Source organism: Peromyscus maniculatus, chromosome 5 (assembly GCF_049852395.1).
Source record: "Peromyscus maniculatus bairdii isolate BWxNUB_F1_BW_parent chromosome 5, HU_Pman_BW_mat_3.1, whole genome shotgun sequence".
Classification (NCBI taxonomy): Eukaryota; Metazoa; Chordata; class Mammalia; order Rodentia; family Cricetidae; genus Peromyscus; species Peromyscus maniculatus.
Genome location: NC_134856.1, coordinates 104,872,766 through 105,010,860, shown reverse-complemented (window position 1 = coordinate 105,010,860; position 138,095 = coordinate 104,872,766). Strand labels below are relative to the sequence as shown.

Below are 138,095 nucleotides of genomic sequence, written 5' to 3'. Positions count from 1 at the left end.
TAATGATTAATTCCTATACCCATTTTTGCCCTCAATCTCCTGATATAAAAAACTGTTGATGAGTGGTATGCACCCTAAAGATTTAAAGTAGAGCTGACTGATTCTTTTTCATGTATAAAAGTTTAAGTTCGTGATTCCTTTAAGATTCTTAAAAGATTACCTTTCAAGATAAGTAATAAGTGTAGGCAAGGTATTCTTTTACTGGTAGGCTGCTTTTTTCTGTTACAAAGAAACTTGCCTACACTGTTAATCTACAACAAGTTGCTTTGTTTTTCACCTGTAATATGTAAAAATGTTTAATCATGTAAGGGATATGGAAAACATGCTTTTTTTTAAACCTGTATTCATTGTAAGGATTCGGTCCTTAATTATGTCACTAGCTTGCAATGGCATCCCAGCCTTAAAAGCAGGCATGCCCTCTCTGTGCTCTCTTTCCGCACTCTCTCCTTCCGTATTCTCTTCTTCCATATTCTCTCCCCTCCATGTGGTCTCTCTCTCTCTCTCTCTCTCTCTCTCTCTCTCTCTCTCTCTCTCTTCCTCTCCCAATAAAGCTCTAAAAAGATAACCATGGCTCGTGATTCTTCTGCCACCACAACGTCCGACGGCATGGCTGCCATGGGTGGTGGCCAGCCATGAGCACCGAGCGCCACCGCTTAACCAACATTCATTGTCATCTTTCACTTGAAAATAGAATCTAACCACGTTGTAATTTTTATATTGTCTGAAAGATTTTGCTGGGGTATATAAGCTGTAAGGGAAAAAAATAAAGAGAGAGAAGGAAAACATCAAGAGAGGCAGAAGGAAATTTCTGGATAGAGATAGGAAAAGAGAATATAGAACACAGAATGAAGAATACATGAAGGAAACCATCAAGACTCTGTGGATTCCCTTTGAGCCTGCGCTGCTGGTGCCTAGTCCCCCAGGCAGCAAAAAGGAATGAGAGCCGGGAAGAGCAGAAAGGGAGACAAGTGATTACAGGAAAAGGTAGCCCTGGGGCTGGAGATGAACGGTGCCAGAAGCTCTGATGGGTTGTTCTAATTGTCACCTTGATATAATCTGGAATGATCAGGGAAGAGGGTGTCAATGAAATTTCTAGATCAGGTTGGCATGTAAATGACTAAGGAATTTTCTTCTTTGGGTTGAGGTGGAAAACCCACCTTGAATAGCCCCCCCCCCCACTGGACTAAATGGAGAGACCCAGCTGAGCACTGATGTTATAGGGAAACCCACCTTGAATAGGGGGCCCCCTAGATTAAATGGAGAGACCCAGCTGAGCACTGATGTTCCTGGGGAAACCGAGGTTCTCTTTGTGTGTCTTAGCCTCATGAATAAAATAATTTTTTAAGTGGACTGAGAAGAATACTCAAGGACAGTTTTATTAGCTCTTTAGAGGAAAAAACAACAGGGCAGACGGGCTGAAAGTTCCAGCAGCCACCTGGAGAAGGCCAGAGACATGGAAGAAACATGTCAGGGAAGAGGGTCCGTGGTGCTGAGCCAGGGACATGCGGCTGGAAACAGAAGCAGAGACAGCTTACTGAAACAGGAAATGGAAGTAGACTGGTGAGCAGAAGAAAGACCTGGCATTGCACCTGGCAGGGTGAGTCCCTCAAGGATCTGCAGAGACCCCATCTGTTTCTACCGTTTGTACTTCTCTGGCCCCTGACCCTGTCTGTGTACATGCTCTGTCTGCAAGATGAAGCCCAGGTGAGGAAGGCTTCCGGTCCATCTAAGCAAACCGGCTTCTTTCATGTGGTAATCTTGGTATTATGCTCACCCTCTCTATTGCTACACTGGCATGTTTTAAGCCTGTGGTTCTCAACTTATGGGGCGCGATCTCTTTGTGGATTCAACGATCCTTTCCAGGGGTCGCATATCAGATATTCTGCATGTCAGATATGTTCATCACAATTCATAACCGTAGCAAAATTACAGTTATGAAGTAGCAACAAAAATAATGTGATGGTTGGGGGCCACCACAACATGAGGAATTGTATTAAAGGGTCACAGCGTTAGGAAGACTGGGAACCACTGCTTAAGCGGTTGCTCTCTGCCCTTCCCAGTAGACATAACTATTTCTCTCAGGCTTCTGCCACTGCGCCTTCCTCACCGTGGATGGGCTACACCCCGGACTGCAACTGTAGGCCCAACTAACCCCTCCTCCCTTAAGTTGCTTTTGTCCGGATATTTTAGGAAGAGAAACTAAGACACCAGCCTTTGTGAGGCCCTGATACAACAGCCAGGGCTGCCAAAGAAAGAGAATTCATCCTCTGGACAATGGTTACGGACAGGAGGAGGGTACTTTACACTCAAGTTATTCTCACATTAGCAAGTCAAGGATTGCTTTGTCCTTTGTCCTTACTGTGAAGCAGTGTTCATAGAGCAAGGGTAAGAACATGAAACCACTAGGACAGACTGGAACTTCACCACCCTTCACCCCTGGAAGCCACTTCTGTGGCCACCAGCCCGCCCTATCTCACAGCTCACACCAAGAGGCACAGAGAACTGAGACTCCACAGTGGGACCTCAGGGAGCTGTCCTGGTGGTGGGAGGGAGACAGAGGGAAAGCTGGAAGTGGTGAACGGAGCTGCAATCCCTGAACCTCAGGGGCTGAGGCAGGACTGTGAGCTCTAGACCAGTCTCCTTCCATTAGCAGGAAGAAGACAGAAGGAAGAGGGGGAGAAGGAAGAGGATGTTTGTAATAATTTGTATTTACTTTTGTGGAGACAGGGACTTACTCTGAAGCCCAGGACAGTCTCCAACTCATGGTGAGCCTCCTGCCTCAGCTTCTAAATGCTGAGATTACAGGCATGTTCTACCATGCTCGGATTATTGTTGTTATCGTTGTGTTATTCTGGGGATCAAACCCAAGGACTCCTGTATGCTGGGCAAGCATTCTACTAAGCTGCAGCAGAATCATTTATGTGCTGGCTGGTTTTATGTCAAATTAACACAAGCTACAGTCATCTGAAAGGAGGGAACCCCAACTGAGAAAATGCCTCTACAATTTGGCTGCAGGGCTTTTTTGGGGTTTGAGACAGGGTTTCTCTGTGTACCCTGGACTGTCCTGGAACTTGATCTGTACACCAGGCTGGCCACAAACTCAGAGATCCTCCTGCTTCTGTCTCCCAAGTACTGGACTTAAAGGCATGTGCCACCACCGCCTGGCTCAGGGCATTTTCTTAATTAGTAATCGATGGGGGAAGGCTCAGACCATTCTAGATGGTGTCATTCCTGAGTTCTTTAAGAAAGCAGGTTGAGCAAGGCATGAGGAGCAAGCCAGTGAGCAGCACTCCTCCATGGCCTCTGCATCAGCTCCTGCCTCCAGGTTCCTGCCCTGTTTGAGGTCCTGTCCTGACTTCCTGCAATGATGGACTATGATGTGGAGGTGTAAACCAAATAAACTTTTCTGTCCCAAGTTACTTTAGTCATTTTTTTCATCATAGCCATAGAAATCCTAACTAAGACAATATATTTATTCTTTAATTGAGAAGTAAACATTTAATTAATTTATAGGATACAACATGCTGTAATCACACTAGAAAATGGCTAAATTAAGCTAATTGGCACACAAATAAACTCACATATCTATTTACTTCTGCGTTGGTTGAAATGTCCACAATAAAAAGTTTAAACACAGGCTGAAAAAAATAACATGAAAACCTTCCCAAGGTCGGTAATCTCAGCACTTGGGAGGCAGAGATGGGAAGATCTCTTTGAGGAGTTTAAGGCCAGCCTGAACTACATAACAAGACTGCATCTCAAACACAAAGCATTGTGCTGGAGAGATAGCTCAGTGGTTAGTTAAGGGGACCCAGATTTGGTTCCCAGCACACATATGATGGCTCACAACCATTTGTAACTCCATTTCCAGGGAATCTGATGTCCCTTTCTGACCCCCATAGACACCACACATGTAAACAAAATACTTATACACACAAAATAAAATAAATAAATCTTAATACAAAACACTTCATTATACACTCAAATTATAAAAATGTAATGTGAAAAAAAACATCAAAAATTCATGGTGGGGGTGGCTAGGGAGATGGCTCAGTGGTTGAGTATGCTGGCAGCTCTTCCTGAGGACCCAGGTTCAATTCCCAGCACCCACACGGAAGCTCAAAACTGTCTGTAACTCCAGTTCCAAGGGATCTGGCATCCTCAAACAGATATACATGCAGACAAAACACCAATGCACATAAAATAAAAAACAAAATTGGGAAGAAAAATAAATACATTATTTCCTACCATTTTACTAAGCATTACTCTTGCTAGGTACTGATCAGTGGAAAGGATCTGGTCTCAGACTAGTGATTTCTGGGGGACAGTGGACGTCAGGATGCTCAGGCACACCTTTGTGCCCTGTTTTTGTTTGTTTCAAAGAGGCTAATGTGAAGAATTCAAGTTTGACTTCACGATACCTAGTTTTTCTGGATCCTTGGTTTCAGATGATCCAGAGCCTGCAGACTCTTAAGCTTTAACCCTTATCAGACAAGCCTTGAAGCAAAATGCTTATTTCTTTCACATTTGTATATTTGAAGGGATAGTCTGGAGGTCCCTACCGAAATCTGAGAAAGAAGGGAGAAGCTGTTGGACACCCGAAAGGTAAGGCTGGCCAGCAATTTAAAGAAAAAAGAAAAGGGTGAATTGAAATGGGTGCAGCAGCTAGCTCACAGTCAGTTAATTGGACTGTTGAAGCAGGAAGGCACCAAAGTTAAGAAAGGGCAAGACAGCTAAAGATTTTAAATAAAAAAAAAAAAGGAAATCTTCCCAATATAGAAAAGGAAAGGAAGTTTCCCGTTAGAAAAGGGAGAAAACATTTTAATCAAGAAAAAAGGATTTTCCCGGTAAAAAAGGGAAAAAATTTTGAAACTAGGTTGGATCTCTTCGTCATCATACGGGCATAACCCGGGAACAAGCCATCCAGATAGTTAAATCATGTCCTATTTGTGGGGAATTTTTACCTGTTCCTCATTTGGGAGTTAATCCCTGAGGACTTTTACCTAATCATGTGTGGCAGATGGACATCACACACGTGCCTTCCTTTGGAAAATTATAATATGTCCATATGTCTATTGATACATATTCCTCTCTAATTTTTGCTTCTGCCCATTCAGGGGAAAAGGTTAAGGATGTAAAGAATCATTGTCTTCATGCTTTTGCTTACATGGGAGTGCCAAAATGCATAAAGACTGATAATGGTCCCGCCTACAGCACTACGGGATTTTCAAAATTCTGCCAAGACTTTTCCATTGTTAATAAGACTGGTATTCCTTATAATCCTCAAGGACAGGCTATAGTAGAACGCTGCCATCGTACCTTAAAAACATATATTGCTAAAGTAAAAAGGGGGGAGCTAGGGGCTCATCTCTCCTCTCCACATTCTATTCTTTCCCTTGTTTTATATATTTTAAATTTTTTATTGGTGGATTCTGCTGGAGTATCCACTGCAGATAAGCACTGGAGGGCTCCTGTTGCAAATCATTCTCTGGTGTGATGGAAGGATCTTTCTACTGGCACTTGGAGGGGACCTGATCCGGAGTTGGTGTGGGCCCGGGGATCTGTTTGTGTCTTTCCACAGGACAAATAGTTCCTCTTTGGGTTCCTGAATGCTGTGTGCGCCCTGTGGCTGCTGCTGAATCCCAACATGGCAGAGACCTATTGGGCCTTCATAAAAACTCTCCCCTTCTGATGCCAATGGGGATTGAGAGCCCAATATAGCCAGCCTTGGCAAACATTATTGTAAGCCTAGGAACTGTAGCCATGTGGTTGGATTCTTCAGAAGGTAATGTATGGTAACTTTTTCAAAATGTTGAGAATGTGTCACACCTTGGAGATTAAGGATAACTTTGAAGGTCAATGACCTTCATTTGTTAACAGTAGCATGCCAGCTAAGCCTTTTCATATTTTGCAACCCTCTTCAAGCTGGTGTAGTACCTACTTTTCAGCAATGGCTCTGTGCAACATTTACTGGCCTCCTGAAATTCATCTAGCCTTTTTGAAGACACCTTAAAATTTGGGAGCCTGAATGTAGCCATTATTGAGACCATTAGTTCTGCTCCTTGTTTGCTGTTTTTGTTTTCTTTATGGTTCTCAATTGTTCTTTTGCAGACCTGCCAGCCTAAGTAGTGCTGGGATCAAGAAAAATGGGCCTTGGTGGTTCGTGTTCCTGGAGCTGCGTCCATGCCAGTGGACCGTGGCAGTTAGACACAGATGATGCTCACACGCTCCAGAAGAGACTGACATCGCTGTTGTCATTGTTGCTGCTATTGTTTCTGGGATTGCTGTTTCATAATTGGTTACTACAGCTAGCACAATGGAGACCCTGGCAGCAAAAGTAGCTACCACAGTTAGTTAATCTTTCATCTTATTGGGCATGATAAATTTAATTCTACAATTATACATTTAAATTGGCTTTGAAAGTTGTAAAAAATTATTAAAACTCAAGTTCCATTTGCTTATGGGATACCACCCTACAAGGACTCCAATTTGCAGTAAGGCTCGTTTAAGAAGGGAATGGCTCTATTGCCTTTAGCCTCCTGGCTATGGGTGGGTTAGGACTTGTTGGTCTTTTCTGTGTCACACAGATTGCAAGCCCAGGGCCACTTTGAGATCTTTGGCAGCAGTTACTCTACAGCTCACGTGGTTGAGTCTGTATGATAATGAGTATTCACAAACGGGTAATGCTTGGGGGGGGGGCGGTCATCAACCTAAGACAGAGCACTTGTGTGGCCTGGGCAGGTGTCTCCATGACAGGTAAGGTGACCTGCTGACGTCCCACGCAACCTAAGTCAGAAGCTCACTTTTTAGTAAAAAGGGGGGACCTGTGGGCCCTGGCCCCCCACCGTGAGTGGCTGTCGCCTTGCTTGCCGACATTGACCAGATGCCCTCCCTATTCAGATTCCCTGCCGGTTTCCTTCTCACCTAACCATCACCGGAGAGATCACCTGAGGTTCTTTGTTCCTATATCCTGCATTTGGTGTAAACAGCTTAGATGCAAAAATGCAAAACATTCCGTAGCGAACTTCGGGGATCCTCCATTGTGCTGTAAGCCTGTATTTAAGGTTTCCTCCCTCTTTCAATAAACGGCATTCTGCATCTGGCATTCGGCATTTCAGCCATGGTGAATGACTCGCTGTCTGCAGCCCCTTGCTCAGACATGGTGAACGGGTATCGGTAACATGGGCGTTACCGCAACAATAGTCATTGTCTGGAAGACAGGGTATAGGTGCCCAACTATGGCTGGAGAGGGAGAAGGAAGAAAGGGGGAAAGGCTATCATTGCTATTTACATTTAACTTCTGTCTTGGTTTTTTGGTTTCCTGCCACTTTGATAAAATGCCCTGACAAGAGCAACTTCAGGGAGGCTCTTCTTTTAGCTCCCAGGCCAACACAGAGAACTCGCAGCAGCAGGAGCTTCAGGGAGCAGATCCTATCACATCTACAGTCAGGAACAGAGAGCAACGAATGCATTTACGCCAGTGTTCACATCTCTTTCTCCACTCTTACCTAGTCTCAGAGCCTCTGCCTAGGGAATGGTGCCACCCACAGTGGGCAGGTCTTCCCACTTCAATTAACATAATCATGATAGCACCCCACAGACATGCCCAGAAGCCCAGCTCAGCTGATTCTCTGTTTTGTCACAACTTTAAGACTTCTTTGCATTGCGTATTTTACAATACGTCTGCTGAGGTCTTTTATTTCTAATGAAGAATCAAAAGCCATGACTCACTAAATAGACTTAAGACGATAGTAAGCATGTTAGAAACAGTTTCAGGTGAAGTCAGAGGATAACTTGCTTGAGTTAGTTGGTTCTCTCCCTCTACCACGTGGGTCACAAGAGTTCTGACTTAGGTCATCAGGCTTGGTGCCAGCCAATATGTGTGGAAGTTTTTGCCAATATGTAGACAAGCACTCTGCTCTAGTAAGGTGTCTCTCTGTTGCCAGGGACTCTCTCTGGACACCCTTTAGCTCCCCTGGGCTTTATGATTTCTTCAAAATAATTCAGATGTGATATGAGAAGTATAATGTAGAAGAAAAGTGGAGCTTATTACAAGGTGAAGTAGGGTCACTGAGGTGAGGAGAGTGGGCAGATCATTATGGAGGATATTACTCCCAAGAAGTAAAGGAAGGCCTTTACACCGATCTATATTTTCAAGCAGCTTTTATACTCTTCCTTCCTTTCTGTCTGTCTGTCTGTCTGTCTGCCTGCCTGCCTGCCTGCCCGTCTTTCCTTTTTTGTTTTTGTTTTTTTGTTTTGTTTTGCTTTTTTTGTTTGTTTGTTTTTTTTTTGAGAGAGAGTTTCTCTTTGTAGCTCTGACTGTCCTGGAACTCACAGAGATCCACCTGCCTCTGCCTCCCAAGTGCTGGGATCAAAAGTGTGTGCCACCACTGCTCCATTCACATCCCTTTTTTAAAAAACAGTAATCAAAGTCCTGTTTTAATTCTGCTTTTACAAGCTGTTGTTTATGAGAGAGGGAGGCTCAGTGACCTTCAAACATGCTGCTAATATACTAGCCACCTTACTATCATTTAGGAAATGGGCATCAAGTTAATCTGGCTGCTTCTGGCTGAAATGGGGCACAGAGGGTTCAAAGTTGAACTCTTGCTACTTTTAGGTCTCAGAGGACAACCAATAGCATCCTCATAGATGGTGCTAGACCACTGCAGAACCAGGTGAGGGTAGTCTACTGCAAGAGAGAAGAAACAGAATTAAGACAGCAGATCAATATATGGATCCGAAGGGAATGGGATCATTACTAAAAGTAAAGATCCATTTCCAAAGCTCTTCCCTCAAGGAATAGTAGTGCCCAACATGGTTGGAATCAGATTCTGTAGATCCGACTAAGCAGAGGAGCAGAACTATCAGGAGTATGCAACAGCATTTCACTGGGTCAAATGATGCCTTCTAGTTCACAGATGACCACACTAACGGAAAACACTTCTGGTCCAAAGACGTTATAACACAGGTAAATGAGCAAGTGATTTAGAGTTTTATCTTGAGTATAAGCAGGCCAAACAAAAGGCTGGCCAGAGCCAAAGACAGCAGTGCACGGCCTTTTAAGAAACAAGGAGCAAACTGGAAAAAGTTGTACAAATCTGCTCATTTAAATAAGTATTTAAGGTCACTTATGTGCTGACCTGCTTTCCTCGGGACATTACCTCTCCAAGGTTCAACCATTTTTACTACACCATTCACTATATAAATCAGAGGTCTAGAACATGAACAGGTATGTAGCAGGAATCTTAAAAGTTCTTATTAATAAAATCAAACCTGAGCCAGGTATTGGGGTAAACTGGAAGATCAGAGAACCAGAACAAGCCACAGCTACCTCACCTCACCGGATCCTCAGCTGGTCTTGTTTCCCCAGACTGGAGGCCTCTGAGTCCTCATCCAGAATGGGTCTCAGCTGAACTGCTGCTAGAAGCCTGAAAGCTTAACCAGCCAAACGCTTAACCAGCCAAATGCTTCTAGTTTCTGGTCCTCAGGCCTTATATATCTTTCTGCTTTCTGCCTCACTTCATGGGATTAAAGGCTCGCTTTCTGGGATTAAAGGCGTGAGTCACCATGTCTGGCTGTATCCTTGAGCACATGGATTTCTTTCTCTGGAATGCTAGGATTAAAGGCGTGTGCTACCACTCTCTATTCTCATGTTTAATATTGTGCCTGTTCTGTCTCTGGCCCCAGATAAGTTTATTAGGATGCACAATATTTTGGGGAACACAATACCACCTCACAGGTAGACTAGGAATGTTTTCCTATGTATGTGTAGAAGATACACTCACATTGCCTTCTAAGAACGGAGTTGCAGTTCAAAAGTTTGCTGGTCGCTCTGCATCTTGCTTCCTAAAGGATGGGCATGTGCATCCCCTCCCCCCCCCCCCATGGTTCTGGGGATCAAGCTTTGGGCCTGATGCACATAGGCAAGCACTCTGTCACTAAGCAGCACTCGTCTCCCTGAGGTAGTTCCTTTGACTCATCAGCTGTTCAAGAATTCCCAGCCTTTGGTGGTCTGATTCTGCTCCATCTCTGTCTTGATCTCTCCTGCAGCAAAGGACCAGGAACTGGGCCAGCTGTTGTTGGGGAAGTGGCATTACTAAAAACCTTTTCACTCTTGCATTTAACATCTGAATGGAGAGATTAGCACTGGGCCCAGTGAAGAAAGAAGAATTAGATCATGCATGTCTTTTGAGAGAGATACTCAGATAACTAGAAAGATACAACTGACACCTAAATAACAATATAGGACAGAATACAGGAGCAGCAAAAGTGATGGGTGTCAGGTGAGTCTGGGGACACCTTATTAGAGGAACATCTGGAGTTTATGAACACAAAGGCTAATCAAAGCTGGGGTAGTTGCCTTTAATCCCAGCACTTGAGTGGCAAGAGCAAATAGATCTCTAGGAGTTTGAAGCTATGGGGTGCCCCAAAACACCTTGACCACACAGCTGCCATGACAGGCTTAGAGGCCCAGACACAGCTTCTGGTAGGCAACACCTGGACCCAGGAAAAGCCATAAGATGACCCCACCCAGAGAGGCCTGCATCTAAGAGGAAATACCTGACATTCCAAACATTCCCTATATCCTTAGACAAATGTCAGCCAATCGGGGTCCTGAACCCTGGAAATCCCCTCACCCCAACCTCTGCTTTGATAAAAAAAAAACTCTACCCTGCCTGGGCTCTGGGCTCTCTGCTCTCAATGCTGCCTCAGACAGAGAGACCAAGGCCCGGAGCTTGAAAATAAAGACTCTTTGCTTTTACATACGGGATTCGGTCTCCATGGTGGTCTTTTGGGGTCCCCGTGATCTGGGCATAACAAAGCCAGCCTGGTCTTCATAGCCAGGTAGGGCTACATTAGTGATTCCTTGTCTCAAAACAAAACAAAGCACACACACACATAAAAACAACAACACCCCTCCTCCTTCTTCCGCCTCCCACCCCGCCCTCCCTACAAAACAAAGCTAGTTAAGAAACAGAAATAGAGGAAAATGAGAGGGCACAAAGGCAGCCGTGGCACCGTGCTAGTGTGAATGGCAGAGTTTTAAAATGATCAGAGTGGAACTGGAGGCCTCCCAAGCAAACACTTGGACAGTTGGGCAGAATGTTGAGGGCTGTGACTTGGGACAATTGTCTCAGAAAACATCCATGCAGCTGTAACCACCCTGGCAGGAAAGGAGATAGTCTAAAGAGAGACACGTATGCCCTCTTCTTCAGCTGACTATAAAATAATCAACCCCCAAAGAGTTAAAGTTTCCCTTCCCTGGGAAAGGCTGAAGATCTAGTGCCCTCGGGGTAGAAACCTGCCTCCCAGGAAGACACCTCACGAAGTCCTAAGGACTTATTGGCTTTTTGGTTCAGGGGAGAAGGAGGCTGAGACAATGGTAGTTGGTGATAGGTAGAACCACATCTTGACCAGGGCTGGTTGTTACGTATACCTCTTGCCTTCTTTTTAAACCTCGATTTCATGTTCCTACCATGAGTATGGACTTGGGGGGCAGCCACTGGACCTCTTTTTTCTCCTTCTTAAGGTGGCCATGCTGGGTAGCCATCCTCTGCTTTTCATCATTATTTGTCTTTGATTGCTTTTCCAGGGACAGGTGGCCAAGCCTTGCCTTTTGGGACTGCCAGAGTCCAGATTTTATCATAAAACATCCAGTAACACAACGACTGTAGGGCCCTGCCCACCCCCATTTTGAGTAGCTGTTGCCTTGCTTGCCTACCTTGACCAGATGTCCTCCTCATGCTGATTCCCTGCCGGTTTCCTTCTTCCTGAACTCTCACCGGAGGTTCTTTGTTTGTGTATCCTGCATTTGGTGTAAACAGCTTAGATGCAAGAATTGTAGAACATCAGTAGCAAACTTCTGTCCTCCAGGGATCCTCCATTGTGCTGTAAGCCTGTATTTAAGGTTTCCTCCCTCTTTCAATAAACGGCATTCGGCATTCTGCTGGGGTGAATGACCAGCTGTTTCTTGTCTCTATTTTTCAATCCACAGCCCCTCGCTCGACCATGGTGATCTGGTGGTGGTAGCACGGGCGTTACCGCAACAAGTGACTGCACTGGTGTGTGCTCAGGCCTACTGTAGACAAGACTGTAAGCAGCTGGTGAAGAACAGCTAGTCAGTGTCATTCCCCTGTCCCACTAGGATGTCGTTTCCACAAGGAAAAATACTTTCACCTGTTGTGGAATATTAAGGCGTGTTACTCTTGTTTATGTTGCATTTGTTTAATTCTGTGAAGCTGTGTTACTGTGCCTGTCTAAAACACCTGATGGTCTAATAAAGACCTGAACCACCAATAACAAGGCAGGAGAAAGGATAGGTGGGGCTGCCAGACAGAGAGAATATATAGAAGGAGAAAACTGGAACAGAGAGATCTAGGAGCCAGAGAAGGAGGAGAACTCCAGGGACCAGCTACTCAGCTACACAACCAGCTAGTCACAGAGTAAGATTTACAGAATTTAGAGAACGGGAAAAGCCCAGAGGCTTTTGGGATAGTTTAAGTTAAGGAAAGTTGGCAAGAAATAAGCCAAGCTAAGGCCGGGCATTCATAAGTAATAATAAGCCTCCATGTATGATTTATTTGGAAGCTGGGTGGCGGGCCCGAGCCCAAACAAACAACAACATTCATCCCTTTTCAGTGTCCTCACGAGGCACCTCTTACCCAGCTGTTCTCAGGTGAGTGGCAAGTCTCTGTCACCCACCCGTGCCTGCGTCCGGCAACTTCCTCCACTACCCCTCTTTGCAAGCCTAGCAACTCACACAAGATTATTCTGGCTTGGGGAAGAGGACTGCTGGGTCAGGTTCCCTACCTCCTCTTCATACACGCTTGAACACACTCTGGACAGCAGCCACAACTCCAGGATCTCTCAAATGGGAGGAAGAGGGGAAGAGAGGAAAGGATGGGGGAGGAAGGACTAGGAGGAAAAAGAAGAAAGGGGTAAAAGGAGGGGGGGAAAGGAAGACCAGGGCAGACAGGTTGAGTTCTGTGTATTCTACCTAGTAACCGGTGACGGCAGGCACAGGAAGACTATTGGCTGATGACTCCTGGCGCCGCCCAATCCCCGGCTCTAAATCGCTCAATGGAAATTAGGAGACTTGCACGCGGAGTGGGTCGGCGGAGGTCTGTGGCTGCGAGTGCCCGCACTTCGTGACTAATGGAGAGCGGAAAGTTCTTTCCTCTGGTCTACAGCAGTTTGTTGTCGGTGGCGACTGTGCCCACCGGCGAGCTGGAGAGAAGAGGGAAGGAAGGATAATCGGTATCAGAGGGTCAGAGAAGAAAAGAAAACGCGGAGGTTAATTCTAGAAGGTGGGGAAGTAGGTGGGGAGCGCTCCAAGGAGCGTAGGGGTGGGGTGGCGGGGTACAGGCTGCTGGGAGGGAGGAGCCGATCCTTGAGGCAGTAAAGAACACCTGGGGGGAAGGGCGTCTCACCTACCTAGCCTTACCTGGGGGTTCACAAGGTGGAGGAAGGAGGAAAGGAAGAGGAGGGGGAGAGAGGGAGGAAGGAAGAGGAGGAACTGGATGGAGAAGTAGGAGAAAGAGCCGGAGGAGCAGGAAGAGGAGGAAAGGGGGGGGGGGGGGATGAGGTGAGAAGGCCAAAGTAGAGAGGAAGAGGAGGAGGGAGGGGAGGAATATCAAATGACCACTGAAGAAACTGGACTCTGGAAAGACAACCGAGCCTAAGACAACAGAAAACTGCCTGCCTGGTGTTTATGCTGTTCGTTTAATAGAATGTTTAGTGAACCCCGTCAAGGTATAACCCGATCCCTAGGGTCCATCTAAGGCAGAAGTTGGAATGCTTATGAGACCACCACAGGGACAAAACCTGCAAGCTACATGAGAACTTGTGGGTGATTTCTCCTCTGTACTTCTAGGTTTCCTGTCCACACTTGACCTAGGAGCCTGTCCTGAAGACCTATGGCACCTGCTGCTTCCCTGCTGGCCTCCCTTCTCCCCGTCCTGGTCCTCAGCCTGTTTGTGCTGGTCTCAGGTAAGGCTGTAGGGGTCTGGCTCCTGTCAGCTTTCCAGAAAGCAATGCCCACAGCTCTGCTGAGGGACAGTCGGGGAGAAGGACCACTGCTGTGTCGGCTCATCCTTCTATTCTGAATGTGCACACAGGATGGATCCCAGTTTTGTCCTACAGAAATGCAGCAAGCACCTAAAAGGAGACCTGTAAATACGCCTGTAAAATTTCAAGTGGAAACATTCAAAAGAGTTAAAAACAGATGAAGTAGATTTTAATGATATATATTGTTTAACTCCACATCATCAAATACTAATACTTAAATGCTTACCTTGCCAGGTGTGGTGGTGTACACCTATAAACTTGGGCAACTGAGACAAGACTGCCATGAGTTCAAGGCCAGCCAGGGGTACATAACAAGACGCTGTCTCATAAAACAAAACAAGGGGGCTGGGAATGTGGCTCAGTTGGTAGAGTGCTTTGAACCCTGGGTCTGTGCCACACTCAGGCACCGGGCTGAAGAACAAGTCATTCTGAGCACTGGGTCTACTGTGTGTGTGTGCTCAGGGTGACCTCAGTGTTCTGTTCATGTGGGTGCTGGTTTGTTGGTTTTATTTTGCTTTTGTTCACGGTGGACTTGCACTTGCTACATAGCTGAAGCCGACTTGAAAGAGCTGATCCTCCAGCCTCATCTCCTGAGTGCTGGGATCATGGGTGTGCATTATGCACAACTCAGTATTTTGCTCCTGAAATATTTGCAGCATCTTTGGGTTGTTCCACGAGACGCTGCCCACCAGCCACAGTTACCAGCCCATCTAGGAGGCCCCTGTAGCCTTGGAAAGAACTTGTCTAAACCAGGTCGTCCAGCCTTTTCAGTTCTCCGGGCCACACTAGATGAAGGATTTCCAGGGCCGCACATTAGAGATGTGGAGGTATCTGTTCTAGTTTCATTTCTGTTGCTGTGACAAATACCCTGACAAAAAGGGACACAGGAAGGAAAAGAGGTTGGCTGGGGGCACATGCAGGCCACAGTCCATGGCTGAGGGCAGTCAAGAAAGGAGGCGTTTGCTGTTCCACACAGCACCACCTCCAACCAAGGCACTCACTTCACAGCCCAAGAAGGAGAAGGTGGGCCGTGGAAGACGCTGCTAGCTGGCTGGCACCAGGCTCTGATTATAGCTCAGGATCACCTGCCTAGGGAATGGCGTGGGCGGGCCCCCTCCTACAGCAATTAGCCATCGAGACAATCCCCCATAAAGATGCCTATCCGACCTAAGCGATTTCTCAATTGAGATTCTCTTCCGAGATAATTCTAGGTTGTGTCGAGTTGACAGTTAAAGCTAACCAGGACAGTGTCCAACGCCCAGCTCGAGTGCTGTGAGTGCACACGTGTGTTTATATTGTATGACACTGGGACACAAAACCTGTCACTACAAAGTTCACACTTGAGAACCACAGAATCAAAACAACAACAAAAACAAACCTCGTGTTTGAAGTACGTTTGCCATTTTGTGTCGGGCTGAATTTATAGCTGTCCAGGGCCACGGCTAGAACCCTCCTGACACCCTAGAACACCACTTGTCTACAACGGCTATTTAGTGGCTGGAGTTCCTGTCTGATTGTCTTCCTTTGTGGAATAGCCCAGTTTACCGTCGTGGGACCGGCTGAGCCCATCCTGGCCATGGTAGGAGAAAACGCCACACTGCACTGCCGCCTGTCACCAGAGAGGAATGCTGAGGACATGGAGGTGCGCTGGTTTCGGTGGCGGTTCTCCCCAGCAGTGCTGGTGTACAGAGGCCATCAGGAGAGAGCAGAGGAGCAGATGGCCGCCTACCGAGGAAGAACCACCTTCGTGAGCGCAGACATCAGCAAGGGAAGAGTGGCGCTCGTGATCCACAATGTCACGGCCTATGACCATGGCGTCTACAGCTGCTACTTCCAGGAAGGCAGGTCCTATGATCAGGCCCTCGTGAGGCTCATGGTGGCAAGTGAGTCACTCCGCTTTCCTCTGTTGACTTTTCCCGCTGTGACTGCTGGGGGAAATTGCCCTCCTGGATTCAGACTCATCCCAGACTAGCGCATTTCTCGCCTGCAATCCCCTTTATACAGGGAGAGCTGCTTCCTGAGTCCACCTGAGTGAGCTCTGCTAAGCTGTGGCCATTTTTCTAGTGACAGAAGGAACGGTTAGGAAATGTACAAGGGTACCTGAGATAAACAAGCATTACCCCTGAGATAAACAAGCATTACCCGCCTCCCCCCACCACAAATCACAATAGATATTTCACTGGTTAATATTAATAGTACAGCCCAGGCTGGGCTTAAACTCACTTTGTTGCTAACAATGACCTTGAACTTCTGATCTTCCTACCTCTCTACAAAGAGCGGGGATTGTAACCTGTATCATCATCATCTTCATCCCAGCTAATCTTGCCTTTGCCCCCATTTCTCCCAATTATAATTGTAGAGAAGGCAGTTGACGTGTAAACAGGTGACGGCACATGTTAAACACAGCAGCTAAGTTATGTACCGAGACTGGTGGCCCCGTAAAGGCAGGAGTCAGCACTACGTGGAGCAATTTTGCAAAGCTTCAGGATGGAAACGGCAATGAGACTGGGCATGCCCGGCAGAAGCCATGATTTTTTTAGTGTCACAGAATATTACTTCATACCCTGATCTTGTTCACAACAGAACTGCAGGGTTAGCTGGTGATGCTTGTGAGGTTCAGGAACCCCTGTTCTTTTCCTGTAAGCATGCTGCACTGCCTAGCCCTGCTCTGAATTAGGTCATTGTAGAATGTTTAATTTGATGGTGCGTGCGTGCACGTGTGTGTTTTATGCATGTGGGGGGCTGTGCACATGCATGTGTGCTTGTGGTAAATGGACATGTGTATATGTGGTGTGTGTGTGAGTGTGTGTGTGTGTTCTCACCTCTGTTATGCTTGTAGGAGCCAAAGGTGTCTTTCTCAGTCACGTTCCGACTTATTTTCTGAGACAGAGTCTCTCACTGAACTTTGAGCTCTGTTCTGCTGGACTGGCTGACCAAGCAGCCCCCAGCCTCTGCCTCCTCCTCCTCCTCCTCCTCCTCCTCCTCCTCCCCGGCCTTGGTCCTGGGGTTATAGCCATGTGGCCACCCAAGCTTCTGTGTGGGTGCTGAGGGTCCAGATTCAGGTCTTCACACCGGTGTGACAAGTGCTTTACCCAGTGAGCCGTCTCCCCAGCCCCCCTTGATTTTCTTTATTTCTATTTTGTTTGTTGGATTGATTGGCTGGGTGACCTCATCCTGAAGTCTGTTGTCTCTGAACCCTGTAAAATGTTTTGTAGAATTGTTTTTTCCAGATTGCCCAATTTCGTATGTGTGTGTTGTTGTTGTTGTTGTTGGGTTTGTTTGTTGCTTTGAGACAGGGACTCTCAGATATAACCCTGGCTGGCCAAGTTATTCCATATCAAGTTTTCTGAGTGAGGCTGGAAGTCTATGGCTACTTTGTCTCCTTGGCAAAATCGAATTGAAGAGCCACGCGTGATGGCACAGACCTGTGCTCCCACTCCAGCACTTGGGACTTGGAGACAAGAGGATCAGGCATTACATGTCATCCTCCGCTACATAGCTAATTCAAGGCTAGCTTGAGCTACATGAGATTTTTGTCTCAAAAACAAACAAAACAAATCAAGTTGAATACCCCAGTATGGTAGTGTATGCCTGTAATCGCAGCACCCAAAGGCTGAGGCAGGAGGATTTCTGTGAGTTTGAGGCTAGCCTGAACTACATAGTGAGGTCCTGTGTCAAACAAACAACAAAATCAAGCAGGGCACAAAGCACTGGACTTTAGTGGGTGCTTGGATTTCCTTTCTTTGGTGTATTATTGGGTAAGTTTAACAAAGGAACTAGTCAAGAAAAGTTTGGGGCCATGCCTAAAGGGACAGCAGTGTCCCACAGCCACATGTCTAAAGCTTTCTCATGCCTGATGTTCTCTTCAGCTGAAGGCTTTCAGGATAGTCTTCTGATGACATAACCACACAGCTGTGTTCCATTGCCTTCCCTCGCCTTGGCCAGGAGAGAGATGTGAAACCCTGAGCCAGAAAGGACAGTGTCTTCAAGTAAGAAAGTTTTATGAGATTGTGGCATCCTGACAAATTCTTGTATTATTCTAAAATGTCCACAAGGACAAAGCAACTGAGAAATTTTCCCTCAGAGCACAAAGTGAAGTTCTAGGCGAGCCTCTTGAGTTTGGACAGAACATACCTACACAGAAGTCAGCCATTGGGGGTCTCTGGCAGAGTCAGTGAAACAAGCCTTTACGGAGACAGTATAGACTGGTAGGCGGTGATGAGCCCTGGGGCTGGAGCACAGTTGTGAGTGTGATGGCATCCTGCGTTCTTCGAGAGCTTCCGGCATATTGGACATCTTGGTCCCTTCTCCCATATCAACGCCTTTCTTCCCACCCATCTCTTTTCTTCTTCTTGCCTCATCTGCCCTCCATTTTTGGCTGCAGGAACTTGCACATTCGTTACCCTTAGGTTCAGCCAGTCTGTACTTCCTCTTTTGGCTTCCATCATTAAGAGCAGATCACTTAAGATATACCCACTGAAATACTGTTGCTTGGTTCATGATGCTGAGGGTCAAACCCAAGGCCTTCAGTGCCAGACAAGCGCTCTACTCCTGAGCTGCACCCCTAGCCCAGCTACTCTTTCTGTTTGTTTCTTTGAGACAGGGTCTCACTATGTCGCCTTGGCTGTCCTGGAACTCAGTATGTAGACCAGGCTAGCCTCAATTCATAGAGATCTTCCTGTTTCTGCCTCCCTAGTGCTGGGACTAAACCAGCCACTCTGTTAGCTGAGCTCTGGTGGTGTTCCCTCCTAGGCCTGGGCTCTGAGCCCCTCATTAAAATGAAGACCCTTGAGGATGGGAGCATCTTGCTGGAGTGCACATCTGAAGGGTGGTACCCGGAGCCCCGAGCTGTGTGGAGAGACCCCTATTATGAAGTTGTGCCTGCCCTGGAGGAAGAGTATACAGCTGACAGAGGAGGCCTCTTCACAGTCACCATGACTGTGATCGTCAGGGACTGCTCTGTGAGGAACATGACCTGCTCTGTTAACAACACTCTGCTCAACCAAGAGGTGGAGAGCGTGATTTTCATTCCAGGTTAGTCTTCTGTTCTCTACAGATAGGTCCGGGAAAGATAGGACATATAGCTAGCTCTGCAAATAGGTTGATGTCTGGAGTAGTGCTGGGAAGCTAGAGGACGGTCTGAGGAAGGATCTTTGTCTCTGCAGAGCTGGAGGCTGGAGCTGAACTGAGGCCACATCCTTTGTCACAAGAAGAAAATCGATTAGTCCCAAACATGTGAATGAGCAGTGATCAAGCAGTGATAGAAGAGTGAGGAACAGTGGTCATGCTGGTTCATACCTGCAGCCCCCACACGTGGGAGGACAGGACAGGAGAACAGGCTGGGTCTCACGACTTACACTTGACTACACTTGAACTTGTGGTGATCCTCCTCCCTCAGGCTCCCTAGTGCTGGGATTACAGTATGAGCCACCACACCCAGCACCTTGGAGGGTTTTAAATGTGTAATTGTAGATGTAACCAACCGTCTTATTAAATAAGAAACACAGAACCAATGTAAAAGAGAAAGCCGAGAGGTCAGAGCTCAGAGCTAAAATCTTACCCTTCCTCCTGCGGTGCTCCTAGCTCTCTGGAAAAGATAAACTGGATCTCTGTCCCTCAGTTGAGAAGAGACTGTATGCAGCAAGGGCAGAGCAAGGAGGAAGGCATTGCCAGAGCCTGGGCCAGAATGCTGGGGGCCTGTGCAAGGAGATCGCTGTAGAGAGTTAGCACTCTGCTTACCTCGCTTCCTCCATGGCGTGCGTCCCTGGGAGACCTTGTGATTTTATCCCCCGAGAAGTCAGAGGCCAGGCAGCAAAAAGCCATCGTCTTTCTCCCACCCTCGTTCCTGAGGGAGAAACCCCAGGTCTGGGACCTGAGGGAGCGCTCCAGGTAGACTTTCTCCAAGGAGCGCCCTTAGCCCTGGTGTCCTCTCTCTCACCACACAGCACTTTTCTGGCTCACTTTCCAGAATCCTTTGTGCCCAGCCTTCCTCTCTGGATGGTGGCCATGGCTGTCACTCTGCCTGTACTAACGCTGATCCTCTTCACGTCTGGAAGTATCTGCCTTGTCAAGAAACACCACAGGAAAAAATCGATTCTGTCAGCGGAAAAGGACGTTGAATATGAAGAAAAAGAAACTGCACGTAAGGAACTAGGGAAAAGAGGAAGAACTCAGAGGGTAAAAGAGTAGAACAGTAGCATTCACCATTCTGCAGCTCAGGGCCAGCCTTAGCTACACAATGAGTTCAAAACCAGCCTAGGCTGCATAGGACGGTGTCTCAAATGAAAAAAGGGGGGAGAAAGAAGAGAAAGGACATCACCCTTCTGACAGGTTTGCACTAGACAGAGGCAGCAGAAGGGCTCAGAACTCTCCTAGCCTAATAATTAAGCCTTTGGATCTTTCATTCCAATCTGCAAACATTGCGTCATTCACTTGGTTCCAAGCAGGACTGAATTACTAAACAAAAGCAAACCAAAGCAAGTCCTAATATTGTCCGCTCACTTGGTGCATATCACTTCTGGTTTCCGGCAGGTCTCAGGTGTGGGTGTTTTATTGGATACGTCTTTCATTGTTGTGATAAAGTTATCTGACGGACAGACAGGATGGTTCAGCCAGTAAAGGGACGTGCTGCCGAGCATGACATCCTAGAGTTAAATACCCAGAACCCACATGGTAGAGGATGGGAACCAGCTCCTACAAGCTGTCCTCCGACCTCCGCACCTGCAACATGGCACACATACACACCCATACATACACACTCAGTCAATGAAAATTTTTAAATTAAATTTATGTGATTGAATATTTTGCCTCTATGTATTATGTGAACCAAATGAATGCCTGGCACCCCAGAGGTCAGAGAAGGGCATTGGATGGCCTGGTACTGGAGTTACGGATGTTTGGAAACCACTAGGTAGGAGCTGGGGGTGGAATCTGTGTCTTCTGCAAAAGCAACAAGGGTTCTTAACCACTGAGCCATCTCTTCAGAGCCTAAACGTTTGTTGTTCTGGTTTGGTTTGGTTTGGTTTGGTTTCCGAGACAGGGTCTCACTGTGTAGCTCTGGCTGTCCTGGAACTCACTTTGTAGACCAGGCTGGCCTCGAACTCACACAGATCCACCTGCCTCTGCCTCCCAAGTACTGGGATTAAAGGCGTGCATCACTACACCCGGCTTCTTATACTTTTTTTTTTTTTTAGTTACATTTATTTGGAGGAGGGTGGCACGCATGTAGAAATCAGAGGACAGTTTGTGAGAATTGGTTCTTCCCTTCATGGGTCTTGGGGATTAGACTCAGGCTTGGCAGTCAGTTCCCTTACCCTCTGAGACACTATGATGGAATGCATTAACCTAACCTAGAAAATATCTCACAGACAAGCCTAGGTTTCTTTCCATGGTGATTCTAAGTCCTGTCAAGGTCACAATGGAGGTTAACCCTGTCAGGTGGGAAAGAAGGGTTGGGTGCTGTAGCAAGAGCCTGCATCATTGAAGACAAACCCAAATTCTCTCAGCTGCCTACTGAGGACATTACTTTGTTTCTTTCTCAGGGCAACTTCAAGAAGAGCTGCGTAAGTTTAAGCTTCTTTGAACTGCTCTCTGAAGTTTGTGTTCTGTTGGCTTAGCCAGGACCTCCTGACATTCACCTCTCTGTCACTTGCAGGATGGAGAAGAACCCTCTTACATGCCGGTGAGTGCCTCTGGTGTTCCCTTATATCCTGAGGCTTCTTCCCACTAAGAGGGAACATGAACAAAGGACCCAGGGGCCCTCAGTTGGGGAAGTGGGGGTTCAGAGTGCTTCATAGCCCGCTAATGCTGGCCCCCAGCTTGGTCAGGAATCACTACAGCTTTCAATCAGTTTATTCCTCACAGTTCTCTCCCTTTTCAGAAGAAGGTAATCCGTGAGGAGCAGAGCTCTCTTGTAAGGAATAGCTCTCCCAAAAGTAACTCTTGCTCTTGGATCCTGAATTAATTCAAAAGAAGACAATTCTGTCTTGGGTATTTATTACCTAGGAGATGGTTAGAGTGAACAGTTGGATTCTCTTGTGGCAGAAAGGCAATATGCTTCCTGGTGCTGATCAGGGATGTAATTACTAGGTGTCTAGAAATGCTTCCTGCCCCCAAGACATTGACACTCAGTGAGCCAGGTGAGTGATTGAACCCAGAGCCTCGCTGCCTTTTCTTCATGAGCATTATTTATTTTTTCATGTGTCATCATCAAGCACCAAAAAATATAGGCTTCCCCAGATGCCTTGGCACAAGGACTTTTACGGGTCTCTTAGAACCCCTGTCTTCCCTCTAGAAGACAATGCTCCTGTCCCTAGGAGACAAATGAGCTTCATTATGAGCTCCCTTGAATAAAAATAAATAAATAAATAAAACCTTCTTTGAAAAGGCCACCACACAGAGGGATCCCACATCCGCTCCCAGGACCTCTGGGGCACCACAGTTGTGCGTAGCCAGGAGTCTGAGATCTCGGCACTAAGCCTGAGACTTTTTCTACAGCTGATGTGGTTCTGGACCCAGACACAGCTCACCCTGAGCTCTTCCTGTCAGATGACCAGAGAAGTGTAAGACGAGGCGCTTCGAGGCAGAGCGTGCCTGACAACCCTGAGAGATTTGACTGCCGGCCGTGTGTCCTGGGCCGGGAGAGCTTCTCCTCAGGGAAGCATTACTGGGAGGTGGAGGTGGAAAACGTAATGGTGTGGGCCATTGGTGTTTGTAGAGACAGTGTTGAAAGGAAAGGGGAGGCCCTCTTGGTTCCTCAGAATGGCTTCTGGACCCTGGAGATGTTTGGAAGCCAGTATAGAGCCCTGTCCTCCCCAGAGAAGATCATACCTCTGAAAGAGCGTCTTCACCGAATAGCCATCTTCCTGGACTGTGAAGCCGGAGATGTTTCTTTCTACAACATGAGAGACAGGTCACACATCTACACATGTCCCCCTGTGGCCTTTGCTGGGCCCCTGAGACCCTTCTTTAGGCTCGGGTCTGATGACAGTCCCCTCTTCATCTGCCCAGCATTCACGGGGGCACAGGGAGTCACAATACCTGAGGGCGGACTGATCCTGCACAGGACGAGACCAGTTTCTCAGAGCCACATAAAGAAGCCATAGCTCTCACCAACCACCGTGCAGCGCCATCCGGTGGAGAGCAGGACCTGTCCTTCAGGTCACCTCAAGCATCGTCCAGCTGTCCCCTTTACACGTGCTTCAGGCTCATGCTCCAGCTCACTCCTGCAGGAGTTCAGTTGCTTCTATGGTCCACTGCTGTCACACAGCTCTCTGCTGAGAAGAAAGTGTGAGAAGGGGAGATGTTGCTAGAGTTTTCCTGGTCCTGCCTGGCCCATGGTCAGGACAAACCTCTCACCCGCCAGTCCCGCAGCCGCTCAGACCCAACCAAGTAAACACACAGAGACTTATATTACTTATAAACTGTGTGGCCGTGGCAGGCTTCTTGCTATCTGTTCTTATAGCTTAAATTAACCCATTTCTATAAATCTATACCCTGCCACGTGGCTCGTGGCTTACCGGTATCTTACATCATGCTTCTCCTCATGGCAGCTGGCAGGGTGCCCCCCCACCCCCGCTTTTTTTTTTTTTTTTTTAATTTGCAGCTTCAACATGATGCTCTGGCTACAGTGGACAAGACAGGGGCAATAGGGAGCATCAGAATGTGAGGAAGAACTGCAGAGGAAGGGGACAGATAAATACAAATTGAAGCCATAGATGGAGGAAATGGATCAGAGAGCTTGGGGTGGGCCCCATAGGATGGACAGCTGGGGGAGGTAGGAGCTAATGGTCCATTGATATCCAAAGCCGAAGATTTTTATACATAAAATAAAGATGTCTAGAGTGTGTGTCAGCAGGCCTGCACATGGGAGGAAAGAATGAACAGGGATGATCTGGATGCAGGTTGGCTCGGATGTCCTTACAGTAAACACTGTTCTGAGTCCTGTGTCCTGTGTCCATGCTCAATAAGAGTGGCTTGGGACTTGAGGTTCCTGTGGCTCAGGCTTACTCGAGAGAGTAGCAGTTCAAGTTTCTTGGGCTCAGCCTCCTTCTTCTCCTCCTTGTTCCAGATAGGGTCTCACTGTGTAGACCAGGCTGGCTTGGAACTCCCAGAAACCAGCCTGCCTCCACCTCTGGAGGTCTGAGATTAAAGACACGCACAACCATGCTCAGTTTATGAACTTATATATACAAATGATTAAGCTTCTGTTCTCTCAGGTTCATACCTACTGAGATTTTTTTCTTTTGGTTTTTCTCTTGAGATATGGTCTTACTGTGTAGCACTGCTGTTGAACTCTTGACTCTCTCATCCCATCTTTTTATGTTCTTGTTATCTTGTTTCAAGACAGGATCTCATTATGTAGTTCTGGCTGTCCTGGAACTCACTATGTACTATAGGCTGGCCTTGAACTCAAAGAGATCTGCCTCTGCCTCCTGAGTGCTGGAATTAAAGGTGTGCTCCACTACCCTGGGCTTCACCCCATATCTCCAGTGTGGGGATTATAGGGGTATGCTAGCATGCCTAACTAATGTCTTTTGCTACTTATGGCATTTGAAGTTGAAAAGAGAAAAACAGCTATATGTATTAATTTATATTAAATTAATAAAAAATTACCATATTTTCATATGAATAGTATGCCTTATTTTAAAAGCTGTGTTTGTGGTGGCTATTTCTTCTTCTTTTCTTTTTTGGTTTTTTTGACACAAGGTTTCTCTGTGTATCCCTGGCTGTCCTAAAACTGGTTCTGGCCTCAAACTCAGAGATCCATCTGCCTCTTCCTCCTGAGCACTGGGATTAAAGGAGAGTACCACCACTGCCCAGCGTCTGTGATGGCTATTAGTTTATCAGTTTGACAACATCGGGAATGAACTACAGTCCAGAAATGGAGGACACACTGGTGAGAGACTCTGCTTGGTTTGGAATGGGTGAATCCACTTCTAGTCCAGACCTTTGTAATAGGAATACACACATCTTTGATTTGGATCTTGAGGTGAAAAAGACATACACCTTTCATCTGGATCTTGAGGCAGGAAGACACTTACAATCTGGGCCATGGAGAAGTGCTGCTCTCTGCCTAGCTCTTCATGGCTTGCTCAGCTTGGTTTCTATTATATCCCTGGACAGCCATCCCACAATGGGCTGGGCCCCTCCATGACAGTCATTAACCAAGAAAATGCCCCACCGTCGTTTAAGAAACCGCAACTTAATTTAAATTAAAAGACCAAGCGGACTGAGTCTCAGTCAACAGCAGCGGAGCTCTAGCCAATCGAAGGCAGGTCCCAGCCGATGGCGCCCTGATGCAGAGCTCCAGCTGAGCTATCTCCGGAGAGGAGAGGCGTGGTTCGGAGGGCTCCTGATCAGGAGAAGGCTCTGCTGAAGTTGAGTTGTGTAACATTCTTAACCACGGGAGACTGTTGACGGCCCGATGTCATGCCGGAGCTGAATTATAAATGGGTGTCAGGAGGCGAGTGAAGAAAGGACAGCTGGTGTGTGTGTGTGTGTGTGTGTGTGTGTGTGTGTGTGTGTGTGTGTGTGTGTGTGTGTGTCGGGGTGGGGAGGGGGCGAGGGCGGCTGGCTGCCTATCTGTGGGTCAGGGCGGTCAGTCAGGACCAGAAGACTCGCGTGGGAGGCGGCGGGGAACGCGCTGTGCGAACCTGCGGAGCCCTGAGGTCCGGGAAGACAGCCCGGTGCAGACACCTGTCAGCTCTAAGTTCTTCGGATCCGGTCATCACTGAAAGGAGCAAAAAGAACTGAAATGCCTCCACGTCAACTAGACGGTATCTGAAAAGGTTTGAAAGCTGTCTTAAGCAAGTCAACATCTGTTGTAAAATCATCTTATTAAATTTTTTATTACATCATGATTTATTTTGTTTGCCTGTGTGTGTGTGTGTGTGTGTGTGTGTGTGTGTGTAGGTGGTGGTGGTGGTGGTGGTGGTGGAGGTGGAGGTGGATCTGTAGTGCAGGGGTTCTCCAAGAATGGACATCTGTATGTAAAGGCCCACAGGTACTAAACTTGACACCTTTCCTGCTGTATCCGGAGGCTATGTGAGTGTTCCACCAAATCAATGAACTAACATGGAACCTTGAGAAAAGGTCCAGGAAAGTGAGTGCAGTTGGATTGAACCCATTCATGGTGAACCCAACCAGCCATTAATGTGTGGCTGTTGCAGTAAGAAGCTAAATCAAAGCGCTAGCCTTTACTGACATTTGACTGAGTCCAGATGTGACGACTCTACCTCACTCTCCCTGCACAATACATGTAGCGTTTTCTGAATGTTAAGTGATGACATCATCCTACCCACTGGAATGTGTGCTTTTGTATTACTTACCGATGATATTGACTTCAATTTCTATTCTAGTAAATGTTTATAGATACAACCCACATAAATAACAATTCTTTGGGGGTCTTCAGTTCCTTTCAAGATTACAAAGTTTTATGAGATAAAAACATATGCTCAAGCCAGGTGTGTTGGTACATGCCTTTAATCCCAGCACTATCGAGGCAGAGGCAGATAGATCTCTAAGTTCAATGCTAGCCTGGTCTAAAGAGCAGGTTCCAGGACATCCAGGGCTAGGTGGAGAAACCCTAAGAAACAAACAAAAAAGTTTTAAAAAATGAATAAAAAGAAAGAAAATTTATGCTTGAATACAACCACCATGTATAACCAGGTTTTTGCTGGAAGAGAAAGGTGAGGCATGCTTGTTTTTACTGCCATGCTGGGGCTGAACCCATGGTCTTGGATTTCTAGGCTACCCTACCCCAGAGGATGCATTCTTATCCACAAAGTGAAGATTACATTTTATTTTATTTTTAAAAACCTTTATTAACAGGTACTTGGAATTGATTGACTGTTTTGAAAAATCAAGTTGTAAATTTTATTACAAATTAAAAATGAAGTACTTAAAATCTCTCAACTTCACCAGACTTGAAACAATTTTAAAGCCTTTAAATGTATTTGAGAAAAAGTTGGCTTTTTTCAAAACAAGCAAACAAATATGTTTGTCATTACTAAAAAGGAGACATCTTTAGGTAAGAATAACAAAAACACTCGTGTGGAATAAACAAGGCAGATAGTTCTAATGTATCTGATAAACCAACAAAACATAAGCACTTAAGGTCTTCAGCTCCAGTCTCCATTCATTTCTTGTTGCTGGAATTTTATATTCATTTCTTCTTGTTGGATGACTCTAGTCATATCATAATACCTCTTCCAGCTGCTACCCTTGATTCTCACCTCAGATCCCAGCCAAGAGGCTCACTGTTAGTTTAGCAACCCAGATGATATCCACAGGGCAAGTGAGATATCCAATGAAAGTGAGAAAAACACATGTGAGAAATTTCCTGTGTGTCAGGGATGGTCGAGGAAGACAAAACATAACAATGTTTTGTCACCTCTTGACATTTCTTAGCCCAATGCTGAAGCTCACACTAGATGCTGTGGGAAACAGAGCATATCACAGGGTGGCTTGAGAGCCAGGGGATCCACAAATGGAGGTCACAGATAAAACTGGAACTACAAGCTGGGAGGAGCCACAGCTGTGTTTACTATATAAACATTTACTATAATAGAAATTGAAGTCAGTATCATCGGTAAGTAATACAAAAGCACACATTCCAGTGGGTAGGAAGCTGTCATCACTTAACATTCAGAAAACTCTTGAGCCTACATGTATCGTGCAGGGAGAGTGAGGAAGAGTCGGAAAGTCAAGTGAAGGCACCTTAGCAGCTGTGGGGCTTCGGGACCTTTTGGCCCACTCGTACACAGTCTACTCTACTCAGCATTCCCCCTGAGCTGGGACTGAGATGAAGAAGCTCCAGTAGGACAAGCCCATGGGCAGCTAGCTTGGCTCAGCTGCCCCTGGAATAAATAAGGCTCTGGGCAGGCCTGGGACGGTGGCTGGAGCTTTAGCATCCCAGTGTGCAGGTGAGTGGCAATCCTGACCATCTTGCAGTTCATGTTAGGCGGCTAGAAAGGACTGAAGGTGTCCTAACTCTTGCTTAAAGTAGTGTTTGGGATTCAAGGCAATTTAATTAATTGTTGGAATAGTAAGCTGAAAAAATTTTTTAAGTACACTTATCAAGTAATTCAAGACCCCAACCATTTCTGTAAAAGGTCCAAGTATGAAAGTTGGGGAGCAAGCCACAGGAATACCTGGAGGATGAATGTTCCAAGTAGGGATGATGAGGGAAGCATGAGTGGGTGTGAAAACAAAGAGGCTGGCATGCCCGGAAACTGGAAGTAACTGAGAGGAGAGGGAACCTAGTGAGTTATTTGGTCACTGTCAGATCCAAAGGAAACTCCAATTTCCCAAACCCCAAAGGGCAGTCCAAATACCCAGAAATGAGCTCAGCCTGGATACAGGAGGGTTTCTGTTGGCTAGGTAAAAGCCAGCCTTCCTCAGGAACTGGTGAAACTGGTTCCCATGTGCCAAAAGGAGTCATTTCCCTTACCTTCTGCGTGCTGGCTGCCAAGCTACATTTCAAAGCCCCCACAGCAGTCTCCTGCCCCCCCCCCCCCCCCCCGGCTGCTCACCCTTCTTATATATAACCTTGCTTCTCTCACCATATTCTCTCTCTCCTCTGTCTCCTGCTGGTCTCCCCTCCTCTCACAGATAGCCCTGGCCATGTTCTGTCTACTTCCTTCTTTCAGGACTCTTCCAGATGCCTCTGGCAGTTCTCCCTCTTGTAGCTATAATAAAAATCCTTCCTTTTTCACACGGTGGAGCGGTCATGTTGGCAGTTTCTTTCCTGACGTATGTGCTGCTGTAGAGACCAGCTTCCAACAAACAGCTCAGGAGCTGAAGAGGAGGCATGGAGTTGGCGAATCATCTCTCAGTTGACTTTTTCATCTGAGGGAGTAAGATTTAATTCTCTGGGGCCAGTGATCAGGGCAAAACTTTAATTCTCTGGGGCTGACAAAGAGAGAGAGAGAGAGAGAGAGAGAGAGAGAGAGAGAGAGAGAGAGAGAGAGAGAGAGAGAGAGATCTTCAACATGTCAGGGGCTATCTTCTTTATTTCTTTCCTTACCTCTTTTCTGGTTCTGTATTACTTTATTTTTTTCCCTTACAGCTTATATACCCCAGCAAAATCTTTCAAGCAGTAAAAAATTACAATGTGGTTACATTCTATTTTTCAACTGAATGATTACAATGAATACAAGCAAAAAACACCATGTCCCTTACATGACTAAACATTTTACCCATTATAGGTGATAAACTGTTTTTTTCCCAAGGACCCACATACATTCATACCCAAGCAACTTGTTATAGATTAACAAAGTGTAAGCAAGCAAGATATTTTTTTCAGCCAGTTCTCTTACTGGCAGGCTGCATTTATGGATACAAAGAAAGGATCAATCATTTTATTATTTGCCTCAAAAGGTAATCTTATAAAAAATCTTAAAAGAATGACAAATCTAAACTTTTATATATGAAAAACAATTAGTCATTTCCACTTTAAATCCTCAGGGTACATACCCACTCATCAACAGCTTTTTTTTTTTTTTATTTATTTACAGCTTATCAGGAAGCTGAGGGCAGAAATGGGTACAAGGAATTAATCATCACTTTTGATCACCAACCTGTCCTAGCAAGAAAGATAAATCAGCCAGCAATAGCCAGGCTTCCACTGTTGTTTTTGTTTTGTTTTGTTTTTTCCCTGACTTCATGTGTGCCTTTATAAACTTTAAATTGTTCCCCAAGATTTTATATAACCATTAACAAAGCCATTAACGAAAACATCTTAACCCAACTTTACTGGCAATCTACGTGTCTAAATTCTTTCTAAGGGTGGTGGCTGAATCATTAATCTGCTCCAGCAGCATTGCTTGGAAAAAGCCAATCACTATTATTCTAAGTAACAACAGTAAAACTGCCCGGTGAGGGGCTAGAAGCGGAGAGTTTTCATACAATTCATAGATGATGAGGAACGTGGTGACCATGAAGGCAACAGTCAGAGCTATGCTCAGTAACAACATGAGGTCCTCTGGACACCAGTCCTCAGGGCTTTGCCTCTCCAAACACAAAGTATGTGTTTGTGCTGGACCATACTCCTGAGTTCCAAAGCTGCTTGCTGTTCCTCTTGAGTGGCCCCAGAAACTACTTTGTGTTAGGCATTCATCTCAGTACCCACTAGCCATTTGTCTCTGGCTCAGTATCCCTGGGAAATAATTTTCCAGCAACCCTGACTCCTTGACCCTCCCTCAGAAATGTGCAGCTATGGTCATCTGCTTGTTATGTTGTGACTAACTGCTAATTTTGGCTTTTGTAACCTACTTATGCAGACATTCCAGGACTATTTTGAGGTTGCCTTGACTGCCTAATCTTGGCAGAGCAGAATAGGCTTCTATAGCTTGCTTTTGCAGACATTCAAGGACTCCTTATGGTTTTCACCTGTAAAAACGATCTGCCTTGGCACAGCATGTCTCTAGTTTGGCTCAGAGAATGCAGCCCTGAGCAACTTCAATAGATTTGGCTAATTATAATGTGACTTAAGTCTGTGGTTTCAAACTCTGTAACAGCCTTGAAATTCATCATGCAATCCTTGGCTTCACCAGTGACATGAAAGCTAAGGAGTGGCTGTTGTTGACTTGGGTGTGTAGAAATTAATTCAGAGAGCTGGGCGTGGTGGTAGGAGTCTAAGGGATTGCAAATTCCGTTCCAATTCCTAGATTACAACGCAAGTTCAAATAAAGAAATGTAAATATCTATTTTCCAATAGTCTTAGGCTATCCCTGTGAAAGCGTCATTTGACCCCGTCAAAGGATTGCGACCCACAGGATGAGAAACTCTTCTCGTGAGCAGGGCTTGCATTTCCTCTTCTCCGCCTCTGTCCAGCCTGCTACCTTTCTTCAGTCTCGGCTCGGCACCCTCTCCCCGCTTCTACACACAGCCTGCAACAGGCCTGGACACCGAGAGGCGTTCGCACATGTCATTTGGTCACTGACTTCTCATGTTCTTTAAAAGAGAGACAGAGAGAGACACACACACAGAGACAGAGACACAGAGACAGAGAGACAGAGACAGACAGAGAGAGGAAAAACATCTTTTATTCAATCAACTAACGACTTTAACCAAAGAAGATTCCGTTAGTCTTTTGCAGAGGAATGTTCTTAGACGTGTTGGCGGTTTCCTTTCTTCCAAAATGAGCTGTAAGTTTGGCCTGAGGGAGACACCTACTGGCGTCTTCCGGTAAGGAACCGCACCCGAGCTGCAGCCAATCAGAGGCAGCCTTTCGAAGCGGTTCAGCCAATGGCGCGGCAGATTCGGAGCTCCCGCGGCCCTGGCTCCGGAAGCAGGAAGCACGTGCGGCCGCGGGCGGCCGGCTGTCTCCGCGCCAAAGGAAGTGTGTCTGCCGCATTGCTAACCATGGAAGAAGGTTGAGCCTGATGTCCCCGTGTCGGAGCTGAGCGTTATAAATGGGTGGCAGGAGGTGAGTGAGGAAATGACAGCTGAGCTGCGGGGGTGAGGGACCTGCCTGGACACGGGACGCTCCGCTGAGGAGCGGAGGGGAACGCACTGTGCGGACCTGAGGAGCTCCGGAAAGCACAGCCGGGCGCAGAGATCTGTCATTCTAAGGATATGGTCAGAACCGAAAGGAGCAAAAAGAGCTGACATTTCTCCTAATCATCTGCTGTAAAGTACCCTAACAGGTTCTAAAAAAGCTGTCTTAAGTCAACATCTGTTGTAAAATATTTTTAAGATCATTTATTATATTCTAAATTATTGGGTGGGGGTGGGGTGGATGTCAGAGGATCTGTAGTGCAGTCGTTGCCCAAGAATGGACATCTGTATGTAAAGGCCTCAGGTACTAAACTTGACACCTTTCCTGAAGACCCTTGCTGTATTTTTATTTTTTAAAGTGTAAATTGCTTTGACAAGTTGCTCCTAAACAATTAACCCCTTGCCCCCCTTTTTTGTTTGTGTGTTTAATTGTTTTGTTTTTCAAGACAAGGTTTCTCTGTGCAGCCCTGGCTGTCCTAGAATTCACTTTATGGACCTGGTGGACCTTAAACACAGAGGTCCGCCTGCCTCTACCTCTGCTTCCCAGTGCTGAGATTAAAGGCTGTGTGTTTGACTTTTGAGTAATACATTAGCTTGCTCAATTATGGCTTGTCTTTGGGTATTTAGGAAATGCCATGAGAGATGTAAACTTTGTTTTGTTTGTTTTGAAACAGGATCTCTCGGGAGCCCTGGCTGGCTTGTAGCTTTCTGTGTAGACCAGGGAGTCCTCGGACTCAGAGACCCTCCTGCCTCTGCCTCTGCCTGTCCAGTGCAGGGATCTGCTAAGGCTTGACCTACTACCCTTGGAAGAGACATGAACTCTTTTTTTTTTTTTTTTTTTTTTGGTTTTTTCGAGACAGGGTTTCTCTGTGTAGCTTTGCGCCTTTCCTGGAGCTCACTTGGTAGCCCAGGCTGGCCTCGAACTCACAAAGATCCGCCTGGCTCTGCCTCCCGAGTGCTGGGATTAAAGGCGTGGGCCACCACGCCCGGCTGAGACATGAACTCTTTAAAGTTGACAAAAAGAGATGGAAAGTTTTAGAAACATAAGAAGGACCATTGTCTGTTTTAAGATCCTCATAATAGAGAAAGCAGTAAATAAGTGTCAGCACACACTTCGAACAGACTCATGCATATGAGCAGTATCAAGAATAAAACCTGAAAAGTTAACAAAAGAAACAGATTTCATTAACTTTTTACATACATTCACTAATATATGAGAATATCTGTGAAGTGGAGTTGTGAATTGCCATCATGTGGTGCTGGGAATTGAACCCTGCTCAACTGGGCTCCTTTGGAAGGAATGCCAGTGCTCTTAACCACTGAACCATCTCTCCAGCTCCTGTTATCAAAGTTTAAATGGCCAGAGGAGATTTAGTTTTCTATGAGACTGTGTCTATGGTGGTTTTGTTCGTGTAAAGATTTAGTAGTTAGTACTGATAACTCTTACCGAGAATAGATTCATAACCTAAGAGAAGTCCCCGATTTGAGTAGAGGTTCAATGTCAGTGTGTTAAACTTCGGACTTTGAAACCTACTATCATATATATGTCGTCTGAGTCTTATCATTCAGATACCTTCAATCATTTACTCAGAACCTCACAACTTGCGTGAACTTCCTCCCTTTCCTTTCCATCTGCACAGACCCTTCGTTACTAAAACTCTTTGCATCTTTATATCCATTAAACATTTTATTTTATTATTTGCTGTTTTTCCTTAATACCAGGAGACATAGGTGCTTGATTATTGAGAGCAGTCATTAAGAAGGCAAATCTTTTCTTTTTTTTTTTTTGGTTTTTTTTTCGAGACAGGGTTTCTCTGTGTAGCTTTGCGCCTTTCCTGGAGCTCACTTGGTAGCCCAGGCTGGCCTCGAACTCACAAAGATCCGCCTGCCTCTGCCTCCCGAGTGCTGGGATTAAAGGCGTGCGCCACCACGCCCGGCCGAAGGCAAATCTTTTCATTACTATCCCTTTAAAGGTGCAGGAAGGAGGCATTTTTTAGGTCAGAAATAATAGCTTGGCAGCTTTGAGTTTGTTTTCCCATTGAAAGCTGTTTGTGTTTACTTATCCCGGTAGGAAGCCTGTTAGCTCTAGGAAAAGGCAAGGCCCGATTTTCACATAGAAACACTCAAAGGCCTAGTCAGAATTATATCCTCATAAGTCAATTAAAGAAATTAGGTGGTAGCAATCTCTTTACCATCTGCCTTTTTATAGCTTCTTGTAGAAGATTCACAAAGTCCATAAACGTCTTCTTGTAGGTTTTTGTCTGTCAGTTGAAGAAGACCCCAAGTTGTCTTAAGGTAAAAGATATTTATTCATTTATTTACGTGCTTATTTTAAGCCCTTTGTCAGAGCCTGTGAACCTGTTGAGAGGCTCCACTGATCTGTTTATTAACCAGTTGAGGACTGGAGAGTAATTGAGCCTCACTTTTGAAGTTTTCTTATTTAACAGACTCAGTGAATGGAACTTTTCTTTAAAGTTCTCAACTGTGAATCATCAGGGAGCATTGTATCTACCAGTGTATGCAAATGTACTGCAAAGACAGAATGTTTTTTAAGGTGGGAGCAGATGTTTTAACTGTGAATGGACTGGTCAGGCATCCTTAGGGGAGGAGCTGATGGAGGCCTGCATGCTGCTATAGCAGGAGCTGGCAGAGCCTCCGAATTGTGTGATAAACATAGGACATGGGAGAGGGAGGCCCCATAACAGTTGTGCATACATGGTGTGCCCAAAGATGAACATTTACAAGCTTGAGTTGATGATGACTTACTTTTAACTTCTTTAAGTAAAGTTCTTTTTTTTTTGTTTTTGTTTTTCGAGACAGGGTTTCTCTGTGTAGCTTTGCGCCTTTCCTGGAACTCACTTGGTAGCCCAGCTGGCCTTGAACTCACAGAGATCTGCCTGGCTCTGCCTCCCGAGTGCTGGGATTAAAGGCGTGCACCACCACCGCCCGGCTTAAGTAAAGTTCTTAACCGTTGTGCATGCGTATGAGCATTAAAATCCATTCTCTTCTTGAGGGATGGAGTTTTTTAAGTCTGACAAGTTTTTCTCACCTAATTTAGTGTTGTTCTGTTTGAAGAGAAATAGGATAGTTGATTTGTCCATAATTGTTGTGTAACATGTACTAATCCAACCTTGAATTTGTTGATCCAGCCCATCACAGGGGGCCTGCTGGTGGGAGACAAAAGCCTACATGGCCTGAGTTTTAAGCTGCCAGGCTTTTGTCTCAGAACTGGAGGGTGAGGAAGAAGCTAACCATCTTAGAAGTTTGACACCTTTATTACCTAGCTTGCCTCTGCCAGATTAATGCTGGGATTAAGGGTGTACACCACGATGCTTGGCTATTTTTCTTTTTATGTAAATGAATGTCTGCCTTCATGTGTGTCTGTGTACCCCATGCATGCAGCACCCACAGAGGCCAGAAGGAGATGTTGGAGACCCTGAGATTGGAGTTACAGATAGTGGTGAGCCACCATGTAATTGCTAGCAATTAAACCTGGGTCCTCTGCAAGAGTCATCAGTGTTCTCAGCTGCTGAGCCATCTCTCCAGTCCCCCAAGGCTGAATCTGGATAAAAGGAAATGACAAACTATTGCATTTGAAAGACACCCCCCCCCCTTTTTTTGTGCATCTCACAGATCACAGCTTTTTCTCCCCTTGTGTCTGTCTTAGTAATTAGTGCCCCATCTCTTCTTACATGAATCCTTGACTACACTTAGGGAACTGAACAGGCAGGTGTTGATAAGAATTGACCTGAACTGAAAATCCTTCTGGAGAAGGAGGCACGAAGATTCCAGATGCAAATCACCAGAGCTCTTTAGTTTGTAAGGCACAGCTAGAGGACTGTGGGGACTTAAGTACCTCCTGACCATTCCATTCACCCCCTAGGCTGAAGCTCCTGGCAGATTCCTATGGGTACCTTGCTGCTCAGAAAGATGTGGGTGGCAGTTCTCCAAAACCCCCGCCTTGGGTGTCTCTTCGCCCTCATGGTCCTGCAGCTGCCCAAGCTGAATACAGGTAAATCTCTCTTCTCTCCTCACACCCCATCCTGGCTGCTGGGTGGAGCTGTTTCTACCAGTGCAGAGGGCTGCAGCGCTCCTTCCTACCCATCCAGACTGGGATCCAGTGGGTCCATGGGAAGGGAATAAGAGGAGTTTGGAAGGGATTGCTTTGGGTTTCCTGTCAATCAGGTCTATCCTATCTCCATACCCTTCCTGATCCTGCTTGGTTCTTTGCAGGTCACTTTGAGGTCCTCGGGCCCTCGCAGCCCATCCTTGCCTTAGTAGGTGAAGACTCAGAGCTGCCTTGTCACCTCTCACCCAGTGTGAGTGCGGAGCAGATGGAGCTGCGCTGGTTCCGGAATACATTCTCGCCTGCGGTGTTGGTCTACCATGAAGGCCGAGAGCTGAAGGAAGAGCAGATGCCTGAGTACCGAGGGCGGGCGATGCTAGTGCAGGACAACATCACTTTGGGGCAGGTTGCTCTGAAGATACAGCAGGTCAGGACCTCTGATGAAGGGGTGTATGGGTGCTCCTTTAGAGATAAACAAGCTCATGGAGAAGCCTTCGTCTCTCTGAAAGTAGCTGGTGAGTAGACAGGTTTTGACTTCAGTGACGCAATGATGTGGATGGATATGGCTTTAAAGTGTGAGCATAACAATTATGAGCCTCACAAGTGAGAAAAAAAAAATCTGATGCTGTAGTTTCTGCCCTTTAACTCCTGATTCTCTTGACTCCACCTCCAAGGTTCTGGGCTAACAGACATGTGCCACCACATCTGGCTTCAAACATGCTTCTGTTTAAAAAAAAAAAAACATCCTGGTGAAATCTAGTTCTCAGCCCATAACAGTGAACCCTCTGCACCATCAGCTTATGTGGTCCACCGGCTTTTATGTATGTAGAGAAGAAGCACGATCTTGGCTATTCCATCTAAAAGTGTAGCCTGGGCATGGTGGCACATACCTTTAATCTCAGCACTCGGGAGGCAGAGGCAGGCAGATCTCTGTGAATTTGAGGCCAGGCTGGTCTACAGAGATTTCCGGACAGCTAGGGCTATTATACAGAGAAACCCTGTCTCAAGAAAACAAAAATAAATAAATTAAATAAATAAGCAAATAAACAAATGTCCAGAGACATTTATTATTAAATTATTAGAGACATTATTAAAACTACAGTGGCTCATGTATAAGTTCAACATCCAATTTAAAAAATACTAAAACCTCTTGGCATTTTGACATGAAATATTCATTCTCACATAGATTCATAGATTTGGGCAACTGTGGTTCTTTGGGGTCAGACTATAAAATGTTTCTATGCCCTGTAGAGCTATAAGGGAAGAATCCAGCAGAAGAGGAAAACGGGAGGCGTCTCAGTAGTCATTTGAATGTGAGGTACAGGCTGAGATTGCAGTCCTTAAAGAGGTCCCTGACAGCATTGCAGCTGTCATAGAAACACTGCGGTCCTCCACCTGACTGTCTCCATGGAAACAGTCTTCTGTCCAGTCCTGCCTGTCCACGGGGAGCCGGCTGTGTCTGCTCCTCTCCTAGACCTCTCTTCCAAGAAGAGGGCTCCACTGTCACTGCTGGGGCTTCCAGACGCAGCTGGATCTTGGCCACCTGTGGGAGCCCATTCTGGGGTTCCTCGTGGCTTTACCCAGCAGGTCCGAATAGAGGATGATCAGGACCACGGGCCTGAGTGCAGGTGTCTGAGATGGTCTGCACTTGGCTGTGCTGGGGGAGGAGGTCTTTTGCTCCACCCCTTGGCGTCTCTATAAAAACCCTGGGCCAGAGACAGTCCGGGCCCGTTGGAATAGGTTCCAGGCCCTCTCGAGGCTATCCTTTATTTTCTATCTGTTTATCTCCACAAGATTCTCCGCTATAAATCCTTCTATCTAATATTTCCTGCTGATCGCACTCAAGAAAACTCTGGGAAGCTGTGGGGAGGGGGGGGGTAAACGCCCCACAGCCACCTCTAGGCCACCAGTCTTGAAATTTTTTCATCTTAAAAGAGCACTCTTTCCTTTTCTTCCTCCCTCCCTCCCTCCCTCCCTCCCTCCCTCCCTCCCTCCCTTCCTTTTTTCCTTCCTTCCCTCCTTCCCTCCCTCCCTCCCTCCCTCCCTCCTTCCTTCCTTCGTTTTATAGCCCTAGGCTGACTCAGAACTCACCATCTCCCTTATGAAGGTTTCCAGTGTTGGGATTACAGGCCTATAATTTCAGATGCCATCTTTCTGAAGAGGTCTGTCATGTGTCATTTCATTGATCCCTAGTCATCTTTGGAGTGAAGTTCTATGATATAAGCCCCCAAAGAATAACCACCACCAATTAAGGCCAGTTTCTCTCTTAACAGCTATGGGTTCTGACCCTCACATTAGTATGAAAATTAAAGAGAATGGAGAGATGGAGCTGGAGTGCACCTCCTCGGGATGGTACCCAGAGCCTCAGGTGCGGTGGAGAACTGCCAACAGAAAGAAGTTACAATCCATTTCAGAGTCCAGGAATCGTGATGAGGACGGCCTGTTCACTGTGGCAGCTTCAGTGATCATCACAGACAGCTCCATAAAGAGTGTGTCCTGCTGCATCCAGAATCTCCTCCTTGGCCAGGAGAAGGAAGTAGAGATCTCTACACCAGGTCAGTGGAACTAGTGCTGGGTTCTCATGTTGACAGACACCCAGGGCAATATAATAATCGTACCACTTGGTAGTCAGAGACAGGCAGATCCCTGTGAGTTCAAGGCCAGTCTGGTCTCCATTGCAAGTTGTAGGCCAGTGATGGTTTACATAGGGAAATTCTCTCCCTCTCAAGAAAAAAGGTTTGTGTGTGTGTGTGTGTGTATTTGCACATGTGTGTATGCATGCATGCTACATTGTGTGTGAGGTCAGAGGACAACTTATGGGAGCTGGTTTCCTTTTTCTACTGTGTTGTTCCCAGGGATTGAACTCAGTTTATCAGGCTCAGCATCAAGCGCTTTTACCCACTGAACCATCGCACCAGCCCAAGATTCAGGCTTTCTGTGCTTAGGAAATAACCATTGACAGAGAGATCCCTTGGATTCTGAATCTGTAGATTCAACCAGTGGGGTAGAGAGCATTCAGCAGAAAATACGCACCTATACTGAACATGCACAGCCTTGATTCTTGCTGGTCCTGAAACAGTGTAGCACAACAGCTGTTTCCATAGCATTTCTCTTATATTGGGATTTTAAATTAATCCAGAGATGATTTGAAACATAAAGGAGGATAGGCATGGGTTACTGGGAGATATGCATCTTCAGACTTTGATATTCAAGGGGATCCTGGAGCCCTCCCTCACTGACACCAGGGACACCTGCATCTTTACTAGTAAACTTGGTTGGTGGCTGTCGTCCATTTTTGATGCAGAGACTTTCTTGAAGTAGCCGGAAATTTTACATTTACTAATTTTGCATTTAGCTATCAACTCTCACTGTCTTAGAACTTTGTCCAAGTTCTCAGGGCTTCCAGAGCCCAGTCGTTGCATGTATTCCTGGATTCTGCCTCTGGTCTGTGAAACAGCATCTCCTATCTGATCATCTGTGTGCTTGGACCTCTCCGTCTTTGCTTCCAAGTTATCTCTTATTCTTTAGTTTCTCCTTCTACCCTTGGAATCTTCATTCACCTTCTTTCATAGAGTAGAAATCACTTCATGTTCTTTCTTTCTTTCTTTCTTTCTTTCTTTCTTTCTTTCTTTCTTTCTTTCTTTCTTTCTTTCTTTCTTTCTTTTCTTTTCTCACTGCTCGATCCGAACATAATGCCTTGTGCATGTTAGGCAAGTGCTTCTCCACTAATGTACACCCCAGAACCTTGCTATCTGTTTGTTTTTCTTGATACAGGGTCTGACAGAACCTAGGAAAATTATTTACAAGATTTTTTGTTGTTGTTGTTGTTATGGGGTTTGGAAAGGTGTTGCTTGTTTTTGTTATTGTTTGTTTGGTTAGTTTGGTTTGGTTTTGGCTTTGGTTTTTCGAGACAGGGTTTCCCTGTGAGCCCTGTCTGTCCTGGAACTCACTCCGTAGACCAGGCTAGCTTCAAACTCAGAGATCTGCCTGACTCTGCCTCTCCAGTGCTGGGATTAAAGGCGTGCACCACAGCCCAGCAAGATATTTTGGTTTATGGTAGTAGGACATATCCTAGAAGAGCTATACAAGGCCAGGTGTGTGGAAGTGCACACCCTAGGCATTAATGTGTATTCACCAAGGACCTTTTTTGTTCCTGTGGAGGATGCAAGAAGAGATTTTAAGAGGTTTATGGAAATGGCAGCAGAGACCAAATAGATACTTATTACATTGCATGCATCAGCTCCATCTTTTTTTTTTCTTTTCTTTCTAATAATTTATTTATTTTTACTTTATGTGCATTGGTGTTTTGCCTGCATGTATATCTATGTGAGAGTGTCAGATCTTGGAGTTATAGACAATTGTGAGCTGTCATGTGGATGCTGGGAATTGAACCCCGGTCCACTGGAAGAACAGCCAGTGCTCTCAACTGCTGAGCCCTCTCTCCGCCTCCCCTCCCTCTTCTGGAGACCATTATTGGGGTTTACCTTTGCATTCTTGAGGGATCTCCTGGTAATCTGCACATACAGTCTGAACATTTTATCTTCTGTCACATTCTATTTTTCAGTGATTTTTTTTTTCATTGTTAAATCTATTTTTGCCTTTTGTTTTTGAAATGGGCTGTCATTCGGTCTCAAAAGCAGGCTGATTTTCCTGATACTGAGGCCACCAGTTCAGTCATGCTCTGTGATATTCAGAGGTGCTATTTCTCCTCTATACTTAGCAGTTTTATGAGAATTTTGACATCACCCTTAACCAAAAACAAAACAAAGCAAAAATGTCTTTTTCCTTTGAGACAAGATCTCCTGAATCTCATGCTACTTTGGAATTTATGGCAGCCCTGCTTCAACCTTCCAAATGATGGATTATAGGCATATGCCAGCACTCCTAGTTACTTTTAAATTTTGTATTTAATTTTACAGGGTTTCACGTTGTAGCCCAGGATAGCCTCAAACTCACAGCTCGGCCACAGCTGCTGAGTAGTGGGGGTCTTAAGTGTGTATCCCATGCCCATTCAAAATTCCTTTTTAAAAGATGAGATAGTTCTTACCTTAAAGAGCTCTTATATGTTGCTTTTTCTGTTTTTCTACTTCCTCCCACCTGGAATCAAAGTATCTCTGAAAATGTGGGGGTGTAATTATAGCCAGTGTCACTAACAAAAGAAACTTGGCTGGAGTAAGACATGGTGTACACAATGAGGATAGTCCACCATCATCACCCCAGGCCCTGAGGGTCCTAAGCTAGTGACTTCTCCAGGGATGTCAGCAAACACTCCTCTTCTCAGTTGTTACAGGACTGTCCTCCTTAGTCTGGATTGCCATGGCAGCAGCATTCCTGGTGTTTGTGGTATATTTGGCTTTGACAAGAAAGAGGAAGAAACATGTCACAGCTGGTCCTCTAGGTAAGTCATAGAAAATGAGGTTACTTATGGATGGTGGTACCAAACAAGGGATCCATTTTGAGGGGTGGGCAGATTTTCTGACCCATAGAGAGGTTGCGGTTCCCTTGAGCCTATTATTTCAGAATTTCCATAGTAGGAAGCAAATATAGACACATGAAATACCAAATGTTCAGAGCTCAGAAGAGGAGTGGCATTAGATCTGAATGGAGTCTGGCTTTTTAAACCTTGAAACCCAGGAGGTCACACCTCCAGTTCACACTCCTGAGTGATTAAATTCCAGGAGGGAAACCAGATGTACTGGTGGTTGGCTTGCATAAGGAGAGTGTGATAGAGAATGCATTAAACACGGGAATCCTGTGTGCAGGTTCTAGACTGTAGAGCTATCTAAATAAGTCCTGGATTGTTCAGACTCTTGGCTGAGGTTCTGTCTGAAATGGTCTTGTGTGGCACTCTTCCTGGGGAGATAGGAGCAGACATCTATTCACCCCAGACAGAGATCCAAGGAGGGAGCAAAGTACAGATACATTTAAAGTCCAACTCGGTGAACCAGTGACTTTTGTTAGGGTTTGTGCTGAACAGTTTTATGTCAGCTTGACACAAGCTAAAGTCATCTGAGAGGAGGGAGCCTCGATTGAGAGAGTGCCTTTGTAAGATCAGGCTGTAGGCAAGCTTGTAAGAGACTTTTTAAATTAGTGATTGCTGTAGGAAGACTCAGCCCATGTGGGTGCTGCCCTCCCTAGGCTGGTGGTTCTGGGTTCTATGTGAAAGCAGGCTGAGAAGACCATGAGTAGCAAGCCTGTAAGCAGCACTCTGTCATGGCCTTTGCATCAGCTCCTGCCTCCAGGTTCTAGCCCTGTTTGAATTCCTGTCCTGACTTCCTTTGGTGATGAACTGTAATATAGAAGCATAAGCCAGATAGACCCATTCCTCTCAAGTTGTTTTTATCACAGCTTTTCATCACATCAATAGTAACTAAGACAGGGTTACTTTTAGCAACAAAGTGAAGGGTTACTTATAGTAGCAGAAATGACTCAAAGACAGCTATATCACCAAGGCCAACATGGGTGACAGCTCATGAAAACTGGAAACCTAGATAGAGCACACTACAAAGCCTGTAGACATCTCAGCAGGATGGAGAGTATTCTGTCCAGGTAACACAACTGGTCTAAGCCTCTTGCAGGCAGCTCTCCTGATTACTGCCTCTTCCAGCCAGTCAGCTGGCCTCTGCTTCTAAGGCAGTTCAGCTTGTCTGAGAATGTCTTTCAGCAATCCGTGCGTGTGTGCGTGTGTGCGTGTGTGCGTGCGTGCGTGCGTGTGTGTGTGTGTGGGGGGGGATTTCTTTCTGTAATCTGTGAATATATGCTGTTCCCATTGGTTAATAAATAAGCTACTTTGGCCTATGGCAAGGCAGCTTAGAGGCAGGTGGGAAATCCAAGGAGAGAAACAGGAAAGAGAAAGGTGGAGTCTGGGGGGGATGCCAGCCTGCCACCCAAAGAGCAACATGCCTGCAGACCGGTAAAGCCACAGAACACGTGGCAAAACATAGATTAATAGAAATGGGTTAATTTAAGATATAAGAGCTAACTAGCAAGAGGTCTGCCATAGGCCATACAGTTTGTAAATAATATTAAGCCTCTGAGTGATTATTTTATAAGTGGCTGTGAGACTGCGGGGCTGGGCAGGACTGGAGAAACTTCCAGGTACATATATGCTTAGGACAGGAGGGGCCTAGTGTATCTGGTCAGTTTCAGGAATTGAGTTATTTCCCAGATTTAACAAGTTTCCCTGCAGGATGAACTGACTGCTGACTAACAAGGATTTTCTTAGGAACAAAGACTTTTCTTGTCTTTTTATGGCTGGTGTTAATCAGATACACTTGTAGCTGTCTTGTCTGATTCTGGCTTTCATTTTCCTATGTCCTAAGTTTTCTGTCTTTAGGAGGCCTTTGTGGTATATTTGCTCAATTTATAGAAAAACTCCTAAACATTTCATTTGTTTCCATTTTCTTTTGTTGTACTGTTCACAAAATTTTTTCTCCCTAACATGGTGGTGACTTCTGTTTTTGTTTTTGTTTTTTAGAATGGAGATTGGCCCGGTTACATGCAGGTCAGTCTACTTGCTGCTTCTCTGGGTTCAGAGCTCTAACCTCCAGTATTGTTACTTTTCTTTCTTCCTTCCTTTCTTTCTTTCTTTCTTTTTTTGTTTTGTTTTGTTTTGTTTTTTGGGGGTTTTTTGTTTTTGTTTTATTTTCAAGACAGAGTTTCTCTGTGTAGCTTTGCCCGTCCTGGACGGCACACTGTAGACCGGGCTGGCCTCTGCTTCCCGAGTGCTGGGATTAGAGATGGGCCTGGGAGCCCCTAGCTATGTTGTTTCTTTTCCATTCCTGTGATAAAAACATCTTGACAAGGCAGCTATCTGAAGGAAGGGTACGGTCCAGGCTCACACTTCCAGAGGGGTAAGAATCCATCACCATCACGGCAGGGGCGTGGCAGTCAGCCAGGCCGGCACTGGGGCAGCAGCTGAGAGTATACCTCCTGAACCCCAGCAGGAAGCGGAAAGCACACTGGGAAGGGGACTGGCCTTGGGAAGCCTAAAGCCCGTGCCTGGTGACACACCTCCTCCAACCAGGCCACACCTCCTAGCCCACCCCAAACAGTTCTACCAGCTGGGGACCAAGTGTTCAAAACCAAGTGTGAACCTGTGAGGGCCACTGTCATTTAAACCAGCACACCTCCCAAGAACCCAAAGACCAAGAATAAAGAGAAGGGAAGCTATTGATAAGCTTTTAGTAGTGAGCACGAAGAGATTTTTAATTGTGGGGGAAAGCCTGATCTTTCTTTCCTTGGGACTCCTAAAGGGCCTTGAAGAATGGCCCAGACCAGCTCCCTGTGACAGGGTGATGGAAGGCACAGCGAACCCTGGATGCTGTCATCTTTGACATTACCTGTGGCTGCTGATGAGAGGATAGAGGCTGTGAGCAGACATCTCTTCCCTGAGGGTACCTGTCAGCTTCTAGAACACTCCTGCATATCTTTAGAGAAGGAGGGGTAGGCCACGCTCCGTCTGGCATTCACTGATGCACTTTCTCTTTGCTTTTAGTTGGTGTGACCCTGGATGAGAACACGGCCCACCCCCACCTTGTCGTGAGCAACGATTCAAAATCCATTTACCTAGCAGACTCCCGTCAGACATTGCCTGATACACCAGAGAGATTTGACACCTGGCCCTGTGTGTTAGGCCGTGAGACCTTTAACACAGGGAGACATTACTGGGAGGTGGAGGTGGCAGGTAGGACTGACTGGCTGGTGGGGGTGTGTAGGGAGGACGTCCTGAAGAAAGGATTCATCCTCATGTCTCCCAGGAACGGTTTCTGGGTCATGGAGTTGTCTCAAGAGGAGTACTGGGCTCTGAAACCCCCTCGGGTCCTTCTCTCTCTGCCAGAAGCTCCTGGTCAGATTGGGATTTTCCTGGACTATAATTTAGGAATCGTCTCCTTCTACAATACCAGTAGTGAATCCCATATATATACTTTCCAAGAAGGTCCTTTTTCTGGCCCTGTCCGTCCTTTATTCTGTTTGTGGTCTTGTGGTGGGAATCCCCTGACCATCCGTCCAGTGGCTGCTCAGTCTGAAGCGCCCTGAGTAGTGGTTGACAACACAGGCCATCATCCCCTTAAGCAGCCTTATCCTCTCCTGTCTCCTTCTCCTGAGGCTAAGGCTGTCACTTGTCATCTAGTCCCTCAGTGACTTCTTTTGGACGGAAACTGGGGGAAACTGGATTGCCAGATTGTGGGTGACTTCGTAATGAGCTTTAGGCCAGCAGTACATCAGGAGTTTGGGAACACAGTCTGAGGACACCGTGATAAGTGAGTTAGTAAGAGTGTGACAGGAAACAGCTTCTTGTCCTGGAGAAGAGAGAGGTCACAGAATGACCGCAGGGAAAGCCATAGGCAGGGCCTAGAGAGTGCGGTGAAAGTCGACCAAGGGTTCATTGACACGGCACCTGGGAGGTCTGCGGATGAATGCTCTTGTCTTGAGTTCCACATCCAACAAGGTAGCAGACTCCAGCTCTCCTCTAGGTTCTGTTGGACAGGCTAACAGAAGGAGATTGCAAAATTCAGGAGGGCTTTTCCCCTGCCACCGCCGAATGCGCGGAGGCAGAGGCTTGGGTGCGTTCAAGATTCGGCCTCACCCGTAATCCACTGCCATGGCCGAGGAAGGCATTGCTGCTGGAGGGGTAATGGACATGCTGAAGACCGCCCTCATCCACGATGGCCTAGCACGTGGCATCCGAGAAGCTGCCAAAGCCTTCCACAAGCGCCAAGCCGGTCTCTGCGTGCTCGCATCCCATTGTGATGAGCCTATGTACGTCAAGTTGGAGGAGGCACTTCGTGCTGAGCACCAGATCAACCTAATTAAGGTTGATGGACAAGAAACGAGGGGAATGGGTAGGCCTCTGTAAAACCGATAGAGAGGGGAAGCCATGGAGGGTGGTTGGTTGAGCTGTGTAGTGAGTGGTTAAGGTCTACAGCAAAGACTCTCAGGCCAAGGATGTCATTGAAGAGTACATCAAATGCAAGAAATGAAGAAATAAAAATTTTGGCTCAAATAAATAAATAAATAAATAAGAAGAAAAGAAAAAGAAAAACTCAGGAGGGGAAAGGTCTCCAGCATGGCAGTTGTGCAGGCGAGTTTATGCCAACTTGACACAAGCCAGAGTCCCTGGAATGGAGAGGGCGTCAACTGAGAAAATACTTCTGTAAGACTGGTCAGCCCATAAGACATTTTTTAAATTAATGATTGATGTGGAAGGGCTGGGTCCATTGTGGGTGGGGCCACCCCTGGGCTGGTGGTTCTGGGTTCTGTAAGATCGGCTGAGCAGGATGCAGGGAACAAGCCAGTGTCAGCTCCCGCCTCCGGGTCCCTGCCCCGTGGGAGTTCCTGTCCTGGCTTTCTTCAGTTGCTGAACTACAGTGTGGAAGTGTAAGCCAAATAAATCATCCCTCCCCAACTTGCTTTTTGTTCATGGGGTTCCATCCCAGCAGTAGTAACCCTGACTACGATGGCGGCAGTTGAGACGTTCTGGTCAGGACGCCAGCGTTTTTGTGTTAGTGCCTTCCCCGTGGCCCTAACCAGCCCCTGTGTGTTCAACGTCAGGTCGGTGGCTCCCAAAAGTGCTTCTGTCTTGTCCCCTCACTCTCACTTTGGAGATACTATTTGGTGAGCCTCCGCTTCCTGTTTCTCAGGCACCATCAGCTGCCTCTCCCCACCGTTATCTACAGACAGTTCCATGCTAACTACTGTCCTCCATGCCCAGTCACTCTTCGCCAGTACAGCATCTCTTCTGTTTACAGACCGTCTGTGTCGTGAGAACTAGCTCGTGCTTTTGGCTAATCCTGGAATGAACTTTACTCACACTCCATTTCTCCCCACGTCCATGTTTAATGCCATGAAGGGAGAGAGATTTAAGTGCATAATACTGTCGGCGAATTTCTAAATGGTCTTATTAAATAAAGAACACTGAGCCAAACGTAGGGGTGAAGGCCTTAGAGAGATCAGGGAAATAGGGAGAGCCACCAGCCAACCTTACCTCACCAACTCTGCAGCTTCCAAAGAGAGTAACTTCCTGTCTATCCAGGCTTATATGTCTTGCTCTTCTGCTATCTGATTTGCTCTCTGTCTAACTACATCACTCCCTCTTCCTGGCCAGCTGTGTCACTTCCTGTCTGTACAAGCCTCCAGAACTCTATGGTTGGTACTGTGATTAAAAGTGTGTGTCCCTACCTGTTAGAATGGCTACGATCAAAAACACTAATGACAACCAATGTTGGAGAGGATGTGGAGCAAAGGGAACTCCACTGTTGGTGGGAATGTAAACTTGTACAACCACTGTGGAAATCAGTATGGCGGTTTCTCAGAAAATTAGGAATCGAACTACCTCAAGACCCAGCCATCCCACTCTTGGGCATATACCCAAGGAATGCTGATTCATACCATAAAGATACATGCTCAGCTATGTTCATAGCAGCACTATTTGTAATAGCCAGAACCTGGAAACAACCTAGATGCCCATCAACGGAAGAATGGATGAAAAAAATGTGGTACATATACACAATGGAGTACTACTCAGCAGAGAAAAACAATGAAAGCATGAAATTTGCAGGCAAATGGATGGAACTAGAAAAAATCATCCTGAGTGAGGTAACCCAAACCCAGAAAGACAGTTATGGTATGTACTCACTCATTGGTGGATTCTAGATATAAAATAAAGAACAATCAGACCACAAGCCATAGAACCATAGAGGCTATAGCATGGAGGTCCCTAGGACGACTGTGGCATATAATAAATTTCAGTTTTACTCAATTATTGAAAAAAAAAATAGCCAAATGAATGGAAACACATGAACTATGAACCAAAGGCTGAAGGGCCCCCAGCTGGATCAGGCCCTCTGAATAGGTGAGACAGTTGATTGGCTTGATCAGTTTGGGAGGCAACTAGGCAGTGGGACCAAGTCCTGTGCTCATTGCATGAGTTGGCTGTTTGAAACCTGGAGCTTATGCAGGGACACTTGGCTCAGTCTGGGAGGAAGGGACTGGACCTCCCTGGACTGAGTCTACCGGGTTGATCGCAGTCCTCGGGGTAGGACTTGTCCTGGAGGAGGTGGGAATGGAGGGTAGGCTGGGGGTAAGAGGAGGGGGGTGGGAGGGGGGAAAATAGGGGAACCCATGGCTGATATGTAGAACTGAATGGTATTGTAAAATAAAATATATATATGTATATGTGTATATATATATATATATATATATATATATATATATATATATAAACATTAAAAAAAAAAAGTGTGTGTCCCCATGCTTGGCTCTGTTTCCTGTGTGGCCTTGAACACACAGAGACCCTGCTGCCTGCTCAGTGATAGAATTAAGGGCCACTGCTGCTTCACTTCTTTGTTTACTTAAAATGCCTTGCTATTTCCTCTGATCTCCAGGCAAACTATATTTATTAAAGCACAAATAAAATAACACCACATTTCAGCACAAATAAAATATCACCACATAATACACCAAAAGCTGGGCCCAACCTCAGAGAAACACAGGGGTTGTCTTTTCAAGTAACTCATTTTAGAGATAAACAGCCCATGGATAATGAAAACTCTCAGGCCAAAGCACACAGTAAGTGTTATGGTTTGAATGCGAGCCATCCCTGACAGGCTCCATGGCTGAAGGCTCGTCCCCAGCTGGAGCTGCTCCTTTGGGAGGTTGTACAACCTAACTAGAGGGTGTAGTTTACTGGGGATGAGTCTTGAGGATTAAACAGACCCTGCTTTCTGATCCACCAAGCTCTGGGCCCGCAGGCCTCACACTCCCACTGCCACCAGAGACAAGTCACAGACCAGCTGCTGTCTCCCCAGTCACAGTCGCCTGTCCCCTCTACCACCATGAGCCAAAGCAAACTCTCCCTCCCCGAAGTTGCTTCTTGGAGGTATTTTATCACAGTGGTTTAAAAAGCCTAACGCAGCAGGTGACAGGGCTGGAAGGAGGGCGTCCCAGCCATCCTTCTGTGCACTGGTCGAGAGTAGGGTGAGGTGAACTTGGGGCCAGACGGTAAGAAGGATGTTTAAGGGAAACCCACAAGGCTATCCTCACTGGCGGGCTGAATTTGAAGGAACTGAAGTCGCGCCATCTTGTCCTGACTCATTTGTGTCTCTTAGACATTTCTCAGCTCCCAGTGCCCCAACAGCCACATCAGCATTGGCAGCTCATTTGGGATTTCGATGACCCTGACCATGGCCCAGATGTCTTGACCAAAATAATTAATGTTCTTACAGACTAAACAGAAACTAAAATAACTGAAAAGGGTATAAATCAAATTGTCTGTTGTCTGGAATAACGACTGTGTTCTGCCAAAACAAACGCTACATGGTTACATAGTTACTCTGGACTCACCTAACATTGATGTGATTGTGGTTTTTTGTTGTTGTTGTTTGTTTGTTTGTTTGTTTTTTAACTTTAAAAACACTACCCCTGAGCTTCAGCACCAAGAGTCTTTCTTTGGTGTTAGCCTTCCAAAAATAAAGAACTCAGTTTAACCTCATATGTGCATGGTGGCCTATGACTTTCTCACCTATCCTGTAACAGAGTCTCGTGAGTTAGACAGTACTTGGGGACCATCTTGTTGTACAACTAGATAACATCTGAGATTTCTAAGAGAAAGTTCTCTTCCTTCATCATGTCATAGTATTTCCTGAAGCAAAGCGCTTTTCCCTCTCTGCCTACACCCTTCCGTGGAAAACTAGAACTCCACTACCGTTTTTCTGCTAAGGTGGATGACCAGTTGTGCCCAGATCAACCCTTACATCTCAGGCTGCGGAGTTTGGGTGGCTTAAGGCCATACTGTAGAACTGATCTCAGCCAAAGAAAGCCTCCCTGCCCAAGGTATTTCTACCTCTGCATGGGGTTTGTGGGGGTCTCTGGGACCACAACAGCCAGCAATGTAGTGAAGGGAGGCAAGAAGGTAGTTTGGTTCAACTCGACCCAGTAACCAGTGTTGGTTCAAACTTCGGGAGTCTGACCCTGAGTAGTTGACCTTAGACATGTTTATGCGCGGCAGGATTTGCTGAAAATTTCCTCACAGTAATTAACCCCCTGTGCACAATAATACTTAAAACATCAAACTCTTTGTAAAGTACACGTGACACTTCCATATAGATTGTCCTATTCAGGATAAGGGTCTGGGGGGCATCTTTTGTGGTCTCTTTGGTCACCAGGCTACTAGCCACAGCTGCTCCATGCTTTCTGGATGGAACACAGGTTATGCATCCCTCCCTTTGAAGGGACAACCCTGTGTGTTTAACATTACTGGATCCCCTGTTGCTTAGCTGTGCCCATACAAGGACTGGTCAGTGTGTATGTATAGAAGTCTGTGGCTTGTGCCCAAGATCTGAATTCTAGAAGGCCATCCTACTTCCAGAGCTCACTGTGGGCATGGCAAAGGCCTCTGCTGACTATTACATTCCAGCACTTCTGTCTGCCTCAACTTCCCCAACAGTGATTCACAGGCATTCCCCAGTAACTGTATTACACTCTTCCTCTGGAACATCAGAGACATGGATTCTTAAAAGCATGTATCAGTCCAAGACAATTTCAGAGGATCCATGAAGTCAGAACTCTTCAATGCTACTAAAAGCAACGTTCATATTTTTGCACATTACATGTAGACTCAGAGTTTCCTAGGTGTTAAGTGATGCATAATGACAGTGTCCTATCCACTGGAAAGTGTGCTTTTGTGTTACTATGCTTAAAATGTTCTTGACTTCAGTTCCTATTATATTAAATGCTGATAGATACAACCCACATACAAATTCTTCAGGGTCCTCAGTTATTTTCAAGAGTACAAATAGTTTATGAGATGAAAGCATTTAAAAATGTATGCTTGAAGCAAACACCATGTATAAGCAGGTCTATGCCAGAAGGGAAAGGTAAGGCAAGTTTGTTCATTGCCATGCTGGGGATTAAACCCAGGGCCTTGGTCATGCTAGGCAAGTACCCTTCTCCTGAAGTACTAGCCTCAAAGCTAAGGTTTTGTTTTATTTCATTTATTTTTTTATTATTATTTTAGACCTTTATTAGCAGGTGCTTTCAGTTTATTAACTTTTTAAAAAAATAACATCGTTAACTTTTATTACAAATTTTAAAAAAGAAGTTTAAAAAAATCTCAACTTGACTAGGTATTAAACAATTTTGAAACTTTTAAAGGTGGCTGGGTGGTGGTGTCACATGCCTTTAACCCCAGCACTTGGGAGGCAGAGGCAGGTGGATCTCAGAGTTAGAGACTAGCCTGGTCTACAGAGCAAGTTCCAGGACAACCAAGCCTGCACGGAGAGACCCTGTCTTGAAAAAAGATAAATGAAAAACAAAAAAACAAACAAAAAAAAAAACAGAAAACAAAGGAAGTTTTTAAAAGTATATTTGAGAAAAAAACAGGCTTAAAAGAAATATTACCCCAAAGATACATCTTTAGGTAAAAAATAACAAAACCCTATGGTGCATAAACCGTGCTGATAGTTATCTGGTCAATGGAAAAATGGTCTTCAGCTCCAATCTTCCTTCTTTTCTTATTGCTGGAATTTTGTTTCTGGGATTCTAGGAGGCCATGTACTGTTGTGTACATACTCTGAGGAGACCTGGAGGTGGCACTAAACTCTCATGGGAGCTAATCACAAGGTCCTGTGCAACCTGATCCTTGCAAGGTCTGTTGGTCTGGTCTTCTTGACTTCCAGAACTCAGCAACCCCACAGCCCCAGTGGGCTTCCCATCATAGTCATGCCAAAAGAAAAGACTTCTTTCAGCTGCGCAGCACACACACACACACACACACACACACACACACACACACACACACACACACACACCTCAGATCCCAACCAGCATCTCTCAGTAAATTGTTGTTTAGCAACTCAGGTGGTAGCCAGGGCAGGTTGCAGCCTCCAGGATCTTAGCCAAGGAAAGCCGGGGTGGGGAGAAGGCATACCACTCCTCCCAATACCATGGTAAGCCTCTCACCAGAGTCTAGTTGAAGTTTATTCTTGCCAGCTGGGAATTCCAGCACAGTTAACACTGGCAGCTAAGGATGTCTACACAGAGACCATATTTCCTTTGTATAGAGGTGTTTCAAGTTAGAATGACAAAATAGCCTGTATCATGCTCAGACCTCAGCATATTGGCTATCCAACTGTAAATCTACACTTTTCTAAGAATCTCACAAGAAACACATCTACATTAATGGGCATGTCTTTGGCTCCTTGTTCAAACCTTGTGGCCCATGGTTTTACCTTGTCAGGTGGAAATCCTATCCAAGACACCAAAGGGGCCACCTGTAACTTCATTTATCAAAAAGGAGGAGAAAAGGAAAAGAAATTTCCTTAGCAACCCTTTGAGACGTAACTTGAGAGCCACCAAAATCATATGTGGCTACTATAACACCCGTAAGTGTAACTCTCCCCTGAGATCCCCACATTCACACTTGAGTGTGTCTTTTCCTTTCCCCGAGTGCCTCTCTTTCTATTATTTCCCGTGCTTAAGTCTATACTTAAGGGTCAGCAGGTAAAGGCACTCACCACCAAGACTGACCACTTAGCGTTCAGTCCCTGGGACCCACATGAAGGAGAACACTGATCCTGAAAGTTACCCTCTAACCTCTGCATACGTGTGCTCCTACACTCACCTGCCCCCCAATCAATCATTCAATCAATCAAAATAAACAAATGTAATAAAAAAAATAATCTATGTTAAAATCTCTTCCTAAAACCTCCATTCTGCTTCACGCTGGCTCATCCTGAAGGTTCTTTTCTGTTATGAAGCCAAGAATCCCATCTTCACTTGAGTATCTGAAAAAGGAAAACTTCCTCGGGCTGCTGTAGATGACACTGTGGCTGTCTCCAATCCAGGCCCCACGGCCACCCACAAACCCTAGCTGGGCAGCTGGTGAGCCAATAGGCTTCATGTAGCCACAGGCGGTCAGAACCCCACTGCCAGTCTCCCAGCATTCACAGCTCCCACCCCAAACTTGGCTCCCCACTTTGAGTTCTCAGATACAGCAAACTCCTGACATCTGAAGCCAAAAGGAACTTCCCGCAGCTTTCTAAGAACAAAAGCTGAGACACAGAGTATGTTCCCGATGCACTGATAATCAGGAGTTCATAGGAGGGAACAGTTGTCTCATTGTGAGTTTTATGTACACATTCCCAGAAACGCATCTTTAACACGATCAATTGGTTTCCACATACTTAACTCATCTGATAATTGATTTTCAGCCTTGCTCACTTTCCAGCGAAACTAAGGAAGAGGCTTGGAAAAGTCTGAGTCGTCCTTGTCCCCATTGTTCTAAAAACAACAAGCCTTTTGTGAGCCCCACGGCTGCCACAGAACTGGCACACACCATGGTATTCGGGGAGTCAGAGCTTCAACCCCCAAGATCTCTGAGGCTCAGGATGCACGATAATTCAAAACATTTTGGAGATAAGGACAGAAAGGAAGGAGGAGGTAATCATTGTTTTTGAAGTTTTAGGTCACAAACTCTCTCTTGGAAGTTTACCACATTAGCTGACCCATTTCTCCCTCCCTAGGTTGCTTGAAGGCATCGCAACTCCTAACTCTGGCTAACAGTGATGGAGGGAGGATTCCAGGCAGGGTGTTTGGAGAGGCAGTGGTGAAGAGAAGCAGAGACCCCAGAGCTGGTAGAGACGGTGGTGAGCGGCCTTGGGATAAGTCCTGGGAACCCTGACAGTTTACAACACAGTGTTCCCTATCTTTAAAGGCAGTTGTCCCCTGAATCTCACATCCCTTGAGTCTCAAGGTACCACCCCTTGTCTCCCAGTTTGCTTCTGGCATTTCTCTGACAAGCATCCCTCTCCAAGTCCTCACAGGGGGGTGGGGGCGAGATTTCCACTCAGTTCTGAGACAGGGGGTTTCTAATCCCACCCAGTCACTTAAGAGTCCTCAGAAGCAGGGCATGCTGGCCCATGCCTTTACTTTTAGCACCTAAAAGCCAGAGGCAGATGGATCCCTGTGAGCTCAAGGGCAGCCAGGTCTATATATTGAACTTCAGGGCAGGCAGGGTAGCATAGTGAGACCCTGTCTCAAAACAGTCCTCAGCAAAGCTGAGCGCACAGCAGCAGCCCAATGAACTTGCCCTTTGCTGGTTCTTCCTTCTCTCTTTTCTTTGCTTCCTTTCTGTGTTTCCTGAGGTCACCTCCCAGTACTTCACAGGCATCCAAATCTTTGCTTCAGGGTCTGCTTTTGGTGAAGACAAATGAGACAAGACTTAATTAGGGGTACACAGAGTGGCGGCGGGAAGAGGAAAGGGGATGAAGGCAGCCCATTTTTTAAATGTCTGGATCTGGCGTAGCCCAGACTGGCCTTGAGTCCCTATACACCCCTGAGCTCCTGCTTCCATGTCCCAAATGCTGGATCATGAAGTGTGGTGGGTGTGCAGCACCACACTGGGCCTAATAACAGATGTATAGGCTTCTGCTGAAATGTCACAGTCCAGCTTTGTTCACACCATCCCACAGCCTGTCGTCCAGAGGGAAAAGGCGGCCCTCCCCGCTTAGGCACGTCACACACTAAGGCCACAGGACAACGAAAAGGCCAGAGTGAGCAATAACCAGAGGTAACACAGAGGCTGCAAGGGGCGGAACTCAGAGAAGGTCTCGTTTAGTCCCCTCCTGAATCTTTGTCTACCTTGCTCAGTCCAACCTTAGTTCATTGGCTTCTGCTAAGTTCTCTGGTGACCCTTCCATCTTCTTCAGACCAGCTCCTTTGGCTCCATTTCCACATCCCTCACAAATATGCAAATCCCATCATACTGTCCTAGGCGTGGGGTTGGTCAACAGGAGCATTATTGCAGAATCGTATTGTCAAACGTCATATGGCCGTATCTGGTGTATGTTAATTGTGTGTGCTCCCTGAAAGAGCAGTTGGCCATGAAGTTCAACGGCAAACCAGTTAAGAGCCCAGAACTTGCAGGGCACTTGCCCACTCCAGCCCTTCCCCTTGACTCAGTTTAACCAGATCTGTCACAGCTGGCCGCTGCTTCATCACCTGATGATTCTGAACAAGAATAAGACAAAAAGCTATAGAAGCCTGTGGGTAAAACTCAGCAGTTTACTATGTGCTCATCATTGGGGGCCTTGAATTCAATCTCCAGCACACACACACACACACACACACACACACACACACACTAAAAATGCATCAAAAATGTAAATGGTTATATAGAGAAATAAAAGTGTAAATGAGTTATTGTGTTCAGAAACTTGTAGAAAAGTAACAGATAAAACAACTATACAGATCAACATGGTGGCTCATACATTAATTTCAGTACTCAGGATCTGAGGCAGGAAGATTGTTTTGACTTCAAGGCCATCATAGACTACATAGTGAGTTGCAGGCAAGCCTGGGCTACACACTGAGACCTTGTCTCAAAATAAACAAATAAAATAATAAAAGTGATGTGCAGCCAGCTTGGTGGCACATACCTATAATACCAGCCTTGGGGGTTGGAGGCAGGAGGATCATTTCAAGGTGATCCTCAGCAACACAGTGTGCTTGCTCCCACCCCCATAAAAATCGTTAGATTTGTTTGCTTCTGGAAGACGTTGCAGAAGTTACCAATCTTCAGTGACTTTTGAGGGAGGAAGACTAATTAATCGTGCAGACAAGAAGGGGCAGAATGTTCTGGAAGAGGAAAGATAAGCACTGTTATCTAAACGTGGTAGTTTGAGAAACCACACCAATTCCAGATCCTGCCTGCTGGTGGGACAGCAGAGAGGCTTAGCAGCTGCACATGAATCTATTGATATTTTAATTATTGCCTGCTGCCCCACAGGCCACTCAGGCCACCGCCTGGTGGGGCTTCCGGTTCCATGACCCCGGCTCAGCCACAACCTTGATATGTAGGTTTAAATTAAGTCTCTATGGTCCTATTTATCAGTAAGACTCAGAAGTCAAAGGCTGGGGTCAAAATTTGCTAGCTCAGAGAGGCTGAGTAGCAACTAGCTGACCTTGCTTTTTAGCAAGAGATACCGCAAGAGACATTTCTCTTCATGTGTCCCAGAACCAAGAGAGCTCAAACTCTAGTCCCCGCCCTTTCCTTCCAGTTTATCTTCTCTATCCAAATTGCTGGCTTCTCCATGACCGGTTCTGGTCAGCTAGTCACTGGCTCCACCCCTGATTCAAGGTATAACTTTATTGGGCAGTCTCAGGAGTGTGATTAAAATATCCCACAACAAGAGACTGTTCCCTTTCTCCAACCTTTTGACACTGAAACATCTTTGTCATCTACAAAGTACACACTGAAAGGAAAAAATACACACAAAGTAATCTCGTATGAATTTGTGTTGGGCCACCACTGCCTGGCAGGAATATTTTTTTTTAAGATTTATTTTTAATTTTTAATTGTGTATATATGTGTATGCCCAAATGTGGGTTTGTGCACATGAGTGCAGATGCTCAAAGAGTCCAAAGAGGGTAGCAGAGCCCTGGGAGCCAGAGTTACAGGTGGTCAGGGGCCAGTCCACACAGGTCCTTACAGAAGCAGTCCATGTTCTTAACTGCTGGGATATCTTCCCAGCTCGACTGACAATATTTTTATCCTTCAATCTGGTAAGCCAGGATGGAACATTTAAATGCATTGTATAAATCGTTTTAAAATACAAATTACCCACAACTGATGAGGCAAGGATTCAGAACTAAAGACCTGATATTTTGATAATATACATATCCTGTAGGTATGAACAAGATCAGTGTGGCATTTCTGATTGACAATCAGACTTACAGGGATCGTTTCCTTCTAAGCCCTCCTACCAGTCCTGAACATACAGAGAATTTTGAACGAAGAGTAGTAGAACCAGATTTGTGGTGGGAACAACCCACACCCTGACCGTCTAGTGGGCCAGCTGGGGTAGCTAGCCGTGACTTTAATCATAATAATTGAAAGGAAAGCCAGCCTGCAGTGGCGCACGCCTTTAATCCAGCACTCAAGAGGCAGAGCCAGCCGGATCTCTGTGAGTTTGAGGCCAGCCTGGGCTACAGAGGGAGATTCAGGACAGCTCCAAAAAAAAACTACACAGAGAAACCCTAAAAAAAAAATTAAATAATAATTAAGAGATAAATAAAACTAAGAAGGAATTTTGTCAAAAATATAAAGCCATTATTTTAAAAATTATTTTTAATTTACGTGTATCCATGTATGTCTGCCATGTGTGTGTGAGTGCCCCAGAAGACCTCTGGAACTTGAGTTACAGATGGTTGTGAGCTATCATGTAGGTATTGGGAACTGAACCTGGGCCCTCTGCAAGAGCAGCCAGTACTCTTAACTGCAGAGACATCTCCCAAGACTCCAAATATAATAGTTATTCACTTTAATTTTTTTAAGATGTATTTACTTATTTATTAATTTATTATGTATACAGTGTTCTGTCTGCGTGCCAGAAGCTATTAAGTTTATGAACAAAGTGCATTATTCTTCTGTTTGCCTTTTTTTAGGTGGTTCTGACCTCCCATAACACATCCATACTGTGTTGTGGGAATCTGAGCCACAAAACACTTATCCTTCGAGCCGGATTCGAACCAGCGACCTAAGGATATCCAGATTGGATCACTCTACAGTCCTCCGCTCTACCAACTGAGCTATCGAAGGATGACATATATGTGTTCTAACAAGGTCTCAAGTAGCTCAGCCTGGCTTCAAGTTTCTATGTGAATGGTTTTAAAATTTTGATCTTTCTGCCTCCACCTGGGATTACCAGTATGAGTCACCAAGGCTCATTTTAAACAATGCTGAGGATCAAACTCAGGGCTTCACAAATGCTAAGTGGGCACTCTACCAGTACCAAGGGCAGTATTCACAGGGAAAAAAAAAACAGTAAACAATCCACGATCTTGGCAACTACGTCCTTTTTTTAAAGCAATGCTTTGAATTATTCAGGAAAACTTACTGATTCTTTCTATGATGTACACAAATTTAAAATAAATACCAGAGCAATATGTGTCAGCTGTCATTAATTGATGGGTTCATGGTGATTTCGTTTATAAATTTGTTTTTCTTCTTTTTCCCACTTTTCTGTAGTAAATGGAAATTCAAAACTACATAAGGAATTGCTGATCTCACGAGTGACTTTGGCAGGGGAAGTCCTTGTGACTGTGCCTTTGTGCCACCTTGAAGGTAGAATCCTGCCACCCACACAGCAGCTCCTGAGAGTGGAGAGGAGATCAGCGATGCAGAGCTGGAGTCATTGTGGCCCCAACCCTCTAATTATTCACAAATGTAATGATAAAGCAGTTTACTTTCTGGGCTCCTATTCTTTTGCCTGCTTTGCTTCAATTACTCTTCCAAATGCTTCCTAGTCGGCATAATCCAAACAAGGTATTAGTAACATTAGTCTTTTGCTTAAAAAACAAACAACAACAAAACCCCCCACAACAACAACAATCATAAAAAAGACACACACAAGAAAAAACCAAACTCTCTTTTGTTTTGTTCAAACAACGTCTCTATATGTAGTTCTTGCGAGCCTCCATCTTGCTACTTAGCCCAGGCTGGCCTTAAACTTACAATTATCCTGCCTCCTGAGTCCTGAATTTCCACGGGTGAGCCACCGCACTGGGCTTATTGTCATTTTCAGTGTTAAAAAACTGAAGCTACAGGAGCAGTTAACTGGTTGAGGGCCTCACGTCTCGTTTTAGTCACTCCGTCTTTCCGTCTTTTTGTTCCTGTTCCCTATATTCAGTCCAGCTCTTCAACGCGTATCGTTCTCTTAGAGGAGGAGGATGGATCCGAACCACCGGACCACCAATCCCTAGTTCACGTCCTTGGAAAACTTTTTTTTTTTTTTTTTCCCTGAGTAAATACACTTGGCCACCTGGGGGCAGGCTTCCCTAACAGCACAGAACCCCCTGCCTTCTGCTGACTCTAACTTTGTCCCTGGGACCACAAGCAGCTTTTCCCCTTGGTCCCTCTGGCTCTCACTCCTTTTTCCTCTGCGACCTCGAAGTCGGTAGGTGCTTCTCTCTCAGCTCAGCGAGCCTCCGTGCTCGGCTTTCTGTTCCTCAAGCCCGTCAGCCCTGCCTCTCTCTCCTCTCTAGACGAGGCAGGATTGTAGCTCACTATATAACTCGCAGAGATCATCTTCCAGAATGTCGGGCGTACAGGTGTGAAATACCACTTCTTTCTCTCTCCTCCTCCATTTCATTTCATGTATCCATTTCTAGCTCCATGGCTTTGTCTTTATTATCATTTCTAAGCATGAATAACAAAATATTCTACTCAATAAGATTTTATTCTATTTCTCCTCCTCCTTCTTGTAAATGCAGAGATTCCAACATTTCTTCTTTTTTCCGTAACGGTGCCTCACAGCTCCCTTAAGGAGACACTTGAGGGCTTGTAGGCCCGCGTTTGCTGTTTTGTGCATGCCTGACCAGACTTAGAAAGGGGTGTGGACGGGCACTGTTGTAACATGGGCTGAGAATTACCCTGCGAGGGAGATAACGAGCGCTCTAGGTCGGAAAGAACTGATGGAGACCAGGGCGCTTGCAGAGCCCATAGCTACCCCCTTGACCGTTTATCTCCCAGCCTGAAGCTCCTGGCAGATCCCATCAGCAGCCGGTTGCCCCAGCAAGGTTGGAGATGGCAGTTTCTCCCAACCCCTGCCTCTTGGAGTGTCTGCTCACGCTCATGGTCCTGCAGCTGCCCACGCTGGATTCAGGTATGTCTCTGTTCTAGCCGTCTCTTTCTTGCAAGGTTGGACGGTTCCTCTAAATGTCAGTGACCCAGTTTGGCTCCAAGTGGGGACATCCACCAGAGTCCAGTGAATCCAAAGGAAATCTCCCCGGGTGATAGTGCATGCCTGCAGTTCCAACACTAAGAAGGTAGAAGCAGATCTTTCGGGGTTCAAAACCAGCCTGGTCTACATAGAGATAGCCCTATCTCCGTTGGGAGAGCCTAGTTTTGTTTGTTTGTTTGTTTGTTTTTTCTTTAAATCAAAGAAAAATGGAATGCTGGGTGTGGCGGTGCACACCTGCAATGCTAGTTGAGAGTTGAGGGCAAGAGAATCAAGGCTACAGTGAGCTGGAGGCCAGCTTGGGATTTGTGAGATCCAGTCTGAAAAACAAACAAAACAACAAAAGGAACAGTAGACAGCTTGAGCCCCTTACTTTACTAGAAGCCTGGTCTGTAGATCCTCCATCCTGTCCCATCGTCCCATCTGACCTTATCTATCCTGGCAGCTCCCTTCGATGTGACCGCACCTCAGGAGCCAGTGCTGGCCCTAGTGGGCTCAGATGCGGAGCTGACCTGTCGCTTCTCCCCAAACGCGAGCTCGGAGCCCATGGAGCTGCGGTGGTTTCGACAGACCAGGTCGCCAGCGGTGCTTCTTTACCGGGCTGGCCAGGAGCAGGAGGACCAGCAGATGGCCGAGTACCGCGGGAGGGCCACGCTGGTGACCGACGGGCTCCCGGAGGGCCGCGCTACCCTGCGGATCCGGGGTGTCAGGGTCTCGGACCAGGGGGAGTACCGGTGCTTTTTCAGAGACAACGACAGCTCCGAGGAGGCCGCTGCGCATCTCAAAGTGGCTGGTGGGTACACAGCGGGCTGCGACGCCCAGTCACCGCGCGCCAGGACGCTCACTTTAGGAACCTCGGGGCTCATTCTCCAAATCACCTTGAGTCTGAAGAAGGGAGATGAGTGGGAAGGGGCTCAGCTAACGGGGCGGAGTGCTGAGCGAGATGGCGTTCCTGAGGATACCTCATTTTAGTTATCTTTCGCGCTTTTCCCTCTAGAACAGGACTACTTCCTCGGAGAAATACATAAGATTCTTAATTTAATTTCGTTTTTTGAGACAGTATCTGCTATGTAGCTCTGGCAGTCCTCCTGCTTCTACTTGCGCAGCGCTGGGATTACAGGTGTGCACCGCTACATCCGGCTATTACATTCTTTTACCAAGTACACCATAATTCACTGGGTCAGTTCCCAGAGCTGGTTTAAATTGTGCGTGTTTTCACGTTTACGTAAGACTGTGCTGAGCATCTCAAATGCTCTGAGCAGCTTCGTGGATTAGCGCCTAAGGACTGGCCCCTAGCCTTACAGAAGGTGGTGCGTTACTAATGTTCTTTATTCACCCCCAAACGGTTTTACTTTGACTCGTGTTCTCTCTCTCTCTCTCTCTCTCTCTCTCTCTCTCTCTCTCTCTCTCTCTCTCTCTCTCTCTCTCTCTCTCTTTTTCTCCCTCCCTCCCTCCCCGCCCCCCCCCCCGTCTCTGTCTCTCTGAGATAGTAAGGAAAGAATACACTGAACTCTGACTCCTCTGCTTGCTAGAGATCAGAATCGAGCAAACCTCCCACTCCGCGTTTCCTCCTGTGAAACCAGTAAGCTATATCCGACAAGAATTTGCAAAATGGAAATAAAGTTTATTATTATTCACTTATTAGTTAATAGGTGAAAAGTACTTTGCCAATGGTAAAAGCATTTTTATACTTTTAAATTAACTTCTACGTCTTAGACTAATATATATAATACACACAAACCGGCTTTCTTAATTTGTTAGTTCATTTATGTACGTATTTAACTTACTTCTTTCGAAACCCGGCAGCTTAAGAACGCTTTAAGGCCAGAATCATGGGTCTAGAAACAGCCTGCCTCAAAAGAGGAACATTCCCACACCGGGAGTCGAACCCGGGCCGCCTGGGTGAAAACCAGGAATCCTAACCGCTAGACCATGTGGGAGATGCTGTACGCGTTCCTCTCTTGCCTCCTCCTCCCAAGTACAGGATTACAGGTGTACACCACACCTTCTTTAGGTACTGCGAAACGGAAGCGCTTTGTGAGCTTAACTCTTTCTCTAGCCCAACGGTACGTCTGCCATGTTTGGCCACATTTAATACACCACATATAACTCTCACGTCATTTTAGGGAAGTGCATCTTAAAAATTGATTACACATATAATCACTCTGTGTGCGTGTGTGTGCGTGTGCGTGTGCGTGTGCGTGTAAAGTAAGTGAAGTGACAGCCTGCGAGATGGAGGCAGAAGTATCAGGAGTTCAGAATCAACCCTGGCTACTTGGAACCTCATGAGTTCCAGGGCAGACTGGCAGCATAAAACCAAGCCTCAAATAACAGAAAAACCCACCTAGATATTTGATGACATAAAACTATCTTTAGCCGGTCGTTGTTGCTGTCTGCCTTTAATCCCAGCCCTGGGGAGACAGAAGTGGGAGGATCTCCGAGGTCGAGGCCAACTTGGTTTACAGAAAGCGTGGGTTCCAGGGCAGAGAGAAGCCCTCCCTGTCTCTAAAAACAAAACAAAGCAAAACAACAACAAAACAAACAAACAAAAAAAATCAAAGCCGGATGGTGGCGCCTCTGGGAAGGCAGAGGCCCTATGTTGATTTTTGTTAGGGCATAATTGTGTGAGAAAAGATTTCATTTAAGAAAATTCCTGAGTCAGCATCCTTGACAAAGGAAAGTTAAATAATCAACTACAAATCACAAGGAGAAAAAAAAAAAGCCTGTTTTCAAGAATATAGTCTTTTGGGGACTGAAGGTGTGGTTGGCAGAGTGCTTGCTTAGCGTGCACAAAGCCCTGGATGGGCTCCCTAGCACTGTGAGAAAATGGTTTTGGTGCCACCTGCCTGTGATACCAGCACTTGGGAGGCAGAGACAAGAGGATCAGAAGTTCAGGGTCATCTTCAGCAGTATAATGAGTCTGAGGCTGGCCTTGGCTACATGAGTGCCTGTCTAAAAAGGAGAACACTTTTCTTTCCATTTCTAAAATTTCTAACCGTAGTTGTCTCATCCCCCAAATCATGTTACGTACTTTTAACTAAAGCACTCTTTCTTGACTCTGGTTTAGGTGGCTCCTAAACCACCTCTTAGCCATTGCTTGCTGCTTCTGAGGGTTGGACAAGTGCCCCCGTGCCTACCCAGCAGACTTTTGCTTATGGTGAAGGTCTTGATCCCAATAAGACATCCTCTCTGAGAAGGCGTAATAAATTATTTTTATTGATTCTTCGGTCTTCACACAGAAGGACTAGAGGAATCCCACCTATTCCCAGTCCACTTTTGCATCCTCTCTGTCTTTCTCAAATTAAGATCATCATGCCCCCGGGAAAGTTCCCACTGAAAGATTAAGGCCAGCTTCTCTCTCCATAGCTCTGGGCTCCGATCCTCACATCAGTGTGGGAGTTAAAGAGAATGGACAGATCCAACTGAAATGCACCTCCTCGGGGTGGTTCCCAGAGCCAGAAGTGCAGTGGAGAACTCCCTCAGGAGACAGAATTCCAGTCACAGCAGAGTCCGGGAATCGTGACGAGGAAGGCCTGTTCACTGTGGCAGCTTCAGTGATCATCACAGACAGCTCCATAATGAATGCGTCCTGCTGCATCCAGAATCTCCTCCTTGGCCAGGAGAAGGAAGTAGAGATCTCTGTACCAGGTCAGTGGACTGAATATTGTACTGCCATGTTGACAGAGACTTGGGACAATATGACCTGGGGCCCTGCTCAGAAGGGACTTCATGGCAGAGTTGTCTACATCTTCCCCTAAGCTCTTGCCTGCTGATTTGAGGGAAGCCCTACCAATTTCATTAGAATAAAGATACTGAGGGTTGAGCGCTCTCTCTCTCTCTCTCTCTCTCTCTCTCTCTCTCTCTCTCTCTCTCTCATTTTTTTGAGACGGGGTTTCTCTGTGTAGTTTTGGAGCATGTCTTGGAACTCACTCTGTAGACCAGGCTGACCTCAAACTCTCAGAGATCCGCCTGCCTCTGCCTCAGGAGTGCTGGGATTAAAGGTGTGTGCCACCACTGCCTGGTAAGCTGTATCTCATTGACAGAGTGCTTTTAGCATGCATAAAGTCCTAGGCTCTACCTCTAGTACGCCATACACCACTCCCATGCCGATCACATAAAAATTCCAGAGCTTCAAACTGTTTGGGGGCACCTAGGCAGGGGGATCAGGATCTGTCCCTGGTGCATGGGCAGGCTTTTGGGAATCTGGTGCCTGTGGTGTGACGCCTTGCACAGTCTTGGTGCAGTGGGAAGGGGCTTGATCCTGCCTAGGCTCAGTGTGCCGGGCTCTGCTGACTCCCCGTGGGAGACCTTGATTTAGGAGATGTGGGGATGTGGGGTGGCTTGGGAGGGAGGACTGGAGGGTGGGAGAAGGGAGGAGGTGGGATCTGTGGGTGGTATGTAGAGTGAGTAGAAATTTTCTTAATAAAGAAAAATGAAAAAAAATTCCAGAGCTGAATTTTAGGATAAATGGGTGAGACAGAGGAACTTTGTCCCTGGGGGCCTTCTGGACCCCCTCCTTCAATAAGTAGAGACTAAATGGCTTTTCCGATTTGACCTGCCCTCCCTGAACCTCTCCTCCCTTCCTCATCCCACACCGGACCTCCAGATAGGCGGCCAAGTTCCTCCAGGAAGCAAGCTCTTTCATCCCTAGTCATCCCCTCTGGTTTAGCAGGAAGCATGCCTTGTTTATTGACCAACAAGTCCTATTCTGTCAGGCACGTGGTCTCTCCTCTTCCTCCTTTACCTCCACTGCCTCAGTGGTGGTTAGCAAGGGGGTTCTGTGACACACCGAGAGGCCCATTAGGTTTTTATTTCTCACGCTCTGGCCCTAGATGGCTCTCTGTGCTTGCTTCTGCCCAGGGTCAAATCTCTGCAACACTCAGCATGAAGGAGTAATCCTTGCTGTGGGAGGTGGGAGGCCTTCAAGGGCATCCTCAGCTCCATCTCCCTTTGACACTAGCAGAGAAACTGAAATCATTCAGTTTCCCAAACAATGTCCTTCTTGAGCCTGTTTTCGTTTGTTTATTTAGCTCCCTTTGTGCCAAGGCTGACTCCTTGGATAGTAGCTGTGGCTATCGTCATACTGGCCCTAGGATTTCTCACCATTGCGTCCATATTTTTCACTTGGAGACTATACAAGGAAAGAGCCAGAGAGCGGAAGAGTGAATTTGGCTCTAAAGGTAAGTCACAGTGCCCACAAAGGCTTCATGTTACAGCTTCCAGGGAGGGTGGGAGTCAGGCCTGTCCAGATGACTTCCAGCAGGAAAACGCTGGATTTTAGAATTCTGAAATTGGAAGCAATTGGAAGCCTTCTAAAATTACAGGTACCTAATGTGAAGAAAAGTGGATGTGATATAGGCAGAGTCAAAACCAGCTCTTTGTTATTTTATACCTTATGTTCTCTCACAACCCAGCTTCAGGCCCTCTGGCCAATTCTAAGCCCATTTCCCAGGAAGACTCTTATGATTAAGATCTAGTCCTAAGCCAAGAGGAACTTCCAGATGGTTTCTTAGAAACACTCTGTTTTTGCTGGCAGCGTTTCTGTTCCTGGTTCACTGGCAGTGTCTGTCACTGGGCCACCATGGGTTAAACAGTGTCTCTTTTATGTGGTTCTCATTCTGGTCTTCCGCCTTCCACTTGGCTGTTATAAAAAGCCACTGAAATAATTTTGTTTGTTTTCCAGAGAGACTTCTGGAAGAACTCAGTAAGTTGTCTTCTTGTTTTTGAGCCCCTAGATTTTCTCCTCCTGTCTGTTAACACACCACTGACAGTCTCTCTTTCTTCACATTGCAGGATGCAAAAAGACCGCACTGCATGAAGGTCAGTGGTTCTGAGCTCCTCACTGCCTCTGAAGCTCTAGCTCGGGAGTCCAAGACCTGTGAGGGAGGCTTGACCACGAGAACACTCAGACGTCTTCTTTAGTTAGTGATAGGCTACAAAGGGGGGCAGTGACAGTGAATGGCCTCAGCACTCCCCGCGAGGCATCCAGAGAACCACGGAAGATGGCTAGCGGAAAAGCTCCTCTGACCACACCCCATACATAGGGCAGTCAGTTCTTAAGTCATTCCAGAGTTGCCAGTGAGAGATGGGGTCTGGAGAGAAGGACAGCAAGTGAGTGGCCAGACAACTTCCCTACTACAGGGATGCATCAGCTCCTACAGCTCCGCTCCATGTATTTGGGAAGGAGGCACAGGCCGAGTACCATCTTGCATTTGCTGATGCACGCTCTCTCTTTGCCTCCAGTTGACGTGACTCTGGATCCAGACACAGCCCACCCTCATCTCTTTCTCTATGAAGATTCAAAATCAGTTCGCTTGGAAGATTCGCGTCAGATCCTGCCTGATAGACCAGAGAGATTTGACTCCTGGCCCTGTGTGTTAGGCCGAGAGACCTTCACTTCAGGGAGACATTACTGGGAGGTGGAGGTGGGAGACAGAACTGACTGGGCCATTGGCGTGTGTAGGGAGGATGTGGTGAAGAAAGGGTTTGACCCCATGACTCCTGACAATGGGTTCTGGGCCGTGGAGTTATATGGAAACGGGTACTGGGCCCTCACCCCACTCCGCACCCCTCTGCGGTTAGCAGGACCTCCTCGCCGGGTTGGGGTTTTTCTGGACTATGAATCAGGAGACATTTCCTTCTACAACATGAGCGACGGATCGCTTATCTATACGTTCCCCAGCACCTCTTTCTCGGGCCCCCTCCGCCCCTTCTTTTGCCTGTGGTCCTGCGGTAAAAAGCCCCTGACCATCTGTCCAGCTGCCAACGGGCCTGAGAAAATCACGGTCACTGCTGAGGTCCAGGACACCATTCCCCTGTCCCCGCTAGGGGAAGGCCCTGCTTCTGGAGAAGCAGATACCCTCCGTTCTAAACTGATCCCTTTCTCACCTAGCCAAGCGGCACCTTAACGGCTGTTCCAGCTCCACCATTTCCTTCCCTTTGACTACTTCCTCACTATGAAGCTTCAGTCGCCAGTTTCCTGGGGTCCTCTTTCTTGCTGGGGTCCTCTTTCTTGCTGGGGTCCTCTTTCTTGCTGGGGTCTTCTTTCTTGCTGGGGTCCTCTTTCTTGCTGGGGTCCTCTTTCTTGCTGGGGTCCTCTTTCTTGCTGGGGTCTTCTTTCTTGCTGGGGTCCTCTTTCTTCCTGGGGTCCTCTTTCTTCCTGGGGTCCTCTTTCTTGCTGGGGTCCTCTTTCTTGCTGGGGTCCTCTTTCTTCCTGGGGTCCTCTTTCTTCCTGGGGTCCTCTTTCTTGCTTCCTGGGGTCCTCTTTCTTGCTTCCTGGGGTCCTCTTTCTTGCTTCCTGGGGTCCTCTTTCTTCCTGGGGTCCTCTTTCTTCCTGGGGTCCTCTTTCTTCCTGGGCAGGAGAAAGGCTGTCCTAACGTGTTTCTGTGCCAATATCGGGGAGATTGAGAGGTGATTCCTAATCTATTTCTAGTGCCCATATCCCTTCAGATCAGAGCCTACACAGGAGGACTTGGCAAACCACCCGAGGGACCAGGAGGTGATTAGGTTGGCGTGAAATTGTGGCAGCAACATTTGGAATAGGGGTATGTGGAACCACAGATTTTAGGCAAGAGAAAAACAAAACTAAAAGCACAGCATGCTGGGAAAGGAATGATCTTAGGCTAAAAAGCCCATAAAGAAATTTAAAGAAGACATGACAGAAACAGATGAAGGGAATGTGTCCAGTTAGGTATGCTTGTCCTGTCCCTAGGGTTTTCAGGACTAGATCTCAAAATTTCTTATCAATTGAATTTTTGGGCATCTTCATACACATATATAATGCATTCTAGTTACTCCCACGCTCCTCTGTTCTGTCTTAGTTCCCTCCCCTTCCCTCATCAATGCCACACACTGAGTTTAACCAGGGCTGTCGTGGGACACATGGGTTTGTAGTTACCCACTGAAGTTTGGTGGGCTCAAGGGGACAGGTATGACTGAATACAACGATTTATCCTCTCCCACAATCTATCAGCATCCACTAGTTCAGCTGGAAAGGGTAGGGTCCCTATCATGGCTAACTGTTGACAGGGCCAGTTTTGTGCAGGCCCAATTCTGGAAACTACGGTACCTGTGAGATCATGATTGCAAGAGCCCCAAAGAGAGCGTTTCCCGGCCATCTCCCTGTCCCCTGGCTCCTAAGGTCTCTTGTCCTCTCTCTCAGGCTGTGTCTTGAACACTGTATCTACAGTTTTCTAAGGCATGTTCTGGAGGATGGAGGAGACTGGCCCTGCCTGTCTGGAAGCAGAGCTGTGAGCAAGCCGGCCAGGGACAGAAAGGAGTGGAGCTGAGCAGGGCTAGAGCACAGACAGGGTTATAACAGAAGGAAAGTTCCAGCAAACCCGCCAGGTTATATCCGCATGTATCAGGCCTGCTCCTCCTTCTGTGTCCTCCACCCCATCCTCCCCACCCCCACCACCCCACCCTACCCAGAAGGTCAATCCAGCCTCACTTTATTGACTCCATTATGTGTGTGTGTGTTTGTGTGTGAGTGTGTGTGTGTGTGTGTGTGTGTGTGTGTGTGTGTGTGTGCTGAGGTAGAGGTTTACTATGTGGCTCAGACTGATCTTGGATTCCTGATACTCCTGCCTCCACCTTCCAAGTGCTGGAACTGCCGCCAGGTCCACCATACCTGGCAAATCCACCAGTTTTGATTCAGCCTGCTTAGGTAACACCGTTACTTTTGCCAGTCTCAGCTGCACGCTCCCTTGGCCTTCACTGCAACGCCCACCCGCCTCACGGGCACCCCCAGTTCCCTTCTGCTGCTGTTCCTCTCCACGCAGTGCTGTTGCTTAAGGTAGCCTGCTAAGCCTTCCTGATTCTGTTTTACATTAGGATCCCCAGAGTCGCACCAGGATGCTCAACACAGCAGGATGCCCCTATTTGTGTCTGCTCCAGTGTCCTCTGCATGCTGGGGTTTGTTTTGCTGATGACCTGTGTGTATCCAAGCTCCTCCGTTTCTACTGTACTTTTTCCAGCTTCCAAAATGGAAGTTGTCCATGGACCTTGTCTAATAAATAAATAAATAGATAAATAAATAAAGTCTGGTTGCGGCAGGCAGCTTCTGAACTTTCCTTTGTTTATCTGAAGAAGAGGAACTCGGGTAAAGTGAAATGGGACCGAAAGCTGCCTGGGAACACACTGCTTGCTTCAGCAGCGCTGATCTGTATGACCCCAGGCCTAGGCCTTCAGGAGAGAGTCACCAGAACAGGCAGGGGTGGGGAGCTACTCATGGGGAGCAAACTGCCTTCCAAAAGGCCACTGTGCTGAAAGCTTCCTGCTCGCAGCCTTGTTTCAGAGGTAACTTCATTTCTATTCCTGTTAAGGCAATTGTGTTGGTGAGTAAACCTCATCCCTTGCTCGGATGCACCAAGAGGGTACATCCCCCAGCAGAGCTTTGGAGTGCCATCGCCAGTCTAGTGTTCCATCCCTGCCCCCCATGACTCAATTAAATCTCCAAACAAGGACCAGGCCGTGGTGGCAGAAGCAGATAGAGTTTGAGGCCAGCCTGGCCTACAGAGTGAGTTCCAGGACAGCTAGGGCTGTAACACAGAGAAACCCTGTCTCGAAAAGCAAGAATATCCCAACACATGAAAGTTGGGGAACACATTCAAACCGTTGCTCTTTGCTCCATCACCGCCCAGCACCCAGTGTCCTCCTCCCTTCTCTTCTTTTCTTGAACACAAGCCACCCTGTGCAGCTTGCCCTATACTGTACTCCTGGGAGGAAAGTCTACTTTATCTTTGCTTTAAAGAATTAATTTAAGTTAAATATGGTGACATGTGCCTGCGTTCCCAGAACTCAGAGGCAAGAGAACTGTCTTGTTTGAAGGCAGCCTGGACTACATAGTCACTTCAAAGGTCAGCCTAGCCTATCTAGCAGCACACTACCTCAATAGATGCATGTGCTCATTTGTGCTCGAGTTTTACTTGTAGAAATTCACAGAAAACATAGTCTAAGCATCCTTTTAAAAAATGCAGTGTGTGTGTGTGAGGGGGGTCAGGGTGTGTGTGTGTGTGATATGACTTACCAGAGAAAGACACTTGCTCACTGAGCTTGATGACCTGAGTTCAATCCCAGTGACCCACACGGTGGAATGAATTTTTCTCAGATATCCACGTGTTTGTCATACAGCATGTTTACCCATACACATGCACACATACACACGCTAAATACATGTAATTTAACATGTTGAATGCCTAGGAAAAGTAGACATTTGCATTACTGTGTTTAATGTGTGATGTGTATCCTAATATGTATCTGTAAAATCTCACACAGAATATATGGAAGTGTGTCTCTGAGATTAGAAAGAAAAGGGGTCTCAGAACTGGGCATGGTGGAACATGCTTGTAATATCAGCACTCTGGAGACTGAGTTAGGAGGTCGGCAGATTCAATGACAACTTGAGCTACACGGTAAGTTTTAAGGCCCTATCAAAAAAGGGGGGGGGCGCGGGTAGAGACAAGATCTCTCAGATTTCAATCAGCTCTGTCTGCTTCCCTTTGCCTCATTGTTTTAAGGAAAGTGGTCTGTGGGTGTACTAAACAGTCATTAGACACTTAGGGAGCACCATGTGCTGATCCTCGGTGCTCCCGTTCCAGCCTCTGTATGTCACACCCTGACTAACTGACGAGGAGGGTTATAACCAACAAAGCTATCTTATTCTTACAGGAACAACAGCGTCAAAAAAGAACGAAGCTAAGTTGGCTGTGGTAGCAAATATCTGGAATCCCAGTACTTGAGAGGGTAGCATCCATCCATCCACCCAGCACTTGGAAGGTGGAGGCAGGAGAATCAAGAGTTCAACAACATCCAGAGCTACATGTTTAAAATCCAGCCTGAGCTGTGTGAGACCTTGTCTCAAAACAAAACAAAAGCATAATTTGGACCAGAATCCTGTTCCATACTACCTTGAACATTGTTATAAATGTGCCTGCACTCTCATCCTTAAAAGATTCAGGCTTTCACTAGAACTTAGCCCTGGAACCCTGCTCTCAAATCTGGATGCATACGGAGTCCCTTCAGAGAATGATGGCCCCTTAAAGACCCAGTCATCAGCCAGGGTGACATAGAGCGTTTCTGTCAACAACAGTAATACTAAATTTAAAAATCCTCTGATCAGCACTCCCAGACATTCTGATTTAATTAATTAGTCAGGGGAGAATTGTTATCCTAAAAGGTTGCCAAATGTATCACCTACGAACTTTCCTTAATTTCTGCTAATGCTGGGGGAGTTTCTCTAAGAATTCCAGAAATACTATATTTAATTTAAGCCATGGTTCTCACAATCATGTGGAGGGCCTGTTAGCCACATAATGTGGAGCGTTATCCCCTAAACTTGTTTGAAATCCACAAGTCGGGATTATATGTATTTATGGTGTACAAAATGTTCTGACACGCGGAACGTTGTGAAAAAGCTGGGTGAAGTTACAAACCATACCTGCTGCCTCACATACTTCTGTAAAATTTCTCAGCAATTGTCAAGTATGTGACACATTGTTACTAACCGTATTCTAAATAGAAAAATTTCAGATTCAGTAGGTCTGGGTAGGGCTGAGCGCCTGTATCTACCTGGATATGGAGAGCTGGACATTTTACTAACAGTGTAAGGGATTAAACAGTGTTTCGTCAATGGAATTTAAACACTAGAAGCTGTCCCAAAATAAGGAAAGAAAGAAGAAAGAAAAAAAGAATTTCTAGACTAGACACGATGATTTCAAGCCTGTGAGCCCAGCACTCCGGAAGCTGAGGCCGGTTTGGGCTACATAATGAGACTCTTAAATCTCAAAAACTAAAACCAAGGGTGGCGGTGGAGTGGGATGGAACAATTTCTAAAGCCCACAGAGCAGAACGACTTGTCCGCGGTCCGTGGGGGCAGTTAGCTGACTGCATCTAAAGTTGTCTGAAAGCAGAGCTCCGGTTCCTTCGACTTCCAGTGAGATTCCCGGGACGTCGTCCCCACGGCAGAGACTGACAGTCTAGGAATAGGTCGCCCCCCCGTCTTGAGTTGCGTTTGGAAAATCCGCTGTTGTCGAGGATTGCTATAAGGGACATCGGGTGGGTTTAGGAGAGAAACGATTTCTGGTTTTCGGATTTTGTCTCGGAGAAGCTTTTGCCTTTAGCCAGTGCACGCAGCGGTGCAGAGGTCGGACTCTCAGCCTCCGGGTGTGCCTGCGGGGAGATCGCCTGCCCGAGGGTCCGGAGGAGCGAGTGTGCAGAAGCCCCGGGCCGGGAGTGTCACGCACCGACCGGCTTCCCGCGGAGGACCCGGGGCAGGCCAGGCTGCAGCCCGGCCCGCGCTCCGCACCGGCCAGACGACCGAGGGTTCCGACCTGCTAATCTTTGTCGCTGCTGGAGGTAGTTCACTTAGCCACAGCGAGTACAGTTCAGACCTGAAACATTCTCAAACCTCGAGGGCAGAAAGGCCGAGTGACAAATACCATTTTTGAAAAGATAGAGCCATAAGCTGGGCAGCGTTTGCAAGTGTGTCAGGATGGCCGAGCGGTCTAAGGCGCTGCGTTCAGGTCGCAGTCTCCCCTGGAGGCGTGGGTTCGAATCCCACTCCTGACAACTTGATATCTTTTACAAATTTCTTCATAGTTCATTCACTCTGGTACTGTTTCCTTTTCCTTCTTTAGTAAACATTTTATTTTTCTTTCTTAGTCTATCTTTACAGTAGAAGCACTGTGCACTTACAAGATAGCTTGAAAACTAGATATTTTAGTATTTTCTATGTCTCTATTCACAAGAAAAGTTAAATGAATGTTAATTCTTAATTCATGACTCGTTATCATCACTGATGTCTGCACTCTTACTGCCCAAGTCGTCTCACTGGTCTAATTTTTTGGGGGAGGGTGAGGTTTCTGGTTTTGTATTTGTAATACTTACATATACACTTATACTAAGTTAAGATCCTCCGAAGATACAGAACTGGTATGTATGTGTCCGTCCGTCCGTCCATCCGCTCGTCCATCCATCCATCTATCTACCTACCTATAATCTATCTACCTATCAGCATCTAATGGGATACAAGAAGACAGATAGAGAAAGGCAAATACACAGATTTATCATAAAGGCACGGCTCACAGCTATTGAGGCTGAGAAGTATCATGATCTGCTGATTGTAAGCCAGAAACTAGGAAGGCAGGTGGCATGGTTCAGTCCAGGTATGAAGGACTGAAAATCTAGAGAGCAGAGGCTGTAGTCAGTCGGATCATGTAGCTCCCCACCCTCACCACACCTCACCATCCCCTCACCCAGCCTAAGGCTGAATCAAGTCCAACCACACTAGGGAGGACAATCTACTGAGTTCAGTTATGGAACTCCCAGAACACTGGAGACCCCATGGCTGCTCCAACTGGCATTTAAAATTAACCATCACATGGTCTCTACAGATGCAAGTGAACAGGACATGTTCAGCCGCAGCCCTGAGGAGCAAACAAATTTGTAATAAATTGGTACAAAGACAGGAACTGGGCATGGTGGTGTACACCTGTAAGTTCCCCAGAGGTGAAGGCAGGAAGATCAGAGGTTCAAGGCCATCCTCAGCCAGTCTGAGATACAGAAGACCTTGTACCTGTATCACTCAGGAGGCTGAGGCAATCCGGTTGTTACTAGATACCACCACCAGTCAAAGTTAAACAAAATATTGAAAAGAACCTCTAAGAAAAGAATTTTATTTGGGATATTTGGAAATAAAGACTGTTCTAGTTAGCTTTCTGTTGCTCCGATAAAATGCTGACCAAAACCAACCTGGGAAGGAAAGGGTTTATTTCAGTTTACTGATTACATACAATTTATCATCAAGGGAAGTCAGTGCCGGGTTTCTGCTGGAGACAGAAACTGAAGCAGAGACCATGGGGGAGTGATGCTTACTGCCTTGGTCCCCAAAACATCTACCCAGGGGTGGCACTGCCCACAGTGTGACAGGAACTCCCACATCATCATTAATTAATCATGCCCACAAGCTAGTCTGCTGGAGGCAATTCTTCAGTTGAGGTTCCTAGTGTCTGTCAAATTGGCAAAAACTAATTATCACAAAGACTAAAATGTAAAACATGATATACACGAACAAGCCAGGGTAGCTTTTGGTAAATCTGAGAATAGAGAAAATGCTGGCAGTTCTCTTAGGACAGAGAAATCCATATACATTGTTACGACAGACAGAAAGTTATTTGGCAGTGTGCGAACTGAAGTTCACTCAAAAAAGGTCACATGCTTGTGTTGAAGATTGTGATTAGTCCTCTGTGGTTTGGGGAGTTGGCATGTTAAAGATCAAGTAACAAGACGAACTTGGGCTATCTTTAGTACCCTTAATAACCATTTATCAACCACTTTCTGTACTGACCAGTGAATGCATTAAATTAGGAAAACATTAGCTTTCATCAACCCCAAAGCTAAGAATGACATCAGATGATATTTGAAATCTATGGCAGAGATCCCCCACCACCACCACTTTGCTGTAATCAGTTTCCCTGATGCCCACTAAGGCATCTGTGGTAAGGACATTGGTTAATGACCTTTGCTACCACTGTCCTGTGACTATAAAATGTTCATGTCCACTTTTACAAAGTTCAGGGAAACCTGAGTCCATGCTCCAAGGCCATGAACTTCCTTTGGAGCAAGAGCTGTGCTTATATCAAGTGTTGGTAGGAACTCACCCTGCTGTGATGAGCTCCTGGCATCAGTAACTAGGTAAAGCTTTAAGATCAGAAGTGGCAGGCAGTTAGTTCTATTGGCAATTAGTGAGGGAAAAAAAAAAAAAAAAGCCAAATGTAGTCTTAGTAAAGGCAGGCTGTTTGGATGAGCTGGCCAAGTGGGGCAGCCCCTGGAAGGACACTTTGTGACCTTAACATCCCACGCCTCTGAGCTTTGTATTAGACCTGCTGTATAAAAATGGTACCCAAGTGCTCAGTTTCGCCGCACTCAGCCTGGGGTACCTGATGCTGTCTGTGCAGTCTGCCTGGGGCAGATGAGGCAGGTTCGGTGGGAGGAGCTGACAGCACTATGTTGTAACTGGAGGGTAGGCAGCCTTTACTCTGAGGATGGAGAAGAGGAGTTTGTGGGCCAAGAGAACAATCTGACCAATCAGAGAATTTGCCTTCTCGCAGCCATTGCTGCTTACAACACCGTGGGGGTCAGGAAGTGTCACTGCCTCCTCAGCTGTCCCCCAGAGCGTCAGGATGCTCTGTTCCCACAAAACCAACAAAGCCAAGCATATGGAATTTCTGTGCCAAATGCTGGGAGCTGGATCTTGGGACGTGAGTAAGGGGCCGGCAGCACTCAGTGAATTCCTCTTTCCCTGGTCTTGGTGAGGACACTCAGCTAAGAGTAAAAGTACATTTTTTTTCTTTCTTTTTTCAGACTTCTCAGTTTCTTCATGCTGCAAAATTTGGGGGAAGGCTCCCCACTCCTACATCTTCCTCATGTCTCCATGTTTCAGAGTGTCACTCACTCTGCTGACAAGCGACCATAGAGATGTTTTCCTGGACAGGGTTTCAGATGTTCCTTTCCAATAAGCTCTGGCCACAATACAGATTTGAAATGAATCATGGCTTATTTATATGGTTGTCAGAGGTGCTGTGGGGCTTTCCACAACAGATTTATCATTTCAAAACCGGTTTAAAAAAATAAATAAACAAATTAAAAAAACATTTCGGGGAGACTGTGAGGGTACACCCATTCAAGACTCCGCAGAAAGAAAATAGAATAGCCAGAGGTCCTGTAGTTCTTGTTTTCTGTCTGCTTTCCCTGGTAATTTTTTGTGCTTGCTTGGGGAGTTGGCAGCACGACGACACCACTAAGAAATGCATAAATTTGTCCTTAAAGAAATAACCTTAGCCTTTGTTATTAAATTTTTTTTTTCTGTAAATTATCTGCATAAACACTTCTGTGAAGTGCGTGCAGTGCATGAAGATGATTTTGATGTTACACTTGAGCAGACCAGAGAATCACCGAACACCGGGAAAACCACAAAAAGGCCCCGCTGGGATTCGAACCCAGGATCTCCTGTTTACTAGACAGGCGCTTTAACCAGCTAAGCCACGGAGCCCGCACGCGTTCTGGCCTTCAAATCAACAAAGAAAAGGAACGAACCTTGCTTTTGTTGTACGTTTTCACCAGCTTTTTTTTTAATTGAAGATGGCCCAGGCAGTTCCTCAAATCTTAAGAATGGTCTCGACTACACGTCAAAGACCTAAGAAACTGCTCAGCTGCGAGAAGATTGAGTCCTGGTCCGGGTGGGTTGGGAGAAGTACGGGTGCGGGCTGCATGCGCAAGAAGGAAGCTATCTCGAAGGGCGGGCAAGTCCTCGGCAGCTCATCAGCACGCTGATAAAAGTACTACCTAAAAGTACCACCGAGGCACCAAGGAAAAGCGAGTAGGCGGGGCGCTCAAAACGTACGTAGTATACGTAGTACGTACGTGTGTGTGTGTGTGTGTGTGTGTGTGTGTGTGTGTGTGTGTTACACTTATGCTTCCAACCCCCAACGGTCCATGCAGCAAGCAAGCTTTTTTTTTATTTCATGATTTATAAGTTAAATTCAAATTTAAGATTTTGATCACTCTTTAAGTGCCCCCACCTTCCCGCGCTCCTCTGTAAATTAGGTTTCACCTACCTCCTTCTTGGTTCTAAAATTGACGAAAAGAATTCCAGACACAAGTCTTAAAATTTTAAGACTTGATATCAACAGCCCATTTTTGGAAAGGCATAAAGGAGAGGCCCGTGTTCAACAGCTCTGGAAGGAAAGCCTTATTTTTGTCCGAAGGGTCTGATTTCATAAAAGGTCGAAGAAAGAGCATTTGCAACGTTTCTGTATTGTCCCCAGAGCTGTGTATTTGTGCCCGCTTCCAACCTGCTCAGTTCTCTGTTCCAATAAACCCATCTTTGAAGCGTAATTCAAACAACAGAAAACGGACAGTTTACAAACTGCTGTCATGGTTGTGAAAGTAACTTCACAAATGAAACCTGCAGCTACAGTTGGTTGGGTTTCATAAGACCTGTTGTCCCAGAGATGATGCTAAATCCAACATTTCAATAGTTCTAAACTTGATAGTTGAAGGATTTGTCACACTGTAAGGCAGCCAGCCATTGGATGGCAAAGGTGGGGGCAGTGAAGGTCGGTGAGTACTAGGGCTCTTGCTTTCATTAGAAGATTCTTGAACTACGAACTCTATGATCTATGGACTTGAAGAAATAAGCATCTGTTTCCTTCACATCTGAGAGTGGAGACGGGACAGAGCTCTGTGTCACATGCTGCTCACATTGAAGAAAAGAAGAGGCAGACAGCAGTTTTCCTTATGCTTTGGAGCAAAACCAGAGGACAGTCCATCGAGACACAGAGGGTACGAGTTCATCAGTGTCAGCTTGGCCAAGCTGCAATGCCCAGTTATGTACTTAAACACTGATGTGGCTGGACATGGTGGGTTCACTTAGAGCCCAGGCTCCTCAGCAGACAGGCTGCAGAAGTTTTAATCCCGTCAGTCATGTAAGGCAGTTAACAATGTATTCTTCTGCATTTGCTTTCTCTGCCTAACACAGTCACTGATTGAAAGCTGGATCTCTCTCTCTCTCCCTCTCCCTCTCCCTCTCCCTCTCCCTCTCCCTCTCCCTCTCCCTCTCCCTCTCCCTTTCCCTCTCCCCTCCTCACACATACATGCATTAGACGCAAATAAAATTCACCCAATACCTTGCTGTGGACATGGTTCCATAAATTGAGACAGCCAGGAAAGGCCTTGACATCTGCAAAATGAAGTAGGTTTTTATAGATTAAAAACAAAAGGACAGGGCATGTGGACAGAGCATCCAGCCATCTGGACACACTTGATAGCTTTCAGAGATGCCCTAGGATCTAGCCCCATCCCTGTGTGTGCTGGGGGGATTAAACAGGACCTGGAGGCACAGGACTTTGCTTCATTACTGAAAATCCAAGCGCACAAACGTATATACTTTGGTTGGTTGGTTGGTTGGTTGGTTGGTTAGTTGGTTGGAGACAGAGTCTCCGGTAGGAAAATGGTTGGAGCTTGCTTGCTAAGGCAGGATCAAAAGACGACCTTAATTAACCCTGACCTTCCTACCTCCGCCTCCTCAATGCTGGAAGTGTGACCGTGTGCTCCTGTGACTTTGTGTTGGTGACATACTTCAACATAATTGGTTTCTTTTTGAAATCTTTTTTCCCTTTATATATAATAGCATCATTCTGAGATGGAGTGGAAAAAAAGCAAATTACCTTAGGGGTCTGTGTACAAAACCTGATGAGAAAGAGCCATGTTTTTGTTTTGTTTTGTTTTTTGTTTTTTTAGGAGAAAGCGTTAAGTAGGATTCCCTTAATACTTTAGGTCTAAAAACAGTCGCCTGCACTTATGTTAGGAGTTGTTGACACTGTATGACCAAACCTAAATAGTTTTCTACTCTCAACATGTATAGTCTCAACATTAAGCAGTTCAATTCTGTTTAACAGCCCTTGATTTATTTACAGGGCATGAACAGAGATGCCTTTTCAAACACATAGAAAGACTGAAACACACATATGAAAATAATCCTTGCTTAGATGCTATCCAAATGTGTAGCAGAATTGACAGTCCCTGGAAAGGCATCATACTGGGCCGTGCCTATTGCCATTTTGTTTGGTAAATATTTGGGGTCGGGGGCATCAGGGCACACTATGACATGTTCCATTTTCCTCCCTTGTATTACTTCTCCTCCATATCCATCACAGTTTTATTTAGAGCTTTAGTGTCTGTGTCAGAACTGTCGTGTTATTTTTTAGAGGGCCCGGGAGGATCCGTTTTCTTCGCTGTTTTTGTTGGTTGAATGAATGGGAGTGTGAACAGAAAAGCGACACGGGGACACCTCTCACTACCTTTTTTCTGGGGGTAGGAGGGTGGGATGAGTAGGTGGGTCAGAAACGAACCTAGGAGGGAGTAAAGATAATGGTCTCTCCTAAACCAAACCTAAACCAGGAGGGCAGGGCAACGGTAAGCGTGGAGAACAGCGTAACTAGTTCCCTGCCCCACCCAAGAGCCTACGTGTGCAGGGCCAGTGGCGCAATGGATAACGCGTCTGACTACGGATCAGAAGATTCCAGGTTCGACTCCTGGCTGGCTCGGAATGCGCTGTGTTTTTTCTTGGCCTCTTGGAAATTTAATGAAGAAAATCCATACACGTCTGAGATTGTCTGTAACAAAACAAAATAGGAAACAAGAAGATCACACTGAGCTCATCATTTTTCATTGTTTTTCTTTTGGAGTTTCTTTCACCCTGTAACCCAGTCTGTTGGAATTCGCAGCAAGCCTCCTCCCACAACCTCCCTTACAGCTCATCGTTTCTTTGTAGACCAAATTCCGCGTCCGACCATGCGGTGATCTCCTGGCCGGGCTGCCTCGTTAGTCCATTTTGGCTGTAGGATGATTTTTTTAAGCAGCCTCTTAAGCCATTAAAACCTGTTCAGAGCATTTAATTTTAATAACAAGGGTAATTTGAAGAGATTATTGAAGCTTCTGTTTAATTCTTTCCTATTCAGTCGTTTGTAGAATAGAATTTGGTTTCAGGTCCGGGTAACGAGACGCGATCTTTGTGTTTCTCTCGGTTTCTCGAGTTTAAACACGTGGGACACCTTCACGAATCATCAGACACAGCCGCAGAGGCGAATCCCACCGAGACAACAACTCCAGGCGAGAGCCAGCACCCACCTGGTTTCCGTAGTGTAGTGGTTATCACGTTCGCCTCACACGCGAAAGGTCCCCGGTTCGAAACCGGGCGGAAACACACAGCTCTCCTTTTTCATACCAGAATGGATCTGATTCCAAATCATTTTCAATTATACTCTCCTTTCCCCGCAGTGAGCAGCTTGAAGCTACTGCAGCGGGCACCCGGTCCTGTTCCCCACACTCAAGCCTATACCCCTGTCAATGCGTGGGGACCCCGTCTCCGTGTCCACACTACTGCCGGAAGCGCATTCGCGGCTCCTTCCGGTTCCCGCGCGGCTGGGTAGTCCACCGCCCAGGATCGCCCCCTCCGCCGACTCAGGTAAGCGCGTGGCAGCCTCCGCGGGCGGACCTCCGCGAGGACGAAGAAGCCTCGGCGTTCTCTCAAGTGCTCTCGCGAAGGCAGAACCCGGCAAAGGCCGTCGCAGGCCCGGCATCGGCCCGGGAGGACAGGGAAGCGCGAGCCGAGGGGCGTTTGGCGGGATGCCCTAGGCGCTGCCGCGCCCACCCCTGCCGCTTCGGTTCCGAGGGGACCGAAGGACCCAGTCTCCCTACCTGTCGTCCCTCCCACCTAGCCAAAAAGACAGGCCGCTGGGCGTGAAGGCTCACACCAGTAACCGCGGACACCTGGAAGGTTGAGGCAGGAGGATTGCTGTGAGTGCAAGGCAACCCTGGGCTACAGAGTGAGACTGTCGAAAACAACCCAAAAAGTAAAGGCAGATCCTCAAGTTAAGAATAGATCAATGGAACCCCGCGAGGGTGCAGAGATCCCAGGGATGGAGAGAGACTAAGAACTAACCAGAACTCCCAGAAATCCAGTTCAGCGACCCTCAGGGAAGCAAAAAGATGCAGCGAAAATGGTGTTGCATGCGTTTGCTGGAGATTTGGTGGGAATGAGTGTTGGAGAGGACGGGGTAGTCCATGGGCACCTCAGCCAGACTTGCTGTGGGAAAACAAAATAAAAACTGGACAAAACCTCAAAATGAGCCTAATCCGAGACATACCATTAGCTCTCACTGTTGCCCCCTTTAGTAGTCCTAAGGCTGCCATAGCAACACTCCACCAAACTGGTGCCTCTAACAAGAGAAACGGGTCTCTCAGTTCTGGGGGCAAAAATCCACGGACTAGGTGTCAGCAGGCTTCACCTCTTCTGAGACTTCTTTGTGTGGACAGGCACTTTTTCACCATGTCCTCACAAAATCATCTCGCAGTCTGTGTTTTCTGTATTCTAATCTCTTCCTATGAGTACACAGCTAAGATTGGATGAGGGACCACCGAGTGACCACATTTTACCATCTTTATCGATTTAAAGACCCATATCCAAATTGAGGACGGACACCCACAGTCACATTCTGGGATGCTTTGGGTTAGGATTGTAGCATATCGGTGTATGGGGGAGCACAATTCAATTCAGTACATTTCCACTTGTCCAAGAACGGAAGTCACATTTCTTTAAAAAAAAAAAAAAAATTGTAGCACAGCTCATGTCCTCATTTGTCATCTACATGTGTTTATTGTAGAAGAAAACACTATTTCTTTTTATTACACTTGGCTAAAGCTATTTCTGCCAGTTAATGTAAAATTCACAAGTCTTTTTTTTCCCCAGATGAAAAAATGCAAATTTTCTTAGATTAAAAAGTCTGTCCAATGGACTGTGGTAGTTTATGCCTTTAATCCCCGCACTGGAAAAGCTGAAGCAGGAGGATCACCTTTGAGGCTAGCCTGGGCTACTGAATGAGACACTATTTCAAAAGAAGGATAAAGCTAATATTCTTATTCCTTCTTCCTTGTAACTAGTGTGTGGGGGGGGGGATGCTGTTCGATATTATAAAATAATGTGGAATTAGCAATTTAAGTGGGAATGTATCTCTTGCCTAGCACAAGTCTGACCTTGGCTTTGATGAAAGCAGGGGAGGAGGAGAGGAGAGAGATTAAGTTAAAGTGGAGCTAGGTGGTGGTGGCACATGCCTTTAATCCTAGCAGAGGCAGGTGGAGGCAGGTGGATTTCTATGAGTTTGAAGCCAGGCTGGTCTACAGTTTGAGATCCAGGACAGCCAGGGCTACCATGTCTGAAAACAAAACAAAACAAAACAAAACAAAGAAGTTTAAAAAGCCCAGTTCTTTACAAGTGCATGTAAGTGAGTGATTCAAATGTTCTTGAAGCATTTTTCTTTTTTTTCAAGGTAAACAAATAGCTTAAGTATTTTATTTGTTTGCATCTAAGCTTGTTAACACTATATAATTAAAATGTACAAAGAATAATGTTGCAGTTTTTGCTCAGATTTAAATCAAAGACATTCATTAATAAGGAATCTTCAAATGTGAATACCCCAGAAATGTCCGTAAGCCATCCATCTCAACAACTGTCTCTGAATATCACCTTACTCTGGAAGGTATTGGCAAACATTTGAATCAAAACTCAAGAGTTTTCCAAAATAAAGCCATACTTAATAGAACTATTCTACATTCAAACTAAAACAATTTTAATAAACTTTCCTTTCCAAAACAATAGTAAAGGAGACAAGGCATTTTGTAAAATGTGGTCCTGAACAAGTCACAGTAAAAATAAATGTGTACTTAACTCCCACCTCAACAGAGGCTGCTCTCTGCTCACAGCCTCGGGACCTAGGCAAACAACAGCCAATAAGCAAGTTCAGGCAGGGAGCTGCCAAAACCAAGCTCTAACGGTTGAACACGGAGACCTTAGGGGAGTTTGGGGGACCCTGGACAAAAGATCCAGATCCTTGCCGAGGCGAAGGTGAAGCAGCTCCTCCCACAAAGCAGCGCTCCAAGGCCCAGCCCGGCCCTGCCTGCACTCTCCTGTGCTGTTCCACTCCAGGGGAGAACTGTTCCCTGGAGAAGTTCAGTGTCCACGGGGCTCCTTGACTGTATGAAGGAGGTGAGCACACTCCACAGGGTATTTTAAGGCTTGGAGTTAAAAGTGTTTTCCAGCACAACTAGTTAGAGTTTGTGTGCTGATGACCTGTCTCCAGCTTGCTCTAATCTCTCTCTTAAAAAAAAAAAAAATTGTTTAGTCCTAAGACTTTAAAAGTGGTTGATAAGTCTTAGTAAAATGATTATCTGTCTAGATAATGTATTGCCTTTATCATACCTCTAAAAGTCAGTTTTGTATTTTTCACTATCTGTGTAGTTCATAAAAACCACATGTAAGAATTATCTGCTAGGCAATAACTACTTTTTCTCAACACGTACGAGCAAGTATTTTTAATAATTTTATATTTTATTATTAATCAAATAGTTCCTAAACTGCATGTTTTATACTACTGACATTTTTAGAGTTGATTTAAGTTCACAGAAAATTTAAGCAAAAAGTCCCCATTTATCACTTTCCCCCCTAAAACTGGTTTGGGTTTTGTTGTTTTGTTTTCTGAGACACTTTGTAGCCAACCTTAGTCTCTCTAGTGCTGGGTGCTGGGGCTGAAGATCTGCAAAGTGCCTCCATGCACTTCGGTTTTAATTCTTGTGTGTGTGTGTGTGTGTGTGTGTGTGTGTGTGTGTGTGTGTGTGTGTGGTTTTTTGCGTCGGGTTTCTCTGTGTAACAGCCCTGGCTCTTCTGGCATCTGCTTTGTTGACCAGATAGATCTGCTTGCCTCTGCCTCTCGAGTGCTGGGATTAACGGCGTGTGCCACCAACGCCCAGCCCGGTTTTAATTCTTTTTGGTTAAATTTATGTGTATGAATGTATGCATGCATGCAGAGGTCAAAGAGGGTTTCAGATGCCACAGAGCTGAAGTTACAGGAACCAAACTCAGGTTTTCTGGAAGAGCCATCTGTCTAGCCTCTAAAATCCAGGCTTGACAAGAGGATTTACTCAGTGTGGATGGACTATGGACTCTGTCAACCATTATACAGCAGCCGCTGTTAAAGCGATTCACAGAGCAGTCACTGACATTCAGATCTCTGTTTCATCTCTTTTCCTTCCTTCCTTCCTTCCTTCCTTCTTTCCTCCCTCCCTCCTTCCCTCCCTCCTTTCCCTCCTCTCCCTCCCTCTTCAAGAACAATTGCTTTACATAATGCAGCATTGTTTTCCAAATATATACTAATTTCACACATAACCCTCCAGCAGCATGTATATGTTTTGATTGTTCCACATCTACTGAACCCTTCATATTGTCAGGCAACTTAATTTTTATCAATTTAGTGGGTAAGAAGCTGTATCCTGTAGCTCACATATGTGTTTCCTGTATCATATATTCTCTATTCATTTATCTAAGTACTTAACACATTGGGCCATAGATTTTTTTTTCTAAATTTACATTTTGTGCCTTTTTCATGGATCGACAGAAATTTTTATATATTCTGTATCTAAACCTTTGTTAGTTACATGTCACAAATATGTTTGCCCAATAGTTTAGTTCTAACACAATTTTGATAATTGCTTCAACCTTATATATCAAAATGGATTCAGGTTTGCTATAATCAATGATAAAAATAAAGAATATAAATTGACACCACTTTGGAAATCAGTATGGTGGTTTCTCAGAAAATTGGGAATCAATCTACTTCAAGACCCAGCTATACCACTCTTGGGCATATACCCAAGGAATGCTCAATCATACCACAAGGACACTTGCTCAACTATGTTCATAGCAGCATTGTTCATAATAGCCAGAACCTGGAAACAACCTAGATGCCCCTCAACCAAAGAATGGATAAAGAAAATGTGGTACATATACACAATGGAGTACTACTCAGCAGAGAAAAACAATGACATAATGAAATTTGAAGGCAAATGGATGGGACTAGAAAATATCATCCTGAGTGAGGTAACCCAGACTCAGAAGGACAAAAAGGTATGTACTCACTCATAAGTGGATACTAGATGTAAAGCAAAGGATAACCAGACTGCAACCTACAGCTCCAGGGAGGCTAGCTAGTAAGGAGGACCCTAAGAGGGATGCATGTATCACCCTGGGAAGGGGAAATAGATGAGATCTCCATGAGCAAACTGGGGGTGAGGAGGGCAATGGAGGTTAGGGGATAGGGGATGAGAACATAGGGGAATGGGAGGTTTGAGCTGGAACAGGGACAGAGTGGGAGAGCAAGGAAAGAGAGACCATGATAAATGAAGACATCATGGGAATAGGGAAAAGAAACATGGTGCTAGGGAAGTTTCCAGGAATCCACAAGGATGACCCCACCTTAACTACTGGCAATAGTGGAGAGGGTGCCTGAACTGGCCTACTCCAGTAATCAAATTGGTGAATACCCTAACTGTCATCATAGAGCCTTCATCCAATGACTGATGGAAGCAGATGCAGAGATCCACTGCCGGGTGCCAGGAGCCCAGTCGATGACAGAGAAGAGGGATTCTATGAGCAAGGGACATCAAGATCATGATGGGGAAACGTACAGAGACAACCATACCAAACTAGTGGGAACTCATGAGCTGTGGACCAATAGCTGTGGAGCCCCCATGGTGCTGGACTCGGCCCTCTGCATAAGCGAGACAGAGTTGTGTAGCTTGATCTGCTTAAGGGGCCCCGGCATTGGGGTCAGGATCCATCCCTGGTGCATGAGTGGGCAGTTGGGAGCCCAGTGCCTATGGTGGGACGCCTTACACAGTCTTGGTGCAGGGGGAGGGACTTAGACCTGCCTCAATTGAACGTACCAGGTTCTGCTGACTCCCCATGGGAGACCTTGCCTTGGAGGAGGTGGGAATGGAGGGTGGGTTGGGAGGGAAGGTTGGGGATGCGGGAAGAGGGAAGAGAAGGGGATCTGTGGTTGGTATGTAAAATGAATAGAAAATTTATTAACAATAAAAAATAAAATAAAATCTCTCACTAAAAACCCTCTAATAAAAAAGGATATAAATTGACAAACTGAATCTAATTTTAAAAAAATCTCCAGAAAATGTTAGCTTATGAATTACTAGCTACTTTACTTATTACAGTAACCACATACCTGAGTAGCAGCAACTTAAGGAGGATTTATTTGACTCTTACTTTGGGGGCCTACAGCATCCGGTGAAGGCTTGGTGGTGGGCGGAGCTCACAGTCTTGACAGTGACCGCTTGCCCATATCTGAGAGGACTGGGAGGCCAAGCGTCGTCTTTTCTTTGTATTTTACTTGCCATCCTCGAGTCACTAGCTTTAGTATAATTTTATTTTTAAGTGTTAAACGTCCTGATTGCTTGGTGGTTCATGTCTTTCGTGTCTTGTTGAAGGATTCCCAGGAGTGGTGTGAGAAAGAAGGCATCCATGACTGGCAAGCTGAGCGCCGCGCCACGTACGGCTCGCTCCATGCTAAGAGAAAAGCAAAAGGACGAAGGGGAGGGGTCTGAGCCACAGGCCACAATAGGTCCCCCGAAAAGACGGGAGAGCTACCCAGAGGGAGACCGGGAAGCAGATGCTGGCAACGGCTGGAACAATCCTGCTTTGAAAACTCACGACGCTTCCACAGTTCAGCCCCAGGAGGAGAATGACGCCAAGTAAAATGGCACTCGCTGCTAGGGACCCTGCTGTTAAAATCACTATTTTAAAAATCAATCTTTTTCTTCTCCAATTGTGGAATTTTATTTCTTTTTGAAGTTACATTGTTAGTACATAAAGGCACTTGGTTTTTTTTTTTTTAGGGGTGTAGCGGCGGGGGGATACCAGTGAGTGTATTTCAGAAGCTGAATTGAAATGAGGGAAATGGGATTTTCTTTCTTCTTTCTTTCTTCCTTTCTTTCTTTCTTTTTCTTTCTTTCTTTCTTTCTTTCTTTCTTTCTTTCTTTCTCTCTCTCTCTCTCTCTCTCTCTCTCTCTCTCTCTTTCTCTCTCTCTCTTTCTTTCTTTTTAAAATTAAGATTACTGATTTCAAAGAAAGGTTCTCTGACATTACATTCATACCTGGAGTTTGGCAGAGAATTGCTATAGAACAGGGACAAAACGTCCCAGGCATGACTACCTCAAGTAACACTAACTGGGTTTTCTATGACATCATGATGCTACCACTCGAAAGAACAAAGATTCCTGCCTTCAGTTGGTAAGTCATCCTGTGGAGAACCATGTTAAAGTAAGACAATTGCCACAGTACCCACAAAAGAGGGCAAGAGCTTTCGAATGGTAGCGTGAGTGTAGAAAGACTTTCACAAAAAACTCCAGAGCTGCCCTCCTCCGCCCTTAAACATTATAAAGTACACTAATTGTGGAGTGTCTGTGTAAGGGAGGATAGGCGCCCGGATGCCTAGCTTTGGGGATTTAAGTAGATGGTCCTGTTATGGTGAACAAGGTACGGAATTCATGAGAAGGAGGGGAATGGGAAGACTGATGGACTGTGAGGGGCCTAGGGTAGGAGCCACAGGCCTGGGACAGCAGCACGCAGGAATAATTTAGCAAGATCCTCATCCACTACAGTGTCCATTACATTGTGAGTTAGAGGCCAGCCGGGGCTACATGGGACCCTATTGGTTAAAACATTAAGGACACTCCACGTAGTTAAAAGGGAGGTTTATCTTGTGGGTTAACTTACAAGTGAAGGGATAGGTAACAGGGTCTGGGAAAGGTGCAGCACAGTCCGGCAGTGTTCTCTGGAGAACTCTGCTCGGTCTACCTCCAGCGTCCAGGGTCCAGGAAACAAGAGAGCCAGCGCATCAGGATCTCAGGTCTTCAGGGTCCTCTCTCAGCCCCGCCGTGTAGGCGTGACAGTTACAGAAGCCTCAATGGGGGTTGGAACTTCCAGATCAAAGCTGGAACGGCTACCCACTACATCTCCCCCTTTTGTCTAAATAAGAAGGTTTCTAACTTGATACAAGACTATATACAAAGGAATGGTTATCAAATATTGTCCAGAAGTAACGATGAATAATGACCTAGATTGGATGGAACTACAACCAATGTGAACAATATCAAGCAAGAAACACATGCTGAAACCCAGAGAGGTCTAGAGCGTAGGTAAATGGCATGTTACACAGATTATTCCAAAAGGTGTCCTATCCTAAAGAACCTGAATCTAATACTTAATATGTTCTATCTAAGATTATATATATATATATATATATATATATATATATATATTAAGTTGTAACTATAACTGTTAGTCTTCAATCCCATCAAAGACCTGAGAAGGAATATAATGGTACCTGAGAAACGGAAGATGGATGCAAGCAACTTTTGGGAATCTTGCAAGAGTAGACCGAGACAGCTGGCAGTCTGGACAGTCACCTAATGTTTCTCAGCGTTGTTGGTGCATTCAAATTGGCTACAGGCCTAGAGTTTCTGACAGACCATTTTCAGAAGCAGGAATTCTGAAAGTCCATCTTACCCTGTCTTGGCAGAGTTCATTAGTCACTTTTCCTTGTGTCCCGCTTGTCCAGAAGACAGCATTCATACTGTGAGCAGTCGAGGCAAGGGTAGTTCTTTGCTTAATAGGCCATTTTGTGCCAAAAAGACAAACTTCCAAATGGAAATGTCTTAGAAGCCCAACGTTCTCTCGGGATCAAATTGGTGCTGCCAGGAGCAATTGTGTCTCACGTCAACAGAATTCTAAGTTATTTAAATGCCATATTTTCAGAAATGCAAGCCAGGGCCAGAGAGACGACTCACTAGATATGAGGAGCCGAGCCTGATGGCCCGAGTTCCACCCTCAGGTCCCTGTTAACAGGGATGGCGGGAGTATCAGTGTTTGTCCTTTGGCTCCCCAGCTCCAGTTCACAGAAGTCAGCGCTAGCAGGGCTATGAGACCCTATACATGCAGTGAGCTGTGTCTAGGGAAGGGATTACAAAGTTGGGGATCCCATTTCTTACATAGCCAGCAGGAAGTATAACTGCTCATTTCTCTGGAGACGTTATTTTCTAAGGCTGCTCGCTTTGTAATCATCTTGAAAAGAATCTGGAACAAAGAGAAGTCAGGTTGTCAATAACAAAACACGAAGATATGAAACTCACAGAGAACTGTCTCCTAAAAATGAATTGCTCGCAGTAGTGGAATTTTCTGTGTTTGAAAACAACCAAGCCAATGAACACAGAGGTTTAGAGGTCAAGAGGATGGTAATATGTCTGTTAGTTTAATCCGTTGCCTCTAGTATATGAACTGTTTGCCTTGGGGAGTTGAGGATGATGAACATTATATTATGCTTTGCCACATATATACCACTCATAAATGTGTGGGTTTTTTTTTTTTGTGTGTGTGTAGTGTGTATATGTATCGAATTATGTTTAGTTGAAACCTAACAACGCCCACATTCTATTCCTAGGCTTTTCCCAGAACAATATCAATATTCTACATTTAGGCCCAAGCAAAATCACTTTTGCTGGAGCTGGTAAGGGAGCAACTGAATTGTTCTGGGCTAGCTCTTTGAATACGAAACGAGAGGTGGAGGGGGTGTGGAAACAACCGTTCATTTCTTGGCTTGAGCTGCTTTTGAAAAAATGGAAAGAAAAGATGCTTTGAAATAAGGGTTCTCTCCTTTTCTCGTATCCTGTACTTGAAAAGCCGGTGACTATCGTCTCTCTGACCATTTCAAGATTTTGTTTTGTAAAGAAAGCAAAAACTAGACACAAACACCAAAACATTCTAAAACTCTCAGTTTCGGAAGGAAAAGGCAGATTCAAAAATTGGGCTGAATCTCAAAGCACGCAAAATAGCTGCTGGGGATGTAGCTCAGTGGTAGAGCGCATGCTTCGCATGTATGAGGCCCCGGGTTCGATCCCCGGCATCTCCAGTTCTGCCTTTTGCAAACGGGACATTTAAAATGTCAAATCATTGTATATTATGTCCTGAGCTACATTTTCTACAGTATTTTTTTTTTTAAACTACAGCTAATAGAGCCGGATGTTAGCACCGAGGGGCCTAGAATTACTTTCAAGTATTTTAATACCATTTAATTTGAAATAAATGAATTCGAGAGCGTAGAAAAACACACCCCATGCATGATGAGAGAAGAGAAGAAGCATTCTGGAAATGGTTATTTGTGGTGTACGACTGGCTTTTAGGGCAGAAGTCTTATTTATTGTCTTGAAAACAAAAACGAGGAGAGGATGTCGTTAATCCTGTACTTCCTAGCACAAAAAAAAAAAATGAGTATAGAATTGAGGAAACGGGAAAAGTCCAGCTCTTTGAGGGCAAATTCAATTGTCTAAATATACAGGATGTGTTCCAACCCAACCAGAAAAAAGAATGCCATATAAACTTGTTATTGTCATTTTGAACACCCATTCTCGCCACTGGCCGGTTAGCTCAGTTGGTTAGAGCGTGGTGCTAATAACGCCAAGGTCGCGGGTTCGATCCCCGTACGGGCCAGCCTTCCCTTTTTGCGGGTTCAGTCTCCCGCCAACCTTATGATAACAACTGCATGAAATTTCCAGAGGGAAAGACAAATTTTGCAAGGATTAGTGTTACAGGACGGTTTCTACAACCTCGAGGCAATGTTTTCCAACGAGTCCATCTCACTACGCAAAATTGTGAGAGATTCATTTTCCCTGGGGCTCAGTTGCTTCACATTAGACTGGCAGAACAGTCCAGGGCATCTTTCGAGTTGAGTCTGAATTCATTAGAAGGAAAAAGGTCTCATCGCTTTGTCGAGTGCCTAAAGGCTGCCTCGGAACGGTCTGTAAACAGAGTGTCCAGTATTGGCATACAAGGTTAGTGTGAGCTGACAACTCAGAGTCTGCTGGCGCGGGTTTCGGGCAGGAACCCTGTGCCTCTAGAGAAACTTCTCTCTCTTCTCTCTCTCTCTCTCTCTCTCTCTCTCTCTCTCTCTCTCTCTCTCTCTCTCTCTCTCTCTCTTTCACTCTCTCTCTCTCTCTCTTTCACTCTCTCTCTCTCTCTCTCTCTCTCTCTCTCCTCTCTCTCTCCCTCCCTCCCTCTTTCTTTCCTTCCTTTCTTTTTTTATTTAACCTTTGATTTCTCAGGTAAGAAAAGGCTAAGCCCCTTTCCAGAATCTGCTTTAGTCCGTCCGAGCATTGATTCCGTTTAGTGAAGCTAGCCGCCAGCCCCTCCGCTCAGTCCATTTCTTGATGTTTTCCTCTCCATTCATCACACCCCTTTTCCTTCTGTCTTCTTTCAGGATCCCAGTCCTATTAACCTCTACATTCCCTGAACAGCTGGTTTTTCTGTTTATTCGTGAACTCCTGGCTGTATATCTCGGGTAGTGCATTTTTTCACCTGTCGTCCGAAGGAAAATTCCCAGATGAAGTCGTGAGGTCCAGGTGTGTTTGGGGACGGTGCAGGCGGGTTGCCATAAGCCTCCCACTGACACGTGTGGCTCAGTTTCGGGTTTGCTCAGAAATGAGCCCTCCAGTCATCCACTAAGTAAGTCGGAGAAGGAATTAAATTCTCTGTGTTCTTAATAAACGCCATGGTTGTTTCTCTTACAAGGATGGGTCAAGAGGTGTTTGCAGTCTTTAGAGATTACTCAAGGAACGTCCAGAAGACTCAAGTAACCTGGCTTATCGGGAAAGACAAACAAAACACCACCAAAATTAAAGACAATGTAAATTATATTTACTAAACACCTACCGAGCAGAATCAAAAAGAATTTGTTAAATAATTAAGAAAACGTCGATGTAGCTGACGTGCGTGGCTCGTTGGTCTAGGGGTATGATTCTCGCTTAGGGTGCGAGAGGTCCCGGGTTCAAATCCCGGACGAGCCCAGTTTTGCCTTCCTGTCCCTGGAAGGTTAAATTTAGCTGTACTCCAAATGGTGTCAAGATCACACTCTCTTTTGCAAGTGTTCTTTCCATGCGCTGTTTTCCGCTTTATATCTTGACATCTCTTCTAATTAAAACCAGTTGCTTCCAGATTTGACTTTCACTTTTTCCTCCAGTGGGTCTGAGAGTCTCGCTAGGCCGGCAAGCCCCGCGCCATCCAAAGTCAGGGGCTCTAAATTCAGCAAAAGCGGTGTAGCTGCATAGTGCAACGTTCAGTTACATAGCTGCTCGCGGGGATGTCATAATTAGAATTAATTTTTAAAAGTTTCAGGCTTTGAAAATAGTTTTCGCTTCATAGTAATGACGTAATGAATTACGTGGTACTTCAAACAAAAAGCTTGCGCCCAACGTGGGGCTCGAACCCACGACCCTGAGATTAAGAGTCTCATGCTCTACCGACTGAGCTAGCCGGGCACATGTGCAAACTTTGCACTTTAATAGGAGAATATGTATTGTTCCCCCTTCCTTAAAGTAGTCATAAATTCCGATTTTAGATTTTATTCTGTCATTTACATTAGTTTTTTTTTTTTTTTTTAGGTAAAATGAAACTCTAACAACAAAATTTTGCAGCAAATTATTACTCTGTATTCCACTTGACGTTTTCCTTCTTTTCCTATTCTCGTTCACTGGTGTCCATCTTTTCTTTCCTATTTTTCCTCCCTTTCTTTCTATTTCTCGATCTTTCTATCTTGATCTCTCTTTCTTCTTTTTCTCCCTCCCTCCCCTCCCCTGCTCTCTTCTCTTTTCCATCTCTCTCTCCTTGATAAATCACAAAATGTTTCCTGGATCACTAATGCTTTTCCAGATCTCCAGACCTTGTGGCTAACTTGGTTCTGAGCACAGTCCTCCCACAGGAGCTCAGTTCCAAAGCCCCAGGCGTCAACCCTCTCCGATCCCCTGGTGCTTTCTGCTGGTGTTCCCATCACCTGCCAAGTCTCCCGGCTTCCTTGTTCTTTGTGTGAAGAACAGACCTGAAGAGGACAATAATACAGACAAGCTCTGCGGAGGCTGATGTTGACAGATGTTGAATCACAGCGGACCGCAGCAAAGTGTGTCTGTCAGGAAGGCCCAGTCGGCCTGATTGCCTGTCAACTTCATAAATTCATAGTAAGAAATATAACTCTGTAGTTTGATGCGTTTTTCAATTGTTTTCAATATAGGAAGGACCGAATTCATACCCAAAGTTGACTAGTATGTAATCAAAGCAAAGGAGCTTAGACGGTAACAGTTACATCATTTCGGAAAAACCAATTAATACTCAGCACCTCGTTAAATCTGCCAAGAGGTCATTGAGATTGCATTGCAAAAATACCCACGTCTGAGTGTCCAGTCACCCTCCCCAGCCTCTCCCACCCAAGCCTTCCTTTTTCCTTTATCTAAGAACCTGAATTGTGTCTCCATTTGTTACGTCATGTCATTCCATATTCTAACCATTCCATCGAACAAAACAAAACAAACAAACAAACAAACAAACAAAAACACATGCTACCTATTCAGAAAGGCAGCTTCTTAGGTCTGACACAACACACAATCGTGTATAGTAACTAGCAGGATAGAGTCCCTAGATTGGGTGATGTTGCTGGAATGTACACAGTGGAACTGGGAATCAAACATAAACAGTGGTTTAACTTACAGTACTCGAAGCCATGGAGTCTTTCAAATCGATCGACGAATATAACTCGGTGATTACAGATGGTTTAAATACAAGATTGATTTTTCTCCTAGTGGGAGACAAGGAAGTCATGCTCAAAGCCCTGGCTGTTTTGGGGTGCGGCACAAGCTCTCTCGCAGGATCTTTTGAGGACACAATTCTATTAGCTCTGGCCTGAAGTCTTCTTAGCCTGACTTAATTTTAATTACCTCCTTCCTCCAAATACAGCTACACGGAGGGTTGAGGGTTAAGGCTTCATGCTATGCATTTCATGCAGACACAGTTGAGTTCATAACAGGGAGACAACCAACCAAGCAAAACAACCTGTGATGTTTAGTCGTTCAGGAGCTTAGCCTGATGTGTGAGAGGTGAGAGGCGCTTGAACGTTTGCTTAATGGCTTAGGTGCCTTTTAACATGCACACCATCATATGTGTGTATATATACATATTCAGTAAATGTGACTGAATTGACAAAGAATCTCATGTGAGCTTTCCTTGTGACAGATCGTCTGCAGACAGTTTACATGCTCTTTGGTGAGAGAGCGGCAGGACAAGAAACAAAACCCAGAAGGCAATCGTCTGCGGGACCACAATGGCGTAGGAATACTTCTGAGCTTAGCAAGGCTCTGGGTGAAGGGCACAGGCTGAGACACTCACTCTGAGCAACTGAGCCTACTCAGGGACAGTGTTTAATCTATTCATGCAGGCAAGTGTGTACTTTAGAGAGACAAAAAGTATCCAGAGGTTCGGGGACTCTGCAGTTTGCAGGGCAGACTGGGCCTTACGCGAAGGGAACAGGAAATCCCTCCTTTTGTCTTATCCTATGGTGTCTTCCTTTGTTTGTTTACACTGGCTCTCACTGAACTCATTTTGTGGACCAGGTTGGGCCTGGAATTCACTGAGATCTCCCTGCCCCTGACTTCCTGGTACTGGGATTGTAGGCGTACACAACTAAATCCGGACCAGTCAGAGACTTTTGCTGCAGCTAGAAGTTAATACGTTTCAAATCTTGCTGGCAAAATGGGTTAAAAACTGGCTGTTTAAATTCACCACAATAAAGGTTTGTCCTCTCAAAGTCCTTACAATAGTTTTGTTTCTGTTTCCTTGGTTTTCAAATTTACGTTTTCTTCTGGGGCAAAGGCATCAAGTGGCAGAAATTTGGTTCTGAAGAGGCGCTGAATCCTAGAAAAAATAAAAAAAGGACGAATACAAATAAAAAAGTAAGAGGCAGCTCCTACAGGATTCTAACCTCACGCAGAGATGGCATCCCCTGTGGGAAGATGGTGCACGTGGGTCCTTCGATAGCTCAGTTGGTAGAGCGGAGGACTGTAGTTGGATCTTCCGGGCATCCTTAGGTCGCTGGTTCGAATCCGGCTCGAAGGAATCCGTAATTTTAGCGCTTACTTTTGTAGCTCACCCGCAAGACAAACTGAGTGTCGTCTTCAATGTTTGAATCAGCCTAACTCTATTCTCCATGTGCAGGGAAATGAATATAAGTTTGAAAAATTGTTCCCTGTAATGATTTTTAATGCTTGCAAGCAGTCTTCGACTCCATAGATCACATAATCCCACCCCTGGAGATCCTTGTCCCTTGAAGCAAGGGACCAGGAATGTCCCCTGGGCCCGGGGTCTGGAGCCGGGAGCGCGCACTCAGCCCTCCGCGCCGCTGGGAGTGACTTCGAGGCCCTCGGGTAATCGGTGGGGTACGCGCGCCCCTCAGTGGTCAGAGGAGAATTCTCAGCAGCTGGCTCCTCAGCCCGGAGAGTCACAACGCCTCTGACCCCAGGGAAAATTCTGTCTCTTCAGTGGTCTTGGCTTATTATGTTACGGTGGTTTGTTGTTTTGTTTGTTTTTTCAAGCGGCTGGGGAAACAGCGCATATCAGAATCACCTGGAGATATTCCACAACCTAGGCGGTGCTGATTTCAAAAGGTATGCAGACGATTTTAATGAGGGCAAGGGCTTTAAAACACTGCTAGGCCGGTGTTGTGGCGAGTTTATCACCCAGGAGTCTCAGCCCTGACAATAAAGTGAGCCTTTGTCTTAAAAACAAACCAAACAAAAGGCACTGCTAGAAAAGAAATGGCAATTTTAGGGGAGAAATGCAAAAGGAGGTCTCAGTATCAGCAGGAAGTATTTGCTAAGCTAACCCCATTAAAATACGTTCCTTCTGCTCTCAAAAACGTGACCTCAGATACACTGTGGAAGTGTCAAATAGAGATTCATATCAAGTAAGACAAAGTAACTGACAAAGATTTTAGATCCATATACCGAAGTTCTACAAGGGTTTGTGTTTTGCAATTCCTGTGCCTTCCGTCCCATATTCTCTTAGCAGATTATTTTCAATTTTTGTTGTAAACCATAACGATCTTAAATCAACAACAACGTACTGTCAGAGCTGGTAGCTCTGGAAGATCTTGTGTTTTCAAAGGGTGTTGGAGGCAAAAGAAAAATAGTCCAATTTTCTTTTCAAAGATAATGTTTGGGCCTCGGTTACAAAGTGTCTTAGATAGTCCTGGACTAGGCTTCTCTGCAAGGCACAGTACGTTCCAACCCAGACAGAGTCCTACATTTCTTTCCATATCTTGGACGCTATTCTGGGTATTCAAGGACGGGCAATCGCTCCAGCGTGAACTGAAGCAAATAAGCAAACGACCTCGATTCCAACACACCTGTGCACGATCTGCATACACTTTCTCATCTTATTAACAAAGGGGAATGCGTTTGCTTGCAGCTGTAAGAACTTGATAGGAAAACGGGAAATAGATGAATGAAAAGATAATATTATCACATAACTATTGAAAGTGTAGGTTTGCAAATTCCCTCAAAAATAACAAAACTCGAGCTCTCCAAGCCGTAATGGAAATCTCAGAGAACTCGGCCGTTTCCTACAGAAGTGTGTGGCAACAACTGGGCCCTTTCGGGTTGCTCAGGGAACCTGCCAAGTTATGAAGAGCCTTTGAGTTGGTGCCCCTAGTGGGCTGCTCTTGTTCTTGCAAGATATGATGGGAAAAGAAGAAACCCGAAGGATGCAAAAGCTGGAGAATGCGGGCATCGATCCCGCTACCTCTCGCATGCTAAGCGAGCGCTCTACCATTTGAGCTAATTCCCCACCTGGCGGTGCACGCCTGCTGCCTTGCTCCCTTTTGATATCTGGATATAATTCAACCCGAGCCAGCGTTTCCAATCCACCAAACAAGAGACCTTTTTGTGGGTTTAATGTTTGCTTTTAAAAGCCCAACGAAATCTGGACAAGATGGTGAAACTGAAATGAAGAAGGTGAAATGTCTTATTTAAGAAAGTGTTCCGTAACTCCAGAACGGCCAGGGAGAAGAAAGGAGTCCTGAGGCAGGATGACTGCCTCCTCTTTGAGGCCAGTTTGGGTTACAAAGCAAAAACGAAGCTAAAAGTGTGGGATTGTGGCTTGGTAGTCGCGGGACAGCCCGGGGTGACTTCCGCCCTGTGCCGATGACGGACAGTACCGCCTGCTCTGCGGAGGGCGTAGGGGTGCGGACCGGGGCAGGACGCGGAGATCCCTGAAACACCGGTGCTGGGATTGGCGGGAAGGTAAAGCTGGCACCCTGTGTACCAGCCTGTGTAGTCAGGTGCGGATTAGGCTTTCGGCGGAGGAAAACACTAGTTCCCCAGGCGGCGAGGCTGGGCTTTGGCTCGCTCCTCGGTCCCCATCAGTCCTCACTCACATCCTCTAACTTGCAGCTGACGCAGCTGGGTCCAGCGACTCTCTGGTCACTGCGGCTCTACGAATGCTCGCCCCTTAAGGTCAGCCCTTTGTCTGATTTTGTTTGTTTGTTTGTTTGTTTGAAATCGCTGCCGGAGGTCACATGACCAAGAGTGGAGGCGTCTGTCTTGGTTAATTTCTCTTCCCTTTGGCCCGATTTCGAGGAGTTTCAAAATTAGATTTCCAAAGTAAATATTGAGAAGCTGATAGCATTGAGGCAGAGCCATGTTGTCCTCAGTGGTCTTAAATTCACTGTGTTGACGAAGGTGATCCCTAAATCATGATCTTCCTGTCTTCTTTTAGAATATTCCACCACCTTCGGCTAGAAGTAGATACATGTATGGTTTCAGATTAGAGAAGTCTTTGCAAAAAGAGAAAAGAAGTTATTGCTCTTTCCTGCTGGACTTACGGAGTGCTGAGCATCAGGTGTAGCTCCAAGTCCTAGACAGGACTCTGGTGGTGAGCAGAGGGTGGGCTAGACATTGCCAGGGGCCTGTCGCATATTAGAATAGCAGAGGAGACCCCTACCCAATAAGCACAAGGACAACCGCCCCTTTTCCTGAAAGTTCATCAAAAGAGACTTCCTCTTGTGAGCTTAATGTTTATTTTTAAAAACTCAATAAAATCCGAGCAAGATAAATAAAAATTGAAAGGGTAAGACATTATAGAGCTGGGTAGGAGGCCTTCCTGGGCTACTTCATGAATACCAGGCCTGTCAGAGTTATAAAACAACACCCTTTAAATATGAATAAATAAAGGAATAAACAAATAGGAAAAGGAAAGAAAAGAAGAAGAAACACATCCTGAAACCTGATCCTATGTCTCTGAGCTGTGCAAGGCGCCAACACAGGCCTTTCTGGGGTCTTTAGACACACACAGGCCTTTCTGGGGGTTTTTAGACACACACAAGCTTTCCCAGGGTCTTTAGACCACCACACAGACCTTTCTGGGGTCTTTAGACCACTGCACAGGCCTTTCCCGGGTCTTTAGACACACACAGGCCTTTCCGTGGTCTTTAGACACACACGGTCTTTCCGGGGACTTGACACCACCGCACAGGCCTTTCCCGGGTCTTTAGACACACACAGTCCTTTCTGGGGTCTTTAGAGCATCACACAGGCCTTTCCAGGACCTTTAGACCACCACACAGACCTTTCTGGGGTCTTTAGACCACCACACAGACCTTTCCGGGGTCTTAAACCCACACAAGCTTTTCCGGGGTCTTTAGATCACCACACAGGCCTTTCCAGGACCTTTAGACCACCCTTAATATTTGCTTTTCTCTTTTGCTTATTCATTACAGGCAGGGTTAACAAAAAGAGGATGACTTTTTGTAGAAAGAAGCTCCTTCCACATAAGAGATTTTAAATCTCAGATGCTAAAGCTGTATTCCAATCTTGCTGAACTATTATTATTCCTCTCATAGACTTGACCTGGTACTCACCACTGTCCGGATTCTTTCTCCTTGCTGACAGAGACTGCCCAGTCTGGCCAGTATTTATCCTTTAAATGACGACGAGAAGTGTAGGTGTGGAACAGAATCAGGTTAGCTCATCCCCCAGGCACAGATCCATCTGCTGCCGTGACCATACTCAAGGTAGGAGGTCTTAAGCAGGAAGAAAGTTTGGGCTTCCAGGAACAATGGATTGGGTGTCAACGTTCCAAACTCTGTTTCCAGGGGTACCGGAAGATGAGGACTATTTTACAGTTCACACTGAAGTTTTGACAGTTATTAAATGATGCCACTTCCCGACTTTCATGAAGAAATGCCAGGGCACCAAAAGGACCAAAAGTCATTGCTGTCCACCCCCCACAAAAATCTTCCTCGGCTGTCTCAAACTTAATGCAACCCGATCATTTATCTAGCAAACCTAGACAAATCAAAGAGAAAGGACAGGACAAGTCAGACAGGACAGGCTGCAGAACGTCTAGAAGAGGATCGAGGACAGGAAATCTTACTAAAATTTTATATATATATATATATACCCATGAAATTATCAGCATCATTATATAAAATACGTCAAATATCTGAAGAGATTACATTAAAATACCTCCAACATAGCAAAATAGAAATCATATAATATTACTTAGGTAAAAGCCCAATATCTCCTTCGATAGCTCAGTTGGTAGAGCGGAGGACTGTAGCGGAGTTTGCCTATCCTCCCAGGATATCCTTAGGTCGCTGGTTCGAATCCGGCTCGAAGGATGAGTGTTTTGATGGGAATGCAGATATAATTTATAATTTAATCACGTCTCCCCTAACGTGTAGATGTCGTTTAGACAGAACTAGGGTCCTATCCCGCCCCACCGAGTGTCTCCCCCTTACTCTAGTCTCCGCTTTAGACCCACTGGATGTGTAGGATGTCATGGATTCCCTGCTCTCACGCCCTGACTTTTTGCCAGGAATTAGGACACAGGAGACAGCCTGTGGGTCGGCTGTGGTCGGGATCAGCACGTCTCGACAGAGAAAGAATTTTGTGAGGCCATGCTAAGCATACCCCAAAAGCAAAACGTCCTGTACTATTTCCCAGATAAAGCCATCAGGTCAGTCCCTTTCGCACAGTGTGTTCCCAACACATTCCGCCCACCTAAAATGTGCGATCCTCTCCCCGGGGACGGTAGGCTTGAGAAAAGGGGGTCCGAGGGTATAAAAGAGGGACCAGGTCCGTGTTCTTCTCCCTCCTCCTTCCCACTACGGGCGAAGACGATTGAACAAGAGTCTCTTAAAATGACAGGTGACGGGTGTGGAGACCCAGGCTTTGAATCCCCGCATCCGGAGAGGCTGAAGCAGGAGAATCCAGGCAGGGCTCGTAAATATCTGCAGTTTTTGATTTTGCTGTTGGTGTATGAGTTTTGGTTTTTCTTTCTCAGAGGTTTCTGGTGCACCTAGGCTGCCCCAGCCCCTTACAACTTTCCCTCAGCTCCCCATCTCCTCTCCTGTGCAGTCTCCGTCCTAGCCGAAAACTCTCTCTGGAACCCTCGCTCGATGTTGCTGTACGCGCACCGGAGCTCCAGAAGCCACCTACGCCAGCCACTCGCTCAGCCCACTCTGTGTAGATGTGGCAACTTCAGTGGATGAGCGGAGGAACCTGACGAGAAAGGCTTGACGGTTTCTTCAGCAACTGGGATAATTCCTCAGGAAATTCCTTCTGGAACAAATACTCTTCTCTTTTCCCGCCAGCCCCAGTCGGTTGTCTTCACAAAGCCCTGGGGCTAGAACGGGAATTGAAATGCAAGAATTCTTCACTGGGAAAGAACTTTCATTTTAATGTGATGGTCTTTTATGGTTAAAATACTAGAAATATTTCCATAAAATTTAAAAAAATTTAAAATTTATAAATTTCAACAAATAATAAAAGCTTCCCTGGATGGCTTCCTGTGTTCTCCCATGGTAGTCACTTTTCTGTCTTAGGATCAGGAAGCTGAGTGGCACCATGGTGGTTGCCAGCCAAGTATAACAGCATACCTAAATACGGATGATTAGATTATCAAGTTTGAGGTACATGTTATGTTTTGTTTATTTGTTCCACATAACAATTCACTGTAACATGGGTCACTCCATTCCTAAACACATGCAGTGCTGATTTGTTTCTGTCTATTTCACACAAGCCAGGGTCATCTGCAAGAGGGAACCTCTATCAGACTGGCCTGTAGGCATGCCTCTGGGGGGGGGGGCGCATTTTCATGATTAATGGTTGATGTGCATGGCTCAGCCCGCTGTGGGTGGTGCCACTGCTGGGCACGTGGCCCTGGACTGTATAAGAAAGCAGCTGAGTAAGCCATGGTGTGCAGGCCAGTAAGCAGCATTCTTCCATGTTATCTGCTTCATTTCTTGCTTCCAAGAGCCCGCCTGCCTGCTTGAGTTTCTGCCCAGGTTTCCCTTATAACAGACTGTGATCAAGATGCGTAAGTTAAATAAACTCTTTCCTCCCCAAGCTGCTTTTGGTCATAGCATTTTAACACAGTGGCAGAAAACAAACTCAAACACATATCAGAAGGCTCTCAAGTTCCGTGTCTCATGCGTTTGCATTCCCCCTTACTTTCCTTATTCCTTAGAAAAGAGAATCATGCGTTTCTCTGAACGGGCCGATAGCTCCGCTTCATGATGGTAATGTCAATGATATTGTGTTATTTTCTCTCACTTTTAAAAGAGGGAGGAGGTCCTAAGGAGACAGGACAGCACAGTAGGACAAGTCCAATGAGAGCAATATTCTAATATCTTAAAAGACTTTCCTGATTGTTTGCTTTTAAACTAAGAAAATAGAACAAAACAGCCATCTATTCCATAAATCATGAGGTACTAGACAGCTTCCTTCGATAGCTCAGTTGGTAGAGCGGAGGACTGTAGGTGATTGCTGATATCCTTAGGTCGCTGGTTCGAATCCGGCTCGAAGGAACACTGTTTTGATGACATTTAGACTCAATTATCAAAGATAGTATAAAAACACCACCACTGAATTATGGAGGAGAGTCAAGTTCATATATAGCTTAAGCTTATAATCATCACTCTGTAGCTCAGAGATCCGCCTGCCTCTGCCTCACAGTGCTGGGATTAAAGGCGTGTGCCACCGCCTGGTCACAAGATGTTACCTTTTACAAATAAACAAACCAGAAAGATGTTCAAACATGTCATAATTTATAATATCCAAACTTTTCATGATTCAGATATTCAATAAAAATACCCCTGGATGGCTCCTTGTTTTTCCCAAGGGTACTCATTTTTCTGTCTTAGGACCGGGAAGCTGAATGGCATCTTAGATGCTTGTCAGTCAAGCATGACAGCAGACTTGAAAATGGAATGGTTAAAATTCCTGTTTGAGGTGGAGTGTATGTGTAATGTTTCATTTTTTTGCTTCATTACAATTGTGCAAAATTGCATGTTCCACTCCTTTTGTAGGCCACGTTAAAGGCCTTTCATGCACCTAGTTTTCCTTGTTCAAAAGGGAGGAAGAATGACGCGTTCCTCTGGTGAAATGGGCAATAGTTGGGCTTCAGGATGGTGTTGTCTGTCTATGGTATCATTGTCATTTCTCTTGTAATAGAAAGGAGGAGCTAAAGAGACCGGGGAGCACGGCAGGGAAAGTGCACCAAAGGGGATGGATGGTCCTGTCTGTAAGGAGTCAGAGCATGAACATCCCTAGGAACATTTCTGGAAATCTATGTGAAACACTTATACATTAAAAACACACATCTCAAACATGTTCTTAAACGCCTGGTGTGTGACCACTAGCTAAATTACTTTTAGAATATCCTAGTACCTTAAAAACACTTCCTTACAATCTATTTTAAAATGAATCAGTCGAACTGCAACAAATCCACCAGCTAGTTTATAAACCTTAAAGAACATACTACTATCTTCCTTCGATAGCTCAGTTGGTAGAGCGGAGGACTGTAGGTTTGCATAGTAATCCTTAGGTCGCTGGTTCAAATCCGGCTCAAAGGAATGACCTTTTGAAAGGGTCTCAACCAGCGCTGGATTCCCAATGTCACGTGCAAATATAGAAGTTGGGGTGGAATAAATTCAGACAGGATAATAAGGAGTTTTAACAATGCTTTAATCCACTATTTTGCATGTTCATTTATTGGCGAGTCAAGTCTTCACGATCCTTTACTATATTCATACTTTAAAAATATTAATTAAAATTTAAAAGGGTCTCTCTTGTAGCCCAGTATGGTGTGGAAGTTATCTTCCTTTCTCCACCTCCCAAGAGCTGAGATCACATGGTTGCCACCACTCCCAGCTGACTTGACACTTAGTGTATCTAAGTATTTCATTAACAGTATTTCCAAGCACACCCAGTGTAGAGAAATAGCATCCAGTGTTGCCATTTAGACACCGCAGGAGACAGTGTGGCATCTTCCTCATGTGCCTCTCCCCCGGCACAAGTGGGTTTTGTAGTAACTCTATGAGGTGTTCTCAAGCATCACCATTGCGGGTGAGGTAGTCAGTTAAAAATGCAAAGTAGGAGTCTATTCTCCCTACACCCGAAAAGGAGCAGCGGTAACCAACAGAAAGTTCTCGTCGATGAAAGCACCAAAACAAACTCACGAGAAGCCTTCAGATGCACCCGAGCTTTACAAATAATGTCCTGGCTTCTGTCCTCTAGAATTTCCGTAGCGGGGGAGGATAAGAAATTATGTCCAGTGAGGGAAACTTAAATCCTCAGGGTCGTCCTGGGCTCCGTCTGCAAAGCAGGAGGGACGGTTAGTTCACGAATTCTGGCAGCATCGCTGGAGCCTCCCCGGCTGGCCTTAGGAGCCCGAGGCGCTGCAGCTGCCACTGCGCTGGGCAGAGGTCCCACCCTGGCCACTTGGCAGCGCGGGCGACCCGCTGGCGGAGGACCGCGCCCCCTGGCGGCCGTGCCCAGGCAGCGCGGGGCTCTGACCGAAGCGTGGCCAGAGAGCTGAGCGCGGGCGGCTACCGCGTCCGTACCCTTCGCTCACCAACCTGAAACAGAAATAGGTTCTAGCACAACAGCAGTCAAAGAGACGCCTTTAAAGAAGCAATACATTGAAAGATTGAAATAGTCACAACGTTAAGCTTAGAACCGCTAGAGGCGCATTTAAAATTTAAAAGCACAGATCCAATTAAAATCCCAAAATTATATGTGCAAATGTATATAAGCTGCTTCAAAACTTTAATTTGAAAATGTTTAAAACTCAGTTGAAACTTCAAATAACTAACACTTCAAAGCTCTGGCTGAAATTTACCAGTTGAACTTCATAAAGCTTTCAAAGGGTGAGTTATCCCCCTCCGCGACATTCGCCCCACCGTCCCGGAATAAAAGACTGGTGTGGTCTCTACAACACAAACTCTCCCAACAAGGTCTGTAGAAACCCCGCGAGAGGCACCAGGACGCGCATTTGGTGTAGGCGGGCAAAAACATTCACACACGTTTTTTCAGAAAATTAAAACGATTCCTCGAGAGTTTGCCGCGGGCCAGGGCTGTGCCCAGCGGAGACATTCTGCGGGAACGCACTTCCTGTGGCTTGGCTCCGCCTCGCCGGCCCCGCCCCGCCCACCCGCCCCGCCCCGCCCACCCGCCCCGCCCCGCCCACCCGCCTCGCCCCGCCCACCCCGCCCCGCCTACCCGTCCCTCCGGCCCCGCCCCGCCCCGCCCCTCCGGCCCCGCCCCTCCGGCCCCGCCCCGCCCCAAGCCGGAATCTAGCTCTGAACGTCCATTTGTCCATTTGCGTTTGCCTGGTCGGCCCCGCTCCCCCGCAACTGACCACGCCATCATTTCATTGGTCTTCACGGAGTGGTCCCAACCCCACGCCGCAGAGCAGCACACAGGATCTACGTCATAGGCCACCTTTGTCCCCTCCCTGATCTCAGATCGGCTCGTAGGATATGCGTCATCGGGTGGCGACAGACTTACGGCTCCTGTGGGTCTCATATCCGCCGTCATGAAGGCCGCGGAGTTGGTGGAGCAGCCCCAGGCGCCGATGGAGGGAGAGTCGCAGGGAGAGGCAGAGCTGAATGCAGAGGCGGCGGAGGAGCAGGAGGAGCCCGAGGAAGCGGCTTGCAACAGCAGCAGCAAGAAGAAGAAGAAGAAGGTAGTGCCGGGTATCGTGTACCTGGGACACGTCCCGCCGCGATTCCGGCCTCTGCACGTACGCAACCTGCTCAGCGCCTACGGTGAAGTGGGACGCGTTTTCTTCCAGGCCGAGGGTAAGCCCTGCGTCGAAATGAGAGGGTGGCGACGCAGGCAGGTGGGCACGACTTACTGCCTTGGCTGTACACGGATGAGACGTGGGGTGCTGGCTTTTGGGAGGCTCAGGCTCCCCGCTAGCTGTTAAATCTGTACCATTCATGTCTCTTAGAAGGCTGGGGCGGGAGAAGGAGAATGGAGAAGGTGGGCGGAAAGAGTGCAGTAATAAGGCCTGAAAGATACCCCTGATTTTCAAATAATCCCCGAAACAGTGTAGGATTAGCCTCCTTCAGCCTCTTCCACCTCTTGACACGCAGCCTCTGGAAATGGAGGTGGGGGTTGGTGCGGCTCTTGTTTGTTCAGGGAGTTGTCATTTGAAGAGAGGAATGAGTTAAAGAAAGGAGAGTCTGCACCTTACACATAGTCCTTTTCTATGAACAACTGTGAGCTAACACCCGAGCTGGCAGGTTTGGACTTCTGGCCAAACGGAGGTGTGTCTCAGTGGATGCTTGACCAGGATGTTCGTTGTGTTTGGCCCACAGACCGCTTTGTGAGACGCAAAAAGAAGGCAGCAGCGGCCGCGGGAGGAAAAAAGGCAGCTAAATACAGCAAGGACTATACAGAAGGCTGGGTGGAATTCCGTGACAAGCGCGTAGCCAAGCGAGTGGCAGCCAGTCTACATAACACGCCCATGGGTGCCCGCAGGCGCAGTCCCTTCCGTTATGACCTGTGGAACCTCAAGGTGAGGTCTAAGGTTTCTCTGCCACGCTTTCATTATTCCCTCCAGCCCTAGCCCAGGCACCCTGTCCCTCTTGCTAGTTCTAAACAGCTCCCAGCTTCTTCTCCCATTCTGGTCTTCCCGCCCTGACCGTTTCTTGTTTTCCTGTCCACAGTATTTGCATCGTTTCACTTGGTCCCACCTCAGCGAACACCTTGCCTTTGAGCGCCAGGTACGCAGGCAGCGCCTAAGAGCAGAGGTCGCCCAAGCAAAGCGAGAGACTGACTTCTATCTTCAAAGTGTAGAACGCGGAAAGCGCTTCCTTGCAGCTGATGGGGATGCGACTCGCCCGAATAGCTCCTGGACCTTTGCTCAGCGTCCCACTGAGCAGGAGCTGAGAGCCCGGAAGGCAGCGCGGCCAGGAGGGCGGGAACGAGCTCGGCTGGCGAATGCCCAGGACCAGGCCCGATCCAACAGGGGGCTCCTTGCCAGGATCTTTGGAGCCCCTCCGCCCGCCGAGAGCAAGGAAGAATCATAACCAGTAAAGGACTACTGATGGAAAAAGAAGTCGCTTTTACCTGCCAGCCCCGCCCTCTGCTGGTCTGCCTCTGGCAGGCGGAAATGGAGTGTCTAAGTGGATGTTTTCTCTCTATTCCGTAGACCAAGAGTCTGGTAAAAGGCTTTTTTTTTTGGTGGCCTCTTTTTACCCACTCTGACCAAATCCTGTAAGTGCCCAGCTGAGAACTGACTCTTACTATCCAGGATGATTGCTACCGGAAGTGCCTGTTGGTTTTTGTTTAACTTCTGGTTCCTGCCTCTTTCTCTGGGCTCCTAACAATTTCTGTCTCAAAGAGCGGATTTGCCTTCCACCAGAGTAGTAATAATAAGCCCATGTGGTCTGTGGTGTTCATCCACTGTGGTGGGGCAGAATTGACAGGAATTGGGTTAGTGGCCCAATTTGAAATTTTTGTTTGAAAATAAAAACTAATTATTTTTATATGCCTTTTAGTTTTTCAGGTGGGAATCATCAAGTAGGTGTCAACTTCTTTTGAAGCCAAGCATGCTACTTAGTTACCCTGGTGCAGACATGATCCTAGGCCACCCCTGACTCTCACTGACTAGCAGATATGAAACCAATGCTCCTCAGACCTTTTTCATTTTCAGATAGGGCCTCACTCAAGTGTTCAGGCTAGTCTTGAGGTCATTCTTTAAGTTGCTCAGGTAAGTCTTGAGCTACCTCTACGGTCAGATAGGCCCAGAACTTCAAATCCTGTCTCAGCCTCCCCAGTGGCTGGGATTATAGGTCTATGTACAGAAAGCACGTAGGTGGAAAAGGTATTTACTACTAGATGTAGGAGAAAAGACACTTGGCTGGCATATGAGCCCTTCCCGGGGCCATTCCACCTGCCTTTCCAGCCACTGTTCCTCAGTCCATTCCCCGGCCTCAGTCCTGCCCAACACTGTATTTCTGTCACATGGACCACCTTCCTCAGCACCTTCTGAAACTGCTCTTCTGACGGCCTGACTCCCTGGCTCCTCCTCCCCTCCCTACACGCTCAGGCCCATTTCTTCTTTGAGATCAAGTCAAACAGGATGCCAGGCTGGCTTCCCCACCTTCCCCTCCTCAGGTGGGTTCTGTGGTGCGAAAGCATTGTCTGATTGCTGGGGTAGCATTCTTCCTGCTTTACAGTAATGGTTGACATTTGCTTCCCTGGTGTTACCAGGAACGAAGATCCAACTTTATCTCTCACTCCTTAGGGTTTCAGTTTGGTTGACAAATAAATATTCATTAACTCAGTTGCTGTGAGGAGAGATATTATAAAAATCCTAAATAAAAAAAAAAATCCTAAATAATATGTTCTGCACTTTACATGTAATGTTTGTTTTAACGACCAATTCCAGAGCTATCATTTACTTGTGACAGTGATGAGGAGTGGCAGAAACTTCTTAGTCTTAAAAAGTCACATGGCTAATAAAAGGGAGCGTTACATCTTTCCCTGGGTCTCTGCTTAGACCTACTCTTTCCGAATTTAAGCCTCTTCAGGAGCAGTGGTAAGCACAGAGAGGGAAAGTTAATGGAAAACATTAATCTGTGGTTCTGCTGTGTGCCTAGAGCACAGTAACGAAACATTGAGAAAACCAAGTGTTAGCTGGGCTTGTGCAAGCCTTTAATCCCAATACTTGGGAGACAGAGGCAGGTAGATCTCTGTGAGTTAAAGGCCAACCTAGTCTACATGGTAAGTTCCAGGATGGCCAGGCCACATTGTCTCAAAAAACAACAAGAAATAGAAAGAACCAAAATAGAAAATGCTCGTTGCTTCCTAGTCTTACTTTTGAGTTAAAGACAGTGGTGAACTGCCATGTGAGTGCCGGGAATTGAACCCTGGGCCCTCTTGAAGAACAGTTGTGCTCATAACTGCTGAGTCATCTCTCCAGCTCCTTAAATTGATCTTTGTAGATGTAATTCTAAATGGTCTTATTAAATAAGAACAAACCTGGAGCCAGGTATTGGGGCGAATGCTGGAAGATCAGAGAAGTAGAACAAACCACAGCTACCTCACCTCACCAGTTCCTCAGCTGATCCTGTTTCCTCAGACTGGCAGCTTCTGAGTCCTCATCTGAATGGATCTCACCTGAACTGCTGCTCAAAAGGCTAAAAGCTTAACCAGCCTAGTTCCTGGGTTTCAAGCCTTATACACCTTTCTGCTTTCTGCCATCACTTCCTGGGATTAAAGGCATGAGTCACCATGCCTGGCTGTTTCCAATGTGGCTTTGAACTCAGAGATCCAGACGGATCTCTGCCTTAGAAATGCTAGGATTAAAGGTGTGAGTGCCACCATTTGCTGGCCTCTATGTCTGTCTAATGCTGTTCTGTTCTCTGACCCCAGATAAATTTATTAGGCTGCACAGTATATTGGGGAACACAATATCATGACAGATCTTTAAGAAAAAAATTTTCGTATAGGTCTGTGCACGGAAGGCCTAACATCCCCTGGTACTGACAGTTGTGAACCACCATGTGAATGTTGGGAACCCAGGTCCTCTGGAAGGGCAATCAGTGCTCTTGACTGGGGAGCCATCTCTGGCATCAAGGAATAGCATCTCGTTTTGATCTGGGGAAGGAGGAAGGGCATAGCACCAATGCTTGACTGTATCATCACCAGTGACCATAACTGCCCATCTCTCCCTTCCAGCAAAAAAAAGTGATTTTATTCCAAACTTCCCTGCCCATGCACAGCTCCCAAGATATTATTTGATTAGTTAATCCTAGGGTCTCTCTTGGTAGTAGTTGGGTGAGATGTGTAATCAGATCCACCTCAGGAGGGAAATGCACTCAGCATGTAGTTGTCCTCCAGAAGTGCAGGTGAGGGAGGTCTGTTGCTTTTCCTCTGGACTTTGTCAGGTGCCAGTGAGGGCTAGAGGAACTTCAGGCCACAGCACAGTGTGAGGCCTGTGTTGGGGATGACGGCAGAGATCCAATGACATCATGTCTGTCATGTCTGTCAGGTCAGGTATGTATGTCTCAGCACAGAGCATTAGATCCCCTGTGCAGACATCTGTGACTGCTGGGAACCCAGGTCCTCAGGAGCAGCAGAGATCCCAAGGACATGAGGAGACCCTGAAGTAACCTCTGTCGTTTCTTCTCCAGGTGTGTGGGCTGTGATAATATATCCACTCTGTTTAAGCCATTTGCTGCTGAAAGCTCCTAGGCTGGCGCTCTCATAACTCAGCATGGGAAGTTTATGTCCCAGTTCCTCTGACCACTACCTGATGAGAAATTCAAGTCAGTGACAGGCAGTCTGTGTGCCGAAAGTCAGTAAGATCTCCCACCCCCATATTCCAGATGTTCTGGCCTTCCATTGAGGACTGTTTATCTATTGACTGGAGCCCAGTCCTGCTTGACTGTCAATATCGTTATTCTGGTTTTTTTTTTTTTTTAATTGTTTTTTTTTTTTTTTTCTTTTTCAAGACAGGGTTTTTCTGTGTAGCCCTGGCTGTCCTGGAGCTCCATCTGTAGACCAGGCTGACCTTGAACTCACAGAGATCTTTATTCTTAATTGCCACAGGCCCAGCACTCACTCTACCCCCAAAGATAAACAGCCACTGAGAATGGAAAGAAAATTCTAAAGGTTAAAAAGTCAAAATGGAAATTGTCAGGCAGCAGGCTAAGCAGAGAGAAGAGCAAAGCCTTACTCGAGAAATGAAAACATCACTGTAGCTGGGCGGTGGTGGCGCACGCCTTTAATCCCAGCACTTAGGAGGCAGAGGCGGGTGGATCTCTGTGAGTTCGAGGCCAGTCTGGTCTACACAGTGAGTTCTAGGTCATGCTCCAAAGCTACACAGGCAAACCCTCTCTCAAAACAAACAAACAAACAAACAAACAAATCACTGTAGTGTGTAGTCACCACTGTTCTTTCTTCATTTAAACACCTGGCTTGGGATAGCATAAGGTCACATGGCTGTGAGCTACCTAGATCGTGAGTTAACCCTTTTTCCTGATGATGACATGTTTGCTCCAGTCTGAGTCAGTTACTGTAGACACCGGGAGTGTTGCATCAAGGAATGAGCCAGGAAAAGGGGGGCGGGGACAGCTGAGCAAGCCATGTGAGGAGCATCACAGTTGGAGCATTTGCTGCCCTCCCTAGAAGGACAGGCAGGAACCCAACCCAATGAGTTTTTCTGTTATTTCCTTACTTAGAGATAGGGCCCCACTACATAGTCCTCGCTGGCTTGGGCCTGCCTAGGTAGACCAGGATGGTCCTGAATTCTCAATCCTGCTTCACCTGAAAGTGTTGAGATAACAGGCAGATCATTCAGACTCCTGGGTTCCTGTTTGGAAACCAGACCCCTAAAATCTCTGATATACTGTTTCCAGGTTCCTCCCTCCTAGTGAGGTTAGGGATTTGAATCTGTCAGAAAATGGGGCTTCAAGAGCGGTGATCTGGGACCAGTGAGAGAACTCAGCAGTAAAAGTACTTGCTGCCAAGCCTGATGACCTGAGTTTGTTCTTTGGAATCCACGTGGGAGGAGAGAACCAATTCCCTCATTTGTCCGGATTTCCCACACAGGAGAGCTGCCACTCACTCGTCCCCAGCCTCCTAATAAATATATGTAAAGGAGTTAAAAACAAAAGACTGTTTACATCTACTAAGCTGAGAGGCTGGAGGGTAGACAAATGTCAGGAAGAGCAGCAGATGTCAACCTTAAGAAAGTGGATCACTGAGTAAGTGCAGGAGTCTTGTAAGGACCAGTTCCCAGAAGGTTCCAAGAATGTTGGTTGAAGCTCCAAGAAGGACCCAAGAAAGGATGGTGGAGCAATAGACAGCGGCCCTGGCTGTGGACCAAAATATTCTTGTTATGGCCCGGATGTGGCCAGTTGAGAGCACTTGCCTGCCATGAACATGTTCCTAGTTTAAAGCGGTCCCTTTTTGACAGTAAGTTGGGACGTTGGTTCTAATCGTTATAATCCACCCATGTCAAGAAAATCTTCAGAAAGCTTCTTTCTGAAAAGGTCCTCAAAAAGCTCAGTTATAACTTACATTAGGCCAGCACACACTGAGAAGGTCTGCGGAGAAGTGCAAAAGATTTCTGAAGGAAAAGATAAGAAACCATCACTGACCCACCAGCAGCATCTCCTATACACGCACCCCCAACATACACACACACACACACACACACACACACACACACACACACACACACACACACACTTTGTAAGGAGAGCATCCAAGAACTCTTGGTTCTGTTTTAAACCTCCCCTCCAAGAATGAACACAAAAATATCAGCTCATCCTGCTCAATTTTCTTTGATAAACAGCTGTTGCAGTCCACAGCTTCATAACCAGCGGAGAGAGGCTTTAGTAGGCAAGTGGGATGCACCTGGCCAGACAGACATAAACACTACCCAACAGCTGCAAGTAATCCTCCCTGAGGGAGAGGACCTTCCGGCCTCAAGGGGGTGATGTGGATTGTTTTTCTGTCCAGTAACTGGGGCTGAGATGTGAGTCCCTGGCAGCATGAGCTGTAATTGTCCTTGGTCTCCCCACCAAGGCTCTGTGGGTCCTGAACCCTACTCTACTCTGCATGTGCCAGGTCTGAGCTCTGGGCTCCCACGGTTGGGAGGATTCTCTGGATTTGTCCTTAGGGAGGGATCCACGCCTTGAGAGGATCTCCATTGTAAGGGAAGTTGGCCCTCTCATGGTCCACAGGACATTCCCAGACCAAATTCTCAGCACAAAGGAGCTTTATTACCCCGAGGGTCCAGCAGGGGTGGGGTGGGGTTGGGGTTGCAAAGGCAGCTATCACAAATAATGCTGCTATGAACATAGTTGAGCATGTGACCTTGTGGTATGATTGAGCATTCCTTGTGTATATGCCCAAGAGTGGTATAGCTGGGTCTTGGGGAAGATTGATTCCCAATTTTCTGAGAAATTACCATACTGATTACCAAAGTGGTTGTACAAGTTTGTACTCCCACCAACAGTGGAGGAGTGTTCCCCTAGCTCCACATCCTCTCCAACATAAGCTGTCTTCAGTGTTTTTAATCTTAGCCATTCTGACAGGTGTAAGATGGTATCTCAGAGTCATTTTTATTTGCATTTCCCTGATGAATAAGGATGTTGAACAATTCCTTAAATGTTTTTCAGCCATTTGAGATTCTTCTTTTGAGAATTCTCTGTTTAGCTCATAGCCCATCTTTTTAAATTGATTTGTTAGGTATTTTGATGTCTATTTTCTTGAGTTCTCTATATATTCTGGAGATCAGCCCTCTGTCAGATGTGGGGTTGGTGAAGAAAAGTCCCATTGTGTAGGCTGTCGTTTGTCTTATTGACCATGTCCTTTGTCCTACAAAGCATCTTAGTTTCAAGAGGTCTTATTTATTAATTGTTGTTCTCAGTGTCTGTGCTACTGGTGTTTGTTTTAGCAAGTGATCTCTGGTGCCAATGCGTTCAAGACTACTCTAATTCCTCTTCTATCAGGTTCAGTGTAACTGGATTTATGTCTTTGATCCATTTGACTTGAGTTTTGTGCATGGTGACAGATATGGATCTATTTGCAGTCTTCTACATTTTGACATCCAGTTGTGCCAGCACCATTTGTTCAAGATGCTTTCTTTTTTTTCCATTGTACAGTTTTGGCTTCATAGTAAAATATCAGGTGTTCATACAAGTGCAGATTAATGTCAGGGTCTTCAATTAGATTCCATTGGTCCACATGTCAGTTTTTATGCCAGTACCAACCTGTTTTTATTACTGTAGCTCTATAGTAGAGCTTGAAGTCAGGGATCATGATGCCTCCAGAGGTTGCTTCATTGTACAAGATTCTTTTAGCTATTGTGATTTTTTTTTCCCATATGAGGTTGAGTATTGTTCTTTCCAAGTCTGTGAAGAATTGTGTTGGGATTTTGATGGGGATTGCATTGAATCTGTAGATTGCTTTTGGTAAGATTGCCATTTTTACTATGTTAATCCTACCTATCCATGAACATGGGAGATCTTTCCATTTTCTGACATCTTCAATTTCTTTCTTCAGAGAATTAAAGTTCTTGTCATACAGGTCCTTCACTTGCTTAGTCAGAGTTACCCCAAGGTATTTTATATTATTTGTGGCTATTGTGATGTTTCTCTGATTTCTTTCTCAGCCCTTTTATCATTTGTATATAGGAGGGCTACTGATTTTTTGAGTTAATCTTGCATCCCATCACATTACTAAAGGTGTTTATCAGCTGTAGGAGTTCCCTGGTAGACTTTTTGGGGTCACTTATGTACACTATAATATCGTCTGCAAATAGTGAAAGTTTGACCTCTTCCTTTCAAACTTGTATCCCTTTGATCTCCTTTTGTTGTCTTATTGCTCTAGCTAGAACTTCAAGTACTATATTGAATAAATATGGGGAGAGTGGACAGCCTTGCCTTGTTCCTGATTTTAGTGGAATTGCTTTGAGTTTCTCTCCATTTAATTTGATGTTGGCTGTCAGCTTGCTGTAAATTGCCTTATGTTTAGGTATGTTCCTTGTATTCCTAATCTCTCTAGGACCTTTATCATGAAGGGGTATTGGATTTTGTCAAAGGCTTTTTCAGCATCTAATGAGATGATCATGTGGGTTTTTTCTTTCAGTTTGTTTATATGGTGCATTACACTGACAGATTTTTGTATGTTGAACCATTCTTGCATCCCTGGGATGAAGCCTACTTGATGGATAATTTTTTTTAATGTGATCTTGGTTTCAGTTTGCCAATATTTTATTGAGTATTTTTGCATTAATGTTCATGAGGGAGATTGGTCTGTAATTCTCTTTCTTTGTTGCATCTTAGTGTGGTTTGGGTATCAGGGTAACTGTAGCCTCATAAAAAGAGTTTGGTAATGTTCCTTCTGTTTCTGTTGTGTGGAACAATTTGAAGAGTTTTGGAATTAGCTCTTCTTTGAAAATCTGGTAGAATTCTGCACTGAAATCATCTGGACCTGGGCTTTTTTCTTTGGTTGGGAGACTTTTAATGGCTGTTTCTATTTCCTTAGGGGTTATTGGTCTATTTAAATAGTTTATCTGGTCTTGATTTAACTTTGTTATGTGGTACCTTTCTAGAAAATTGTCCATTTCTTTCAGATTTTCCAATTTTGTGGAGTACAGGGTTTTGAAGTATGACCTGATGATTCTCTGGATTTCCTCATTGTCTGTTGTTATGTCTCTTTTTCATTTCTGATTTTGTTGATTGGGATGCTCTCTCTCTCTGCCTTTTGGTTAATTTGGATAAGGGCTTGTCTATCTTGTTGATTTTTTTCAAAGAACCAACTCTGTTTCATTGATTCTTTGTATATTTCTCTTTGTTTCTATTTCATTGATTTCAGCCCTCAATTTGATTATTTCTTAGCGTCAATTTCTTCTGGGTGAGTTTGCTTCTTTTTGTTCTAGAGCTTTCAGGTATGCTGTTAAGTCACTAGTGTGAGATTTCTCCATCTTCTTTATGTGGGCATTTAGTGCTATGAATTTTTTTCTTCGCACTGATGTCATAGTGTCCCATAAGTTTGGATATGTTATGCTTTCATTTTCATTGAATTCTAGGAAATCTTTAGTTTGTTCATTATTTCTTCCTTGACCCCTTGGTGATTCATTTGGGCATTATTCAGTTTCCATGAGATTGTAGGCTTTCTGTAATTTTTGTTGTTGTTGAAATCTAACTTTAAGCCATGGTGGTCTGATAAAATACAGGAGGTTATTCCAATTTTTTTTGTATCTGTTGAGATTTGCTTTGTGACCAAACATGTGGTCAATTTTAGAGAAGGTTCCATGGGGTGCTGAGAAGAATGCATATTCTTTTGTGTTAGGGTGGAAGTTCTGTAGATATCTATTAAGTCCATTTGAGGCATAACTTCTGTTAGGTCCCTTATTTCTCTGTTAAGTTTCAGACAGGCAGATCTATTCAGTGATGAGAGTGGGGTGTTGAGATCTCCCACTACTAGTGTGTAGGGTTTGATGTGCGATTTAAGCTTCGGTAATGTTTCTTTTACAAATGTGGGTGACCTTGTATTTGGGGCATAAATGTTCAGAATTGAGACTTCATCTTGGTGGATTTTCCCTGTGATAAGTATGTAATATCCTTCCGGATCTCTTTCAATTGGTTTTAGTTTGAAGTCTATTTTATTAGATATTAGGATAGCTATACCAGCTTGCTTCTTAAGTCCATTTGATTAGAAAGTCTTTTCCCAGCCTTTTACTCTGAGGTAGTGTCTGTCTTTAAAGTTGAGATGTGTTTCTTATATGCAGCAAAAGGATGGATTTTGTTTTCGTATCCATTTTGTCAGCCTGTGTCTTTTTATAGGCAAATTGAGACCATTGATATTAATGGATATTAATGACCATTGATTGTTAATTCCTGTTTTTTTTTTTTTTTGTTGTTGTTGTTGTTGGTAGTGTTGCATGTTTCTCTTCTTTGGTAAATGTTGGTGTGGGATTATCTATTGCCTGTGTTTTCATGGGTGTATCTAACTTTCTTAGGTTGTATTTTTCCTTCTAGTGCTTTCTGTAGGGCTAGATTTGTGGATAGGTATTGTTTAAATCTGGTTTATCATGGAATATTTTGTTTACTTCGTCTATGGTGATTGAGAGACTTGCTGGATATAATAGTCTAGGTTGGTATCCATAGTCAGTGTTTACATAACATCTGTCCAGGATCTTCAGGCTTTCAGAGTCTCCATTGAGAAGTCAGGTGTTATTCTGATGGGTCTGCCTTTATATGTTACTTGGCCTTTTCCTTTGTAGCTCTTAATATTTTTTCTTTATTCTGTACCTTTAGTGGTTTCATTATTATGTGGTGAGGGGACCTGTTTTTTTGGATCCAATCTATTTGGTGTTCTGTAAGCTTCTTGTATCTTCATAGGTATTTCCTTCTTTATGTTGGGAAAGTTTTCTTCTATGATTTTGTTGAATATATTTTCTGTGTCTTTGAGTTGGTATTCTTGTCCTTCTTCTATCTCTATTATTCTTAGGTTTGGTCTTTTCATGGTGTCTCAAACTTCCTGGATGTTTTGTGTTATGACTTTTTTGGCTTTAGTGTTTTCTTTGACTGATGAATATATTTCCTCTATTGTATCTTCAATGCCAGAGATCCTCTCTTCCATCTCTTGCATTCTGTTGGTTATGCTTGCATCTGTAGTTCCTGTTCATTTACTCAGATTTTCCATTTCTAGCATTTTCCCTCAGTTTGTGTCTTCTTTATTACAGTTTTCAAAACTTCGACTGTTTCATTCACCTGTTTAATTGCTTTTCCTTGGCTTTCTTTAAGAGATTTATTGATTTCTTCCAAATTTTTATTTGTCTTTTCTTCGAATTCTTTAAGGGAAATTTTTATTTTTTCTTTAAAGGCCTCTATCATCTTCTTAAAGTCATTTTTAAGGTCAATTTCTTATGCTTCTTCTGCTTTGGGATGTTCAGGTCTTGATGTAGCACCACTAGGTTCTGATGGTGCCATGTTTGTATTTATGTTGTTGAGTGTATTTTTGCACTGGCATCTACCCATCTCTTCCTCCACTCTGTGCAAGTAGTGTCAGTGTCTGAGGGAGCCTCTTTTGGTCTGATTGATATTCTTGGTCTAATGGGAGCTCATCGTCTAATCTGGGCTCTTGGTCCAATTGGTGCTGGTGGATTCTGTGTCTCAGGGAGCAGCTATTCTTAATTGGTGCAGGGTGGGACCTGTTTTCTTGGTGAGGTAGCAGGGGAAGAGGCAGCTGGCAGGTCCCTGGGGCTCTAATGATTTTGGGGGAGGGGCACAAAATGTGCCCCCAGGGCCTAGGGGCTAGGGACCTGGTCTGTCCAGTCCAGAGATGGGGGTCTTACCTATGCCCAGTCAGTGCAGGGTGGGCCCTTTTTCTTTTCTTAAATTTATTTTTGAGACACGGTTTTACTATGCAGCTCTGGCTGACCAGGACTTCACCATGTAGACCAGGCTGGCCTCAACTTATAGAGATCCACCTCCCCCAACTTCTTCCACCCCTGCCTCCTCTCAGTATGCCCTGCTATCCCAGTGTTGAGGTGAAAGTCATGTACCAGCACACCAGACCCAATTAAGATCTTTATTGCTTTATGTCATGGTTTGTTTGTTTGCTTGAATCTATTTTTTGGACAGGTTCTCACTGTGAAGCTCAGGCTGACCTCCAATTGCAGATTCTCCTGCCTTAGACAGTTCTAGGAATGCAAATCTGGCTGCTGGAATGGGGGAAGCTAATGAGGGAGGCCAGCCTTGTAGCATGAATCTTAGAAGGTCTTATTAATAAAATCAAACCTGAGCCAGGTATTGGGGTGAACACTGGAAGATCAGAGAGACAGAACAAGCCACAGCTAACCTCACCTGGCCAACTTCTCAGCTGGTCTTGGTTCCTCAGACTGGAAGCTTCTGTGTCCTCATCCCAATGGCTCTCAGCTGAACTGCTACTTGAAAGCCTGAAGCTTAACCAGCTAAAAGCTTAACCAGCTAAAATGCTTAGCCAGGCCAAATGCTTCTAGTTTCTGGTCCTCATGCTTTATATACCTTTCTGCTTTCTACCACCACTCCCTGGGATTAAAGGCTTGCTTTCTGGGATTGAAGGAGTGTGTCACCATGCTTGGCCATTTCCAATGTGGCCTTGAACTCACAGAGATCCAGAGGGATTTCTACCTCTGAAATGCTAGGATTAAAAGTGTGAGTGCCACCATTTTCTAGCCTCTGTATCTAGTGGCTGTTCTGTCTCTGACCCCAGATAAGTTTATTAGGGTGTACAATATTTTGGGGAACTAATACCACCACACAGCCTCTTTTCTTGATCTCTTCAATAAAAGAATTTAGAGAGAGACACAGGAGTCTAGCAAGCAAAAGTGTTCACTTAAGAAGTTCAAGTGCATGCTGGGTAACAGAATGGCAACCTCTGGTGGGGACTGAGGAATCCAAAACGCTGTAGAACAGACACATTCAGATAAGCTGTAGCATCGGAACAAAGGCCAGCAGCATGTCCAAACATGAGCAACAAAATGCCTGAAAGAGTTTCAAAAACCCCATTTACAGTAGCTTCAAAATAAAAACAACACATTTATCCAGCAGGCTGAAAACTATACAACTTGTAAAACGATAAGAAAGCAGTGATGGAAACAACCTGCTGAGGTGGCTGTGGTTTCCAGACACTCATGGTACTGACGTTAAAAACATATGTAGACCAGAGACACAGAACAAAGAACGAGGAGATAAATCCATGAAAGTAGAGCCAGTCCGTTCCTCCAAAGGTCGTTAAGATACAGCTGGGGTGGGGTGTCTGGGAAGGATTGGTTCATGCTCGTATTCCCAGCACTCAGGAGTCTGAGGCTGGAGGATTGACAGGAGGTTTGGACAAGGTTAGGCTATACAGTGAGTTCTAGGCCAGCTTGGAGGTATAGGGTGGAATTATCTCCAAGAAAAATAAAGCACACACAAAACAACAAAACCTAAAAGAGAACAAAAATGTGAGGGTACAACAGGGAAAGAAAGCTCTCTTCAATACGCAGATGTGGGATACCTGGACGACTGCGTGCAGAAGAAGGAAACTGAGTCCATCTCACACACCAGGTGCAAATACCAAGTGTGCTGAAGACTTAAATACGAGACTTGAAAACACTGCCAGAAGAAGGTCGCAGGGGAAGCGGCATGCCATGAGTCTGGCTGTGGCTTTGGATGCATTTTAAAAGCACAGGCCACCAGAGCAAAGACAGAAACCACAAGCTTCTTACCCCGAAACACAAGCTGCACAAAGAAACCACCAGAGAGCCTCAGGCTGCCTGCGGAGAGGGAGAAAGTATGGACAATCTCACTTCACATGAGGGCTTGCTGCCCAATACACACCAAGTTCCTCAGTCAGAAGACGAGCAGCCTGACAAAATGGAGCAAAGGGTCAGAAGAGGCACTTTTCAAAGAAGACAAGAGACAAACTGATCTGTGAAAGTGTGCCCAGTTCATGAGTGATCAAGGAAATGAGAATCAAAGCCCTCTGAGGTATACCTCACTCCTGTTCTACCAGAACGAGAAAAGAGCGGGTGTTGGTGAGGTGTGGAGAAAAGAGGATGCTTTCTCAGTTTTGATGGGATGTAAATTATTACAGCCATTAAAGGCACTAGCATGGAAATTCCTTTAGAAATGTAGCAATAGAGCACAATGCCAGTCATTGACTCATACTTGCTCTGTCCATGGTAAGGCGTCCGTGTCTTCTGAGACACTGGCTCCTTCACACTCACAGCAGGGTTATTCCCAACAATCAAGTTACAGGATGAAGCTGCTGTCCATCAACGGACAGATGAAAACTCAGCAGGTAGACGTGGAACATTAGCTACTCAGCCTTCTATAAAGCGACTCTGTCACTTGCAAACACTGGAGTGAAGCTGAGGACATGGTGTTAAGTGAGGTGAACCAGCCACGCAGGGACGAATTCCACAGGACTTCATTTACAGTGTGGATTCTGAGTGCTCATCTGGCAGCAGCAGGGTAGGGTGGGGTCACCAAGGGCTGGGGATGAGGAGGTCAGCCGTCTTAGTTACCTTGATGTAGCCAGCCCATGACAGAAGTACATACAACAAATGCCATCATCAATCCATTTACTCAGCAAGTTTTAAATGTATGTCTTGAAACTTACGAATCATGAGGCTGTAGGGGGTTTCCGTAGTGTAGTGGTCATCACGCTCGCCTAACACGCGAGAGGTCCCCGGTTCGAAACCGGGCGGAAACACTACTTATTTTCTATTTTTACACTTTCAGCTCACTCCCTACACTTTTCAGCCCGTAGGACCTAAGAATCTCGACTCTACGATTTTGGCCTTGACTCTTATGCTAACCTGGGGATACAGCAGGCAATTTTGTGAGGACCAGCGGAGCCACTGGACACACAGCAAGTACAAGAAAATATGTACAAGACCGGGGGATTAGCTCAAATGGTAGAGCGCTCGCTTAGCATGCGAGAGGTAGTGGGATCGATGCCCACATCCTCCAATTCTTATGCTACCCCTGAAACCAAGGCTCTACTGAGATGCTCCTACTCTGTCATTGCCTCACCTCCACTAATTTGAGGACTAATAATTAACCTCACACCTAGAAATTCAGCGCTCCCTGGAGCAGTCACCTGTGAGTTTTCCCATTCACCTCATGCACTCGTTATTCTGTGCATCTTACAAATGCTTGTAAGCTTTTTTATTTGTTCCTTCCTCGCCAGACGCTGAGTCAGAACCTCTTCTGTGCCACCAGGCTTAGGATTTCCCCTTAAATCAGGCCGTGCTGGAAGTTCTCTGCCGGCCTCTCTGCAATCTTCCTTTTCCTCGTCTATCTCCGCCCACTCAAGCTCGTGGGTGGAGGACTGTTGTGCGCCTCACTGGAGCTACCCAGAACCCTGCACTGCCACCCACAGCCTCGCGTGGGCAAACGCGGCCCGAGTGGAACCCTCTCTACTACTCTCCACTTTCCATTTCTAAGCTCTGTTAAAAAATAAAATTAAATTTTAAAAGGCGTAAACCCTTTGCTAACTCGTTGCTGTGACCTTTTGGTCACCTGTCCGGGTTCTCTCAAAAGGTCTCCAATGTTCTCCTCGAGGTGTCTCCGGGTGATCAGCCCCTTCCGTCCTCCTCCCCTCCGAGTGTTTTACACGTGCGCGACTCCCCTGCGGTGCACGCTGCGTCTCCACGCGGGAATTCCTACACCCGCGCTTCTCCTCCCCCTGAGCTCTCTCCCCCTGGAGCGCCGCCCAAGCCACATTTATTAACTTTCCGGGGCCATGTCGCCTCTGCACTATGGCTTTTATCTTCGGTTTGCTTGCATTCCTTGCGGTTCTCTCTGTTAATGTGGATCTGCAACTTCTGGATGACACTTCGGCAAGAACACACAACGTCTGTCTTGAATTGGAAAGTGACAAAAACGCTGCCAAGGCGCGTTTCCGTAGTGTAGTGGTTATCACGCTCGCCTCACACGCGAGAGGTCCCCGGTTCGAAACCGGGCGGAAACAGCAGCGTTTATTTTTCTTCTTTTTTTTTCTTTTTTTACTGTTCTCTGTAGATGTAACGGTCTTTCGGAGGGGAAGAAAGGCAACGGCAGCGAAAGGTAAGAAAATGTTTTAGTCTCAGCTCTTAGCTACTGCTCTGACCTCTTGGGCTTTTAACTCTGCATTTGGCTCTGTGTTTCTTATTTAATAAGACCATTACATCTGCAGTTCTCTGCAATTCTGAAGTTCTCAGATTTTGCAATGGATCACGGGTCCATCTTTCTGGATGAGTCCTAAGGGAACACATTCTCCATCCTCTCTAACAAGCAAAGGAAGCCTCACCGCCCCTCACAGCAGTGTGCGTTGCCTCTCCACATTTCTCCAGTCCTCTTTCTCCTAGAGCAGTGGTTCTCAACCTTCCTAATGCTGAGACCCTTTAATATAGTCCCTCATATTGTGGGCACTCCAACCATAAAATTATTTTCGTTGCTAATTCATAGTTGTAATTTTGCTTCTCTTGTGAATCAAAATGTAGATATCTGTGTTTTCCGTTTGTTTTGGGAGACCACTGTGAAAGGGTCGGTCGAATATGCCCCTAAACGGTCTCCACCCAGAGGTTGAGAACCACTTTCTTAGCGAAGTGGCACAGGCGTAATAAGTTCCTGTCCGAACAGCTTTTGAGAAGATTGCAATGAGAGTCTGGGCTCTGCGTTTTGAGACTTGACAGTCATGCGATGCCGGGAAACCGCAGGCGACTGCAAATAAAAGGGACCAGAAGGTCCAGGCACCGAGGGATTCTTGGCTGAAGTGCTATATAGTGCTCCATTAGCATGGAGGAAAACTGCCCATATCCTCCAGCCGATTGGTTACTTTTGATTCTGTCTGCACGTTTATTTGTCCCTTACTCCTTCTGTCTTAGTTAGGGTTTCTATTGCTGGGAGGAAACACCATGACCAAAAAGCAAGTTGGGGAGGAAAGGGTTTATTCAGCTTATACTTCCATATTGCTGTTCATCACCAAAGGAAGTCAGGGTAGAACTTAAACAGGGCAGGAACCTGGAGGCAGGAGCTGATGGAGAGGCCATGGAGGGATGCTGCTTACTGGCTTGCTTCCCCTGGCTGGTTCAGCCTGCTTTCTTATAGAAACTGGGACAGGAGCCCAGTGATGGCACCACCAACCATGGACTGGGCCTCTCCCATTGATTGCTAATTGAGAAAATGCCTTGCAGCTGGATCTCACTGAGGCGTTTCCCCAATCGAGGCTCCTTCCTCCATGATGACTGTAGCTTGTGTCAAATCGACACACAACCAGCCAGGACGCCTTCCTGTACCATTAACTGTCCTCTCATCCACAGCTTTTTTTCCTGGTTTGATTTCTTTCTTTGTGGTTCTGTTTGTTAATGTCGATATGGAACTTCTGGATGGCACCTTAGCAAGGAGACTGTAGTTGTCTTGGATAGCAGAGCGACAAATTGGCTATGTAGGGTAATTCTGTAGTATAGTAGTTATCACACTCACTTCACAGGTGAGAGGTCCCTGGAACTGGGAAGGCTCCCACCTGGTATTGAAAAACAACCATTGAACCCATGAAGAACATCTCCACCTTGGCGACTACAACATCCTCCGTGGACAGTCTTGAATCCATTGAACCCATATATCCTGGATGGACCATCTCTAACGTGGGACGTTCTCAGTGGGCCACCCAGATTCAGGACTAGCATCCTTCCGGTACCAACTCTGAAATCTGAGATCACATCGTTGTTCCTTCTTGGAAGAATGAAGCCGCAGGGGTGCTTGCCTGGGCCAGCAGCAGAAGGTTCTGCCCATCAACAGTCCTCTCACCTGAAGGCCAAGTGCCATGTCCTGAAGCAGGGGATCAAGGCCACTGACCCTTGTACTACATCTCGGGGACGGGAAGAAGCTCCAGGTTTGGTTTCAGAGACACAATCTGCAAGTTTCCTTTGCACCTCGGTTCCTCACTTGAGAAATCTTCTGACCACATAAGTAAGAAAACAGTGTCTGGACACAGGGCTCATTTGCACACTCCTCTGCTTGGTGATGTGCTGGCACACACTCAGTCCAGTCCAGGAAAGGACCTGCTGACAATGGATCTGGAGCGGAACAATTTGCTCTCTTTCCTCCAGAAGCTGAGATGGCAAACACATACTCAGTTGCTCTTTCCCTGCAGGAGAATTTCCTCCTGCAGCCTAGACCTGAATGCCAACCTGGTCTGGAACCGCCTTGGCAGAGTCCCAGATTCTCATTCTCTCCATCTCTGGGGCAGGTGACTATTGCTAGGAGTCCAGTCTACTTTCAAGGCTGTGGAGGTTGGGAGATTAGAAATTTGGTGTGTTAATGGGTGAGTTTACTATGGAAACCAGGCAGTGATAGGTGAGTTGGGGCAGCGAAAGAACTCATTGTTACACACTCAATCTGTTTCCCAATTCAGGCCTTGCCACCTCCCAACTCTGAGACCCTGAGAAAAATACTCAATTTCCCTGAGCCTTCATTGCATCAGGAAAGGGCAGATTTGTCCAAGTCCTTTTGTCACCAAAATTCAACCGTACTACTTGGATTAAACTTGACAAATCTTTTAGAGTAGGTAAGGGCATATGAAATTGAAAACCCAGGATATTTTGTGATTTTAAGAGGAATGCCTCCATTGTATGGTGTGTTAAACAGGGTTTTCTAGAATAACAGAACCTAGAGAATGAATTCTTGTATGTATGTATGTACCTATCTATCTATCAATTTACCTACCCACCTATCTAAAGGGGAGATATTAGATTACATATAAATAAAATATTTATATTAAAATTACATATAAATAAAGGAGGTTTATTAGATTGACTTACAGTCAGTATTCCAGAATGCCTATGAATGGAAGGTCCAGGAATCCAGTAGCTGAGTCCACGGGACTGGATGTTTCATCTGGTCATCAGTAGAGGCTGGAATGCCTGACACTAAGACTCTAATGCCAGTGAAGGAAAGGACTTGCTTGGAAGTAAGAGCAAGAAAGCAAAGAGCAAAAACTTCCGTTTTCCAAGTCCTTTATAGATCACAAGCTGTGGCCCAGGTTAGAGGTGGATTTTCTCATCTTGAAAGATCTGAATTACAGGTGTGTCTTCCTACCTTAAAGGTCAGGATCAGAAGGCTACTCCTGATGATCTAACTAAGCAAAAATCTCTCACAGGTCGGCCCAGCCATTTTCAGGTTTTAGTTAATTCTGGTTATAGTCAAGCTGACAACCGAGAATAGGCACTGCATGTAGACACAGATGGAAGCAGAAGATACAACAGAGTAGAATGGACAGAGACCAAACATCAGTTCCATTTCCCTGCCCTTCAGTGAACGGAGAAGCTCCTGTGTTACTTTTCAACAAAGGAGAGCAGGAAGGAAAGACTTCTGAGGGAAGAGAATGCCAGAGCAGTGAAACAAGAGAGAGGCAAAGGACAGCTTTAACTCTCCTGCTCCCTCAGCTCACAGGGTCTTGTTCAGATGAACCCAGAGGGTGCGGACTCCACCATCCTGTGTAGGAGATGCTTCAGAATCAGCACTAGCTGATACGGTGTAACTTCATAGTGATGCTATGGTCTTTAAAAGCTGCAGGTGGACGCAGGGTGCTTGGAGACTAAGACTCAACGATTCCACTGTGACGCTGCTGATGGGCAGGGCTATTTGAGGACAACTACATGTCTGTCACTCTCCTCACCAGAAGACCCTGAAGTCCAGCCTGCACAGAAGGAGGCCTCCTTCTCTACCCAGGGTCTATTAGGTGCCTTTGTAGCAGGTTGACCGTGGGTGACAAGGAAGAACTAGAGAGAATTCCAAGTCACATCTGAAAAAATAGAATCACAGCTGCTGGTGGTGATCATATTGAAATCAATTCCTGGTTGATGAGATGCAGAGTGAAGAGATTCAGGCTACACCGGACAGTGCAAGTATATATTAGGTCTTCATCCTATTGCGTGATGGAGGAAGCAGGGTGAATCCCCTGTAAGTTTGGTGCTCTGAAGTTGCCTGGCTGCAGCTAAGTCACAAAGAGGGATGTGAAGTCATTCACTCATTTATTCCTCTGCTGTGGGCTGCAGGAATATCATAAGAACTCAGCTGGTTATGGCAAAGTCACTACCTGGAGGAATCAGGGAATTCCTCCAGAGGAAGCCAAATCCCAAGGAGTTTTTGGTGTTACTTGGCTTGTTATATATCAGCTGTCTTCTGTTATGAAAATCATGTGTGCTGGGATAGGGCATATGCCACCATGCTAGTTTTAAGTAGTTTGAGACAGATGGATTCCTGAGGAACCATCACACCCATTTCCATAGTGGCTGTACAAGTTAGGACTCCCACTAGCAATGAATAAGTGTTCTCCTTTCCTTACATTCCCGCCAACATGTACTGTTGTTTGCTTTATGGTTCTTGGCCATTCTGACTGGGGAAAGACAAAATCTCAACGTAGTTTTCATTTGCATTTCCCTGAAGGCTAAGGATGTTCAGTATATTTTTGTTTTTCAGCCATTTGTACTTCAACTTTTGAGAGCTCTCCACTTAGTACTGTAGCCCATTTTTAATTGTCTTGTTCTCTTGATGTTCAATTGTTTAGATCTTAATATGTACTAGATATTGATGCTCTGTTAGATGGATAATTTGTAAAGAAATTTCCCCATCCTATAGCCTGCTGTCTTGTTCCAGTGATGGTATCCTTTGCTGTACAGAGGGTTTAACTTCATGACCTCAGTGCCTGTGCTATCTGTATCTTGTTCAGAAAGTCCTTTCCTGTGCCAGTGAATTCAAACCTATTCCCTACTTTCTCTTCCATCAGATTCAGTATCTGGTCTTCTGTTGACATCCTTTATCCGTTTGGAGCTGACTTTTGTGCAGAATGATAGACATGGGTCTATTTTCATTTTTGTATATGCAGACATCCAGTTTGTCCAGCACCATTCGTTGGAGATGCTATCTTTTTTCAGGTTGTATTTTTGGTTTTTTTCTCAATAATCAGTTGTGCATAGGTGTGTGAACTAATGAGTGAGCCTTCAAATCTATTCCATTGATGAACATGTTTGATTTTATGCTGATACCAGGCTGTTATTATTACTATGGCTCTATAATACAACTTGAAATGTGGGATACCTTCAGCAGTTCTTTTATCATTCAGGGTTGTTTTAGATATCCTGAGTTATTTCCCATAGAAAGCTGAATTTTTTTTTCCTATGAAGAATTGTGTTAGAATTTTGGTGGGGATTACATTGGATCTGTACACTGCTTTTGACAAGATGCGCATTTTCACAACATTAATCCTACCACTCCATGGGCATGGGAGGTCTTTCCATCTTTTAGTGTCTTCTTCAATCTCTTTCTTCAATGTCTGAAAGTTGTTATTTACACATCTTTCACTTCCTTAGTGACAGTTATCCTGGGCTGTTTTTTAGGACACTGACAGGCACTGTCTCCCTGATTTCCTTCTCCATTTGTTTGTCACTTGTGTATATATGATGGCTGCTGATTTTTATTTGCTAACGTGTATCCTACTACTTTGCTGAAAGTGTTTATCAGTTATAAAAGTTTTCTGGTGCAATCTTTAGGGTCTTTTGTGTATAAAATTATGTCATCTACAAATAAAGATGCTTTGACTTTTTCCTCTCCTATTTGTATCCCCATGTTCTCCTTCGGTTTTCTTAATGTTTTCTTAAGACTTCAAATACTATATTGAAAAATGATGGAAAAAGTGGACATCCTTATTTTCTCCCCGATATTAGTGGAAATGCTTTGAGTTTCTCTTTGTTTTGGTTATGTTGGCTTTGGACTTACTGTAAATTGCCATTATTATATCCTTTTGCATCCTAGTCTCTCCAGGACTTTTACCATGAAGGGTACTGGATATTGTGAAAGGCCCTTTATACATCTAATGAGATGATGGTATTTCTATTCTTTCAGTCTGTTTATGTGGTGGAATATATTTATTGATTTACATATATTGAACCAGACCTGCATCTCTGGGATGAAGCCTTTTGATATTGGTAGATATCTTGTTTCTATTGATGTGAAGAGACATCATGAGCAGGAACACTTATAAACTAAAACATGTAATTGCAGTGGCTCACTCACAGTTCAGAGGTTCAGTCCACCATCACCATGCTAGGACATGGCAGTGTGCAGGCAGACAGGGTGCTGGAGCAGCAGTCAGTTCTACAACTGGAATTCAACAGGAAGTAGGCTTAGTATCACACTGTGCAAAGCTTGAGCAAAAGAGACCCCAAAGCCCACCCCACAGTGACACACTTCTTCCTACAAGTCATACTTACTTCAACAAGGCCACACCTCCTAATAGTGCCACTCTCTTCGGGGGCCATGTTCTTTTAAACCACCACAGTAGATAATCTTTTTGCTATGTTCTTGGATTCTGTTTACAAGTACTTTATTGAGAATTTTTACATCTTCATTTACATCTTCATTTCAATTCACTTATGAATTTTTACATGTTCATAAGTGATATTGGTCTATAATTTTTTGTTGGGTCTTTGGTTTTGGTATCAGAATAATAGCAGCTTTAAAAAAGAAATAGAAAATGTTCCTTCAGTTACTATTTTGTGGAATGATTTGAGGAGTATCGTTGTTCATTCTTCTTTGAATGTCTGGTAGAATTCTGCACAAGAGTCTATCTGGCCCTGGTTTTGTTTTGTTTTTGTTTTTGTTGTTTTGTTTGGCTTAGGGACTTCTATTTGACTAGAGGTTATGGGCATGTTTAAATTGATCTTGACTTAACTTTGATAGGTCATACATATAAATAAATTCTTCCATTTCTTGTAAGTTTTCCAATTTGGTAAAATATAGATTTTTTCAAAGTATGTCCTTATAATTCTCTGCATTTCCTCAGTGTCTGCTGTAATATCCCCTTTTCATATCTACTTTTTAAAATATGGATCTTCTCCTTGTACTTTATTTAATTTGACTAAAAGTTTGTCAGTCATGTTAAATGTCTCAAAGAACTAATTCATTTCACTGATTCTTTGAATTGTGTTTTATGTTTGTTTCTGTTTCACTGATTTCATCCTGCAGTGGATTCTTTCCTGTCATCTACTCTGATGGGGTGTTCTTCCTCCCTGTCATTGTCTAGAGCTTTCCTGACAACCCTGTGTCACTAAGTTGCCATTGTGAGGTCTCTCAGGTCTTCTGATGCAGTCATTTAGTGCTGTGAAGTGGCCTCAGAGAACTGCCTTCCCTGTGTCCTGTGTCCAATAAGTGTGGGTGTTGTGCTTTTATTTTCATTCAATTTAAGAGGGCTTTAGTTTCTTTTCCACCATTTTTCATTCAGTCGTGAGTTGTTCAGTTTCCATGAGTTTGTTCACTCTCTGCTGCTGTTGATATCCAGCTTTACCCCTGTGATCAGGTAGGAGGCAGAGAGTTTTCCAGTTGTCTTGTATCTGTGGGGGCTTGCTTTGTGTCCTAGACTGTGGCCAAGTTTGGAGCAAGTCCCAAGAGTTATCGAAAAGAAAGTGTATCATTTAGTGTTTAGCTGGAATGTTCTGTAGGTGTCTGCAGGTCCATTTGACTTAGGATGTTATTTAACTCCAGCATTTCTCTGGTTTCTGTCTGGATGACATGTCTATTGAGGAAAGTGGGGAATGGAGGTCACCCACTGCCACGGTGTGACAATAAATACGTGGTTTTGCCTGTAGTAATATTTCCTTATGAACTTGAGCACCCTTGTGTTTGGTGCATAACTGTTTATAATGGCAATATCCTTTTGGCGGGTGTTCCTTTAAAGAGTATGTAGTGGATCCTGACAGCCTTTTGGAGATGTAGCTCCAAGACTGCCACCAGGGTATGCAAAAAATCCACAAATGTGGCCAGGGCTAGACTTTTTCTATCTGAAGGTTATTTTTTTTCTTTTTTCTTCAAGACAGGGTTTCTCTGTGTAACAGTCCTAGCTGTCCTGACTCACTTTGTTGACCAGACTTTGTTGATCAGACTGGCCTCGAACTCACAAGGATTAAAGGCGTGCGCCACCACCCCACTCCACCCCCCCTGCCCAGCTATCTGAGGAGTATCAAAAAAGGAAACACACAGATTATGATGGTAACTTTCTCTTTTACTTCATCTTAAAAAAATCAGTCTTCAACATAGTTACACACCTTTCCATATTGCTACATCGCTCTCCTCAGCAGCTACATCTCTTCTCCACATATCTCTCTTCTATATGTATTTCTTCTCTCTACTCTGCTACAGTCCTTCACAAATAATTCTCTTCTACATCATGCACTCACCCGCACACTCACCTCTTCACACACATTTCTGCCCTACATACACATCTCTCTCTCTTCTTGCATTTCTCATACTTCTCTCCCTACACACTCTATCTCCCCACACTTCTCCCACTGCGCATTCAGCCACATCCCTCTTTCAGCCCACACACCTCAACAGCCAAACTCTAGACAGTTATGTTACATATACAGGGTCTGACGCGTTCTCATAACACGTGGTAAGTTACACAGTTTCTCTCAGGCTAGGGAGGTCATACTGACCGGGGATGGTGAGTAATGCTTGTCCGTGCACGAATTGTGGTTAATGTTCTCAGACAGAGAGTGACATTGAAATTTAGGACATAAACAGTAAGTCTGCAGGGGGTTGTGTCTTCCAAAGTTGCTTCATGCCTAATCTTGTTTTGTTTTGTTTTGCTTTGTTTTGTTTTTTTCAAGACAGGGTTTCTCTGTGTAGCTCTGCGCCTTTCCTGGAACTCGCTCTCAAGTGGCCTAATCTTGGTTTAACAAACACCAGGAACTGGTCCTTGTGTATTCTCTGCAGGGGCAGCTAGTCTGTTTTGAATTTGTTCTGAGGTCTTAGCTAAATGTATAAAAGGCTGTCTTTGTAGCTGAGAATTTTCCTATGCCAGTCTGAGTATGAAAAATATTGGAATATTATTTCTATTCATTAGAATTATATAGCTTAAGTAGAAATCATCTTCCTGACCATCCACAACTATAAGTGTGCCCAATAGATGGAATATATACATGAGATAAATACACAAGCAGTGGGAAAACACCCATAGCCGTTTTTAGAGAAGAAATGTAGTGGCACATGAGAAAAACTATAGACAGAAACAACTGGTCATTGACAGTCAGTGATCCCACGGTCTTTGCCCAGTGGGGCTCCCCATCAGAGTTAATCATCTGGTAGGTGGAACTGTTGAAAATTAGTTGTCACCTGATGTACACCCCACGGCCTCCTACAAGTGTCCTTCCCCCTCTTCTGGTAAGTTTTGATTAGAAATCCATTCTGTCTGGTATTAAGATGAGCACACCTGCTTGCTTCTTGGGTCCATGTGCTTGGAATTCCTCTTTCCATCCTTTCACCCCGAGGTGACACGCATCCTTGTTGATGAGATTTGTTTCTTGGCTAGAGCAGAAAGTTGGATTCTGTTTTCTCATCTAATTTGTCAGTCAATGAGCAGTGTTTACTGATTTCAGGTCTCTTGTTGTCAGGAGGTGGGTCCCCCCACCCCCTCTTTTGATGTACTGTTGTGGGATTATTTTTTCCTTGTTGTAGAAGAATTTCTAAATGGTCTTATTAAATAAAAAAAATGTGGAGCCAAATATAGGGGTGAAAGCCTTAGAGATCAGGGTAATAGGGATAGCCACCATCCACCTTACCTCAGAGCTCTGCAGCTTCCAAATATGAGCTAATGCCTGTCTACCCACGCCTTTAGTGCCTTGCTGTTCTGCCCTCTCATTGGCTCTTAGCCCAGGTACCTCACTTCCTTGTCACTGCCTATCTGTACTGACCTCCAGGTCTCTATGGTTGGTACTGGGATTAAAGGTGTCTCTCGCCATGCTTGGTTCTGTTCCCTAGTGTGGTCTTGAACACACAGAGATCCTGCCTGCTAAGTGATCGGATTAAGGGTGGGTGCCGCCTGACCTTGTTTCCTTAAAATGGCTGGTCTTTTCCCTCTGATCACCAGGCAAGCTTTATTTATCAAAGCACAAATAAAATATCACCACATTTCAACATAAATAAAAAGTGACCACACCTTGTATCTTTTGGGATGTGGCTAATTGCCTCAGACTGAAGTTTTCCTTCTAATGTTTTCTGTAGAACTGGATTGGTAGAGAGATTACTTAAATTTGGTTTTGTCATGGAATGTTTTTCTTTCCCCGCTGATGGTGATTGATAGTTTTGCTGAGTATAGTAGTCTGGGCTGACACCTGTCATCTCCTTGGTTGTGAAATGTCTGTCCAGGCCCCAGTGGTTTTCAAAGTTGAAAGACCCTAGCCCTTCAGGCTTACACCCCCAAGCTTCAGGAAAAGAGAAACTTCAAGCACCAGGAAATGAGAAACTAAAAATCTAGTTCTAAGAGCAAGCTGACTCAGCCATTGTTCAATCTCCCCTGCAACCATATAACAATATAAAGAGATCTCTGTTAAGAGATGCGCTCAACTGTGACTGGGATAGTTGCAGGTGTTCCAGGAAGGACTACTGTGACCTTTGTGTAAACTCCACTCCCGCCCTGATACCCCCGTTGAGGTTTCAGGAAGAATGTACCTGTTGATGTAACTGTACCCCCTCTGTGATCACTCTGTAACCAGACCATGATCTTGTGAAACTAAACAGTATGGGAATGGTAATCTTATGGCTTTTGTGGGTTTTTCCTTTAAAAGCCCATGGGGCTGCAGTAAGATGCGGCTCTTGCTCTTAGGAGTAGAGTTTGTCCTTCTATATAGAAGCTTCAATAAAAAAAAACCTCTTGCTATTGCATCAACTGGACTGGAGTCTGGGTTCTTGGCGCACCCACTCGAGACCCCCAGATTTTGGGGTCCAACATTGTGTCCCTTGAGAAGTTAGGTATTATTCAAATATGCATGCCTTTACAAGAATTTTTAAGACTTTTCTAAGACTTTGAAATGTCCTTGTAACACTTATACATATATCACTTTATGACTGATCTTTTTCTCTTTCAACTTCAATGTTGTTTTTTTCTTCTGTATCTTTAGTGTTTTGATTATCATGTGTTATGGGGAATTTCTTTTCTGGTCCTATCTATTTGTTGTTCAGTGTGCGTCTTGTGCTTGGACAGGCACCTCTGTCTTCAGATTGGGTAAATTTCTTCTGTGCTTGTGCCAAACTTTTTTTGCCCCAGTGGTGGTGGCTCACGCCTTTAATCTCAGTGGTGGGGCTGGAGGGCAGAAGAAGGCTGATCTCTGTGAGTTCGATGCCAGTCTGGTCTAAAAACGGAGTTCAGAACAGCCAGAGCTACACAGAGAAAGCCTGTCTCAAAACAAACCAAACAAACAAACAAACAAACAACAAAAAAAAAAAAAAACAAAAGCAAAAACTTTTTTTTTCTCAGCATTGATCAGATTTTCTGGATGTTTTGTACTTGGTTTTATTTATTTATTTATAATTTTTTTATTCAGTTTTTTTTCATTTACATACTAACTTCTGTTTCCCCTCCCTCCACTTGTCCTGCTTCCCCCTCCCCTCATCATAAGGGGTAAGACCTCCTTGGGTAGTCAACACAGGCTGGCATACCAAGTTAGGGCCCGACCAAGCTCCTCCCGCTTACATCACCGCTGAGTAAGGCATCACACCATAGGGAATGGGCTCTAAAAAGCCAGTCCGTGTACTCGGGATAAATCCTGGTCCTATTGTCAGAGGTCCCACAAACAGATCGAGCCACAGAACTGTCGTCCTAGTGTGGTCCCATGCAGGCTCCCTAGCTGCCACTCCAGAGTCCTTGAGTTCCCACTAGCTTGGGTCAGCTGTCTCTGTGGTTTTCCCCATCATGAGCTGGACCCCCACCCTTTCTCCCATAATCCCTCCTTCAACTGAATTCCAGGAGCTAGGCCCACTTGGCTGTGGGTCTCTGCATCTGCTTCCATCAGTCACTGGATGTAGGTTCTATGAGGACAATTAGGGTAGACATGGATTTACTTTTGTACTTTTAATTATTTTTAGATTTAACGTTTTCTTTGACTGAGCTATTTATTTATCCTATCTTGTTCTCACATTGTTTCTTCAATGTCTCATCATCTTCTAATGGGGCTTAGTTTAAGGTTTTTATTTGACACCCTAAAGTTTTTTTTTTTTTCCTGGAGCTCACTCGGTAGCCCAGGCTGGCCTCGAACTCACCGAGATCCGCCTGGCTCTGCCTCCCGAGTGCTGGGATTAAAGGCGTGCGCCACCAACGCCCGGCCGACACCCTAAAGTTTTTATCTCCAGTTTTGGTTCAGTTTGGGTTTTCTTCCGTGATTCTCTTTCTATGTTCAGGTCTCAAAAGGTTTTCATGGTTTCATCCAACTGTGTGTGTTTCCATGGTTTTTCAGTAAGGCATTTATTTGTTCACATCCTTTTAAAGGTCCTTGAACATACTCATAATTGCTATTTGGAAGTCCTGGTCGGATGCTGCAGCTTCATTGCATTTCTAAAGGTCCACTGCAGTAGGACTAGGGCTTCTCCTGGAGGCTGCTGTCTCCCTGTCCAATAGGCACTGGAGCTGTGCAATTTGAGGGGTTTCTCGGGGACGATATCTGATCTTGTCCCGGTTGGGTGGGTATTCTGTTCTTTGGCGGCTGGTGCCCACTCTGGATCCGAGGCTGTGGGGTTCTGGTAGAGAGGGCTTCTGTAGGTTGACAGGTGACATAAAGGAATGGAGAGAGCTATGAGAAAAGAACCAGAGCGGAATGGGAAAGAGCTGGGGGACCAGGGGTGGCAACAAGGTTCCCACAGAGTGGAGGGAGGAGGGAGGAGAGCCCTGCAGGCAGGCTGCTACAGGACTGAGAGCAGGTCTGGAGAGATCAGAATGCAGGGCAGGAAGGATAGCGAAAACTGCCTACCTGTGTCCTAGCTCAGTGTGGTCCCTGGGGGTCCATGGTAGAAAGCATTTCTGATCCCTAACTGACAAAAGAGTGGAGCTGGGCTATGAGGAAAGCCTGGGGGGAGGGGATCAATGGAAAAGAGCTAAGGGGATCCTGGATGCTCAAAAAGAGGCGAAGTCCCCAGGGTAGGATAGGAAAGAAGGGCTCCTGTGTTTCTGCCCAGTGTGGCCACTACGAGTCCATGACAAACGGGTTTCTGCGTGACGTTTGCTGACACAAAGGAAGGGAAGGCTCACAGGATCCACGGGAAAGAGTATTTATGTGCATGGGCATTTGCATGCAGTGCCGCATGGAGACGAAAGAGGGCGACAGATGCCCTAATACTGGAGTTGAAAATGGGGAGGAGAGGCCATGTGGGTGCTGAGATTCAAAGCCAGGTCCTTAGCATGACGATTCCTTTAGAAATTGAAAATGGAGCCACAGAGCCATCCCTCTAATGGGAACATGGCCACAGCAGCGGGATCAAGGAGTTCTGAGACATTTGCTCGTTCACAGGAACTAATCACTGTCTTCTGAGATGCTCACTCCTTCACCTCCACAGAAGGGTAATTCCCAGAAGGATTCTTATTAAAAAGCGGCTCTGTCCCTCAAACCCAAGAAGCCGAGGACATGGTGCTGAGTGAGGTGAACCAGCCACCGAGGGACGAGGTCCACAGGACTTGGCTTCCATGAGTGCTCATCTGGCAGCAGCAGGGTAGGGTGGGGTCACCAAGGGCTGGCGATGAGGAGGTCAGCGGTCTTAGTTACCTTGATTTAGCCAGTCCATGATGCAGGGATATACAATGAACGCCATCATCAAACCGTTTACTAAGAAAGTTGAGAATGTCTCTCTGGAAATTAGAAAATTGTGCTTATATAGGAAGTTTCCGTAGTGTAGTGGTCATCACGCTCGCCTAACACGCGAGAGGTCCCCGGTTCGAAACCGGGCGGAAACAGCGTTACTTTTTTCTCACTCTTTTCAGAGTCTCAGCTTACTCCCTACATTTTCAGCCCTTAGGACCTAAGGATCTCAGCTGTACTACCATATCGACCTTCATTGTCATGCTTTCCCTGACCAAAGACAGAGTACATAATTGTGTGAGGATGCACTGAACACACAAGAAAATACAAGAAAAGGCAGAAACCATCGGGGGATTAGCTCAAATGGTAGAGCGCTCGCTTAGCATGCGAGAGGTAGTGGGATCGATGCCCACATCCTCCACATTTTATGTTACCACTCTTTACGTTACAAGGATATTTATGATCCTTGCTCTTATAATGCAATGGGGGAGCTCACTGAAAGGTTCTTAGTAAAAACCACAACGCAGACCTCTGCCGGGCTCCCTGGGACTGTTGGGAGGGACAAAGCTCTGGCTCAGAGAACTGTCAGGAAAGAATCTGCCAGGACATGCTTTGGCCCTCACTCAGCTGTTGGACATTGGTGAATGGCTTGGGGTTCTGAACCCCACATTCCTCAGTTCAGTGTCTCTAGATGAGCAGAAGGCAGGAAGCACGCAGGAGTCACCCACCCTTCTGATCCACCCAGGAGGTCAGGTGAGGAGTCAGTGCGGATGGAGAGAAGGACACTAGGAAATGTGACGAGGACAAAGGCTCTGTCTTCTCTGTATCCCTCTGCTTCCAGATTCCTTAAACAAGCCAGAGCTAGGAGCCGTGGGGCAATAAAGAAAGAGTCCTTTGAAAGAGTTATGACTTAAATGCTGCACAGAGTAGATTTTTTTTATTATTGTTAGTTAGTTGTGTTTTTTTTTTAAATTTTTTTAAAAATAGTACATTAGTTTTGGCTTTTTATTGAATAAAAGTACAACTTGGCCCGTACGGGGATCGAACCCGCGACCTTGGCGTTATTAGCACCACGCTCTAACCAACTGAGCTAACCGGCCATGGAGGTCGGACTTCCTGTCTACGTCTACAGACAATGAATGACACAAATGTCATTTGACAGAGGATTTGGGGTGTTTTGTTAGTCTGTTGTAATTTTCAAGGTTTTCTGAAAAGAGGTGTGAACCACAGATTGTTCTAAGCATGAACAAGGAAAATGTAAATATCACGTTCCAATGGTTGCTGACCCAGGTGTTCCTTGGTCAACATACTTGCTCAGACTGCAAGTCGCCCTCCAGCGGCCGAACTGAAGACTCTAGAGCAGCTTGAGCTGTGTTCCTTTCTAGGTGATAGGCATATCACTATTTAAGGCATTAAATAGCTTCCAGTAGACGGAAATCTCGGAGTTTGTTCCAAAACGTAAGTATCATATGGCCCGTACGGGGATCGAACCCGCGACCTTGGCGTTATTAGCACCACGCTCTAACCAACTGAGCTAACCGGCCATACACATGCACGCATTTTTGTTGGTCTCTACAGTTAGGAAAGACGGTAATTGCAAAATGACCAAGTTTTTCGGTTTTCTTTTCGGTTTGGATGTGATTTTTTTTTTCTTGAAATTGTAAACTTTTCTTGAAGTTGAAAAAATGTACGAAACTTGAGTTTTTCTCAGTAGAAAGTTTCTCTGAGCAGAAACAAAGTTCTGTACGAGAGCAAGCAATGTCGCCTGCAGCGAGTCCTGATGCAGAGATGCTGGCCCGGGACAGCCCGGTCCACTCGCTCGGTGGCCGCACCACCGCATGGCGCCCTCCAGCCCTCACCGAGTCCGCATCCTGCGCAGATCTCCCTGCTGCCTCCAAGTGACAATCTGACCCACGGCCTCCCCAGTTTTACCCATTTCTCCTTCAGTTCACCAAAAACAATTGGATAGCGCAGTGGGGGGCGGGCCTCGGCCAGGTCGCGCGTCTCTTGGGCCGCCAGGGCATCGCTCGGGTCCTGTGGACGCGGGTATCCAGAGGCCGGGGACGGTGCCCGGGAGACCTGCGCCGTTCGCGGCCCGCGGGGCTTCGTCCCTCCGGCCACTGTCGCGGCCCGCGGAGTCCCGTGAGGAGTGAGTCCAGGAGCAGCGCGTCCCCGCCGGGCACAGGCGGCCGAGTCCTCTCGGCACAGCCACGCGTGTCCTGAGAGGCAGCGACGACAGCTCTGCTCGGCTTGAACCCGGATTTACCGTCGTCGCTAGACCAGCAGCTGTCCCAGAAGTCCGGGGACGCCTGCGATTCCGGGCGGTTCATAGCTGTCTCCGCGGGAACCCGAAGAGGCGGCGGCAGGCTGTGGTGTCCTGGGGGTCTGAATTCGGAGATGGTCTCCCGCGTTCATTCCGTTCCCCTTTAAATGAAGTCTCGGGGAGTGGAGAACCTGAGATTCTGAAAGGAGTCTTTTCACGTCGCACAGAAGACACTGACCTTGGGCGCTTTTGGTCTCAGCGTCTGCAGAACCCCGGCGACAAACGGAGCAAGCCCAAGGCGACGCCCACGAGGCTGGAGGGAGCCGATGCTGACCGCTGCAGGACCTGATGCCCGGGATTCCTCTGACCCGGAGGCTGCCATGGCCCGGTTTGAAGTCTCCTCATCCTGACCTCTCAGACAGCCCCTCGTCGCCGCAACCAGGAGCCTTGGTGACACGGACTATCTGTGACTCCGAATCGCCCGCATCCTCGGAGTCTGTAACCGAGGAGGTCACGCAGGGCATCGGCCTCCACCTTCCCAGTCGTTTGTTCTTCCGCCACCTTTTGGTGAAAAGACACTGTTGATCGTGTTCACCAGGAACCGACCGACCCTCCGAGCTCCAGTTCCCTGACTGCGGGCGGCAACAACCACAGGAGACACCAACAAAGGAGGATTCGAAACAGTGCGAGCGGGCGACAAGTGATGCACAGCTCCTAGAACTTCACAAGCCACTGCACCTCTCTCTCAACTGCTTTACCAGGGGGCTGTCAGGTCCCGAAGGCCGGTCCAAGAGCTCTGCCGCGTCTTCATTTCAAAGCCCCGTCCTCGACATCCATCCATTAATTCTCCAGGGTTAGAATTCCTGTGCCTGCGCAGCTGACAAGGACCTAACCAACTTTCCCTGGTTATCCCAGGAAAGCTTCACCCCGAAAGCCCCTGAATTGGGTCTCGGATACTCATCTACTCCCTAACAAAACTACTGAGGTTCTGTGCAGTCGGGGCTCTTGGGTACAGCGAGCTTGATTAGGACATTTTAGTGCGATAGTTAATTTCTTTGGGAGATGGGGGCAGAGTTCCTCAAAATGTTGACTCCGGTCGCCATGCGTGGGAAGTTATAAATACATAGGTACTCTGATCCCATTGGTATGTGTTAGACAACATAGATCAGTTCTGTTTGACACCTACACAGGAGGTTAACATTCAAAACTCCCACTCAGTTCCCGTTGAGCTGTCTCAGTACTGCTAAAATCTGTTGAATCGCACCCTAAAACAGAACTCCCAGTTCCTATCTGGGAATCTCCATCGGGGAGACTGTGGAAGTCTCAGGTTCAGACATCAGGGCTCCAGACCCCAGACAGAGAAGTGTTGTAGGAAATTCCCTGGTGTGGGAAAAGCCACGAACCACTCAGTGCCTCTGCCCTGTTTGTAAGAAGCATTGCGATATTGAGCAATGCGGAAGAATTAAGGCAATGGGTTCTTCCCTCGAGTTATTTCTGAATGAAAACGAACCTGCTCTATCCAGTGATTTAAAATTGAAAAGATGAATAGGCAAAGACATCAATCCCCCAGACACAGAAGTCTTAAATTACAGGTTAAAGATGGAGTGACCATGCAGAGCAGCTGACCTGGCATATGTTGGTCTCTAGATTTCATCTCCAGCACCACAAAAGAGTCAGTAACTGTGTGTTGGAAAAGTCCAAGCCTGCGGGGTGATTAGCTAAAGGGCAGAGCAGTCACTGGTCCAGAATCAGCAGTAAGAGGTGAATGCCAGCCATGCCCAGTTTGTCCTTTCCTCCCTAGCCCCTGTTGTGGGCTACTCACCAGAGAAGACCACTCACACATGAGCTTAAGACAATGGAAAATCTTCATTAGCTGGCTGGGGACTACACTGGGCTCTCCCATCCCAGTGCAGCACTGAGTCTTTCTCAGGATAGGATTTGAAGCACCAAACCCATGTCCTGGGTGGACATACTTCTGTGAACAAGAACAGTTAGCAGAAGCAGAAATAAAAAAAATAAAAAAAAAACCAAAGTTAGTGCATTTAGAGACCGTTCCAGAACTGTGCACTTGGTAGATCAAGTCCCTGTTTTCATTTTGGCAGGTGGTGCTGCCTACTTGCTGAGTGTTACAGCCTCAATAGTAGGTCCATCATGGAGTCAGTTGTGCTAAGGTCTGGGGGTATACTAAGGTCTGGGGCCCTGTTACAACTCTAGACTTCCATGGCCCTATTTTCTGGTAAA

The 138,095-nt window shown here is 45.8% G+C and overlaps 5 protein-coding genes, 2 long non-coding RNA genes, 23 other non-coding genes and 1 pseudogene across 34 annotated transcripts; 21 read left to right on the top strand and 10 right to left on the bottom strand.

Annotated features, from left to right (window-relative positions):
* Positions 1-13,098: 13,098 nt before the first annotated feature.
* LOC102906984 (butyrophilin subfamily 2 member A2) lies at positions 13,099-24,695 on the top strand. Its single transcript, XM_006993167.3, has 8 exons — positions 13,099-13,307; positions 13,874-13,989; positions 15,603-15,950; positions 18,820-19,101; positions 20,036-20,209; positions 21,609-21,629; positions 21,722-21,748; positions 22,564-24,695. Exons 2-8 carry the CDS (start codon positions 13,917-13,919, stop codon positions 23,169-23,171), a joined length of 1,533 nt encoding a protein of 510 aa, XP_006993229.1. The 5' UTR covers positions 13,099-13,307; positions 13,874-13,916; the 3' UTR covers positions 23,172-24,695.
* Positions 24,696-31,341: 6,646 nt separating this feature from the next.
* LOC102907781 (butyrophilin subfamily 1 member A1-like) lies at positions 31,342-46,043 on the top strand. Of its 3 annotated transcripts, none has more exons than XM_015986669.3 (7): positions 31,342-31,498; positions 35,453-35,581; positions 35,803-36,150; positions 37,909-38,190; positions 40,917-41,033; positions 43,113-43,139; positions 44,133-46,043. In XM_015986669.3, the coding sequence occupies exons 2-7, from the start codon at positions 35,476-35,478 to the stop codon at positions 44,672-44,674; spliced, it is 1,422 nt and encodes a 473-aa protein (XP_015842155.1). In that variant the 5' UTR covers positions 31,342-31,498; positions 35,453-35,475; the 3' UTR covers positions 44,675-46,043. The 3 variants fall into 3 exon arrangements, with proteins under 3 accessions (XP_015842155.1, XP_076429132.1, XP_076429133.1); XM_076573017.1 differs by lacking the exon at positions 31,342-31,498 and adding an exon at positions 33,516-33,864; XM_076573018.1 differs by lacking the exon at positions 31,342-31,498 and adding an exon at positions 34,506-35,029.
* LOC102907486 (small ribosomal subunit protein eS12 pseudogene) lies at positions 45,240-46,043 on the top strand (annotated as a pseudogene).
* Positions 46,044-57,143: 11,100 nt separating this feature from the next.
* On the bottom strand, positions 57,144-57,233 carry Trnay-gua (transfer RNA tyrosine (anticodon GUA)). The gene is given in 2 exon segments: positions 57,144-57,179; positions 57,197-57,233. It is a non-coding gene; the product is annotated as a tRNA-Tyr (tRNA).
* Positions 57,234-58,550: 1,317 nt separating this feature from the next.
* LOC102908084 (butyrophilin subfamily 1 member A1) lies at positions 58,551-68,437 on the top strand. Its single transcript, XM_006993170.4, has 8 exons — positions 58,551-58,590; positions 59,166-59,298; positions 59,819-60,166; positions 62,740-63,021; positions 64,404-64,553; positions 65,057-65,077; positions 65,167-65,193; positions 65,617-68,437. Exons 2-8 carry the CDS (start codon positions 59,220-59,222, stop codon positions 66,279-66,281), a joined length of 1,572 nt encoding a protein of 523 aa, XP_006993232.1. The 5' UTR covers positions 58,551-58,590; positions 59,166-59,219; the 3' UTR covers positions 66,282-68,437.
* Trnae-uuc (transfer RNA glutamic acid (anticodon UUC)) lies at positions 61,242-61,313 on the bottom strand. Its single transcript has one exon. It is a non-coding gene; the product is annotated as a tRNA-Glu (tRNA).
* Positions 68,438-71,857: 3,420 nt separating the features above from the next.
* Trnal-cag (transfer RNA leucine (anticodon CAG)) lies at positions 71,858-71,940 on the top strand. Its single transcript has one exon. It is a non-coding gene; the product is annotated as a tRNA-Leu (tRNA).
* Positions 71,941-75,347: 3,407 nt separating this feature from the next.
* Trnat-agu (transfer RNA threonine (anticodon AGU)) lies at positions 75,348-75,421 on the bottom strand. The gene has a single exon. It is a non-coding gene; the product is annotated as a tRNA-Thr (tRNA).
* A 2,215-nt stretch (positions 75,422-77,636) lies between these two features.
* Positions 77,637-98,131, bottom strand: LOC121829690 (uncharacterized). The gene is made up of 2 exons (XR_013051517.1): positions 97,560-98,131; positions 77,637-78,545 (listed from the first exon to the last, which is right to left on the bottom strand). It is a non-coding gene; the product is annotated as an uncharacterized LOC121829690 (long non-coding RNA).
* Positions 78,404-78,476, top strand: Trnar-acg (transfer RNA arginine (anticodon ACG)). The gene has a single exon. It is a non-coding gene; the product is annotated as a tRNA-Arg (tRNA).
* Trnav-cac (transfer RNA valine (anticodon CAC)) lies at positions 79,063-79,135 on the top strand. Its single transcript has one exon. It is a non-coding gene; the product is annotated as a tRNA-Val (tRNA).
* LOC143273426 (uncharacterized) lies at positions 79,411-84,700 on the top strand. Its single transcript, XR_013051518.1, has 3 exons — positions 79,411-81,973; positions 83,703-83,887; positions 84,321-84,700. It is a non-coding gene; the product is annotated as an uncharacterized LOC143273426 (long non-coding RNA).
* Trnaa-cgc (transfer RNA alanine (anticodon CGC)) lies at positions 88,668-88,739 on the top strand. The gene has a single exon. It is a non-coding gene; the product is annotated as a tRNA-Ala (tRNA).
* On the top strand, positions 89,244-89,317 carry Trnai-aau (transfer RNA isoleucine (anticodon AAU)). Its single transcript has one exon. It is a non-coding gene; the product is annotated as a tRNA-Ile (tRNA).
* Positions 90,598-90,669, top strand: Trnap-agg (transfer RNA proline (anticodon AGG)). Its single transcript has one exon. It is a non-coding gene; the product is annotated as a tRNA-Pro (tRNA).
* Trnak-cuu (transfer RNA lysine (anticodon CUU)) lies at positions 91,068-91,140 on the bottom strand. The gene has a single exon. It is a non-coding gene; the product is annotated as a tRNA-Lys (tRNA).
* Trnay-gua (transfer RNA tyrosine (anticodon GUA)) lies at positions 93,673-93,760 on the top strand. Its single transcript is given in 2 exon segments — positions 93,673-93,709; positions 93,725-93,760. It is a non-coding gene; the product is annotated as a tRNA-Tyr (tRNA).
* Positions 95,416-95,488, bottom strand: Trnaa-agc (transfer RNA alanine (anticodon AGC)). The gene has a single exon. It is a non-coding gene; the product is annotated as a tRNA-Ala (tRNA).
* A 92-nt stretch (positions 98,132-98,223) lies between the features above and the next one.
* Positions 98,224-98,321, top strand: Trnay-gua (transfer RNA tyrosine (anticodon GUA)). The gene is made up of 2 exons: positions 98,224-98,260; positions 98,286-98,321. It is a non-coding gene; the product is annotated as a tRNA-Tyr (tRNA).
* A 924-nt stretch (positions 98,322-99,245) lies between these two features.
* On the bottom strand, positions 99,246-99,367 carry LOC121829893 (small nucleolar RNA SNORD22). Its single transcript, XR_006072947.1, has one exon. It is a non-coding gene; the product is annotated as a small nucleolar RNA SNORD22 (small nucleolar RNA).
* A 1,059-nt stretch (positions 99,368-100,426) lies between these two features.
* Positions 100,427-100,511, top strand: Trnay-gua (transfer RNA tyrosine (anticodon GUA)). Its single transcript is given in 2 exon segments — positions 100,427-100,463; positions 100,476-100,511. It is a non-coding gene; the product is annotated as a tRNA-Tyr (tRNA).
* A 962-nt stretch (positions 100,512-101,473) lies between these two features.
* On the top strand, positions 101,474-101,558 carry Trnay-gua (transfer RNA tyrosine (anticodon GUA)). The gene is given in 2 exon segments: positions 101,474-101,510; positions 101,523-101,558. It is a non-coding gene; the product is annotated as a tRNA-Tyr (tRNA).
* A 95-nt stretch (positions 101,559-101,653) lies between these two features.
* Positions 101,654-103,524, bottom strand: LOC121829693 (uncharacterized). Of its 3 annotated transcripts, XM_076573016.1 has the most exons (3): positions 103,346-103,524; positions 102,418-102,563; positions 101,654-102,300 (listed from the first exon to the last, which is right to left on the bottom strand). In XM_076573016.1, the coding sequence occupies exons 1-3, from the start codon at positions 103,522-103,524 to the stop codon at positions 102,251-102,253; spliced, it is 375 nt and encodes a 124-aa protein (XP_076429131.1). In that variant the 3' UTR covers positions 101,654-102,250. The 3 variants fall into 3 exon arrangements, 1 of the variants encoding a protein (XP_076429131.1); XR_013051516.1 differs by lacking the exon at positions 102,418-102,563 and having other exon boundaries at positions 103,346-103,477; XR_013051515.1 differs by lacking the exons at positions 102,418-102,563; positions 103,346-103,524 and adding an exon at positions 102,827-103,114.
* On the top strand, positions 103,523-105,482 carry Abt1 (activator of basal transcription 1). The gene is made up of 3 exons (XM_006993171.4): positions 103,523-103,787; positions 104,310-104,509; positions 104,661-105,482. Exons 1-3 carry the CDS (start codon positions 103,523-103,525, stop codon positions 105,021-105,023), a joined length of 828 nt encoding a protein of 275 aa, XP_006993233.1. The 3' UTR covers positions 105,024-105,482.
* Positions 105,483-118,628: 13,146 nt separating this feature from the next.
* Trnav-aac (transfer RNA valine (anticodon AAC)) lies at positions 118,629-118,701 on the top strand. The gene has a single exon. It is a non-coding gene; the product is annotated as a tRNA-Val (tRNA).
* Positions 118,702-118,888: 187 nt separating this feature from the next.
* Trnaa-agc (transfer RNA alanine (anticodon AGC)) lies at positions 118,889-118,961 on the top strand. The gene has a single exon. It is a non-coding gene; the product is annotated as a tRNA-Ala (tRNA).
* A 930-nt stretch (positions 118,962-119,891) lies between these two features.
* Trnav-cac (transfer RNA valine (anticodon CAC)) lies at positions 119,892-119,964 on the top strand. Its single transcript has one exon. It is a non-coding gene; the product is annotated as a tRNA-Val (tRNA).
* A 13,709-nt stretch (positions 119,965-133,673) lies between these two features.
* Trnav-aac (transfer RNA valine (anticodon AAC)) lies at positions 133,674-133,746 on the top strand. The gene has a single exon. It is a non-coding gene; the product is annotated as a tRNA-Val (tRNA).
* A 193-nt stretch (positions 133,747-133,939) lies between these two features.
* On the top strand, positions 133,940-134,012 carry Trnaa-agc (transfer RNA alanine (anticodon AGC)). The gene has a single exon. It is a non-coding gene; the product is annotated as a tRNA-Ala (tRNA).
* Positions 134,013-134,617: 605 nt separating this feature from the next.
* On the bottom strand, positions 134,618-134,691 carry Trnai-aau (transfer RNA isoleucine (anticodon AAU)). Its single transcript has one exon. It is a non-coding gene; the product is annotated as a tRNA-Ile (tRNA).
* A 370-nt stretch (positions 134,692-135,061) lies between these two features.
* Positions 135,062-135,135, bottom strand: Trnai-aau (transfer RNA isoleucine (anticodon AAU)). The gene has a single exon. It is a non-coding gene; the product is annotated as a tRNA-Ile (tRNA).
* Between the last annotated feature and the right edge of the window lie 2,960 nt (positions 135,136-138,095).

Coding starts and splice junctions, on each gene's coding strand:
- LOC102907781 (XM_015986669.3), top strand. CDS start 35,476: ATGGGTACCTTGCTGCTCAGAAAGATGTGGGTGGCAGTTCTCCAAAAC. Junction 36,151..37,908: donor CGTCTCTCTGAAAGTAGCTG/GTGAGTAGACAG, acceptor CTCTCTTAACAG/CTATGGGTTCTGACCCTCAC. Junction 38,191..40,916: donor AGTAGAGATCTCTACACCAG/GTCAGTGGAACT, acceptor TCCTCTTCTCAG/TTGTTACAGGACTGTCCTCC.
- LOC121829693 (XM_076573016.1), bottom strand. CDS start 103,524: ATGACGGCGGATATGAGACCCACAGGAGCCGTAAGTCTGTCGCCACCC. Junction 102,564..103,345: donor ACCAATGAAATGATGGCGTG/GTCAGTTGCGGG, acceptor TTTCTGTTTCAG/GTTGGTGAGCGAAGGGTACG. Junction 102,301..102,417: donor CGCGCTGCCAAGTGGCCAGG/GTGGGACCTCTG, acceptor CCTGCTTTGCAG/ACGGAGCCCAGGACGACCCT.
- LOC102906984 (XM_006993167.3), top strand. CDS start 13,917: ATGGCACCTGCTGCTTCCCTGCTGGCCTCCCTTCTCCCCGTCCTGGTC. Junction 13,990..15,602: donor CCTGTTTGTGCTGGTCTCAG/GTAAGGCTGTAG, acceptor TTTGTGGAATAG/CCCAGTTTACCGTCGTGGGA. Junction 20,210..21,608: donor TGAAGAAAAAGAAACTGCAC/GTAAGGAACTAG, acceptor TTTCTTTCTCAG/GGCAACTTCAAGAAGAGCTG.
- Abt1 (XM_006993171.4), top strand. CDS start 103,523: ATGAAGGCCGCGGAGTTGGTGGAGCAGCCCCAGGCGCCGATGGAGGGA. Junction 103,788..104,309: donor CGTTTTCTTCCAGGCCGAGG/GTAAGCCCTGCG, acceptor TTTGGCCCACAG/ACCGCTTTGTGAGACGCAAA. Junction 104,510..104,660: donor ATGACCTGTGGAACCTCAAG/GTGAGGTCTAAG, acceptor TCCTGTCCACAG/TATTTGCATCGTTTCACTTG.
- LOC102908084 (XM_006993170.4), top strand. CDS start 59,220: ATGGCAGTTTCTCCCAACCCCTGCCTCTTGGAGTGTCTGCTCACGCTC. Junction 64,554..65,056: donor GAGTGAATTTGGCTCTAAAG/GTAAGTCACAGT, acceptor TTTGTTTTCCAG/AGAGACTTCTGGAAGAACTC. Junction 65,194..65,616: donor AAAGACCGCACTGCATGAAG/GTCAGTGGTTCT, acceptor CTTTGCCTCCAG/TTGACGTGACTCTGGATCCA.